This window comes from Macrosteles quadrilineatus, unplaced genomic scaffold, assembly GCF_028750875.1.
Source record: "Macrosteles quadrilineatus isolate MER2022 unplaced genomic scaffold, UCM_ALF_1.0 Scaffold_8__2_contigs__length_117827958, whole genome shotgun sequence".
In the NCBI taxonomy this organism is placed as follows: Eukaryota; Metazoa; Arthropoda; class Insecta; order Hemiptera; family Cicadellidae; genus Macrosteles; species Macrosteles quadrilineatus.
This window is the reverse complement of record NW_026542601.1, coordinates 11,909,190-12,039,091: the sequence shown is the minus strand read 5'-3', so window position 1 is coordinate 12,039,091 and position 129,902 is coordinate 11,909,190. Positions and strand designations below refer to the sequence as shown.

The following is a 129,902-nucleotide window of genomic DNA, read 5'->3' as shown; positions in this document are numbered from 1 at the left end:
ATTTAAAACAGCAAAAATGTTTCCAAATTTTTGGGTATAACTTCCCAAACCAATTTTGTAAAAGAGTACTATTCAACTGCCCAAATTATCGTACAAATAGCATTATCGTACGGTGACGTATCGTACATCGTACGGGAGGCTAAATTATCGTACAAAACGATAATTATCGTACGTCTGAGAACACTGATCCAAACGTGGGTGGCAGAATTGACCACGTGACAGCGCTGCGCAGCACTGCAGTGGCGTAAAATAGGACTACTTCAAAATAGCGCTCAGTTTGAATACCGTTAAAATGATACCTATGATACTTGGTTAATTAATTTATCAGAAAAACTTCATACAGTACTATGAAATCAAAGAGCACGTAATAAGTGTTTTAGTGATTTATTTTATAAAGTGGGCTATTAACAAGACCAACCTAGTTCTGAAATCCTTATAATTTAAAATTTAATGAATGTTTATTATAATCTACTTTAACATATGAGTTTAAAAAATGTCGCATATACTTCATAATTGTGTAAAATATGTTGATAACAAAAAATATTCCATGTCTTTCTTAGTTAGAAAAAAAATTGTGCCTGATCCATTTTTACTTTCTCCCCCCCCCCCCACAATATAGAAAAAGTATTGTTTTCATTAAAATTTTTGAGTTTGATTGGATATACGTTTTGGGTCCCCCTGAACCTAAAAAAGTGGTTTTTGGAGTGATATCTGTGTGTGTGTGTCTGTAGTGTGATTGTGTACAGGGCTACAGACCTCACCTCCTGTTGTCCAATTTTGATGAAACTTGTTATGTAGGTACCACAGATACTAGAAAAGCAAAACGGCACACGGAAGATTTCGCAGGTGCCGTTTGACGTCACCAATACCGCAACGATAAGGTTTTCAGCCATCGGCCTGGGTTGTGTAGTGGATAACGTGGCGGGCTGATAATCCGAATGTACCAGGTTCAAATCCCGCTGGTAGCACTATTTTTTTTCTCAAAATTTTTTTTCATATCAGCAAGTTTGGTTGGTTTGGTTAGGTTATGACAGTTTAATTTTATAATTAAAAACTTATAAAATTGAATTTTAGGCATTTATAATTTTATTTTATGTACAAAACTATTTTTTCAATTAGTAGGCCTAAGCCTTCATTTGATTTTTCCATTATCAGCACGTTTGGTTAGTTTGGTTAGGTTATGACAGTTTAATTTAATAATAGAAAAATTATAAAATTATCTGTTTCTTCAGACGCAGCAGTTAGTGACGTCAAACGGGACCTGAGAAATCTTCCGTGTGCCCCACCGCTAGAAAAGACCTGGTACATAAATCATAATCTATATAATTAATACGCTACATGAAACTGGCAGTTTTTACCACATCTTTGTCCAAAGTTAGTGTGACAAATTATTTTACGCAATGTGTCCGCATTGCTGTATTAAGTGCAGGAAAAATATATATATGTATGCCTGAGGCGAGGGGGGGCGGTCGCCCCCTTCGCCCCCTCTGGATTTGCCACTGATCCCCCGTGTTCTGTTGCGTTCATCAGACATAGTTCTGCATTTTTTCACTACAACAGCAACAGTTCCCCCAAATTCCTGCTTTCACGATGACAATCGAAGGTGCAGAGAGACAGTTATTGGAGCTGGAATTACTACGGCTGCTGGCACCAGACTTGCCCTCCAATTGATACTCGTTAAAGGATAGGTGTTTTACTCCCAGCACCAGTGTTTGGTGCTGGCGTGTCTTTGGTGCTCAGGGCTAGCTATGTTGCTGTGAGTATAGCATGGATCTTTTGCTGGGGTCAAGATATACCTTTCAGATACAAGGAACAAGGAAAGTTGAGAAACACCGAACAGGTATTTACAAAAAATATTGTGTAATGGGAACTCCTGTTGTAAAATGTTTAATAAATGTATATCTGTTGGTAAATACTAATTATTTCTTAAAAAAAATAAATACACAGCATTTTCACATGTTTATAATAGGTCTTTCACTAACTTTAGAATGTTTCTTTGATTGGGGTCTAGCTGTTTATGATTTTGTTCTTTATTCTTTTACAAGTTGCAGTTTTGCTTGATTTTGAGCAACGGGATCTAGTTTGCTACTGAACTGTTCTTTAGCCATGTAAATTTATAAAAATCCCCAATAATCAAAAGCAGCTTGGTCCATTTTCAAATAATATAAAGTCTACCAGCATCCCTCCATGGACAGGCAGGTTTGCAAATTATAAGAAATCATCTCATCCAATGCACTATGGTTCGGCCGCTTAAAAAACGACCTGCGCGCTAATGCTAAACCAATGCTGGAGGAGGTCGCTTTCTAAGCGGCCGACCTATAGCAGATATTTTCTCACTGACCAGTATGGGAGAGTGTTTTGTATTCTTCATGTGTGTGTCAGGAATTTTGATAAGATTAATTAGTATAGGTCATCCAAATTGTACCTTATAGCTTACCTGTTGGTGGCATTTCTAACAAATATAACAATGCTATAAATAAAGCATTGTTAACAAAACTAACCCCATCATACTCTTAGTTGTCATCGAAGAACATTCACACGTTCAATTCTATTTCTACCTATAAAATACTAGAAATTTAAACATGAAATGGTTGATATTCATAAATATTTTATGAGTAGTTCAATTAACAATGGTGTTGTGGGGCAGGAACCCATGGGTACAACGTTCCTACTCTGGTTTTTTTCCAAAAACCCTACATATATATTTATAGCCGACCAGCATGTTCTTTCTGTTTTTCTGAGTAACCCCACTTACTGTGTTTTTTCTGAGGTAAAAGAGAGCGTTTGGGAACTGGAAATTTATGACTACGCCATTAATTACCTACCATTAATTATCGATTAATTGTGAAACATCATGTAAGTTTTCTATCAAATTTTAGGAGAAAAGATTTTCTTTCCTGCTATCTCAAATTCTGGTTAAGAGTGTATAGAAAGAAGGACTGTTCCCCGAATTGCAAAGACCATAGTTGTCGTGGATAGCGTAGCGCCGTCTGAACGAGCCTGGGATTGTTTTATACACATTACTTCAGGCTAGAACTAGGGGTTGTGGCATTATCAATTGGATAAAATCAATTGGTGATTTGGTAGGATTTAAACCCTGGACCTCTTGGACCGAAGTCCCGCGCTCTAACTACTAGATCAGCTCGCTCCCCCCCATATAGAACTATGGTTGCTATTATTATTACAGTATTCATTCAGCAGTGTTAGCTATTAGTTTCATACAATTAAATATTTTAAGTATATAGCGAGAATACAAAGGAAGCTGATTGAAACCAATTTTCCTGATCCCGGGTCCTGACATAACTCTGTCACTGATTTTGTATGTCTTCATTGTCTTTGTGATTTTATTTTAGAGTACAAAAAAAGATACTCTGTTGGTGTAGGTACTCAATGACCGTAATTAGATTTTATTGATTGTTTTGGTGCTGGATTTCACAAACTGAATGTTCCTTAAACAACTTTAAGAATGCATTTTGAATACAGGTTTTTAATTTTCCAAAAAAAAATAAATTAAATCTAATCACTTATCTACTTTGGTTATGACTAAACATTTTTTTGTCCATTGGAAATAAATTCCAAATATTTATAATCTTGCCTGAAAGAATAGAGACAAATTTAGCCGAAAAAGTGTGTTTTCAAACCGGCCCTGAAATATTCTGATAAGGTGGGAGTAGACCATAGAGAATTCACGAATTGTGGATATTTATAGGCATGCACTGTGGATGCGATACTCCCTGATGTGGATTAACGTCCCAACGTCCGCACGGGTGAGTACTACAACTATCCACAGTACTATCCTGATAATTAGACCAATTCGTATATACCAAGGAAAAAATGTGGTTCGGATTCCACTATAAACTGTAGGTCCCTTAGTCGCCATTTAGCTGTATGGGCTATTAATTAACAGCTGTGTCTAGGGAATATGTCGGCCTTAGTCACTAACAAGACTACAAGATCGCGCCACTCATCATACACTCATCTCCATTCATACTCGGCTTAAAATACCTACTTTGTATGGTCGCCATTTCAAAGAAAAGTAAAGAAAAGTATTAAAAAAGTAAAAGACAAACTGTGTTAAAAGTTTGAATACTGATGTATTTTTAATGTAATTGATTGACACTATATATTTGTGTACCAATGTGCATGAAATAAATACAGAACTTTTGATTTGATTTGATTATGGTTATGATATTATGTTCATGAAAAGACATAAAATTTTAAAAAAGAGTGATGGGTAACAACTTTGACTTTTGAATGAAGTAGAAACACCATTTCATATGGAACATGGTTCATTGTTGTTTCCCGGCACTAGAATGTCTTGCACTAAACTCTGTTTCTACCTCGTTCTTTTAGTGAATTTCCCTAGGGCAGAAGCTATTACCACAGGTCTCATGGTAAGACTTAGACCCTGGACCCATTTACTTTTCATTTTGATGTCCCCAGAGGCCAAAAACACTATTCGTTCAAATTTGTATATTATATAAGTCCGTAAACTCAAAAAATTAAGAAACATTCGTCTGATTTTCATGAAATTTGCTCGCTTGAACGTATTGAGCTGGATAACTTGAATGGTTTCGAACCAGCGAGTTCAGGGTGATGGGATAACGGGAAAACGTTTTTCAAAAATTGGTTATCCCAAATTTTTACGATTAAAACTTAAAAATATCCAATTTTCAGTAGGCCTACAGCCATTAGGTAGGTAGGGCTTGAAAACAAGTAATTTGTACTTTGAAGGATTGTTTTACAGTTAGAGGTTACAGATAAAATTCCTAAAACTGTAGTAAAATTCCTCTATTTAAAAAATGTTCTTGTTATTTATAAAAAGACAAAAAGAAAACTGTTGTAGTATTTGCTTGGTTATGGATATATTTTGGTTAAATCTTGCCAATTCACTTGATTTAATCTGATATTATATAACATTTGATAAAAAAAAAAAACACTATTTCCTTTTCCCGTAGCAGGAAACCTAGGTAGTAATACTTATTGATCTAATGTTAATGGGAAATAAATAAGAATTGCTTATGAAAATATTTTAGTTAAAATCCAATCAGACAAAAAGTGAAATTATCTGTATTAGTCTGCAGGTTTGCTGCCGTGTGGATATTTGATATTTCAATGTAAGATAAAACATAGTTTAATTTAAACTGCCCTTTCAGTTAATATTGGCAATTGGCATATTTGACAGATAGATTGACATCAGCACACTTGACCAGTGGTTCAATTCAATTGTTATTTTTTTTATTCTTAGACTTGCAACAATAAATTTTAACATGAGAATAGAATTTATTAAATGTGATGTGGAAAGCGAAAAGGGACCTCTTCTCGGCGATGCAAAATTTTCAGTATGGCTGATATAAGTAGGTAATTAAGGTCAAAAATATTGAAATTCAGTTGTTTATTGATTGTTATACCTCATTTAAGATAGAACAGGACAGTGTCGGTTAAAATATTGAATAGAAGATGTAAAAAGTCGAAATAAATCATTTTGTTAGCCTCTGCATGGTCTGAGAAAAGGTACCTCTTGCCGCTCAATGTTATTAGGTATTCATTTCTAATAGGTAGGTATTCACTTTATAAACCGACTTAAGTCAAAAAATTATGTCCTGCATTCTAGTGTAAATTTAGAGAACTACAACAAAGTTCAGTTTACGGAGAACAAAATATCTCACCAATTTTGTGGTCCCGACAAGGAGGTACCTTTTTTTATCTTGTGAGGAAATAACATAGGGCCGACAAGAGGTCCATTTTCTAAAATGCAATTTTCACGACATGCTACGATAAAACAATTATTTAAATGAAAACCACAGTGAGTTAAGACAAAAATTGGTATTGCCTCCAAAGAGGTCATTATAAGCTTTCTTTTGATACCAAAATTGTTTCTTAAATACAAAAAAACTGTTTTTATGCGTACCTATTTGAAATTTTCAAAATAGTTTTTCTCAAAATGACCTTTTTCCAGTAACAAATTTTTTTAAAGTCTATAGCTTAAACAAAATAAATCGTAGATCTATGGGACTTGCATTCGATATTTAATAAGGAATTGAAATATTTAAAGGCCTATATAACTCAAAATCAAAAATTGCCAACAAGAGGTCCCTATTCGCTTTCCAAATCATAAATATATCAATTATAGTCAAAAGGCAACACTTTCTAATAACACAAAAATTACATATCTTATTTTGCATGAAAGGTAGTCCATATATAATTATTTGCATACAAATACAGCTTGGAATCCCCGCAGGTTTATTTATGATTAATTTCTTCTTACTAGGGCTTATCAACAAATTTCGTTTGGTACTATATAATATCTGGAAAGCTTGTTGAAACTTTTTATGTAGGCCTTTTGGTACAGGTAAGTTAAAAAGCCACAATTAATGTGTTAAAATTTTTCGGCAAGGTATTTAGGTGCCTATGTAAGAAAAAGAAACTTTTGTAAGGGATGGATGGATAAAAAAATATTTTTGGGCACACCATTTTTATACTTTCTTTAAAGACATGCTAGATAGTTTTAGTTAATAATAATAATGACTATCCATACATTTTTAAGTAGGGGAAGAGTAAAAATCTTTTGGATGGAGACTAAGATAAACAATGCGAGGTCAATTTTATAAACAACTATAGTAAGTATAAACTTTGTTTGTTTTTAAATCTAATTAATAAACAAATACTTACAATTTATCCATGCTTTGTTTTTCTCTTGGACCAATGAGTAAAAGAAAAGTTCAAAATAAATAACTATTGTATAAGTTAGTATTGAATTAAAATGGTTCAATTTGCAGCTGATCTGAGATTCAAACACAACAACAATTAAATCAAGAGAGTACAAAATTTAATATTAAAAATCAAAGGGAAAAGAAAAATGGTCATGAGTATTTAACATCATTGATTAAGAGACAAAAATTTATACTATGTGGGGTAATGTACAAAGGTGTAGTTTTTAACGGCCTCTCGTATATAGAAACTAAAATGAAAAAGTATGATTCTGTGGTCAGAGAATTACTTAGGTATATATGAACTATCTCCTTAGATGCACTTTTGAACCCAGAAGAAGCATATCTCTCTGGTAGGTTCCTCAACCTTTTAGACCTTTTAAACCTTTGGACAAGTGTTTATGAGCAATTTAATGTTTAGTGACGTAAGAAGAGTCTGCTGGATATTTATTTAATCTATTTCCTGAATTAATTAGATGTGAAACCCCTACCTACAGCCATAAGATAAAGTATATAATACCCCCGCCGCAGCAAACCTGCCGACTAAGCGAACTTCCATCCGTCTGAATTGATTTTCAATTAAATCTATTCAAATAACATTAGGTTTAACGAGTATTCCTAGGTTTGCTGTGACAAGAAAACTAATAAAGTGTTTTTTAGTAAAATATTAATAGTTTATTATAAAATAAATAAATTGGCCAAGTTTTATCGAAATATATCCATAAACAAACAAACTACCACATTTTACAATATTCTCCATAACAATAACATAGGAATTTTAAATTTACAATTTTTGAATTTTCTCCGTTACCAAAAATGTACATAAACACTTTGATATACTAAATTATTTGTTTTTTTTTTAAGCTCTTTGAAAAGGTCTAGAGAGAAATAGGTGTCTAGGAGAATCAATGTGTTTGCTAGACTTATACTTCTTTACTCCATTGTCTTGCCATTGATCTTGATTTCCTGTAATTCTAAGCTATTATTCCACTCACCACTCACTTACGGTAACATTAGTAATATAGTAAAAGTAATAGCATGGATAAAACATACTCCGTAATAGTCTATTAATATAATTACTTCATCTATATATGACGGTACCATTGATTAAAAATGGTTTTATCAATACCATAGCCCGTACCTACATTGATCATGGACTTTGAAAAAGGATAAACTAATAATGTTAAAGTTTAAACTTCGATTTGATCTTTGCCTTCTTTTTTTTTGCCCAGCTGGTTAGTATGCGATTACTGTAGTGAAGATCAGTGCTCACTGTTCACTGTTCAGTGGTTCTAACTGAGTCAAAGCTGGTAATGCTGGTACCCTGCATACTTGGATGGATACTCTGTTTGCTATAGTACCATCTTCTGACACGAAATATTTTATTAAGTTAAAAATTATATAGCAAAGTGAGCAATAATGAGATATTTCTAAAATTCTGTATTGTTTAACTCGTAATATGTTGGTTAGAATCAATAGTAGCAAACTTGTATCTTAAATAAAATTACAATGATTTGTAAGTCATTGAATTGATAATAAATAAACGAAAGCATTCAACTATGATTATAATGTCGGCCTTAGTCACTAACAAGACTACAAGATCGCGCCACTCATCATACACCACGGCCACCTCAGCCTGGTAGAATTGGCAACGTCGCAAGTAGTGTTGTTTAGTGATAGACGTCCCATTAAGATAACATGGCAGACAGGTGACATCAGCTCATTAATTCGCACTTTATTGATAGAAATTTAAATTTATGAACATAAATTTATTAAAATATTGAAAATAAAACATACAGAATTGAAAACCGAAACAATATGAATTAAAAATCGATATCTTTACATTTTAAGCAGAGTCAATACTGTCATAGTCCAGTAACCAATCTTTCGTTAATACACAAATACCATTAGCTGATTCCAAACAAAACAGCTGTTACTACACCACTTGCGACGTTGCCACTTCGAAGGCCGCGGCCTGGAGTTAAAGCACAAAGGCGGCCGTGGTAGACGCCGCGCCGATGAAAAACAAAGATGCAGCCGCTCTTAGCTTAATTTTCTCTTGTCCACTGCCTCCCTCCCCTGAACGTCTGTCGTCTGCCCCTGTTTGACAGGCGTCATCACAACTAGAACAAACAAAACATACACTCAAACCAAACCAAAGTCTCATTCTAACTAAACACAAAAATGACAGTTCCTCCACAACTATTAAAAAATCAATTAATAACACAAAATTTACTTATTGTGAGTACCTAACCTGAAAGACTTTCTTGCTGATAATCAATCCATAACATCAAGCATACCCGTTGTAGTGCCACTACAATTTGACTTCAGGTAATTTTAGGTTATAAGTTCATAAATAACCTTGAATTATCATTTAGATGTTCTCTTTCAAATACCCCCAAAAACTACCAATAAGTAGGTAGGTAGGCTATAAAATGTTTATAACAATGGGTTTTAAACAATATAAAGGCAAACTTAAGATGTACACTTAATGCACAGCTAGGCTATGTGCATAGGTGTCATAGGCTATGTATATAGGTAGCCTATTTTGATATTTAATCTGATAATACATCACAGTTGTTCTGAGGAACTGTAGATAGGCCTACCCTTCCTTGTTAAGGATGAGTTCTTCATATTCCAAAGGTAAAATAGGGCCATGAAGTTGAACATAAATCCAAACACTATTTTTCCAAAGCTAACATTTCAGGGATTTAAAATTAAAGCCTATCTCGGTTTGTTATGAAATCCTCTATAGAAGTTAATTGTTGTAGGGGCTGCAATGGTGCTTAGTTTCAATAGCCTCTGAAATGGAGGAAGAAGAAAAGTCAGATCCAGAGACTACACCATTAAAGACCAAGAAGAAAGGATTCTGTAGTCTGTTAAACCTGAGGAAGAAGAAAGTTGGATGTTTGCCATTAAGTTCTGATGCGAGCCAGGATGACAGTCCAGGACCGAGCACAAGCGCTAGTCCACTGCATAAAACTGTGTTTGATCTTCCGTCACCACCGCGACTAAACAAAAGCGTTAGTGAGGAACATCCGAGTGAGAACGATGAGTTGAAGAGATGCGATGCGGTGGCTAAGTCTCACAGCAGCACTAATGTGGCACTGTGCTGCGCAATCACAGAGAGCTCTCGTACTCCGGTACACTTTCAGTCCAATTTCAAGTTCCATTACAACAACAATTTGTCAACAATGAGTATAAACCGATCCAGTATCTTGACTAGGATGAACGGACGTTCTGAAGAGTTGAGTGAAGGATTGCCCCCCACCGGCTTAGATCCGGGGAAACTGAAGAAACCTGCTTCAGAAACCAACATTGTTGCTTCCGCAAAACGTGCCGACAGCTTTAGAAAGTGCCTTTTTAGCCGGACGAAGAAGACCCACAAGAGATCTTTCAGCCTCGGGAAGTCAACGTTTTCAGAGGAAAAGCCGAAAGATGCTGACTCTGGTAATGTGGAATGTTCGCTGTCTGCCAGTGAGGTGTCGCCGCAGAGTTCACCCTCCCCAGTCGAGGCAAGTCACGCTAGACTGAGACGGAGGTTGTTGCTGTCTCAGCGTCGCTCAGTGGACAACATTGTAGCCTCCAGTTCAGGTGAGCATTAGCAGTATTGAACTTAAAAATGAATCCTATTTAAGACCCATAAGCTAGATAGCCTATTTTCTAGCGGTTAAATAACTATGAAGTTGTGGTCAAGTCAGTTAATTCATAGCAAATCCTTTTTTCTGACCTTAAAAAAGGTTAATCAGATCCTGGCAGACGAACTCGCAAACTTTACCCACCTCTTTATATTTAAATACCCCCACCGCTGAAAACCTGCAGACTAAGCAAATTTCAACTTGTCTGATTACATTTTGACTAAAATATTTCTAAAATATTGTGGACAGACTAATCCAAAAACATAAAAATAAAAACAATATTACTAGGGACAACATTGCCGAAAAACCAAAATACATATGTGTTGATTATTCTCAGACCATACATGATTGCTTGGGAAAAGAATTCAAGAAAAATAACATAAAGTTGACCTTCAACACTAGCAACAGATTAAAAAATATATTAGCCTCAAAAACGACCGCAAAGGACATACATTGTAAAACTGGCATTTATAAACTGAAATGCGCTGAATGTCCTAGTATGTATGTTGGCCAAACAGGACGAAGTTTCAAAACAAGGTTTAAAGAGCACAGACCAGTTGCCAGCGTAACCAAACAAAAATCCACCTTCGCACAACATTTAATTGACTTTAATCATACAATGGGAAATATTGATGACAGCTTGGAAATTCTACACACTTGCAGAAAAGGGAAAAAGATGGACACTCTAGAGGAGTATGAAATCTACAAAAGTTTTAACAACGTTAACACCCGTGAGACTATATTAAACGAAAAACTACAATTCAGTTCCCACACCATTTTTAATTCAATCATCAATAACTCCGTCCATCCTACAACAGCTGATCCTTGCCCAATATCTCTTTCTCTCTCACACAACTGATAAGCATAAGCTGGTCTAGTCTGTCCCTTGCTACCTGTGCGGTCGGTCATCTTTGCTAGAACAGGCCTGTTTTTTAAATGTTTAACTGTTTTATGTATTTATTCGTGTCCGTACTGTGTTTATTTATTCTTCTGACGATGTTAACAACTGATCAACTCTACACTATGTACCTGAAGCTGACGATGGTGTTTTAACACCGAAACATGTCCTGAATAGACATATTTTATTGAGCTGTGACGGGAATTACGTAAGTAATTTAGTCTTACATTAAAATATTTCCATAAATAAGACATATTTATTCCCAATTTAAATAACATCATTAGATTTAACGAGTACTTAGGTTTGCTGCTACGGGGAAGGTAAAAAGTGTTTTTTGACCATACGTCAATAGTATAGGATGAAATAAATAAATTTGCCAAATTTTATCAACATATAGGCCCATCCATAAACAAGTAAACTACAACAGTTTTCATTTTCTCCATAAGAATAACATGAGAATTTTAAATTACACTTTTTTTTTATTTTCTCCGTAACTGTTAGACATAACAGAGCTTCAATATAATAAATTATTTCTTTTTTTAAGCTCTACCAAATGGTTTAGAAAGAAATTGCGAAATCTTTTGTTTTTAGGGCCAAAAATAGGAAAAACCCATTTTTACCCTTAGTTACAATTATTTTTAAGAAATAAGAAGGTAAAATTTAACTAAATCTAAGCCTTAAACACTCTTTGTAAAACCAAAGGTACTGAAATAACAAGATCAAAGTATAAAGAAACCGTTGACAAAGCAATGCTCATTAGCTGTAAAAGTCTCTTGCTATTAATGAGACTAGAATACCTGAACAAGACACTTTTCAGTAAACAAAGGCAGATTCTTTGCCAAATCCATTCCAAACACTCGTTGACAAAACTCAATCCAATAAAATTTGGAATCTACCCATTTTGCAGCATGCCCAACTCTTATTTAACCAATCAAGACACAAAGTTAATTAGGTACACCTGGGATTGAAAGTGACACAGCTCAATTTCAGATAAGATGATGCCAACTTTCACAACTACCAATTGAACAATAAAATGTTATCTTGGGTGGTAAAATACTCTTGGCTAAAAAAAGATTAGATAATGAATCAAGAAGTGTTAACAGATTAGTCGACTGAAGTAGGCCTACATAGCCTAACCAATTTTAATTCTAATTAATTGCTATCTATTTCAATTAAGTTAAATCATTGATTTCTGAACTTGTATGATAAGTTGGATATGGATCCAAATACAGGCGAAGAAGTTGATTCAAATGGCGAAGAAAGTAAGTTTGAAATTTAAGTTAATCAAATTAAGATTTTTATTAAACTTGGATAGCCTAAATCCTGTTAAACAACGTGTTTCGTTCAAAATTCAGTAAGGCAATTAGAAATTTGCTCGAGATGCAGGTTTGTTTCAAATGGTAACAGGTCTAATTTAATAGGATTACAGATCGAAGTGATGAAATGAATAATTTATTGTTAATTTCATAGGATTTCTCAGTCGGAGTCTCCCTTCTTTTTTTGGTGAGAAGATTTGGCTTTCATTGTGTTTGTGTTTGGGATATTTGAATAACAGTAGGCTACTCATTTATTTTGTTAATTTAGTCAGGCACAGTTAAGTGGTCCAAAAATGAACATTAAACTTCTAGGCCTAAATGCTTTTACCCTAGTACCCTAGGGCTACCAGCTGCTTGTTGGTGTTGGGACGAGTACGGCTGAGTGTATCTGTGTGTGGTGGTGTGTGTGTGTGTGAGTTTGTATGTGTGTATTGGGAAGTAGATAAGTTATCTTTTGGGCGATGGGAGGGGGGAAGGGTCTACTAATTGTCTAATATAGCATTACATTCACTTACCATTAAGTCCTCCAGTGTATCTATTGTTCCAAAAAAAATTTTTCCAAAATCATTTGTTTTCCTTCATCACTTAGTTAAAATATATATATATATAATACAACTCTCTTCCATACACAGAGGTATTCCTTCTTTGTGGAAGATATTTCGCTAATTTAAAAAGCTTTTTTATATTTTTATGTTTATATTAAATATTATAAAAAAACTAAACAATATTGTAAACATTTTTGTATGGAACTAATGATGTAATTTGTAAATATTTTGGCGAAATAAATGCTGTTTTGATTTGATTTTTGATTTTATTTTATTTCAAACCATTTTATGGTTTGGCAAGGCTTGGATTTGCTGTGTGAGTTATAGGATATGATATAGTTTAACTAACCAAATCTCCATATTTAAATTTTTGTTACTTTTAAAAGATGAAGTATGAAAAATACTAGTGTTTGAACTTTTTTATTGAACTGGTTAACACTAATACCGAAACCCTACCCAGGCTGGCGCTAACTGAAACTCCCGGTCTGTGAGACCCCATTTGAAAATAATGGACCCCGCTTAGAAACACACAAACCGAAACCCTGGGCCTGTGACACCCCGCTTTAAAATACACTAACGCTGGGCTTCTGAGACGGGCATGTTATGAACAGACAACCTGTCAAGGTCACGGCACCCACGCAAAATGAACAAACAATATATGATCAGGAAGAGGATGAAAAGGGGGGAAGGTATTGGGGGAATGGAATCCCCCAAGTAAACAGTGTTGCCAACATGCTTTTGTGAAAATTCCTGTGGGCCTGTCAGACCAGGGTTTTGGTAAAAGTGTGAAGTGTGTCTTGGAATCTATGAATCAGACAAATAAATATTTCAAAGACAAATTTAAAATCCAAAAGAATCTTTAACTATCATGAGTAGGGCAGTTTATTGATATGAAACTGTTGTTTATAAGCCTGGGAGAGGAATGAACTGCTCTTGATAAAAAAAAAAAAAAAAAAAAAAAAAAAAAAACTACTCTAGGTATCATGTTTGTTTGTACTTGTGCACCAACAAATTAAAGACAGTTTGTTAGCCTTAACACACTATATTAGTTAAAGATATTCTGTCAATTTGTGTAGTAACATATTTTTGGAGTTAACTCAGGTTCTTTTTGCCTCTGTCCGTGAGTAGTAGGTAGTCGTATTCAAGAACAGAGGCAACAAAAAAGGTAATAACTTCTTTTATGTAATGACATTGTGCCAGCCACTGAGCACATTAGATGATGTGCCTAGTTCCTTTTGTACATAATTTACATTTCCTCTGCTTTAGCTAAACTTGTTGTCCAGGTTCAGGATCGCCAGGCTCCACAAGAAGTGCGGACAGCAAAGAGTCAACTGGGAAGAAGAAGAAGGCACGGCCCTCGTCAGTGGTAGTCACTGGCACAAGGGACAAGAGCAAGGACAAGTCCCCAGCCAAGCAGGATGTGAGCATGGAGAGTCTAGTGAGACAGTCATTGCTAGCGGCTCAGGTCTTCCATCTCATCCCCACCACCAAGGCGAGGGAGCGGTGAGTAAAGAGAGTGTTTATCATCCAAACCACCTGTTGCAGGGAAAAAGGTTACTGTTTAAATGAAAACTGAAACCCTGTGCCACATGTTATCTCGACTATTGATCACCTGTTTCCAAACAATCAATAACTAATTACTGAATCAACTCTAAAATGAACCCACAGTCCACAGCAGTTGAAAAACTTTGACCCTTTTGAGGAAACTCTTCCACGAGAAAGAATTTGTACAGTATGTCCAAATATGAGTGGCATAACTTTTTTTTGCTCTGTCTAAAGCTGGGTTTTCCTAGGTGCGGAAGCGGTGGGCGGAGAGTAGAACGTGGAGACCAGATATATTACTGAGGGTGAGGTAGAATTGAAAAATGAAAGTCCTGCTGTTAGGAAAAGCAGCCAAAACAGATGGCATTTACTTAGAGTTTTTAAGGCTAAAGCTGATTGATGTTGTTCTCCCAGAATTAATTTTCATTTAGAGAAATTAAATACACTTCATAATTGTCGATCGATTCCCACAATACCCCTGCGCTATCAACCCTGCAGACTAAGCGAATTTCCATTTGTCTGACTAGATTTTCAGTAAAATATTTCCTTTAATATACCAGGGATTTATTCCCTAAGAAATTAAAATTAGATTTAACAAGTACTTAGGTACACAATACTTCAGGGAAGGCATTAAAGTATGTTTTTTATACAAAATCTTGTATTTTTAAACATTTTAGGAGATCAGAAAACGAGCATTCATACAATTTCAAATCCCCCACCCGGGGTATTTAGTTCACCAAGTAGCCACAAACTGCACTAGCCTTGCGAGTTGCGACCCCTATAAATACGGCGCAAGACAGCGAACAGTCAGTTGATCGCTAGGAGAGTAGCCAGGCACATCTCTTCCTGGTAAGGGGAGTAGAGTAACATCGTGAAATGGTAGGTGAGGGCGGAATAGCCCGGTAGTTGATACAGCAGTGAAATAACTCTGGTAGTGTCGAATGTTAATAAATGAGCTATGAGTTAAATAAATTTGCCAAATTTGATTAAAATGTATAAAGAAGCAAACTTCAAAAGGTTACTTATTCACATGATTGTTTGCAGGAATTTCTTGCATGGTCGAATTGCTGCAACATCTCTGTTGGGTACCCTGGAGCTGGAGCGAGTGTTGCCAACACGAGAGCTGCATATCTGCGTCGTCACGTGGAACATGAACGGACAGGTGCGGCAAACTTAAAGACAACACATTTTTTCACATTTTTATGATGAACTAAACATTGAAGACATACTGTTAAACTCTGAGATTATTTGGTGGAATCGGCGAATCTGGGGTGTTTTTCTTGCCAATTCATCAACATCTGGACTTAAATACGCGAAAGTTCAGTCACAACTTGACTATCATGACTTGATGGATTCGGCGTGCTTTCAGTACCATCCAACTCTGTAGCTAGGTGGTTTAATGAATGAAAGTCTCCTATTTGATCTATAAAAAATGATAGTTCGATACTTGACCCAGCTATCCCCATGTCCGCCCATTAGTATCATCTTTGACTATTAATACCCAATAGTCAATGGTATGGCCAAAGGATATAGTTCACAATGGATATAGAGCCAGCTTATTTCTGAAAAGCCCTAATAACGTGACTTCTCATTTACTAAAATAGTTAAAATGTGGTGGTATATATGTTTGTGCCAGATTGGTAACTTTGTTTACTCTTATATTACAGGCCCCACCCACTGAGCTCAACTGCCTTGTGTTACCGGAAGGTCTGGACCATCTTCCTGACATCTTGGCTGTCGGAACACAGGAATCTTACCCAGAAAGGTGGGGTGAGATTTTTCTACTGTTAACTGTGACCATAATATAAATTTGAATTTGATATATTTTTGTACACGTGTCCTTTATAAATTTGGAAGGTTTTCATAGGGAATGACAGATTTAGACAATTAATTGTAGATTGGTTTTAATAATGTAAGATGAGAAAATAGTGACGAGAGATTTCCAAAATCTTCTGAATACGAAATATTAAGCGTCAGAAAATCATTTTTATGCCAATTTAATCATAAACATAAAATTTTGGCGAAGAACATAATTTTATTACTAAGTTTTATGTACATGCTTCTGCTACTAACAATTAGGTATAGTTTTATTTAATACCATTGCTACTACATTTCCAATGAATGTCCGTGGACTGGATGGACTCATGATTCCAGTTCAGAGACATGATTACAGGTGTTTGCAACAAATACACCATTGATAAGACTGCCAACTGTATAAATTATACACTTGTATATGGTTGTGGCTTATCTAGAGATTATAGTGTGGGGCATTTCCTAGATGTTTGGTTTCAAATCTCACCAAAATCAATCTAGGCCTAATTAGTTTTTATTGACCAAAACTTATTCAATATGCTAAAAAAAAAAAAACTTAAAAAACTACAAAGCTGTAATCTTGTGATTTAGAGCCACTTATGAAGTAAAACACATGGTGCTATAGGACACAAATACAGTCTCTACTAGGACTCCTATTGATAAGTGTTTTTGTTTTAGCTACTTAATTTAATCAAATCCACCTTTTTTCAAGTGATACTAATAACTACATTAGAATTCAATTTAATTTATTTGTCACAGAAATTCATAATGCAGTGGCTTAGAATCAGCAATGAATATGAGAATGTGACATATCAATGTGTAGGTTCCAGTGGGAGGTCGGTGTACAGGAGACGCTGGGGCCGAGTCATGTGTTGTTCCACTCGGCCAATCTAGGCACTCTACACCTCGCAGTCTACCTGCGCAGGGACTTGCTGTGGTTCTGCTCAGGTACTACACAGTGCAGTGCACCTTGACATCCCATCCATATGGACCAACCTTAGATTATTACTTACTTACTTACTTACTGCCCTGGCCATTTGTACCCCAGTCGGTACTTGGCCTCAGCAACACAGCGCCTCCATCCGTCTCTTTCTTCAGCATCCTCCTCTCCAATTCCCAGCCGCCTCTTAGCTATTTATTACAGCCCCTAGATTATTTATTACCTATTAAAAAATAACATAAGGAAAAATAACAGTGACAACTTTAACTTGGGAAGTTAGCAACTTCTGGTGGTTCAATTCAACTAGTTTTAAATTATGTGACAACTTTAACTTTGGAACTTTGGTAACTTGTTATATTGTTGTTGCTTTATGTGCTCATTTAATTGGTTTCTAATATTCGGAAAAAGCAAAAAAGGATTTTAAATCTTGATACCGTAATGCCTTTGAATTTTGATTTAGCCATAGCTTTGTTTATTACTTTTGCCATAACTCATATATGTTGCGACAATTTTTAAAATTAATCTTCACAAAAATTATATTATTGCTGTGAGGAAATTTAGGCAAAATACACCTATGGTGTATGTTATACAGATAAAAATACATTCAAAATCATTGATTAAGTTTAGTTTTGGTCATACATTTCACTAAATTATATTTCATAGATCCACACTAATGTCATACTTTTTTTGCAGTCCCTGAGGATGACAGTTTTAGCACTCGCCCCGGCACTGCGTTCCGCACCAAAGGCGCTGTTGCTGTCGGCTTCTCAGTGTTTGGGACGTCGTTGATGTTCATCACGGCACATCTGACAGCGCATCAAGAGAAGGTTAGAGATGGTTAAGTTAGGTTGGATTGTAGGGTAAAAAAGTGAAAGGATATGATTGTTGGCCAAGTTTAAAGCATGTAGCTTTTCTTCAGCACTGACACAAAATGCTTAATTAAAGAAAACAAACTACAAGCACTTTAGTAATATTATTTGCGTACCTTTTTTAGAAAGAACTCTGATACCGGAAGTTGATGTAAGCACAAGTGTTACTTTGAACAGAAAAGTTAAAAATTGAGTTTATCTGATGTAGGTTATTGTTTGTCTTGTTCACCTTTGTTTAAAAAACTGATTCAGGTCTATATATTTGTTATACACATTGTGTTTGTGGCAATAACATATATTTTCAATATTTTTTTTCCTTTTCAGGTCAAAGAAAGGTTGCAAGACATCAAAAGGATTGCCAAAAGTTTAGAGTTGCCAAAAAACCTTCCGGTCAAGCACAAAAGTAAAGGTACGGTAATATCACATTCAGGCTAATTAAACGTTATTTTAGAAAATTTTTTAAATACTGCTTACTGCGCAAAATCAATAGATTGCACTTGTCAAAAATTGTTAGCACTACATTTTAGGCGGATCAAGGATGTAGCTTTACATTGGCTATCTTCTGACATGTGCATAAATGCCAAAAAACTACATTTGATATATGCCCTACACACTATGATAAGACTCAAACATTAATTGGTACATGTAAATATCAATATCAGCCAATTTTATTAAATTTTAACCTGGATTAAGTTTAGTCTTTAGCTGGTACATGTGCTTCTGTTCACATGATTTTTGAAATCCAAGGAATGGAATAACATCCTCCCAAAATTGTTATAATGTGACAGTAGAATAACTTATTGGAAGAGTAACACTTTTGGGGGATGATTGCAGACGTTACTCAGAACTACGACTGTGTGTTCTGGAGTGGGGACCTCAACTTCCGTCTGACCCCTCCACGGGAAGAAGTGATGTCGTGGATCAACAAGCAGAAGTTTCCGCTCACCTCCCCCTCCCTGGGGTGTCTGGCGGACCAGCTGACGACGAGCATTGTGGACGGTGAGTCAGTGCTGCCAGCTGTTATGCGTTAAGGTCGTTTATTTATCATAATACCACTGCATTGGTTGTAAACTTACAGCTTGTCCATGCCTCTGATCTTGAGAGCTTCTTCAATTTCTTCTCCTCAAGAAAGTCATTTACATAACAATATCCTGGTTGAAAGAAAAATTTGTATTTTGATATAGTTTAGTGAACCCAATAGTGAGTAGGCTAATAATAGGCTAAGACTTACAGTTTAAGCCAATAGTTTTTCAAAATGCTCTACAGTTGTTTCTCTAAACAATATACTGAAGTTTTTCTTCAAACACTTTTTGATTGACTATAATATTGTGGTATAATAATACCTCGTTAAGTAATCCAAACGTTTTAAATGTTAGGTTAAAAACCTACTTCACTGTTAATACGGCATCGTCAGGGTACAAACACATAAAAGACATTACTGTCACACGTACACAATAAATAAATAACACAAACATTTTTTATTTCCATTTGCAGGCACAGTTTTCCGAGGGTTTGAGGAAGGGCCATTGACTTTCGCTCCGACGTACAAGTACGACCCTGGTACCTCCACATATGACACATCTCATAAACAGCGGACACCCTCCTATACTGACAGGTACCCTTATGAACTATAAATTAGTTAATAATAATTTACTGTTGCCCACACCCTCTTTAGGAATCACATGAATACAAATTGACAAGTTTCCAATATTTTACTCCTAGTACATAAATAGGCCCAGTAAGGATGGGTGACAAATATAAAAAATTCTGATTATATGTAATATGAATAATACAATTCTAGTTTTGCTTTTCAGTGTAGGCCTACTATTCCATGTGATGGACCTACTTTTTAAGTATCATGGAGTAACAGATGGAATTCCAATAACCACTAACACTTCTGGCAATAGCAATACCAGTAGAAGGGATGTCCCGGTTTATGTGCTAAGCTCCACCATGATTTTGATTTACATTTCAGCTGTTTTAATTGAATTAGCAATTATAGTTTGGCAGCTTAGAAAGCGACCTCCTCCAGCATTGGTTTAGCATTAGCGCGCAGGTCGTTTTCTAAGCGGCCGAACTATAGCTTATACTGCTTTTTGTGGAAGACTGGCAAGTTGCCAATAATAGTTTCCTTTAATTTATGCACTGATCCTAATTAACATTGATGCATCAGAAGCTGAAATGAGTGAAGTAAACTGGATTTTTGCAGTCACTTACCAAAGTTTGTGTTGCAGGATCTTGTTCCGCAGCCGTCGCCACAACACGGAGAGCACAGCGGTGGAGTGTGTAGCCTACGCTAGTGTGCCAGAGGTCTGTACCAGCGACCACAAGCCTGTGTGGGGTCTGTACAAGGTGCCTGTACGGCCAGGTCTGGACACGTGAGTACAAAAATATACAATCAAGTTCATTTAGCCATTTTTTGTTCAGTGTTTAAAAAACTCTACATATAAACCTGTTTTGAACTACTTTAGAGATTAAGTAAATTTCATGGTACAGAAGAGTCTCATTTACGGTATCTAATCTTTGGTTAAGCGAAAGGGACTTTCCATAGTTTCCTACACTCCCTACAGTTGTTTGAAGATTATACGACTGTTCACCATAGAAGTGAACCTCTTATGCGAGCCTGTCTGTACTGTACTTGGAAGACAAGTGTCAGACTTTTGGCATCTGCAGTTGACTGTACTATCTGATTGTTTTGCGAGAACTGCATAACACATAGATTATCAACAATGACAGGGGAAAAGAGGGGATGTGTAAATAGTGTAAGGGTGGGAAGTCTGGATCATAGATTTAATTGTGAATCCAAATCTCAAATGACAAAAGTAACTAAGCATTTTATTTTCTTCTAGGATACCTTTAGCAGCAGGAATGTTCAACAGGGAAGTCTACTTAGAAGCTATCAAGAGAAGAGCAGCAGCTATGGATTTGACTGATGGCGCATCAACCTTCTGTACCATTCAGTAGTGCCAACCATCTTCAATGGATTCGGTAGTACCAAGACTTCAGTAGTTGTCAACATGGTGTACACCAAGTGTGCCAAGATGTTCAGTAGTATCACTGCAAGCAACATCAACATCTCAACATGACAGAACATAAATAATCAACATACACTAAGGTACCAACATAACAAATCAATATACTCAAATTTTTATTTAAGGAATTTCGACTGTCATTTAGAAAAAATCATATACTTGTTATGATTAATTTCAAAATTTTTAATCATATTGTCTTTAAATATTCTTACTACTGTCAAAAGTATCAGAATATTGTTAACCAAAAGTATTTTTATTACCTGACATAAATTTATTAATATTTATTGTATAATTTTTACACTTTGTATACATTTTATTTAGATTAAAATGATTTTAGATGGTACGTTGTAATAATTTGAATGAAGTATATCTTACATAATTTTTATCTTGTGATACAAGTAAAAGATTAGCCATCTTAGGCAATGTCAATGTTAAGAACAGTAAAGCATATTCTTACATCAAGAGGGTCTGAGCTAGTCTAATAGAACCAATGTAGGTAGCCTATTTTTGTTAATGTATATTATCCTGTTGTGTCATTTAACAGACTAAGTTACTCTATGGTTTAAGATAGATGTAATGTATACATCTAATGGCATACATCATAATACACAAAATATTACATTTATTCTTCCTTCAAGGTTGCTGGTAAGGAGTTGTGTGTTCCTTTTATTTAGTTGTTTATGTGCAATAATTGTCACTAGTCATACTAGTTTTATTCGTCCCACCTTTACATTTTAGGACGCTAAGTTCTAGCCAGGAAATGTTTTACACATCACTTCAGGCTAGTCCTAGAGGGTCGCGGCATCATCAGATAGATAAAATCCATTGGTGATTGGCGGGATTTGTACCCGGGACCTCGGACTACAAAGTCCCGCGCTCTACCACTAGACTAGCCCACTCCCCGGTCATATTTGCTTGTACCAAAGACATAAAAGTGTGAAGGTGTAATTTTAATTTTTTAAATAATTGAATTTTTCAAAGATTTTATTCTGTGTATATTTTAAGGAAATGATTATTTTTCCGTCATCATTGGAAGAATAATTAGTGACCGAACAGAAACAAGCAACGGAGTGTCGTGAGAGACAGAGTAAAAAGAGACTGTTTATTTATTGACCTCGTTGTCAATGTTCCGGTAAACTAGGTTCTCAGCAGAATATTTCATTCTTCCCCCATATTTAAGTGAAAATTTTAATATGCTATTTCTGCAAAATTGGATATCACAAAGCCAAGTGACACTTTAACTTTGTTTAGTTTTTAATTCCTAATAGTGTAAAATACTCGCTCGCTTTCTCAGTCTGTCACTCTCTCATCCGTTGTTTTGCTTTGGGATCGTCCTAAGAAAAACATATTAAAGTGACAAGCTAAGTCTGAAGTAAAATGATCAGCTCAGAGTTTAGAATATAGTGATAGGAAAAATATGCGTAACAAGTTTGTGTAATGGTTTAACGTAAACACATCAATCTGCCAATGATATTCTGCCCTTTGCCAGAAGCGAATGTCAAACCTGTTTTCAATCTAGTCAGCATGTGAGGTTGTGGTATTATTAGTTAATTAATTTTACTTGAATATATTTTTACTGTACACCAAAGTAAGTCCATTGCAGTTACCAAACCATCTGCGTTACATTCCCTCAGAGTTTTAGGTTGTTGTTTGTTGTGACGTTTAATCATCAATTTGGTGTCGTGGTTAAAAGATTTAATTTAAACTTGATTTTTCATGTTTGTTTACCGTTTAGGTTTTTATGTGCAAAATTTTACATGTATTGCTTATTAGAAGACGGTAGGATGCAATTGATTAGCCTCTAGTTTTATCTCGATGACAAAAACTATTTTTGATGGGAGATTTGATTTTATCGGTGTTGTTCTCAGTGTGGTAGAAAATGTAATTTACAAACGCACAAATATGTTTGTGTGGAGCATTTAACTGTTTACAAATAATTGTTTCAGAGAGTTAAGAAGTATGAAACAAAGGAAATTCAATTTACTGTATAATAAATGTGGTTGAATTTGTAATTAGACCAAAATAATAATAAATTGATAATGTGATTAGTGAACAAAACTTTGTGATTTATTACTACTTAGCATGTGTATTTAACACAACTCGGTAGTAGAAGCAATATTTTTCAATTTCCCTATTGGATGTTTGGACATTATTTGTGTTAAGTAGCTATTTAAGTTTTCAAACTTAAAACATTTGTATCATTTAGTTTAAAACTAACTTTTACTGACTAATAGTATTTCACTAATTTTACAACAGTTTATCTAGTCAATGGTTTTTTTTTGTTGTATTCTGTGAAATATAACCGTACTATCTTGGTACATATAAAGTAGTTGAGTGCTATTTTGGTGCTAACACACCTAAATATCATTGTGATAGATTATTTTGGCCTCTACTTCTACTTTGGGAATCCACTTTTTATTGATGTGCCTTTCCATATCTATAAATGACATTTGTGGAGAATAACTCATAATAGCAATGTTAAGTATTGTCTTGTTACGTAGGTAATGACAGCTTTACTGATTGTTAAAAGTTGAAAATTATGTCCATAAGTAATAATTACTCTTAAATCTATCTGTAAGTGATAATCCAACTTGTGGTGGACCATATTATGTTTTAAGCTGTCAATATCGTTGTTAAAATAAAATCCTGTCTAAAACTTTGTTGTTAGTCCTGTTTTATATAAATTCAAGCAACTGTTATTGTAACTGTATGCTAGCAATATAGACTTGTCCATGTAAACAGTTGTACTTATTGATGTTTATTTAACAATTCATTTAACAATTTTACTGTACTTAGTACTATTACGTATGTTCTAAGTGTTGTCCTGTTTGGTGTTAATTCAAGCAACAAAGTTTGCTAGGGAACAGTACCGTACTTAACTTTTTCTAACTATACATCTGTAATGGGAAATATAAGTTTTATTATTTTTGTTAGTGAATTCTTAGATTCAAAAATAAAGGGGAAGACATTTCAAATAGTGTTCTCCATTCATAGTTTTCCCCTAAAATAATTATGTAAATACATATTGTTTACCACTGAAGTAAGATAATATAGTGCTAAAATTACTTACTTCTATTTCTAATGCATGTGCAAACAGGATTAACTTCTAAAATTTCAGATTTTGACATATTTAATAAGTAAGAAATAACTAAACGTACAAGATTTAGACACTGTTTTCAGTAGTTATGATAAAAGTAACCGATTTGTGACTTTTGGTACACTACCCTGAATGGATAGGCACATTTTACTCAGTAGGGAGTCAATTATTCGAAACAATTGGTCATCGGGGGTGTTGGGATAACAGATTTTTTAAATAATCGGTCATTGACCGTGAAAAAGATTGATAAAGTTTGAATACATTTTTACATGGATTTTTTAACTGGTTTTGTCTGTCTACTGAAATTGTAGCAACATCCCGTGAGCATATCTTGCGGTCTTGGCTTTACTGCTAATTATGGCAACATTTGTGATTTTCCGTTAACCGACGTTTCGGACGACCAGGCTTTAAATAATTGCCACTCTACTGTATGTTTTTGAATAAAAAGAATAAAAGGTTCGCTGCAGCTGGTTGGTCCATATGGTGTACTTTTATCATCCAAAGTTAATGTTTTAACTAATGTATGTTTATTATACTACCTAAGTTCAGAAAAGCCTTTCTGAATGGAGTTTTTATTATACAAATAATACTAGTCTTAGTGGAATGTCCTTTGAAACTATGTATATTAGCATAAATGTGAAAATCACAATAAACTGTAAATAGTTAGATTAATTGCTATACAGATAAGAATTTACTACGGGGCCGTAACTTTTTTGTAGTGCAAAATACATGTTTTCTATTTTCTGTAAAAGGTGTGTTAGTAAGGTTATCTATACCTGAGGTTTAGTGTTTCACAAACTATCTATGTTGTATTAAAGAAATTACCATCCTCACACTGTAGGTCCTAGTTACATTAAAGTTTGTAGCCTAAGTCTAATACCAAATTCAAGCAACGGTTAGTGGAGGAGAGGCCTAAGATGGAAGTTTTGTTATTTTAGTCATAGGTGATTTATTGTACTTAAGTGAAGTGTGAGTCAAAATGTAATGTTAAAGACAAGACAAATTGCAATATGTCTCTAAAGGGGAATTCGTACTTGCAGCATTGGCAAGTGCTGAATACTCGACAAGTTGCAAGATACTTGTGTTGGTTTGCCAATCTCCTAGCTGAGGAGCCCAAATATTTGTTACTTTCCAAGAATTTTGTTTGTTGGAGTAACAAATATTCGTCAAAATGGATGCAAACTTTGAAATCATTGTCGAGCAATGACATTCACAAAATGAACCATTCACCTTAGTCGTGATTAAGCAGGTATCTGCTTAGTGCTCAGCAAATGCCGAATGTGCAAACACGCCTTAAGGGGAATGTAAATCTACCACTTGGTAGCAGGAAAAAATCTTCAAAAGTTCATTGATACAAGAAATTCTTGCAATATGGACATTGTTGGTGTAAATTAATTGCTAACTTTACAACGGCTCAATTGACTAAATGAGCTGTATATAGGCTCCAAATTAATACACAAAATATGAATGCAATAAACATCCATGCATTACCTAATCCGTGTGCTTCATTACCAACTAGTTTTTATTTTCCATCTCCTGGTTAGTAGTGTCAAGTAATCAAACGTGCCACATTGTAACAAGTATTTCATTATTTTCACTTGTCCAAACATACTAAAAGTGTACAAAGTTAGCTGCCTTCTGTTGAAACTACTTATCATGACCTGCAAGTGAACAGCAGAGTTTTACAATTGTGAAGTTTCTAGACGGTTTCAAAAGAAGTTGGGACTATAGTTCGGCCGCTTAGAAAACGACCTGCGCGCTAATGCTAAACCAATGGTGGAGGAGGTCGCTTTCTAAGCGGCCGAACTATAGCTGTTTTCCCATGCACAGATTGCTGCTTGAGGTCATTAAATCACAAAGCCATTGAGGATCAACCCTTGCCTTTTTACTGCCTTTGATTTTATCTAAGTTAGATCACTTTGCACTTAACTCAGCTCACTTCACAATCTGAATGTTGGTGTTTCACTGTTTGTTTTCCTGGTGCTAAGGAGGAACTATTCCTCTCTATGACTGTGTTATTTGTGTAGTAACAAATTAGGATACTATATTTATACGATAATGTCTGTGACATATTTGAGGATAAAGACATAGTGAATTTCAAAAGACACTTGTAGTGTTAGTCTGAAGTATTCGTTGTTCATGCCGATTCAAATTCTAACTTTACTTTTTCACAATTTCTGTCTGCATTAAGTCTTCTTGCTGACTGCTATTAATCTTCGAAACATAATGTTGCTGTGTTTTCAATTTTAAAACATTGTAGCCAAACCTTATTAAGCTATTTTTTCCCTGTTAAAGCTATTTATAAACAAATTTCAGTGTAGTTAGGTATAAGACAAAAATGTCATGGTACTTTGACACTATTCATGTAAATATGTATTTACAAATGAATAAAGATCGTTTGATTTGATTTGATACCCAACTAAACAAGTTCTATAAATAAAGATTCAATCTGAAACTATGAACAAATGTATATTAATAGCATTGTAAAAAAAATTTTGCAATAATTTGTCCTATATTTGTCATAATCTTTTTACCTATTCTGTGTCAATTAATTTAATGTTTTCACATAATTGTTTAGTTAATAAAAACTTCACAGCATTTTGTTATTTTTATTCCCTTATTTACCCTACATACCTGTTTGTGTTAGATATAAATCCACTCTCAAGATTAGACGGGAGACTTTGGTTGGGCCATCTAATTTAAACACGCCTAAAACAGAACATATCGTAGAAATAATTTAACGCGATGTCATAGTAACTGGTTGGCGTCAAGAGAGGGATTTAGCTTGCTTAGGTCTGAGCTCACTGTGGTTGACGACATCTACGTTCTCATAGGACACCCGCTTACAGAACACAAGAGATAACCAAAGCAGTATGAGAACGGATCTATATATTTAAATATTGTAGATTAGTAGATTACTTTTAAAATTTGTTTCAACATAATAGTTTTCACAAATCAAGTCATAGAAATTACTTTAGAGTGACTCCATGATGATTGAGGTTTTGCTGTTAATGGTTTTTTGTTCTTCATTATTTATTACAAGTACAACTTGCAGTTTTGCTCGATTTCGAGCAACTGGTTATCTAGTTAAAATTATAAGCCAATCATCGGTCTCAGGTAAGAGACACGACTCTCGGCTTCTCAAACAATAATGTTGAACTCTGTTGAAGACTTCGGTTGTTGGTTCTGAACTTAAGTTAAAGCCTCTAAGGCATGGTAGTCTTGTATTTTGTATCAAAAAATCACTGCGAGAACCAAAACGGACATAAAGGTGTCTTTGTTCAATCTCGCGTATTTAATATGATATAAGTGTGCGTAGTTTTCAAGATATCTTTTTATTATAATCTTTCTAGCTGAAGCCAATTTTATTTCTATTCTTAACACATTAAATTAATGATAGTGATATACGCAACTTAGAGTGAATAACTAAACTAGCGGTGACTAACCAACCAAACTGCTAGCGCTTCATTTGTCAGCCAGCGGCGAATACACGAACTGCTACTAGAGTTACCACTCATCGCCGCAAAAGCGCTAGCTGTTTTAGTCTTCTTCTCCTTAGTTGATATAATCATTGACTTTATATCTTTATATCATAAAAATGATTATATGATGATTATATCATAAAAATGATTATATGATGATTATATCATAAAAATGATTATATGATGATTATATCATAAAAATGATTATATGATGATTATATCATAAAAATGATTATATGATGATGATGATTATATCATTGACTTTGTAATTAAAAATTCCCCCGCCGCAGCAAACCGCGTATATCCATTTCCCATTTAAATAACATTTCTTTTGATGAGAACTTAGAAAAAAAAAAACGTTTTGGTAATTATGGAGATCATCTGGAGAGTGTTGTTGTTTTTGTATTCACAAATAATTCAGTTTGTAACATTTTCCTAAAATAAAAGTTGTTAATACGTTTTAAAACTTCATTGACACTTTGGATACTGCAAGAAGACATCCATCATTTATATGAACCAACTAGATGGCCCGACAGACTCCGTCCTGTCGTAATGTGGATTTATGGCAAATGCTCGTTTATTTTCAAGATGAGCTCGTTTGCATGGCTCAATCACATCCTGGTTGAAGTTCGTTCGCTACGCTCACTAACCTTAGCGAACGTTCACTAACTTTAGTGAACGTAGCGAACGAACTTCAACCAGGACGTGATTGAGTGAGCCATGCGAACGACCTCATCTTGAAAATGAACGAGCATTTGACATATAACCACATTAGGACAGGATGACGTCTGTCGGGCCAGCTAGTTACATTTAAATATGAGTACTCATAAGGTTAACATGGGAAACTCCAGAGCCACTGGGGCGGAGCCCTTTTGACGGATCTGAACCAAACTTCACACAAACCATCCTTGAATAATGCTTAATAATGCCTGAAAGTTTCATTACAATCTGTTGAGTGGTTTCGGAGTCCATAAATAAGGACAAACAAACAAACAAACATACAAACAAACATACATTGGATTTTATATGTATAGAAGATACCCATGACTTTGGATACTGAAGGTAGACATAAGTATATTCCATTTTACGTGTACATCACGTACCATTGACTTTGGATACTGCAAGTAAACATTTAATCAATGAGAACCAGTTACCAGATGGAATACTTTGGATACTGCAAGTAGATTTCTCATTTATGTGAAGCAGATTAGGTAGATGTAAACTAGATTTAGCATTGACTTATATCCTTATTATCAGGGCCGCGAAAGGGGGGTCTACATGCAATGATTTCGCGAACCTTTGATCTGCGCAGGTAAAACGTTGCAGTCAAGTCGTTGCAAAAAAATGCGTCCACACGGTACAGGTTTCAGCACCAACTTTTAATGTAGTTTTGTGATAACTTTCAGTGTATGTGCATGTGGAAGATGGGTTACTGTGGTCAATTCCTGCAGCCAGTATTACAAGAAAGCAAAGAAATAAGTCTGAGCGATGACGGCACTAACTATGGTGAAGACGTTGGTTACTTAGTTACTATTGGCTACTATTACTATTAGTTTTGCGGTACACACGCAACGATTTGACTGCAACGATTTACTTGCGCAGGTTGTTGCTATTAACTGTGCATTTTTGAGAACTGCGTGGAGACGGAAGACGGAGCGATAAAACTATTGCGGAGAGCATAGTTTTGACAACGTTTTCAGACAAGTCGTTGCGTGTGTACACTGCCATCAGTTTCAACCCCGTCTTCACGCTCAAAACCCCAGTATGCAGTGTTCACGTGCTGTCAGAGGTATAAGTGTGTGTTTTAATTACAAATGGCAGATCTTTGCCAATGTTCCCGTGATGTTGTTGTTGAATTCATTGAACTGTACAGAAGTTTTCCTTATTTATGGGGGGTCACGAGTAAGGAACAAAGTGACTGTGATAAGAATGTGAACGGGTAAACTATTATGAATTGGTTGTCTTTTTAGTAACCAAACGTCTTGACCATAGTGAGCACCGTCGTCGCTCAGACTTATTTCTTTGCTTTCTTGTAAAACTGGCTGCAGAAATTGACCACAGTAACACATCTTCCATGATATTACATGCACATATACTAAAAGTTATTCCAAAACTACATTAAAAATTGGTGCTGAAACCTGTGCCGTGTGGACGCATTTCTTTGCAACGACTTGACTGCAACGTTTTACCTGCGCAGATAAAACGTTCGCGAAATCCTTGCGTGTAGACCCCCCTTAAGGGTCAATGGAGCCCTGGGCAAACCCAAAAGCAGTGCCCCCATTTTTTCCTAGTGCGGGCAGGCAGTGGTTGAGGGGCACCTGGTGGGCACCCCCAAACCTTCGGCGCCCCTGGGCATATGCCCAGTCTGCCCGTTTATAAAAGTGGGCCTGCTTATGCACTGCAAGTGTACATCCCGATGGCATTATTTACATTAACCAGTTGTAGCATTGACTTTGGAAAAGTATTGGAGCATTTGGAGTAATATTTTAGCTCCGCTCGATATTGCAAGCAGACAAATTTATTTATCATTTGGTATAATGTCTTGGGCAAATGCATGGTGGAAGGAAAATACATAGGTGTACTATTCTCTTTCACCATGGTATGTAAGTGTTTTCGGCGAAGCTTCTTCACATTTTTCAGTTAGTTATGGAGTATGTTTTATCTATGGTAATGATATTTTAAAAATCAAGCAATGCAATAAAACTTTCAACTTATTCAACCAGTTTTTTTTTTCATTAGCATGTGATGTTAGTCCCTATCTGCCTTTCAATAAATCCTGCAAAATAACAAAAAAAAGTAAAAGAGCATGAGAAAAGGCAGAAGGGAAGAAAATTTAATTAGGCTAAGCAATTGTATTTCACATTTCACCTTCATTAATTTATCACTTTTCGTCATCAATCTAATCTTTCAATATTGTATCTATATCAGCATGTCAACCCTGTAATGTCAACCCTGTAAAAATGGTGTTATACCGTGAACAAATAAATAAATAAATAAACTGATTTAAAGGGTCTTTATTACAATATTATATCATTGGACGCACGGGGTAAATAAAAGCAGTTGTTTTAAGTTGAGTCATTTTTAGCGTCTGTGGTGGCTGTACTGACAATAAATCAACATGGCAGAAAAACTGTTGTGATTGGTTGGTTAATTCGCTGGGTTGTCGTTGTCGCGTTGCTGTCGTCGACCGTCGTCGTTTCAAGTTTCATTACCTGTATCGTCTTGTTGTGGTCAAAATTGTGCAGTTTTTAGTTTTAGTGCAATTATGTGTAAATTGTTTACCGTATAGTGAATCAAGAATGAGTTATGTGAATGTCTAAGAAGTGAATTTTGACCTGTCACTATGTAAATTGCAAATTAGTTTAAATTTTTTATCAGTTTAGTTTCATTTTATACTTCAGCCTTCGCATTGTTTAAAAACCCAATCTGTGATTGCTTTTTAGTAAAGATAACTTAGCCTAAGTTGTTTTTAATAACTTACTCATCAGTGTAATGTCAAATGCATAGTTATTTTTTTGAAAGTGCTTCCTAGAATGGATCACATATGGAGAACTATTGGAATTCTCGGATTTGAAATATTTGGATTATGCACTAGTCATCCCTTACCATATCACAACCTAAAAGGTAAGAATCATATTTTTACTAGCTTTTTTCATATTTGATAGCTTACTAACTTAGGCTTATATCAAATTGGAAATAAACCGTTGTTAATTTAAATGTTTAGAGTACGGTAGCTTACGGTCGGTCTTGGCCTAGGCCCTAGGCCTAACTTAGGCCTAGTATTTTTTAACTAAGTTTAGCTTGGGCATAAGCCTAGCCTAGACTTAATTCTAATTCAGCCATAATTCCTTAGTAGGCCTAAGTAAGCCTATTTTAATAGGCTAGGACAAAAACTGTCAGTAATGGTATGTTAGCCCAGTCAATGGTTAGCCTAAGATAAGTTAGGCCTAAGTTAATAAGTGAAGCTAAAAACTTTAACTAAGATGGCTGCACTTTAAGACTCATTGGTTGCACTTTTGATGCTGTCCTACATATTAACTAGCCTATTATATATTAACTTACCAGCTGATGATACAGTTCTAAACTAACTTAAACCTAACCTTACTTAAGTTAACTTACTTACTCCGGGTACACTTCCATATCATCTGTTGGCACAAACAACCGAATGAAAATATCGATCGATATGTCGATTATTCGATATATCGTTTGGTTAGTTAGTTAGGTAAGGTTACCCTAACCCAAAAAAGAAATACTTCACAACCTACAACCGTTCAAGATATATACAAGTTAAAAATAACTTCCAGGGATGGAAAGATGGCTACCCTATGTTTGCTATCTCCTTATCGGTCTTGAACTTTGAGGAGCTATAATAACTTAGTCTCTCTCTTTCATTACCGTAGCGACATAAGCTTTTCCTTGAGATAACCTCTTTTCTAGCCCCTAATGGCCATCGGCAGATTGTTAAAGAACTTAAGACCCTGAATTTGATATGTGGGGGCCTAGCAGCTGTATTAGAGAGCCTAACGCAAGGAATATTCAGCATGTTTCTCTGCCTGGTGGTATAGGAATGGACCATGGCACGGGACGTAAGGTCTCTATGTTTATCCCAAACATGACGAAGGCACAGGAGAATGTAATGACCGTAGATAGTAGGTAACTTACTTAATTCACAAAAAGGGGCCTACTGTGAGCTCGTCCGTCACTAAAGGTGAAGATTCTTAAGACCCTTTTAACTGCATCTTGAGAACCTTCACTGTGCCTGAAGAATGTCCCCACAAAAGCAGTCAATATGTGACTTGGCAATAGAATAAAACCTAACCAAATATGCAGTATGTATATGAGTAAATGTAAGACAGAAACTAAAGTGCAGCCATGTTTGGTTAGGTTTGTTAACAGCAGTTTTATTTTATAATCAGCTGGTTTTTAGTTAATGTACAATGTAGCTTATCCTATAATAGTTAATGTGGTGCGTTAACTAAAGTGGCCCAACATTCTAATCCAACCGACCTTCAAAGGACTTAATACGAACCCAAAACCCTGCCTACCTATCTCACATGTCTTTTATGCTATTTAAACTATTTTGGTGCTATGATCCAATAGGCCTATATCGGATCACGGCTTTTTCACGAAAAGTGCTAGGATCTGATATGTAAGACGACGTTACTTTGCCGAACAATGCTAAGATCCGATGTATCATATTTTACAATAATGCATACCGGTAAGTTATGTCTCTGCTGTACTGTCATATTTATTGTATAAAAGCTATAAAAAACACCTTATTACCTTCCCTGTATCAGCCAACCTAAGTAGGCCTACTCGGTTAACTAATGCTAGATTTAAATAGGGAATGGATATGAAATTTTTTAGGAGATATTTTAGCGAAAATCCAATTAGGTAAATGGAAATTGGCTTTGTCTGCAGGTTTGCTGCGGCAGAGGTATTAATTTTATTTATGACTGACAATTAGGCCTACAGTAGGCACCTACCTCACTACAAGTGCAAAAGAAAAATGAACTGAACAAAAAACAAATCCATTTAACAAAACTCAAAATTGTTGTAAGGATGTTCATAAGTAGACCTATTTGCAGGTTTCTTAATACGGTATATAATTATTTTGTTAAGTGAATAAAAAACTATTTTGTATATTTTGATGAAAAGGGAACTCGTTACAGACTCTTGGAAATTGGGAATTTTGTTTATGTAAGTTAATTGCTCAGGATGATTAACATTTTTGTTACTGTACGCTACCGGAGTTTTCAATGGACAAAGCATTATTATTGAGTTTTGCCACCTTTACTGCCCTCTTAGCGAATTTCCCAGATAGGGAATAAGCTATTACCAAAGTACTCATGGTAAGACCTGGACCCGAGACCGATTTACCTTTTCGTTTTGAGGCACAGAGGTCAAAAAGGCTGCACTTTAGTTTACCGGTACGTCCAAATGCTTCCAAATTTTGAATTTGAATTTTGAGATTTAAAGAGAAAAGTATATTTTTAAGGCAAAGGTGTTTATTTTATTAGGCTCCTGAATATTTTCATTACCGGTAACTATCCGGAAGAAAGGCAATCATGATCTAAATAATGGAACGTTTCAATACAACAAAACACATCCTCTTTGGGAATGTTACAACAATAGAGAAGCAGGCCGTGAGTTGAATGTGAGGTGGTGAAACCGTCTTCAGCATTATCCTACACCCAAATACCTTGGTGTCATACTGGGACCGCACACTGACATTTAAGGCGCATTGTATTGCTACAAGAGGTAAAGTCTCAGCGAGGAATAATATCATCAGGAAGCTCACCAGCAGGTGCTGGGGTGCTAACCCTAATGTCCTCAGAACCTCAGCTTTAGCGCTCAGTGTGTCGGCTGCGGAGTACGCTGCACCAGTATGGAATGCATCGACATGCAAAAAAGGTTGACATTGCAGTCAATGACATGGCTCGGATTGTACCTGGTTGTTTGAAACCAACCCCAGTACACAAACTCTATCCTATCATAGGGATCGCCCCTCCATCAATCCGACGTGATGTCGCTGCTAACACAGAAAGGACTAAGCAAGAGACAGACCCTTGTCACCCATTACACGGCCACCAACCTGCAGAGCGACGGCTTCGGTCCAGAAAGAGCTTTTTATCACGGACACGAGTCCTGGATGGATCACTCTCAAGCAATCGGGTGGCAAGGTCGGAGGCTACATGCGAATGACAAAGCCATATCGGTAGCTAATTTTTGGAAAAGCGAAGTCTGATTTCCGGACACAGAAAGTAAGTAAGGTAGATTAATGTATCTGCGATATTAAAATTCTATGGGAAGGGAGGGAAATAGGTCTACGACGTAGGAAGTGGTGAAGGAAGTAGTCAAGGCGAGAACTCCGTAGTGTGGGAACCCTTTGTGACAGTTAGATTAATGTAACTGCAATTGTAAAATGCTATAGGAAGGGAGGGAAACAGGTCCACGACGTAGGAAATGGTGAAGGAAGTAGTTTAAGACAAGCAGTCCGGAGTGTGGAAACCCTTTGTGACAGTTAGATTAATGTATTTGCAATTATGAAATGCTATGAGAAGGGAGAGAAACAGGTCTACAGCGTAAGAAGTCATAAAGGAAGTTTAGTCAAGGCGAGAGGTGTGAAGTGCGGGAACCCTTTGTGACAGTTAGATTAATGTATCTATCTGCGATACTAAAATGCTATGGAAAGGGAGTGAAATAGGTCTACGACATAGGAAGTGGTGAAGGAAGTAGTCAAAGCAAGAAGTCCGGAGGGTGGGAACCCTTTGTGATAGTTAGATTAATGTATCTGCAATTATAAAATGCTATAGGAAGGGAGGGAAACAAATCTACGACGAAGGAAGTGGTGAAGGAAGTAGTCAAGGTGAGCAGTCTGGAGTGTGGGAACCCTTTGTGACAGTTGGATTAATGTAACTGCAATTGTAAAATGCTATAGGAAGGGAGGGAGGTCCACGACGTAGGACGTGGTGAAGGAAGTAGTCAAGGCGAGCAGTGCTGTGTGTGGGAACTGTTGGTGGCAGTTGGATTAATGCATCTGCAACCAATGACTTTGGTTAATTAATGAACGAGAAGTTAGGATTGTTGTCGACTGAGATTTGGTTGATTTGCCCATGCAAATTACATTGTGTTCACCAATGACACCGGTAGGCTAAGTAGGCTAGGTGCGGGTGGACTCTTCCATCGTTGCGCTCACTTTCACTCATCCCGTTACGCGCAGAATAAGTGTACTTCTAGTTAAAGCAATAATATCAACAGAGATTTCACTGGCATGGGTTTTAGATATAATTATTTTACTATTACCTAATGAATGAACACATCTTCATAAGTGTTAAAACATCCTACTGAGTAATTCAATTGTCACCGTAGTAATTTTCCAATGTAAACTGTAAAAAAAAATCATAGTCAATCAATAAATTATAAGTCATATAAGCTTTTTAGTCTATTAAACAAGTGTATTTTATTATGAATGTGTGGGCCAAGATGACAATGGATTGTTTCACTGGTGCCAAGTGTTCTAGGAAGGCAGGTTCCATGATATGCCAAACTGTTACAAGACCCTTGATAATGTAACATATTTTCATTTCTAATTTTAATGTGATAGTACGTGAAACTTATACCAACTCATTTCATTTTCATTCACCTATTTAAAAGTTATGTAAACTTAATCAACTTTAATCTAAATTTTTTCGCCGCCAAAAACTGTTTGGCAAAAATATAAGTGGGATAGAAATAGATTGGTTAATCAACCTGTTGTTTACATACAATAATTGTATAATTTTGTGAAAACAAATTTTCTTAATTGTAGTGATCGTAAAAGCTTCTATTATTATTTTTAAACCATTTTGGTCTTGAGTGAGAGGCGAGACCAATTCGAGGTGGGCATATGTGGGCATTTTGAGTGGGCAAGACTCATCGGACGGTCTTATTTTACTTGGCCATTATTGCCTGCCTATTGTTAGTCTCTCGTATTGGATACCTGCATGTTAGGGTGTAGTTATCTGCCCACAGAATTCTATAGTGGGATTTGGCTCATCTAGTGGTTTAGAGTAGGCCTACGTCAGACTTCAGTCTTGGATGCTGAGGTTCAAATCTCTTCTGACTTTATACGATGTTACTCTTACAGTCAGATGTTATAGTCCAAAGTCTAGTTCTAGTGAAATGGGAAAGTAGCTACTGTCGTAGATACACACTGAAGTTGAATGTCATTCCAGATTTTTCTATTTTAATTGTAGGTGGCACGGAAGACCTTTATACCCGGTACAGGTTTACTTCCTTTTCATTTTATGTCCCTAGAGGCCAAAAACACCATTCATTCAAATTTTTATTTTAAGTATATTATGTGTATCTGTGGACACGATAACTCTTTTTGAGTAATTTAGGTCTGATCTTGGTAAAACTAGGCATGTACGTGTAGGGCAGCATAAACTAAAATGACTCGAGTTATCAAACCAGCAAAACCGGATCATGGAAATGGTGTGTTGTGGGTTTTTAAAATTATTTCCCAATTTTCATTGCAACCATCGTTTAGAGGCAGAGCTTAAAAAATACTCTACAAAAATTTGGTATATTGAAGCGTTGTAAAATTAAAAGGTTGTTGTAGAAAAAGTAAACCGTATGTACAGTATACATACATACATACATGATACATGATCTCTCCATCCGTAGTCCTTTGCCCAGGGTTAATACAAAGAATAACCAACTTAATACTAATTTTTGTCACCGTCTTAGGTAACTGTCTATGTCCTCTAAACTTAACTCTACTAGATATTTTTTAAATTCTGATTTGAATTTTGTTAAGCTCTGAATTTCAAGTTTTTGTTGCTTTTGTATTTTGTTGCTTTAGGGATATTATTTTCATGAGGATAATTTATTCATTATCATACTGTAGGCTACTATTAACTAACTATTTCATAAAAAAACATTTTACCCCCTGGAGCAGCAAAGTATTCGTTAAACCGACTGTTATTGAAACGGGAATAAATCTGGCATGTCTTAGGAAATATTTTAGTGAAAATTTAATCAGGCAAACGGAAATTCGCTTAGTCGGCAGGCTTGCTGCGGAGAGTTTTCCTACAAAAACTCTATCGTCTACTAGCCTTAAGTGTTTTTCTAATTTTGATGCATTTTCCTGTCCTTCAATGCTCATCATTAACACAAATCACAGTTGAACAGCTCAATTTTAAAAATTAATCCAAAAAGTCCTGATATTGATTGATCAGTTTTATTGTGGCCATCGCAATCAATCAATGGGAGGGTGTGCCCCAAGGTGACTCCTCCACAATTGATAGGTAACGCCCTTGTATCATTGGTCATTATGGAATTTTAAGTTTATTCATACTACTCGGTTATCATTTTTTTATTAATCTCAAGTGTAAACAAGATGCAAGTAAAGCATCTCTTGAGATTGTTTTTTTGTGGTGCCTTGACCAAATTGTGGTGCTTTGACAAATAATCTTCACCTTTTCAAGAGATAAGTTCTGTCTTCAATAATATCCTCCTATATAAGATAGGTTTTTTCAATGTATTGAAAGAATGTTGCTCATTTCAAACACATTTTGTTAAGCAATCCCTTGAGTTAGTTTTGAAAATATACAACCGTGGATGCAAACGGACCATTTTACATGCCTTTCTTTTATTAAGATGTCTTCAGCAATGAATACACAAACTGTATTCATTGTCTTCAGTCAGCTGCAGCAAGGTGATACAGTAACATTACCCGCGGTTGCTGTGATGTTCCGAGTTCCGTTGTTCCTCGGTTCCGTTCCACCGGTCCACACGTGGCGGCCATATGTCACCGCGACAGCTGTGCGCCTGTGTAGTGTACCGCGCATGTCGTATGCTACGCAATGACGCATCTGTACCTGCGGTGGTCATAAACAAAGGCTTGGTAGCATATCATACTCACCTGTTCCTGGTACCTCTCATTATCTCCTGGTCTTATCATGTTTTGCACTACAGTAGCCATCCAAAATAATTACATTCATGTTTTGTATTTGTGAAGAAAGAGATGTCCGTTGGTATGAATAAATCAACAAGCATTGTAAAACGATAATTAACTACAGCTACATAAAGTTGGCAGTATAAACGATTGTTTCATCTATCTATTCTTAGCATCGTCGGTCTTGCGGTACAATACTGTTGTATAAGTAAAATGTTGGATGGAAATGTTGATTGAATTATTCGCCCAGAACGGTTGTTGTACAGTTGTGCTCTGAATTACGTAGGCTACCAATAACAAAACTTCCCAGTCCATAAGTCATATTATTGACCTCACCAACCCATTGCAATGATTTCTCTGCATCAGACCAATTGTCAGCTGGGGATTGACTATCAGTTTTTAGAATGACTACTGGCAATTTTCGTTGTTATTTTGTTGCCACATGTTGGTGAATGCTGTGTCTACGCGCATGGTACACAGATGACACACGGCGGTAGTTTGAAAGTTAACATTAACGTTTGTTTCACCTCGCCCGCTGTCGCACGTCACGCTTCGCCGCCGTCGCGGACTAGAGACTAGAGAGTGACACAGAAACCGCTCAAATCATCTCTAGGATTTGTTGTGACGCTATTCAAAACACTGCGTGAAATGAGGTCCGCCAGGATCTTCATGGGAGAATTGTCGGACAACACTAGATTTGCCGAATTGAGTACATTCCATAAACAATCTTAGACTACGTGGACACGTTTTGAAAATCATAATTTGCCCTATAGGTCAAGATTAAGCGTTCTTCAAAATATGTTTAGATTTAAAAAAAAAATTCAAATTTTTAATGTTTGAGTTTGGGAGATTTCGGGAAAAGTTGGAAAGAAAATGTTGTTCGGGCGTAAACGCGTTTCAGGCTCCCTTTTACACGCGTATGTTGCAAATCCTGAAAAAAAATGGTACAATGGCCCTATAGGCGTGCAGTACTCGTCGTTGCCGGTCGATACATCTTGGGTAAGGCCTGCTGCAGTTGGGCCCTACTGTGGGTATGAACTGAGATGGGGGAAAATTCATTTTCCTTCGTTGAACCCAGATGCTATGCCAACAGCTAGGTCAAACAAACTCAAGGTGAATGCTACATTTAATGGTGAATAAAACATGCATTCATTTTTTTGCACGCCTTTGACAAGTTTTAGTGTAAATCCTAACATTGTATTTGATGTACGTCGACTGAACCAAGATGTTATTTAGCTGTATACTGATGTATCACCACTTAACACATATGGTAGCTTATGCTGTCAAGGCCAGAGTTAATACAGTGTCTATCGCTCACAGTTTGATTACAAGTTCCTAACTTGAAACAACTACGTCTGCGGTAACAGACTAATCAACAAACTTGATCCCTCTAAGTTGTGTAAACCTGAGAACTGCGTCGGAAGCTCAGATCAGACAGTTTTCCAAGAGACCGGCATTTATGTAAAGAAGAATATTATTAGATTTTGTGAGTGGTGGTGTAAAAAAGTAGTTTATTGGCAGACTCGAAATTCCTAAGTTTAATTGTGTTTTGATTGAAACAACCCATTAGTATTCGTTTATTTACAATCTCTAAATATATTTTTTTGCCAAAACACGTTTGTAAGCAGAATATGTGGAATTACTAAATCATTGGAGCTTATTTTAACCAGAATTATCTTGCATTTTATTATTGAACACCACAGATGCTGTTTTATTAGGGGATATCTGTTAAACATTTGGGTTTAGGATTATTTAGTTTTTTGTTGTATTTTTCAAGTGTCATTTTTGAAAACACGTTCTCAGTTTGCACACCACTCTCAATCCCTTGACTCGCTTCAAAACAGACTGAGCTTAATTAATAACTAGTGTCCCTGTTGCTCGGATTCGAGCAATTGCTAAGTATTACAGGCGTTATTTTAAAACGAATAACAGTCATAATTTCTGATGACTTTAAAAGATTCGACTCAAAGATTATGTAAATACTCAAGATGTACATGACAGATCTATATAATCAACATTTCTTGTAAATATCTTATCATTTTTCAAAAGCTGATCTTGTTTTTTAGTGTTTTCTACAAATAGCCTTACTCATAGTCGCAGTAGGTTACGTATCTAACAGTTCCATATAATCAACATTTCTTGGAAATATTTTATCTTTATTTTACATCTTTATACATCTTTATTTTAATAGCACCTAATAACCATTAACTACCTGATTTTCTGCATAACCTCTCTGTCACAATTTTACAATTAACAAATGTTCTTCTTCTCACTTTTAATTTCTGACAACAGCTGGAGTTTCATAAAAATGTTTGTTTCCCATGTTAATCTTATGGAGAAATACAAAACTTTAATGGGCCCCAGGGCCTCACTCTCTAATTATTTACCTAAAAAGAAAGTTTCCTGCACAACTTCACGTTGTCTGTGTTTAACTACCCAAACCATAACATAGTAGTTTTCAAAAACTCCTTCGCTTGTTATGATGCTGGACTGGAAACCAACTGCTTTAAAGGTCAGATGAGTTGGCCCTGATGAAATCTGATAACAGTTGTCTGCCTAAAATCATTGATAAATTGAACAATTAGGATGCCGTCACATTTTGCGTTAATCCTGGGGATCGCTAATGCTACTAATGTTGATTTTGCATTTTACCGCATTACTTGCATAAATTGGAAAACGGGCAATTTGTATTTATATGCCAATATAAATTTTGATAAATTCACCTTACCAAACTGGGTTTTACCTTTAGTATTTGTTGGTGTCTTTTGGAAACATGCAAAATTGAATGTATTTGTTTATAAGTCTAGTTTTAATGCGTAGAAATTTCATTCACAAAGGGCTACGAAAAACGAGGCGAGTCAAAAATGAATGCTATATCTGAAAGGAACTTTATTTTCTTGAGTTATTTTGTTACATATCTGCAAAAGCCACCATGATCACAAGTATTGCTTACTCGGTGGGTAAGGAAGGGTAGTATACAGTAATGGCGGGAAATTGTATGTTTCGGAGGGACGCAGGGCGTTTCCTGCATTTAAGAGCTTTCCATCTTATTAGGTTTGAAAGGGAAATAATTTTGTTCGTCAATTGAAAGCGTACCTTAAAACATAATCTACTTATAGGGTTGTATCTTCCATAACTATAAGCGAATATTATAAAACTCAAAAGTAAAACGCGGTCCATTACGATAGGAATATTTACTGAAATCGATTTTGGATTGCAAAGGAACTGCTGTATCGTAATATTTTGAGCAATTCAGGTAGAATACCGACGTCGATTTTTTGAGTCAACTAATTCTTTGGGGTCAATAAATGTGTTTTTTTTTATCCAAAATTTAGATTAAAATTATCTGTAAGTGACCTAGAACTTATTGTCGATTATTATTTAAGGGATACTGTCAAATTTGTGGTAATCACTTAAGGTCATTTAAAAATAAAAATAAACGGTATCAGAAATCTAACACATACTTTCTCCCATTAGCTTGTCAACAACCTTTATCATGGGTGATGAGAGAAACTATGGTATTTAATGGCTAAAATCTCAAAAGTTTCATTAACTTTTGAACCGTAATTTGAACAGGAATGAAGGAATGCACTAGCCTATTTACATTGTGGAAATTTTTGTGTTATTTAGGAAGAGGGTTTCTAGAATATTACACAAAGTTTTCTTTGTCATCTACAGAATATAACATGACTAAAGCAATCTACAGGTAAAGAGGCTTGACTTAAATTGAAGAATTAAGGCAAAACCCTTGAATGTTTAGTTTACCACCACCCTGTAGTTGTAATGTATGCAGTATGTGTATATGGAATTCTTCGTTTAAAGTTTAGAATTTTTGGTGATGTTTATGTATTATGGGGGATTATTGTGGACATCTTCCATCACTATTATAGTTTTTCGTTATTGATGTATTTAGGGGGTTTAAACTCTTCTATCAACAAAATTAATATAATATTTTTATTGATCGAAGCGTAAACGTGACTATAAATTTGTCATCTCACAAAGGAAACCACAGTGTAATACAAAAAGAGCAGCTTAACAGGCTCCGTCACTCGTCGAATAAACGACATATCTTGTATTAGAGATACTGTCTTATACGTGAAATACACAGTTTTAGAAACACATAATCTCAAAGTTCCTTTGCCGAGTACAGAGACAATACTGCCCCCCGCGGCGCCGTCTGTAGAGTCTCTTGTTTTGGCCTTAATTAGCAAGGTGAGGATGGCGCGTGCCCAAGGGCTGTTTGCAACTCGCAAGGGTAGTTTTAACCCTTCCCCTACCAGCTTTTGTTATTATGTCTGGTTAATTGCAATGATAACTAAGGACTGTAGTCGAAATGGGGTGGAACATCGAACACGGCGAATATCCACTTGTAATTTGGAGACTAATATCATAGATTAAACGTACTCCCTAAACATACTCCCTAAGGGAGTATGTTTAATCTGCTAATATATTGCAGTAGGATCACCCCTACTGAAGCGTAGGCAGAATTGAAATATTTATTGTGTCATGTTTTGTAGTCAGTCTCACAATTAAATTAATTGAATGTATTTGAAGTAAAATAAAGAAGAAGCATCTCGTTTAGTGTTGTCACAGCTCCATATCTGTATTTTTGTTTAGAACGTAGAGGAAGTTGTACATGAGTCAAAGGAAGTATCAATGGATACTATATATTTAGAGTATCCTTTGATAAATTTAGTAAGATATTTTTCAACTTGATGTATTAGTTTTCACTTGATATTTTTTTCTTTGGTAGATCTTCTATATGTTTACTGATCTTTGCTCTAAATTGTTTAATGTTTTGTGGTCTCTTTAATTCTCTTACTAGTATTATAAACCACGCAGTTACTATAAGATACAGTTGTTTGATAATCTTGAAAACCTCCGTAACAACTGGATATCATGGACTCTCTTTACATAGTTTATTACTAATCAAACCTAGCCTATTTCCGGATCGGGAAAGCTTGATGCTTATCAGGCGTTCATCGGTGGACAAATAATAGCCTTACACGGAACTCGTTTTCTCACTTAATTTCTGCCTCTCTCTGTCGCTCCCGTTGTAGGTGTATCTATCCCTCTCACTCGCACACACAATGTAGGTGTATGTTATGTATCTTTCTCTGTTGGAAGATGACTCACCCTTCTATATATAGTCAGTCTACTCCAAGACTGGATAGAGTGTGTTGGGTGAAAGACGGGTCTCGGTGGGATTCCCCTACAGCGAGTCTTCTGGCAGATTGCCTGTGTTTTGATGCTTGTTTTGACATCTGGAACTATGTTTACATGTTGGTCTGTGTAAATTTTTGTTTACATTATTCTGTTGTGTTATTTTAATGAATTGAATGGTTAAACTTTTGGATACTGAAGAACACATTTGGGTGTATATGGACCAGTTGATGCCGTTCTTTTTAACGCGCAGGTTATCACTTGGCACATTGTTTGTAAACGGCGTAGGCTACCGAAGTTCTACTGAAGTTCTACGATTATTTACAGAACAATTTTAAGTGATTGCTACAATCAGGGTCATTGCCAGTTTGTGTCGTTATAGATATACGTAACCCAGAATGCATCTAAACTGAAGCAAAATGGATTGCTGTATTAAGAGGAGAGATATTAGTAACGAAGGGAGATTGTATGTCTTACTGACGAGAACACTTTTAAATGGTATCTTGGGTGCTTAGCTAGCTTAGTGGTTTGATTCCTGGCATATCTACTTCAAGACATGTGTTGTATCTATAACCTCTTCAAAATGACACAGACTTGAACAGAAAACATGTAAGGGTGGTCTACTAGACGTACTGCAAAACTCTCTTGTACTTAGCTCCTCTTGACTGTGTACGTTGTGTTGTAGATGCTCTGGAGGTGGAGGTGCCGGGAGCACTTCTGGGAGTCTCCCTGTTGCTGGTCAGTGTCGTCTGTATCATCGCCTGTGTCTGCTGCAAGGAGAGGAGGAATGGGTTCAAGGTAAGTCATTACTTGTTCACTAATAATGTTGTGTTTATACACTAGTACAATGTTTACTTTCCTGCTGATCACATTGCCAAACATGCAACTAGGGCTACTTGGACTATATACACTGACATTTCAACTTGTCTAACCAAAATCGGACAATTGCCCCATCAAATAATATTTTCCTTACACAACTACAACGTATACTGACAAAATCAACTTTTTGACATCGCAACGTTTACGAACTAAACCCTGACGAATTCAACGTACACAAACTACACGTTAAAATACGCAGCTTCAATAAGCTAAACTTTAAACCCCAACCTTGAAGAGCTTCCTTAAAACTTCGGCCTAACCGGATACTAGAAGAATATTTTTATTACATACTGCATTCTAACTGACATGGTTAACATTAAGAAAGGCGAGACTAAAACTAGACGTTATACATTTAATTCATTGATCTTCATTTTGAACGTAGTACTCATAGAGTAGAGATTAACTACAAAGTCACTTGAGCTAAGGTAAACATACAAGAATAACTGCGACATGCGCTGCATTTCCTCCAATTTTGCCATTACATCTACAGTTAAGGTAATCCTTTCCATCTTATGGGAAATGATGGCGCTCAATTTCTAACGGTAGACAGATTGGAAACCGCACCGGACCACTCTCCGGCCACCGCAGCCAATGCGGACCCAAACGTGTTAACACCCTTGAAGGTCTTCATGGCGGACCGGAAGCGTAGGTGGAACCGGAAGTGGGAAGTGCCATCTGAATCGCGACGTGCAACAATGCCGACAGCGGTCATTGTGGTGCCGTGATCATAAAGGCATTGATAGGTCAATGTGCGATTTAGTTGAGAAAGTGTATCTTTAGAGCACATAATAGGTACAACACCTTTGGTATACATTGTCTTTAGAGCTATTCAGTAACTGATTAAGTAGTTAAAATCGTTGAGTGTTACCTTAGGCTATAACCATTGACACACAGAATATACTTCCCATGTAATGTAAACATTTTAAGCCAAGAAAATAGATGAAGTTCAGGACCATCTCACCAGAGACCAGAGGGTAATAGTGTATTGGGTTGAATATTAACGATCAATGCAGTATCATCGCAAACAGTTGATTTATCACTTGACACAGAATCTTACTAATATTATAAATGTGAAAGTTTGTGTGTTTGTTTGTTTGTTTGTTTGAAGCTCAATCACGCATTAACTACTGGACGGATTAGTCTGAAATTTGGCATGATGATAGCTCACATTCCCGATTAACATATAGGCATATTCTTATCTCAAAAATCCTTTCGGGCTCCGCCCCAGTGGCTTTGTAGTTCCCCATGTTAACCTTATGAGTATTCATATTTAAAGGGAATTAAAGAATTTAGTCAGCTGGTTCAAATAAAAAAGTTTGTTCTATTAAATGCATAAGCATAAAAAAGTTATGAGATTTACCAACAGGGTGCAGCATTATTCTTTTTGTTGACAGCTAATTTGAACTCAGTTATGTTTATGTTTTAAATTTAATGAACAATTTAAGATATCTTGAGAATGTTATAATTTATTTTTCTATACTGTTTAGGTGAAGTGGTAGAACTATATGGCTATGGTATATGTGTAATACTATAGTATACTGTGCCATAAGTTTAAAGAAGCAAATTTTATCAAACTGTGTCCTCCCCCACTGCAAATGCAAAGCTTGAGTATAACTGCAATAAGCATTCATACTTATATGTCAACCCCGTACGAAGGACGGGTAGGTACTCTGCTAGTATTGTCATAAGTTAGACCATCTCAACAGATTGCACCACGTTTTTTGCTTCAAACGTTTACATTTCATGGGAAGTTATTCTGTGTATAGTCAATGGTACAACTGCCAACCCACCGTTTTTAAAGTAACGATAATTCAATTTAACAGTTTATTTTGGATTTTAATAGATTTTGGAAAGTGGTTTTGGTATATTATTTTACCGTTAAACGCTTCGCCGAGGGGTCGTTATCAAACTATTTATTGATAAGATACGTAACGTGGTCCTAAGCTAAATAATCTCAGATGACGCGACGCCAAGATTCGCAAAGTGACATCGATTTATAACTATTTGCTAGAGTTGTAATGTCTGTTGTTGGACCAGCACCAGCTGGACGATTGTTGTGGGAGGAGGAGGGTGACGTTTATATGCAGCTCACGTCACTCAATACTGCACTGTTGACTGTAGCCAACCTAGGGTAGGTCGGGTCTCAGTCATACTTTATGGAGTTTCTCGTGATTTCTCCAGGGACATTGAATATGACCAAAGTCGTTGAGATTGTACTGTAGAAACCTCAAACGTGTACAGATTGAGTAATGAACCGGTGGGTGGCGATCGTCTAAGTTGAGTGCTGAAGTACAGGACCGGTGATGCAGAAAGGCGCTACCAATACGATATTTCAATGTTGATACGACTACTGTACGATGAGTAACTCATTCTCTGAGGCACATGTCATGACAACAGACAACAGAGATATGCTGTTGAGCTGCGGTAGTTGGTTTGTTTATCACATAGTTATGACCAAGTTAAAGCCAATTACGTTTCAAAACGTTATAACAAACCCACAAACCGGATGGTAAAATAACGGTTAGAGAAAGATACGATAGGTACGGTTCAGCTTGTATACATGCGGTCCCAAACGTTACAAAACAATTGTATAGAATGATGCGACCTTATACAGTACGGTAGTTAGTTTAGAAGTCAATGTTAGTTAAAGTATTATTATTTTGAGTTGATGGTCATCCCTTCTCTGTATATACCAATACGTGGTTCCTTCTATGCTTAATATTTCACCGAGGTACAGCTACTAAATTATAATTAGCCTAAGAATAAATTAAATGATTAAATAACTTAATAATGTTTTCAACTCGATATCTTTTGGATACAAAGTTACGTATTTCAACTATATTTTGTCATGATCAAACTTTTTAAGAAAGAAAAAAATGTGTTAATCGCCTAGGCCCACTAGGCCTTAAGTTATTGAAATATTAAAAGACGATAGTAAAAATTTAATCTATGGAAACTGAAATCCGAATTCCTTCAAAGTGTTTCCAAAAGGCTCTGGGTGCCTAATCAGTTTATTTCGCTTTCCAGAAATACGTATGGTAATTTTGAAGGACTAACTCTGTTGAGATAATAGCAGGATAAGGATACAAATAACGTTGATGACTCAAGTTGCCAAACTTAGATAATGGAGTCGAGTGTAATGGACAAAGTTGGTTTTAGTAGTCATCTTTAAGGGTTTGATGCTGAAAAACAAAAAAAGTTTGGGCTTGATCAAGTTGTTTTAGCCCTGTAATTTCATGTTTTCAGACTAGCCTAATTTTAGTTTGGGTGATAAAAAGGTTATTGTAAACTTAGAATCACTCTTTTTTTCCTATTGTCTACAATAAGTACGATAAATTACTGCATATTAGAGTTATGATAGCTAAAATCTTTTTGAGCGAACGTTTTAGGTATTAAACTTATCTCAGTAAAGGTTTTACAGTTTGATTTGATTAACATGAAGCGCTGTATTGTTAGTCTACAGTGAACTCATTAAAGATTGAACTTACCAAATACAATCTATTACGAAGTATTGTATGTATATTAGGCGTAGTCCAGTTTTCGGCGGTCCTACCCAGGTACAGTCCGCCCTCGCTTGTAGGGGTTCTTGAAGTGCTTCTTGACCTCGACTGTACCATACGTTGTAATTGGACTCTTGTTTTTGTCTTTGTTGACTTATTTGGATCCAGCTCGTCGCCTCGGCTGTGGATACAGAGGATTATACCATCTGTAGTCAGTTATCCAAGATCAAACAAGACAAAATGGTTTAAAATGTAATAAGAGTTTTATAATTATGAATGAAATGATTTTTACAAAATGCAGTAACCCAAGTAGCAATGCTAATTAGGACTGAGATATCTTCTAAGTAATCAGATTGTTGTACGGACTTCTACGAATAGAAAGATTTGCCAGAGCGTAACCCCGAGTATACAACCTCCGGTCTGCTCGCTTAAGATGAGTGTCGTTTCAATAAGTCTCCCATCCTTCAGACGAATATACCGACGAGGCTTTTGTATGGGCTGATGCCCAGTTGCACCGATGGTAAGGGGAATTTGCAAGGGTCAACAAAGTCCTCCCTCCCAAGAGTGCCCAGTTGCACCGCCGGTCAACAATCTGTCACTCTAGGATGCTTCTTCCCCTCCTCGAACGCTTTTATATACCTATTCTCTCTTTTACGTTACATCGTATATAGTCTGCGCTAAATATTTACCATATATAGGGATCTAACCCTTTCTTTGCTACGGAGTAAAGAGTAACAAACATTACAAACACATAGACTGATATCAACACTCTATCCTAACCTGACCTAATCTAACCTAACCCAACCTAACCCAACCCAACCTAACCTAACCTAACCGTTTACCGTACTAACTACGTTTAATAATATTTCAATGCGAGGGGAGGGCGTCAGGGATCTTTGACCGCCGGTGCAACTGGGCATCGCCCTAAAATGACGATCGGTGCAACTGGGCATTCGAGATCAGGGCCACCCCTGACCATCGGTGCAACTGGGTAACTAACTGTACTGCCTTTGTATGTGTCTTCGACCACAGGGAAAATACGAAGAGTTGTCACTCTTTATTTTGTGGCTCTACACAACACACTCTAGCTCGGCCACCAACACGTCGTACGTAGGATGACAGAGGTAGGTTGATCAAGGACGGTGGCATTGTTGTCTGGTGTCTTGTACATGCTGATAAATCCCGTTGTGCTGACAGGGTGTCGACTACTGTTGATTTTATACCAGATTGGTTATTGCCACTGGAAGAAATGTACAAGTTGCAGCTTGGTGACTTTTCTGATCTCAGCTTTGTTGCGTAGTTTATGGCGGTTGGACGCGTTCCGAAACAGTACATATCAAAATGTCATCACGAATGCTATATGCACTGTGGATGCGATACTCCCTGGTGTGGATTAACGTCCGCACGGGTGAGTATTACGACTATCCGCAGTAGTATATTGGGTTGTGAGCCAGCTATTTTATTTTTTAGTTTCATTCGCTTTAATTAAACATTTTTATTTCAGACTTTTTACTTTTGATTTTAGTCCAGAATTTAATTTATAGTTTTAAATTAAAAGTGTAAAAAAGTGTATGCCAACCACGTAGACGGTTCTATGAACCATTACGGTTTTAGTGTAAGTCATTGTGGCTTCCTGCGAGGAGCCTAGGTTTGTAAGGAAAATCTTTTGTTCAATAAAGCACTTCTTTCATTCATTTCATTCATTCATTCATTCTATCCGCAGTACTATCATGAAAATTAGACCAATTCGTATATACCAAGGCAAACATGTGGTTCGGAATTCCACTATAAACTGTAGGTCCCTTAGTTGCCATTAGCTGTATGGGTTATTAATTAACAGCTAAGGAATGTCGGCCTTAGCCACTAACAAGACTACAAGATCGCGCCACTCATCCTACACTCATCTCCATTCATACTTGGCTTAAAATACCTACTTTGTATGGTCGCCATTTAATAAGAAAGTATTAAGAAAGTAAAGTAAGAACTGCATAGTGGTAGCACAATACTGAGCATCTCACTAATTATTGTGATTTTGCATAACAGCAACGCCTGGCTCTGCATGGATCATGAACAAACAAATTGAGTTTTCCTCTATCTGGTGAGGCTGAGTAGCACTTAATTCTATGATAATAGCGATGAGAGATCCCGGTGTGAGTGGATAGTGAAAAGTAACACGGAGATTGCCCATTCATTCATCTCCCACGTTAACCAAGATTTTGAAATAGTTATACTGGGTGAATCAGACCACCAGGGCACAACGGTTTGGCACAACAAGCGTTAAAAACGAATTTTTTTTTATTGAAAATCCGTCATTTAAAATTTTGTTTGTGGGTCATAATTTTTAGAATGTTACTTTAGGCACTTTTCCTTCAATGTTGGTATCATTAAAAGTAAATATATATGTCGGAAAAGTAATTTATCAAATTAAAAACACGAAAATCTAAGTAATTTTACAAGTTTTAGAAATTGGGCGATTTTAAATTTGAAGGAGTGCGATTTTCGAAAAACACCTATCAGTGTCTTGTAGAAAATTTTATTCCTGACCATGAAAATTATTTCGAATCTTTGCTATCTCTTACCGTTTTCGAGATATTGCCTTACAAAACGTGTTTTTCTCAAAAAAGGAGGATTTAAGGGAATTTTTGGCGGGGTTGTAATTTGAAAATTTAATTTTTGGGTTTTCTGTGTGGTTTGTGACCGAGACGGACCTCCACAAAATTTTCAGATCCCTAGCTATTCTAGAAGTTGGTAAACGCGTGAAACCTGGTCACTCAGTGAGTCAGCGAGTTGCACAAGCGGCTGTATATCCCGTAGTAAGTGCACGGGTGGTCTGATTCACCCTACACAAATCTATCAAAACGAAATCCTGTTGTTCCGCCACGTTTATGGATGCAACTGAAGAGTTGGTCGTTCAAGACAGTGTATTCTCGAGGCGCCAGTGAAGGTAAGGTCTCATTGCCGTCACTTGGCCAGGTTGCAAGTATCTGCTAACTACACTCACACTGCCAGTCTCCCCGCACAGTGGGGGTAGGTCAATTGGGAGTAATTCAATAGAGTTCAATCACGGTGGCCCTTGTACACAGGCATCGCTCATCTCTGTGATCTGTGTACACGTGTTTAGTAGACAAAATAAACTAGAGCATGTTTCATCAACTAGGTGAAGTGGTCTATGAGATCTGCTGACGCTGACAGTAGACTCAGCGTTACGTGAAGTACACTCAGAATTACCTACGTCCCACCGTGCAGTGTGTATATACTCTGTGTGTATCTGATGGTTTACGTTTAAGTTATCCCCTGATACAGAGTAGGTTACTTTAAAATAAACGGTACCAGCAATCTGACACATACTTTCTCCCATTGGCTTATTTATCATGCCTTTTATTAGCCTTTTATCATGGATGGTGAGAGTAACTATGATATTTTATAGGGAAAATGTCAAAAATTTCAATAACTTTTGAACCGTAGGTAATTGTTTCAGCAATGGGGGGTTGCACTATATTTTAGAATTATAAGGACCATTAACACATCAATTTGAATCAAATAACATAATTTACAATAGCTTTTGAACCAGAATTTTTACAGAAATTGGAGTTCTACCATTGTGTTTAGAATTTAAAGGGCTACAACATACAACATTTTTTTCAAGATCGTTCGGACCATTTTCAAGAAAAGCGTATTTCCCGTTATTTGATGGAAAATTCACCATAAAAATCAAAATTAAAATCAAAAGAAAAAAACGCCTGGAGATACCATAGATTAGCGCATACATACCAAATTTCATCAAAATCGGACCACAGATGTAGTCTGTAGCTCTGAACACATCCACACCTACAGACACACATACACCCAGACATCACTTCGAAAACCACTTTTTTGGGTTCAGTGACCCAAAACGGATATATCCACTGAAAACTCAAACTCGAAAATTTGACGAAAACAATACTTTCTCCATATATACCATGGTATATTGGAAAACAGTAAAAAACAAATAGCATGAGATGTAAAAAGCATCAGTCGTTGAATGTTAGCTCTTCATAGGTGGCCGAGGCAGTTAACACGTTCCAAGAGAGTGTGAGCTGTTTTAATGATGATTATATTTGGTATTGGATTGAGATGAACGCCGTTGTTTAATGGGGACACAAGCACAAGAAAATGTCCTGAGACGAATTTGGTGGGAATTACAATTAGGGACCGTCGTTCAATTGGAGACACTATCAAAATCTGTTAGATTGTGAGCAGGACTTGAGATTCTATGAAGTTTTTGGCACTGGGAAGTTTTTTGTACTGCTTTTAACGTCACAGTAAAAAAATCAAGTTTTTGAAAAATTTTGGAAAAGTTGTGTTGCGTTTAGGGCGAACACGTAGGTGAACACCCGAGTCCGGAGTGACTGGAAAGTTAGTGGAATTCTTCCTTTCCATGCTGTTCCTGTCGCTTCACACGCGTGTATGACGACACGTGAGGTGAGTTGGACTCGTCACTATTGTCGTATTGTCGTATTGTCGTGTTGGCGAGGTCGGCCACCTCCACAGCTCTCTGTTCCGCTTGGGACGGATCTATTGTCGTCCCTATCTCCGTCTCTGTCGCTTCACACGCGTGTATGACTTGCGACACGTGAGGTGAGTTGCACTCGTCAGTCGTCACTATTGTCGTGTTGTCGTGTTGGCGAGGTCGGCCACCTCCACTGCTCTCTGTTCCGCTTGGGACGGATCTATTGTCGTCCCTATCTCCGTCTCTGTCGCTTCACACGCGTGTATGACTTGCGACACGTGAGGTGAGTTGCACTCGTCAGTCGTCACTATTGTCGTGTTGTCGTGTTGGCGAGGTCGGCCACCTCCACTGCTCTCTGTTCCGCTTGGGATGGATCTATTGTCGTCTATATCTCTGTTCCTGTCGCTTCACACTCGTGTATGACTTGCGACACGTGAGGTGAGTTGCACTCGTCACTATTGTCGTATTGTCGTATTGTCGTGTTGGCGAGGTCGGCCACCTCCGCTGCTCTCTGTTCCGCTTGGGATGGATCTATTGTCGTCTATATCTCTGTTCCTGTCGCTTCACACTCGTGTATGACTTGCGACACGTGAGTTGCACTCGTCAGTCGTCACTATTGTCGTATTGTCGTGTTGGCGAGGTCGGCCACCTCCACTGCTCTCTGTTCCGCTTGGGACGGATCTATTGTCGTCTATATCTCTGTTCCTGTCGCTTCACACTCGTGTATGACTTGCGACACGTGAGTTGCACTCGTCAGTCGTCACTATTGTCGTATTGTCGTGTTGGCGAGGTCGGCCACCTCCACTGCTCTCTGTTCCGCTTGGGACGGATCTATTGTCGTCTATATCTCTGTTCCTGTCGCTTCACACTCGTGTATGACTTGCGACACGTGAGTTGCACTCGTCAGTCGTCACTATTGTCGTATTGTCGTGTTGGCGAGGTCGGCCACCTCCACCGCTCTCTGTTCCGCTTGGGACGGATCTATTGTCGTCTATATCTCTGTTCCTGTCGCTTCACACTCGTGTATGACTTGCGACACGTGAGTTGCACTCGTCAGTCGTCACCATTGTCGTATTGTCGTGTTGGCGAGGTCGGCCACCTCCACTGCTCTCTGTTCCGCTTGGGACGGATCTATTGTCGTCTATATCTCTGTTCCTGTCGCTTCACACTCGTGTATGACTTGCGACACGTGAGTTGCACTCGTCAGTCGTCACTATTGTCGTATTGTCGTGTTGGCGAGGTCGGCCACCTCCACCGCTCTCTGTTCCGCTTGGGACGGATCTATTGTCGTCCCTATCTCCGTCTCTGTCGGTGAGTTTCGTCACAGCTTGCTAGGTAGTGCTGAACGCTAATCGTATGCACTAATTATTAGCAGCTAACAGGTAGGTGCTGAAACACGTTGTAAAGCCTGTTCGATTATTGACGGTGTAGTTGTACACGGTGCTGCACTTTAGTTTACGTCCTACACTCATTCGATACAAAAATATATCGATATATAGATTATACGATATATCGATTATTTCATTCGGTTATTTAGGTTAGGTTTTAACCTAACTAGCCAAACTTGATATATCGAATAAAATAATCGATATATCGATCGATATATTCATTCGAATGAATGTAGGACGTAAACTTAAGTGCAGCCGTACACGGATTTGATTTTTATTGACATATTTAATCAGATAATTGCTTATGTCTTGAACAATTTTGGATTGAGCCAGCCAGATCTATTGATTATTTTCGCTTGTAAACATCGTGTAAACTGTACGGAAATTCCATTTTAATGATACTGTACCATTCTTTGAATGTACTTACTGAGTGAATTAAGTTACTTAGTGAGCTGCACAGCTGTACCATTAGATATAAATCATTCTTCTCCCCATATACTGTAGCTATATTGGCCATCAGTTATCACAGAGATGTGTATGAATGGCACGTCGTACCTTCACCGAGCCAAGCTCGGTAGTCACAGTGTTGCAGTGCCAGAGTTCGACAGTTGTCTATATCGATTTGTGTCTCGGCCTCGTTATAACTGCGGTACGTGTTTCACCATTCCTACAACTCGTATTTCTCTTTCTACTTTTCTCTTCGTAAACGTAGCAAGTTCGAAGGTCAAATACCACTTGGTCGTCTAATAGGCCAATGAGATATTAAAATGTTATTATTTAGTAAGCATGTGTAATAAGGAAATCTAAACTGTATTGTATTTTCTTAATAGCTCATTATACAATTCTACTGGAAAAATTATGCAATTAGTAGTAGTTTGTTTGATCAAACGGATCGTCCGTGTTCGAAACCTGGGTTGATTGTGATAAATTAATTTGAATGTCGCAGCTTTGAAATGTCCAGCTGTTGATTTTTAACATTAGGCACTTGTAGAACGTGTTGATTCATTTTGATAAGTTATTTAAGAGTCTTCCTTAGTGGAAGCCATGTTGGATTTCTTCCCCATAAGAACAATGTTAACTTTGGGTCCAAATATCTCATCAGCAAATTGTCATATAATTACGGATAAGGAGTTAAATTTAAGGAATTGCGGTCCTCTAGAGATTGACGTTTTTTATTTCACAATTTTTAATTTTTATAATGAATAATTGATTATTAATTAGCTTAAAATTAAGCTAATTATTGAAAGGAAATGAAAATGGATTTTCGAAATTCAGAAACCTCAGTCACGAGTCTATTATGTTAAAAATACAAATTATAAATTTCAAAGCTATATCTTAACAAATAACGCCGTTACGTGTCCACAAATGATGTAATGTTTAACATTGTTCTTATGGGGAAGAAATCCAACATGGCTACCACTAAGGAAGACTCTTAATAGGACAACGTTACTCTTAATTGCACCTTTACATACACCATTCCTAACTATATATCGAGTACTTTACCTATCATAAACACATAACCGAGTCGAGCTCTAAACACAAAAGATCAACGTATCTTATAAATTTGGTACACGTATATCTGAGCCGCGGCAAAGTAAAAGGTGCTGGAAAAGTGGTGTTTAATTATTAAAAGACAATTTACTGTCCAAAGCGCGCCGCTGGTAACAATGCAGCGACGGCAGGGTTGTACTCCGGGTAATGGCGTGGGAAACTGAAAGGGAATACTTGGGTGTTATGACTGGTGCTGTAATATCTGTACATAATATGAGTCTACTTTGCTCATTTAATTTACCTAAAGATCTTTTTCATCTTTCCATAAGAATAACATGGAAATTTTAAATTTAAAATTTTTTTGAATTTTCTCTGCTTCCATTAGGCGCATAATAACACTTTAATATACTAAATTGTTTGTTTTTAAGCTCTAAAAAATCGTATGGAAAGAAATTGTGAAATTTTGTGTTTTTAGGGTCAAAAATGGGAAAACTCTATTTCTATCCCATAAAACCCGCCATAAACCTCCGTTCCCATAGTCCGATCATGCTGGTTTGTGAACTCGTTCCAATAATTACTCTAGGTTTACACGTTTATACCAAATTTTATTGAAATCGGATAATTTTTACTCGAGTTATCGTGCTAATGGACACATATTTCTTCGTGTGCTTCGTGTGTGCATCTTCGTTATGTATAAAGTATTTTTAAACAATCCTTGAGGCACATTAAATTAAGTAGGTCAATATTTTTTTGCATTTTAATTGGGGTTATCGTCCTTTTAATCGCTCGGTCCGAGAAATTTGGTTTGTCAATGATCCGCAGTGACATATCGAATTAGATTGACCGGAACCCCTTATCTATGGTGTGGTTTTTATTAATGTCATGTGTCTTACTGTTTTGTGAGGGGAAGCTTTCACATCTTGTAAACTAATTACGTTTATTAGCAAGTGTAAAGCACGTTGAGTAAATCCAAGCAAAGTATAACATAACAAGCAAAGTAAACTAAACATTATGAATTTCGGCGAACAGATTTCAATGAAATGAATGAATGAATGATATGAAAACAGTGCTTTATTTAACAAAAAATAATCCTTACAAACCTAGGCTCCTCGCAGGAAGCCACAATGTCTTACACTTAATGGTTCATAGAAACGTCTACGTGGTTGGCATACATCTTTTTTTTCAGTTCCTTTGTAATTTAAAACTATAAATTCAATTCTGGACTAAAACCAGAAGTAAAAAGTCTAAAATCAAAATGTTTAATTAAAGCGAATGAAAAAAAAAGAAAAAAATAGCTGGCTCACAGCCCAATATTCTATTATATTCTATTGTATATTCGACGAACAGATTTCTACACGCTAGTTTTAGGTGTTATCACAGACAATAGACCATTATGGTTTTATACAGTATTTGATTCCGTTGTTATCCATGTTGGTCAATGTATTTCAGAGTTCGAGTTTTAAACTATAGACACAACCAGATTCTGCTATTAGCTCACGGAAACTGTTAATCGTTCTTTATTGACTCATCAAAATCAAATGTATTTTTTTTATTTCTGAAACTGACGAATAAGCTTTATTTATTTTTGTTAACAATAAATATGAATTTGTAGTCACTAATTACAAATTTTAGTTAGTGCTTTGCATCAGAGTATGAGAAAGTAGAGATTTATGTTACTCTTTGAAACACATTACAATTGATTTAAATAATAAAACAAAAACCATTTCCTTAAACAGCACAGTATGAAATTAACAAGACCACAAAAATTTTGACATATCACTCTTTATTTTGTTATAAGACTCAGGAAACAAACATCTTGCCATACATCGTTGTTTTGTCATGAATACTTACCAATAAACAACTTTTTTTAAATTTATTCAACATATAAGCCTTCCTATATTATAATATCAAACACAGTCCTGGTCCTACAGTATGTTACTTCTGTATTCGTAGAATTATGTAGAATCAAAAATGTTTATTTGTAATAGACAGAGAATACAGTGTAGACATTCGGATTCGGCATACATGTACAAAACAACTATACAATAAAGTCAAACAATATATATAGGGCCTATACAAACAATAAAAAAAAAAAAAAAAATAACAAATAGCACGTAACTAAACAGATCAAGACTAAAAACACAACAAACACAGGGTTTCTCATTGTGAAAGGAGTCGGTTCAGGCAATTCGGTAGTTTGTGCGTGAAAGCGTAACAAACTAATTCATATTCACATTCGTAACATTTTGAACAATATTTGACACAAACTTACACTTGGTTGAGGATGTTTCCTCCGCCCCCACTTTCCCCCCGCTCAACCTACCCCGCCACCCTCCCCACGTCTTGGCTGTGCAAGTTTTATGATCCGAGGCAAGTTTTAAAGTTTTACCACTGTTGGAAACCTCGACGAGTTTGATTTATGAGTTTATTTTCAATGCGGGAGATTTTCAATTAGGAAATTAACTGAGGAGAAACAAGGTTGATGGCATTCCTAAAAGTAGCCTTTATGTTGGTTAAGCAGATGTGTTTTATAAATGGCTTGGGCAAAAAAGTAACACACATCTTCATAGGTAGGCCTAATGTATTGTGATGAGACGTTTAGTTGTGCATTATGCTAATACTTTAATACTTTTCAATGAAATGGCGACCATAAAAAGTGATACAAAGTAGGTATTTTAAGCCAAGTATAAATGAAGATGAGTGTAGGATGAGTGGTCTTGTAGTCTTGTTAGTGACTAAACCCGATATATTCCTTAGACACAGCTGTTAATTAATAGCCCATACATCTAATGGCAACTGGGACCTACAGTTTATAGTGGAATCCGAACCACATTTTTGCCTTGGTATATAGGAATTGGTCTAATTATCAGGATAGTAGGCTACTGCGGATAGTCGTAGTACTCACTTGTGCGGACGTTAATCCACACCAGAGAGTATCGCATCCACAGTGCATGCCTATAAATATCCACAATTCGTGACCTCCTAGTAGCTGGATTAGAGGACTTTCTCTAAGTATGCACCAATCTCTCATAAAGCCATTTAAATAAATAGCATTACTTATAAATATATTTTTTATATTTACTTGATGAGTACGTTTATATACACTGGAACTGCCAGCCAGTTTAAGTTGTGATTCACCAACTAAATGGGCATACGTTGTTTAAGTAACCGTAAGTACTTTTAGTAGCTTAAGTTACCTTAAATTACCTTACAAGGGTACAATGGTTACAAGGGTATTGAATTTTTCGTTTTTCCTAGGGAACAAATTTTTAATCCCCTTAAAAAATCCGATATTTAGACAAAACAATTTTTTGTAAAAATACGTTAAAAGCCGGTTTGAACCGGAGATTTTTGGCAGTTGCAGATCAATAACCGTTACAAAGTTTGCTGAGGTTATCTGAGGGCTGGGGGCTGAGGCTATCTGTGTTGTTTTTGTTTGTGCCAATAAATCACTGATGGAATGTATACACGTGTGGCGAACACGACTGACACGAGTGTTACATTCTGTTTGTTGACAAACATCAGTTGGCGTCGAACTAGATTAATAAATTCTGAATAATTTTTACAGTAGATTTCGACAAGATAAAGTATTCATAGAATACTAGATGCACAACTATATGCCCAAGAATACTATGTTAAAAAGAAGAATAGAACTAAAAAGTCCAACAGTGTATAGTAAACATTGATCGACAACGTAAAGCGGCTAGTGAAAACGTATCAGATAATTAACGTTTATCAGTGTTGATATTCGGCTGAATAATGTAAGGTATTCATTTGTAGTAGTTCTGTGAGGTTTTCGGTGATTAACAAAAATAGTAGTTAAACATTGATCAGCCTTGACACCTTTAATATTTTTACTATAGACGCTTACTTGTTTTTGCCAGAAGATGTTAAATGTGGTTGTTGCTCATGCTGTACATGTATGGAGCTACTTACAGTTCATCTTCAGCAGCATTCTTGTATCGAAACATGTACAGCATGAACCATAACTACATTTGACAACTTCTGGCAAAAGTAGGTAGAATCATAGATTAAACAAGTAGGTCTAAACTACTCCTTTAATTTATGTTAGAATCCTATTTGTAATAAAAAATAATAATAGCGTTTTTATTATTGGTTTAAACTTAAAGTTTTAAGTTCAAATCAGAAAATCGTATTTAGCTCATTTTAATATGTTGTCCATTCCTAAATAACTATAGAATACACAAATACAATATTGTCGAATTTAAACTATGGTAAGAAATATCATGTTGAGTTCCGTATACTCTGAATTCTCTTACTAACGCTTGCTTCGTTTGATACATACTATGCATAGACTAGAGGCTTGTGGATAAACAATTTTAATTAATGAATACCACAATTGCTTACTATAATCATAGAATAAAGAAAAGAATTAAAGGATGCACCAATTCTACTGTATTGAGAGAATCTCTGAACTTGTGCCTTGTTTGGTAAATTTGACAGATCTTGCCAACGCGACGCGACGCCGACGAGAGTAGATCACCTTTGGTGGGAGGCCTTGGCCGGGTTGTAGCGATCATCGGCTTGTAAATGACTTATCAAAGGATAACTAGCTGGCAACACTGGTTCGTGCGTTTAGATCTATGTAAAGTGTACAAAGTACCTTATGGATGGATTTACTCAAATACGGATTATCAGATTTAATTTGCAATCGCAACCGTGTTTAGGCATTATAACTTTACACTTTGTACTGTCGTGTAAATAGTAATTTGTACGGCAGTTTGCACTCGTGTTACACATTATATTTTTCCTAAATTACTATTAATCATATAAATATTTAGTCTTTCAAACACTGTACAACACGTTTTTAGATTAGGTGCAATCCAAACATTGGACGAAATGGGAAACGCAGCAACAGCTGATTGTAGTCGTAATATTTTTAAGTGTTGCCAAATTATGTTCAAGCGTACACGGATTACGTGCGTAATAAAAGCACGCTTTTTGTGTTGTTTGGTTGGAATAATGGTGTGTGCCAAAGTAAGGCTTTCTGCTCTCTGTGCAAGGAAGCCCACTTTGTCGGACTGTAGGAAAAAATATTTAATATAACTTTTTAGATTACATGGGAATTTATAAAAGTTCTATAACTTCGGGAAACAAAAGTTTCGACTTCTATTTGCATAGAGTTACATGTAACACTAAAGTCTCGTAAGTAATAGCTTAACAGTTAAAAAATATTATGATCCACAAAGAAAAATATTATACTGTATTTAATCATATAACGAGTAAATGTATTGTTAAATCCGATCACAAGCGCAAAAAAGTGTTTTGCACACCTAAAATGCTGAAAGGGGCTAAAAGGGTCCATGTTACCCTGCAAATATTTAGTATGCTGGGGATTTGGACCCAAACGTTAATTAATTGGTGATACGTCCCTCGCTCAGTCCACTCGCTGAGAGCGTATTTTCGCTCACGTTGGGCACATGTTGTTTGAACACCAGAGGGGTCGACTTCTTGGGCCCTTTGCGTCTGCCGGCCCCGCGTCCAGGCCCACACGCGTCCGCGGACACCGTCATCAGAAGGATCAGGAGCAAGGATCGAACCATCGCATCGTACCACACTCCACTGTACACCCCCGTCGCCGTCACCGTCCGTCAGTACGGCTGTCGTGGTGTCTACTGTCTAACGTGGTGTCTACTGTCTAATGTGGCAAGTGCGGCTGAGGCAGCGGTTATATTAATATCCTGTCAATTAATTGATAAGAAAACACGTTTGTCATTTACAAACAAAGAATAAAAGAAAGCCAAATGATTTATCTATTCACACACAGATTAAGTTTAGTAGACGATATTTATGAAACGACCCTAGGATGGTTTAGTTTTGCGTTGGTAATGCTGGTTCCGAGAGGTGGGATCAGCTTCCGCCGCTGATTCAGCGGTTCCGTTTCCGCTGAGGTAACATCGCGAGATCAGCGTCAGTTTGCTGAGAATAAACTTGTGTGGAACTGAGGCAGCAGGATCCTCGTGTATATGAAGGGGGTTGTGTTGGCAGATTGTAAATTGACATGAAATTGTAGAATGCACATCTGTATATTAAATACTATATTTTTGATGATAAATTGTTAATGAAGTGAAGGACATGTAAACAACACAGAGAAACTACTGTGAATCGCTTCTTAACCACAGGACCTACTCCTTTAATCTATGGTATAACATATCTGCAGTGTTAAAGGTTGTGCTCGAATTCTTTGGGATTTGTATGTTTTTAAACATTGACAGTTATCAAGTAGAAGCATTATTCATCAGTGTGGGCGTTTCCCTATCTAATGATAATGTTGCCGAACTGCGCTGGATTCTCCGGTTAGTCACACTCTAGTTTGTAGTTGTGTTAAGAATACGACCAGTAAACACACGTCCATTTGCCAAATACTTTCAACAATGGAATTAAGGAGTAGGATCTATTTGCAAAGTTTATTTCAATGCAGCCCTATTATCAGCATCTATTTCAAGCTTGAGTGGTTTTCTGTGACTCAACCCAACGTAAAAAAGAGAGAGTAAACTTGTAGTTTCTCCCAGCGTGATTGTGGGTTTTTTTCTATAGTAACGCGTGATGGAAAGTAATTTATTGTAACAAACACACTATATTCAACATTGTACCATCACCAGCACTTTCTATACATTGCAGAAGTAGACGTCCAATCTGAGTGTAAATTCTGAAGTTTAGATGTGTTTGATGTCCGACTACGCTTGAACAACGACGAAATGTTTATATCCTCTTCAAGGATAAATTTGTAGCGCTTTTTAGCGATAAAAACGCGTAAACCTACGTTTATTCAAAAGGGTTCACGAACCATCATGATTGGACTAGGGGAACGGGGACAACGGGGTTACATCGGAAAGGGGGAGGGATGGTTATGGGGTAGAAATAGATAAACATAGATTTCCTCTCTAAACCATTTTGTAGAGCTCCCAAAACAAATAATCTATTATTTTGAAGTGTTTTGTAGTTTATGGTTAAAGAGAAAATAAAAATATATTTAAAATTCACATTTCTTTGTGGGTAATAACTTTTTTAGTTTGCTTGTTTATGGATATATTTTGATCAGAATTAGAAAATTCATTCTTTTAAAACTAGGCCTTCAGTATTAACATTAAAAAAACACTTTTAATCCTTCCTTGTACAGCAAACCTAAGTATAGTAGGCTACTCGTTAAACCTAATGTTATTTAAATGGTAAATAACTATGGCATTTTAAAGGAAATATATTTAGTACGGTAAAACTCAAAAAAGGCTGATAGAGTTCGCTAAGTATGCAGGTTTGCTGCGGATGGTGATCACATCAGGATTAGACAACACGACAACACTTGCAAAAGTCGTTCTTTTTGGCCATACGATAATAATCAACTATTGAATGTTTTTACATGTTTTATCTAGGGATCTCTTCTGACCGAACTGGTGCCGCTAGTAAGTCGCTACTGTATCGGATGACGTAACTGTAGGTTCATTCACACGTCGCCACGGCCGCCGCACAACAAGCGGTTCGTGATGAATCTTGATGCGTCTTCACCACACTTCCGCGAGCGTTCTCATCAAATGACTTTGTAAAGATTCCCGGATGCGTTCCGGTTAACAGTTTACCATCACAATACACGTACGTGTTCATAGGAAGCCTCATCAATTGCAGATCACGACATAAGTGATACATTCTTGTGTGGTCGTGCATTAATTGCGCCAAGCCCTTAGAGATTACCGAAAAATGTTCCTTAGTTTTGCCAATCCCAAGCCAGGTAGGGGTGAGTTGCCCGCAGAAGGAATGCCCTTGTTTACGTGCCATCCTAACCTAACCTAACCTAACCTTACCTAACCCTAACCAAACCTAACCTAACCTAACCTACTCAATTATAGTGAGAGAGGGCCGCCACTTGGCGCAGTTAATGAACGTATCGGGTGGCTCCATGGAGTACAGTTCTCGCAGCTAGTCTGGGCGCGCGGACCCTTGTGTACTAACCGTCCCCCACGCCAAAGCCATGAAGACAGCAGTGAGGCGCTGAACAACCCCAGTGTGCCGTGTGGGCCGAATGTTTTTGGAAACGAGCAATAAACACTCCCCTCTACACCCCCTGCCCTAGCGCGGCCGCGCGCCCAGACTAGCTGCGAGAACTGTACTTGGCGCAACTCAGGAATACCCAACTACTTGACTCACGTCAGCTGGCGCAATTAATGCCCGCCCGATACAACAACGAATCTTGTTAGATTAGCTGTGAATTTTACCTTGCAGCCGACAAAAGAGACAAAGGAACGACTGCCATACTGATTGAAGTTATTTTTGGTATTGTTAGAATATACGCATTTACCATTTAACAGTTTTGATTAAACCATTGTTTAACAACTGTTTGAAAACAACTGAATCTGATTCCTTTTTTCATGTGTTCAATGTAATGGAAATAGAGACAACTAATTTAGTGTGAAACATTTTCTCCGAAGTTAGTAATAATTGTTATGTCTATTGTTGCGGAACAGGTTTGTGTTGACATGTTTTATGGTCTATTGTTGTTCGAAAGCGTTGATAGCTTATTTCGCTCTTATTCAAATGGACACAATTGAAAATGTGTAGAATTTTAGTTTTCTCTTAGCCTATCGAAGTTAATTCGTATTATAAGAATGAATAAAGGAATGGAAAAAATGTTTAGAGAAGTGTATGCGATGGCATAATATTGAAGGAAATAAAGCTAAGTATTTTAATTATTTAATTTTTCTACTTGACACTCGTAACACAATATTCTACACAACAATTGTTTACAAATAAAAGAAATTACACAGAATATGCACATGATGGTTACGTATAACAATAACACGATAACAACTGGACTGAAAACACAACAAACACGAACTGCGCTCATTGACACTACTTTGTTGATGACTGAGTTACTTATTCATGTCTCGTCCAACACAACTGACGACACTGGCAATAAGCAAGGATTATCAGCTTAGGTTTACTCGACTCACTAAGCCGTATTTAGTAGTTTTTGTCGATAAATTTGATCAGAGGAAAACATATTTACAACTAGGTGAACAGTGTTGATGAACATATTTCACTCAGCAGAAGTGTTCAGATGTAATGTTCAACATGAAAAAGTCAATATAGCTATTTTTTAATTAACTTATTTTTTATCAGCAATAATTGAATTTTGCAATATTTTGGAAAAATATAAATGTTCCGCAATTATAAAAGAAAGTACAAGCTTATTGTATTATAAATAACATATTTTCACTTAAAATTAATTTCCTATTGATTTTGCGTATCTTGAATGATCTTTTCTTAAATTTCGGAGTTTGTACCGGCTCTATGTAAGTTAAGAAGTGTATTTAATTCCCCATAATTTAAATCTACATATTTTATTTCAAAGACTGACAAAGAGGAAAAAGAAAAGGTAAGAGTTTATTATACCCTCCCCAGCCTGGATTGATGGCATGTATAAAACCAATGCTCGAGTATGTTGTTCGTATTTATAGCATTATTATCTGCCTACAAATGATGTATGTAGCCTACTGTATCTACGTATTACTTATTTGTAAATTTCATTTCATGTAATCATTTGTTTGTTCCCTTTTTCTGGTTTATACCTATTTGTAGTAGGGGTTGTTTTATAACGTTTGTGATTTGCTCAATACAATAGATACGGTTGTAATGTACAAAGAATCGAAAGAGTATACCTTGTTTTATACTCTTCTCCATTTTTAGTTTAGTTGCCTGTTGGAAATGCTATGCATGGCTAGATACCTGCAATTTTTGGTAAATATGGTAATTTTTATCTTCTATTGTAAAATTAAAGTTTTGCCGATCTTATAAAACTCTTAGGGCTGCCGTGAATAGTTATTGTATAATTTGCCATGTATTCTGTTAATTTTTGATCAACCTACATCAAACTTCTCAAGTACTATAAGATACTTGTCTACAAAAAGTACGTAATGTACATTAAGTTTCAAGTGTCATCAGTCCCAGACTTGGCCTACCTCAAGGTAGTGTACTTGTTCCTGTTTTCTTTCTCCCACTGACTCATTATGAGCAATACCATGACTCAGACTCAGGGCGATGCTTATCTCTAGGAGAATGTTCAGTCCATGATCCAGTGGATATTTTCAGACTGCTTTGTTTATGCATTTGATTGACTGTAACACTAATGCTCTTTCCAGTATTTTATTGTATCTATAGTGTAATCGTTTCTTACTCATAATAGGCATATACTGAATAAAATAGTATTGCCGTTATATAATTTGATTCAAATATTGTCTGGTTCAATTGGTACAAATAAATATGGCATGGTGTAATTAAGACCCAACTCAGGAAAAAAAACTTTCAAATAACTATCAACTGTATCAAACTCTCAGGGAAATTCCTAACAGTGTAATTAAAGATCAACAATATGCCAATAGTTGTGCAAGACATAATAGTTTCACATAAAAGTTATGGTGCTGCAGGGAAAGCCATGGGAAGTAGGGCAGTGTGATAATGTTATCATGTGATATGCATTGTCAATACAACACCTTCCGCCAACACCCTGGTCTGCTAAGGGAACAATTAAACATCAGCATAGCCAATCGGTGTTAAAGTTTTTGATTTGTTTCAAGAGGAGTTTTCAAATATTTTGGCTGTCATTGTGCTTGTTACAACTTTGATCTATTTTACTACTTCTGTATTTACAACCTAGAAATTGCAATTGAAAAAAGTGAGAAGAAACCCTTTTGTGTTTATGTTTAGATGATTATAATTACCTAATGCTGTAAAACACATTTATAAGTTCTGGCCACGCACTTTATAATCATTCTTATTGTTTTGTAACCCGGTTTGTATACAAAACACACCACTTGACTGAAGAAAGGCTCCTCTAGGTGAACTTGCAACTGTTATATTGGATATAATGTTGTGTATGTGAACTTATTTTGATAGTGCCTGTTGGTGACAAACTTTGAGAAACAAAACTTCTTTCTCAAACCCAAGTGAAGATTTATAAAGTGTTTGCCAACACACAAATCTAGGTCCGTAAATACCTTTAAATAACACTTGTATTTAATCCATTGGGCTTAGAGTGGTGTTAGCAAATTTCCCATGTAGGGAATAAGCTATTACTATTACTGTAGGTCTCATGGTAAGACCAAGACCCGGGACCGCTTTACTTTTTCGTTTAAAGGTTCACAGAGGCCAAAAACACCCTCTGTTCAAATTCATATATATATGTGTCCGTTAAAGCGATAACTCAAGCAAAAATTATCCGATTTTGATTAAATTTGGTACAAACGTGTAAACCTACGTTTATTCGAAGGAGTTCTCAAACCAGCATAATCGGACCATGAGAACGGGGGTTTATGGGGAAAAATTGGGTTTTCCCATTTTTGGCTCTAAAAACAAAAAATTTTGGAATTTCTTTCCCAACCATTTTGTAGAACTTAAAAAAGAAATAATTTTGTATATTGAAGCGTTGTTGTATGCGTAATGTTTACGGAGATAATTCAAAAAATTGTAAAGTTACAATTCCCATTATCTTTATGGATAAAAATAAACTGTTTTAATTTGCTTTTTTATGTTTAGATTTTAATCAAATTTGGCAATTTTGATAATTTCATACTAAGCTATCAATATTTTAATGAAACCAAATACCTCAATACCTTTCCTGTTGCATCAATACTAAGTACTTACTAAAATTAATGTTTTTAAATAGTAAATAAATCTGACATTTTTTTAGGGAATATTTTAGTAGAATGAAATCCAACTAGTTAAATGTAAATTCGCTTAGTCTGCAGGTTTGCTGTGGCAGGATATTTCTTTTAAAGTGTAAGGACTGTAGTAAACTTATAAGGAAGTCTAGATGTTTCATCCACACTAGATTGTTTATCCTCGTGTTTCCAGTTACTGGAGTCTTGCAGTAGTTTTCCACAAGCTCTGCAATGCAGTTCATTATCAATGGATCAAGTTGACCTTGAATTAAACTGTTTGTCTAATCTCTGCCAATAGAACTTGTGCATCAGAATTCAGTGTCATCATGGGTCATGGGCGACTCTTGATGCTTTTTGTGTAGTTTGGTTTTGTTCGATGTTAAAATTCCAAGTCTGAGAAGTGTAAATTCCGAATCAGTAAATAGTGAAATTTCAGTATTGGTTTGAATCACTTGGTGAGATTCAAGCCCAAGATAAATATAAATTAAAATATTTTATCTGTTGATGTTTTGAGAGTTGGCTTGAAACGTACATAATATGAAATATTTACTTTTTCATGAATTCACACTATAATTTCACAGTTTTTGTCTCATTTATTTCTAATCACCTTCTGAAATATTTTTGGCAAGTTTGTTTGAAAAAAGAAACAAAATCTCTAATTTCTTCATTAAAGCAATGTATGCTAAAATTTGAGTTTGTGGTCACTACAAAGACTAATAATTCTGCCGCCACAGCAAACCTGCAGACTAAGCGAATTTCCATTTGCATGAATTGATTGTAAATTAAATCTATTTAAATAACATTAGGTTTAACAAGTACCTAGGATTGCTGCTACAGGGAGGCTAATAAAGTGTAGTTTTTATTCAAATATTAGTAGTTTACTATAAAGTAAATACATTTGCCAAATTAGATCAAAATATTTCCATAAACAAGCAAACTACAACATTTTACAATATTCTCCATAAGAATTATAACATGGGAGTTTTAAATTAGCAATTTTTTGAATTTTCTCCGTAGCCAATAACTGTACAAAAACACTTTGGGATACTAAATTATTTGTCTTTTTTGCTCACACAAATCATTGTCACTACTTTAAAAAATATCTTCAAGGCACTGACTCTCAGATGATTCGTCTAGAAAATTATTACCAAACATCCCAGCTTAGAGTGACAAACAATATTTTTTCAGTCCACTGTCAGTTCTTATCTGAGAGCCAAAGTGGGTGTTTTGATTCATTACTGATCTTTTGTCATCTGCCAAACTCAATCAACCATTGACACTTTGTTTGGTTTTCTCTTGGTTTTTTCTCTCGCCTCCTGTGGCCATCAATTATTCCATTATAATGACTTCTATTATCCTCTGCATATTTTGTCACATATGATCATTTATCATCTTGCATGGTTCTTGTGTCATTGTTTTGGAGTAATAGTAGTAATATGCCTACAGAACATTGAAAACATTCCATATTTGTTTTTGGGATAATTTTTGTTTGCCATGTCCATTACGTAATAAACTGTTCTTTCAAAAAGCATCCTTGAAGTATGAAACCTATTCCATTTTACTGATCTGATTGTACTATTCTGTATTGATTAAGTTATACATTTTTTTTAGTTTTAAAAGTTGTAGAGTTTTCAAGTATGCGTCTACTGACGATGATTAAACTGTTGGCTAGTGGACCTAGTGTAATGCAATGTAATTCAAGCTTGTTTATTTAAATTTGAAATTGCATGTATCAGTAAAAAAAAATATTTTTAGTAATTGCTTGACAACAAATAAATATTTAGGGTAAAGATTTTTATAAAACACAGTTTGGCTGAACGTTAAATAACTTATATTCAGCAGTTGATGGGTATTTTTTGCTATCTTTTACTCTTACTGATTTCCCTCATAAACTTTATCATTAGGCCCATTGTTTGAATCAATCCCTGATATATAGCAAGATAACTTCGATCATCATCATTTGAGTAATAAAAAAAATTGTTGTTTCTGTTTCTATTTACAGTTTGGTTCACACTAACACAATCAAAGGTCATATTCAGCAGTTGTTATATCTAAGATCAGTGCTAGTCCTATAATGAAGACTATTGTTACAGGAGTTCCGAGACAGCACACACAGCGTACACCAGACGGGGCTGTCGTTCACCAACCCCACCTGTGGTCTAGTCCCCGCCTCGTCCAGTGAGCTTTCTATCTTCCCTCCGCCGGGTGCCACCCCCGTCACCTTCGAGCCGCTTCCGTCCCTCGCCTCGCTGAGTCCCCGCAGACGACCCCCGGGACACCACTGTCAGGCTGGGGACCTGGACGAGTGGTTCTGTAAGTAGCACAGAGATGGAAAACTGAACAAAACTTTCAACCAAACAGTTTCAACTTAAATTCACCCAGCTCCAAACCGTTCACAATTGACTAAACTGAAAAAAGATTAATATTTTTTGGTGAAAAAGTGAATTCCCTTTGACAGTATAGGTTTACTAAGACCCAAAAATACCCTTAGCCGTAGTTAGTTAAATGAATGAATTTCTTGTTCAATCAGTAACATATGATTTCAGCCCTATCCTATGTACTGTAAAAACATACGAATGTAAGCAATTGATTTTGCAAGTGTAATTACTATGAGGGTTGGGTAATTGCTGTTGCGAATCACAGCCTAGCTATCTGTTATTGGTGAACAAATATTGTAAATTTATTAGATGCCAGTTAACATGAAGCGATAAGAGAAACCTTACCTGATAGAGATATGCAAGTTTTGTGGGACTCTTAGATGCTTACTCTCAATAGAAATTGAGACAATCATCAATTTTGTTTACAGTAAGCCTTAACAAGTAGTTTTAATGAAATTGGAAACGGTGAAATCGTTTTTAATGTTATTTAGGTAAGATATTTGTTAATCAGAGGATTTTGGAATTTGCAATTTTTCTCATAAAATGTTGAAAATATTCCAATCAACAAAAGTTGATCAATTCAACCACTTTAGGACATATTTTCAACCGTGTTCATTGTGTTAATTGATAGAGATCAATACAGTATGTAGTTTATTTATACGGATAAGACTGGTAATGGAAAATTACTTTCTTAGATGTTTTATTATTTTGTAATTCATTAACTGACTCACTTCATCCTGTAAACGTTTTTGTGCTAAACAAGTTGCCCTTTGAGAAAAACGTCATATTTACATTCACAAGAATTCCACCAGTAAAATTCATGAAGGATTTAATTTAATTTTGCTACTTAAGAGTTTTATTATAAACTAAACTTAAGAATGTCCTCAACTGAAAGTAATGGTTGGTTTAACGATTGGAAGATCAAGACACATTGGCAGAGGTCCAGTCTACCTGGCCTTGTCTGACTCAAGTGTGGCAGGTTTATCGTAACATGTCCAATCTTTTGACCGAGACTTTATATTTTAGTATTTGAAAACAACAGTGAGGAAATTTACAATACCCCCGCCGCAGCAAACCTGCAGACTTAGTGAATTTCCATTTTCCTGATTGGATTTAAACTAAAATGTCTCCTTAAAAATATCACATTTATTCCCTATTTAAACAGAATTAGTTTAATGAGTACTTAGGTTTGCTGCAACAGGGAGGGTAAAAAAGTTTTTTTTTGTAGAATATTAAAAGGAACTGTGGTTTAGTAAGAAATTAATGTATTTTCCAACTGTTATCAAAATATGTTCATAAACAGGCAAACTACAATAGTTGACTTATTCTCCATAAGAATAACATGGGAATTTTAAAATCACAATTTTTTTTAATTTTCTCCGTAACAATTAGGCGCATAATAATGCTTCAATATACTAAATTATTTGTTTTTTTAAGCTATACATAATGGTTTAAAAAGAAATTGTGAAATTTTGTGTTTTAGGGTCAAAAATGGGAAAAACCTAATTTTACCCCATAAAACCCCCCATAAACCCCCGTTCCCATAGTCCGATCATGCTGGTTCGCGAACTCATTCAAGTTTATCCCGCCTTACACCTTCAAACCAAATTTTATCAAAATCGGACAAAGATTACTCAAGTTATCGTGCGGATGGACATATATATAGATATACAGGGTGATTTGTACTCAGTGTGACAAAATTTTTTTGATGTAAGTACAAAGTAAATGAAGTGTGATGATGCATATCAAATGTTCCAAGGCTCAAAATTAGCGTTCCAAAAAATTATTTTATGTTTTTCAAAAATAACCATGCTTTTAAACTTAATACAGCGATTTCTCAATTACTTGTATATGGATTTGAGTAGATAATGTCATTTTCGTGTTCTACATAAAATTTTGAACAAGAATAATGGAAAATGACGGAGGATCAGTTGTAAAAACTCCATTGTAATTAGATTCAAAGATAAAAATTAATATATTTGATAAAAATTTTAAAAACAATGGTCCATTGTATTTTTCACACCCTGTATACAAGAAAGTGTCGGAATATGTTAAAAACTGCGCCATTTTATAAGCTTTCCAACCATATGCTACACTATTGAGGTTTAGATATTTTTTTGTTTGTTTTAGTGGTTTGAATACCAGAAAACAGGGAACTTTTTTACTGTTTTTACTGTTCAAGCTGAAACAAAAATACAACTTTTGCTTAATACATGCCGACTTTCTGTGTTTTAAATGTTAAAGATACCATGCTTTGTAGTCTTCAAACCATTAAAGAGTACATAAGCAGACATAAACCTCAAAAGTGTAGCATATCGTTAGAAAGCTTATAAAATGGCACAGTTTTTAAAATATTCCGACACTTTCTTGTATACAGGGTGTGAAAAATGCAATGGACATCGTTTTTACAATTTTTATCAAATATCTTAATTTTTATCTTTGAATCTATTTACAATGGGGTTGTTACAACTGATCCTCCATCATTTTCCATTATTCTTGTTCAAAATTTTATGTAGAACACGAAAATGACATTATCTACTCAAATCCATATACAGGTAAGCTGTATTAAGTTTAAAAGCATAGTTATTTTTGAAAAACATAAAATAATTTTTTGGGAAGCTAATTTTTAGACTTGGAACATTTGATATGCATCATCACACTTCATTTACTTTGTACTTACGCCAAAAAAATTTTGTCACACTGAGTACAAATCACCCTGTATAAAAATTTGAACGAATGGTGTTTTTGGCCTCTGGGGACATCAAAATGAAAAAGTAAATCGGTCCCGGTCTTAGGTCTTACCATGAGACCTACGGTAATAGCTACTTCCCTATAGGGAAATTCGCTAAAATGCAATGGTTAAAAACTGTATTGAATTGTTGTTTCAATTACACGATGAACTACCCAATTAAGTATTTTATACAAAGTGTATTTCATCGTTTTAAAGCAATAGTACAAAGTCCAACATAAAATAAATTATATTAAACAGTAAATCCAATTATTCTTTACTTGTGATTTGCTGCATTTTTGTACACTTATAATTTTAGTTAATTTTTTCCCAAGATTATACCGGGTGTCCCATAATACTCCCCCTTGTTAATTTTGAACGGCTGTATATATTCAAACGAGCTTCGATACACGTTACTAGGGTAATGTAAAGTACTTTTTGGTGGTATTTTAAAACGTTTTTATTAGGTCGCTTTCTTGTCCGCTACAAATTTTGTAATTCACCCCCCCCCCCCCACCTCCAAATAGGGGTTGCTGGGGGCAACTCAAAATGTGGCAACCCCTATCAAGTAGCACATAATTTTAAAAAGCTTTAAAAACGAAATTAATGCCTCAAATCCGACTTTGATATGACCAATTTAAAAAAAATTATGGCTAGTAATGTTAGAAGTTAATTTAACTGGAATTAAACATTCCATCACTTATATTTTTTCATGGCTGTAAATTTTCAAATAACCTTCAGTACACGTGACCAGGGTGATGTCACACACTTGAATTTCATCACCCACCCCCAAATAGGAGTTGCCATTGGGATTTTTTTAATACCCACCCTACTCTACCAATCCCAACTCTATACTGCTTTTTAAAGAAAACAGACGACTCATCGTTAAAACCTGATTTTGTTTGTTGGATTTCAATAAGTTTACCCGTTTTGTTCACAGCAAAGAAAGATGCAGATTTTCCGAGACATCAACTTCAGTTTCTCAAGGACTGTGGACGAGGATGGTTTGGACGGGTGAGTTGAGTTTTCTACTACCGAATACTGACTACTATCATTGACTTTCTGAATGAGACATCCATATCTATTTGGACACCTGTTGCAAATTTGATTCAAAATTCATCATTGTTGATTTAGGCGGATGCCACAATTTGATTTCCTCTTCCAATAGTTTACAGTAAGTTGTCTTTTCTGCTTGGATTGGTTAAAAAATATTGACAAAATAGGCCATCTTACCTCCGTCTGTAGTTTGAAATTTCCATCAACAAGGTGTTGACTAGTTGTTGCAATCCCAACATTGTCAAGGTGTGCAATAGTTCAATGTTGAGCTTGCAATGAAACTCAACCTGTTGATGCAAATTTTGGACTACAAAGTAAGATAACTAAGTGAGATAAGTAGGCCTAGTACTGATGAGAAAGATTTTGTCATAAAAGGAGTCCTATGACTATAATATGGTCTTTTATAAAGTCTTAATGAAAGGTAGAAATCATTGATTGACATCAATGTAAGTATTCATTTGCTGTTAATAACAGCATTATGTATTTCGTGATGATTTTAATGCATTGTAAAATGTCTACAACATTAAATGATTTTGATTTGATATGATTGTCATCTTTTGCGGTTCACTTGGAATGGGCGTCTACAAATCTTTTAATCTGGAGTGTAGTCTTGAGGCTACTCTGATGGACTAATAGAATGGAATTTGTTTTGGAATGTTTTACAGTATCTACAGGAATTTGTTAGGGACTTGTCTAAAAAACCTCATCTGTTTAAATGAGTCAATATTTAGAAAAAAATTGTTGTTTGGATAAAAAAAAAGATCAGTTTATTGACTACTATTTAGTTTCTTAACTGTTGTGAATGAGAATGCCTCTAAAGAAACAGTTTTTGTGTGTTGCTTCTGGAAGACTGTGAAAGGGATGGTTTGGACGGATTAGTCCAGTTTTTGGACGTTGTACAGTTTCCTTACGTAAGGCCAAGGCTACTATCCAAGTGTGAAATGTGTTAACGATATTAACTGTGTTAGCGTCACGTTTCATCTGGGAAGCTCTATAGTGAGGTCCGCTGCTGGCTGAGCTGATAAGCCTTCTATAGCCCAGTCAGGGATTCAAGAGATTCAAGAGAGATTCAAGAGATTTATTATACCATTAAGTAAATGAATACAATAGGTAACGTCAAACTATTCTAAAATAAACAAACCAATGCATATAAATAATCAAACGTTCATCATTACAAACCATGCTGAAATAAAAAATGGTTAATCTTCACAGCAAACAAAACAGCAAACCATGCAGTTATGGCAAACAAAAGAAAATGAAAACTGTGACACATACCTGAGTGTAAAAATAAAATTACAAACTAAAAACAATGGCCAGCCTTCAGAGCATCAAAAAATTCTTTAGTTTCATAAAAAGGATTCGTTTCAAGCCAATCTTTTACAATTTTTGTGAATTTTGACTTCCGCAATGACCGTACACTTTCCGGGAGAGCATTGTAAAACTTTTTGCCTGTAACAGGAAAACAGTTATTAGTTTTACTCAATCTATTGCTACTTAAATGTACATTGTTTCTATTTCTTGTAAAATATGAGTGGACATCCTTGTTACAAACCAGATCTTCTTCCATGTCCTTAATAGCTAACAAAGATTGATAAATATATACATTTACAACAGTCATAATACGAAGTTCTGCAAACAAATGCCTACAATGCTCCAGATAATGAACCTGACATATTATTCTGATAGCCTTTTTTTGATGGAGCAGTACTTTCTGAGCATGCGGGGAGTGACCCCACAGGAGCGTGCCATATACAATATGGGACTGAAAAAAAGAAAAGAAAGCCAGTCTCAAAAAGTTAAAAGGTAGTTCAGAGGTCAACTTCCTCAAAAGATGTCTTACCCTACTTAATTTTACACAGAGTGCATCTATGTGGTCATCCCACGCAAGCTCCGAGTCCAGGGTGAAACCCAGCAGTCTTACAGAATCATCACTGGAAACATTTTTATTAAGGCTAAACATGATTTCTTGAGTTTTGGCTGCATTCAAGGCCAATTTATTTCCATCAAACCATTGAGACGTTTCATTTAACAATGAGCTAGCAGAATTTTTTGCCATAATATGATCAATGTGTGTGGCAAAAATAGTGGTATCATCTGCATACATCAATATATCATTTGAGACACCATAATACAAGTCATTCATGGCAACAATGAATAAGAAGGGACCAAGGATTGAGCCCTGTGGGACTCCATGCTTTACCACTCGAGAGTTTGATTTATCCCCAGCCCAGGATACAACCTGGAACCTATTATCAAGGTAGGACTCAAACATTTTGAGCGCACAGGCTCCAACACCATACATTGAAAGCTTTTTGACAAGTAGGTCATGCGGCACACAATCAAAAGCGCGTGACAGATCGCATAACACAACAGAGGTTGACATTTTGTCTTCAAAAGCATTAAGAATAACCTGTAAAAGGGAGCCCACCGCAGTTACAGTGGACTTGCCCCTACGAAATCCGTGCTGAGCAGGGACTAGCAAGTTATGGGTTTCAAAGTGATCACTTATCTGCCTTAACATTAAGGCTTCAAATATCTTGCCTAGCACTGGTATCAGGGACACCGGCCTATAGCTTGCTAGTACATTTCTAGGGCCCTTTTTAAACACAGGCACTGTTCTGGCTGTTTTAAGAACATCAGGAAAGACGCCTTCAAGAAGGCAGCAGCTAAACAAATGGGCCAATAAAGGAGCGATTACATGTACAACCCTTTTGATAAAATCAGTTGACATATCATAAACATCTTTACTGCTAGAGGACTTAAAACTACTGACTACATTTGTTACCTCTAATGCACTAACCATTTTCCACTCAAACTTATTATGTACCCCTGGAATACAATCAAAATAATTGTTATCCTTTAGTGGAATGGAGTCAACAATACCATCCACAGAGTCCAAAAAGAAATTGTTGAAATCCTCTGCGGTTGCAAAACTCAAATCAGCGCCCGCTCCCGCCCTAGGTCTGCTCTGGTTGATCAAATCCCATGCTGCCCTACACGGATTAGCCGAGGTGGCGATCCTGACTGCCGCCGCTGACTGCTTTGCCTCTCGCAGACAAGTGCGATACTCCTTTCTCAGCTCTCGAAGGTAGGGAAGAGTGCTCGGCCTACTTTTTGAAATTTCATGGACAAGAAGAATATATTTCTTAAATTCTGCAAGCTCACTAGTATACCAGGTATTGCACTTTTTGACGCGCGGTTCACCGGTGTTACTATTCAGGTTAACCATCTTGCTTCTCATAGGGAATTGCAAATTAAATTGGTCACTAAAAAGAGAGAAAAATTCAGAGAAGGCTGAATTTGCTGGGAGAATACAGAGTTTGTTAAACCAAGCAGGTGTTAGGTTTGTAATGATGTCACAGAACCTTTGCAATCGTCCTTCATTGGTTAGTCCTAACCTAAAACACACGTTTTTTAATTTAGGTTCTACCGAGTCTTTTCCTAGGGTAGACCTAGCTTATCATATAACATCAAACTCCAATGTCAGTTGTGTTGGAACTGCAGAACACTCATTAAAACTTCAGGTGTGAAAATTGACATCACTTAGATACAGGGTTAACAAACAGTCTTTTGGATATCCTTTGTTAGTTGAAGCTGTTGAGGTGATAATTTAGAACTTGCAAATTAAGTCTGTCTGAGAAAAAAGGACATTGACAGTTATAGAGTTGATTGACTCTATAAAAAAGATATTTATTTAAGAAAGATTGACTATACAATCACTCCTTGTGATTTATTGTGTGACTTCACTCCTACCTTCACCTCAGGTGGCTCAGCTGGCTCAGGATGAGTCCAAGTCAAGGTTATCTTCAGCTTGCTTCCTGTTTGTTGTTCATAGTTTGATGGCTACTTTACACAAATCTGTAGCATAAATATTTTTAATTCGCTTTCCACTCCTAAATCTAACTTTGTGTGGTTTATTGTCATCTTTTCATTTTTCATGGACATAAAAATGGAACTAAATAAAGTTTATTAGTAAGATTTCCACATAGCCTATTTGGATTTAATAACTACCTAAATAGCTTTTACTGGAATGTGTCAAAACTTGACCGTGTGAACAGTCAATGACCCTATGGTTAGGATTAGTTTTACAATTGACGAAATTGTAAGAAGCCCGTCATGTGAGTCGGTGGCTCAGTCGGTAGCGTCGCAGACTTCGGGCCCAAGGCAGCGATGTCGAGGGTTCGGATCCTGGTCACTGCCGATAACATTTTATCAGTACAGTCCACCTTTGTACTGTACCAGCCCACTCCTTGCTTTGCTGTAAACGATCCACGCACGGGCGCTTAGTCTATGTGGACGGGCAAATGCAAAGTTAAAAGAGGCCGCCAACCTCTTAAAAAAAAAATTTAATCCAATTTATTTTCTGGTAGAGCAGTTACCTTCCATCAACTTGGTGCCTGTTTGTTGGTGGTTTATAGACTACTCCTAATTAAGTAACCTCTACATGGGTAAGGATATATTGTGCAGATAAGATCTCTTTGTTTATATTCAATTAAAGCTGTTTTTGCGTCTGATTTTGGATGAAACTATAGTGCAAAGTACTGTGATTCAAGGAGAACAGTTGTCATTAGAGTGCTTGTAATAAAATTGCTCTCATGTGTTATGTAGTTGGTCGTCTAACTCGTACATCAATACTGTTCAGTTCCAAGGCACAGCAGTATTCAGTTCCAGAATACACCAGGCATAAAGCAGTAGGACAAAGGCTCCCCTTGTAGGTGTTGGTGTACAACATTTGATCATCTTTTTTTAATGGCTCTTCAACGTTAAAATTCTATACAAAGTGATTCCTAGGTACTTTAAACGGTCATTGTGATTAAGATTAACCTTCAAAAACAATTAGGAGTTTGAGGTTGACCAGTTGGGATAAAGCTTCAAGGTTTGAAAATATTTTTCAGGTTTTGCAAGATTGTTATCATGTTTATGGAGGGTTTTATCTATATTTGCTTGTTGTCAGGTGGTGGAGGGAGAGGTGACTGCACCGGATGCCAGACACAAGGTGATGGTACGCATACTGAGGGAGGATGCGACACCAGCAGAGCAGCGGCTGTTCCTGGGCGAGGTTAAGCAGTACCGGGACCTGGACCACAGGAACGTGCTGAGTCTGGTGGGACGCTGTCTGGAAACTCAGCCGTACCTGGTGCTGATGGAGGCTTGTGCGGTGAGTCTAAGACTTCACATCCTAGGATGCTATAAATTCCGGACAGCCTATGCTGAACCAATGTAGGCTGGGTCTGTGTCCCAAGTCGGGTATTGTTCACTGGTACGGCGGTTTGGTCCTTTATTACCGGGCAAAATAACCAAAAATGGCATTTATATTAAACTGGTTTATCCATTGGGTACACTTTGATCTGATGTTTGTCCATAATGATCCTCAGATCTACAAGATTATGCCTAAACAAGATCCAATTCGGTCCCTCTTCTTTTTTTACATGCAATACAGTACGTTTACTTTTTTTGGCTTTTATGGAATATTTTAACACAATAGAGCTACATCAGCTTATTACTCTCAAGACCATAGACTAAGTGTTAGAAGAGTCTTAATGACTGTGATCGTAGTTCTACAGTCCATTTTTCACTTATTGGAAGGTTTAAAATAAAAAATACAAAACACAACATTGAACTTGGTAAAATGATTCTCTCACTTTATTGTTTGACAGTGAATATAACACAGCTGGGTAATTTTTGAATAATGGATTTTGCAGGGTGACCTGAAGAGTTTCCTGCGTAGTGGCAACACTGTGTTGTCAGAGGAAGGTGTCTGTCTGTCTGTCATGTGTCAGGTGACGGAAGGACTGAGACATATGATCACTAACGGCTTCGTACACACGTAAGTACCAAACGAATGTAACTAGCTAGTGTAGGGGTCTGCAAGTCCTCAATATATTCAGGTTGGGTCGGGCCAGAAATCATTTTCGGGTCAAGCTTGGGTCGTATCGAGCTGAGCCGAGCTTTTACTTTCGCTATCGCAGAAAGACTGCAAAGATGCGCGAATGAAAGTTGTCGATTATACTGTGATTGTGGTTTAACTCCCTTTTTTTGTCTTTTTACCTTTAGTGAAATACTTTTGCATAGGTGTATCTCAATAGTTTTTGTCTTAAATTCTCACAAATATCTTTCTTAAAAGTGTTGCATTTCTGCCAAAGCCGATGTAACTGAGTCTTTAACACGGAACACATCTTTCTGTAAAAAATTTATGGAATTTCATTAAAAATGTGAAGGAGACAATGCAAGACAAATGTAGTGTAAGAAAAATTGTCCACTTTTGTTTTATTGAGTTAAATATTCAGATAAATAATTGTTGTTATAACTGTAACAATTGATTGCACCATTATTTGTTTTGTTTATTTCCAATATGGAGATTCTACCAACAAATTTATTCTGTTTATCTAGAGCTCATATAATATGAGTGAACCGGGCAGAACAACGCCACAAACCACAGAATTGTGTGATGATTATATTCTCTGATGAATTGTTAAGTAATGCAACATCTTGTGTATGAATTGCAGAGACCTGGCAGCCAGAAACTGTCAAGTCACTTCAGATCTGACTGTCAAAGTTGGGGACTACGGCACCAGCATAGACACTTACAAGGTAATTGTGGCACACATTCACTACTCAAGTTAATAGACTCAAAACAACCATACCTGCTCTGATACATGCCAAATAGGTGTTGAAACCTCATTGGATGGTTGTTTTTCACCTCCCTTTGGATTCCCTGGAAGCTCCTGCCGCTGTCAGCTTTAACCTCAGCTTTATTTAGCAAGAAATCTGAAAGTTGGATTACTATTTTGCTCTATACATCCATAGAGAAGTAAGGTATAGAGGAAACATGCTTATGGGTTAACCGTGGAATCGTGTTCAATGTTTATCCATGGATAACACATTAGTTGTATGATAAGTATTAAATACATTTTTGGCAACATGATGTATTTTTCTTTAAATTTCAAAATAGTAAAACTTTAAATGGGTTGAAAAAATGAATTAATAATATGCATTTACTTGAATGAAATTAGGTTTTTCTCAAATGATTCCATATTCATAGTATATTTGTGATTGAGTAATTTAATCAAGTATTCAAGATATCTGAACACCATTTCCCCAATTATTAGACTTTTGCTCCCCTCATTACTACAGTTATGAATCTCACCGTAAAATATGCTGCAGTTTACTCCCAATTAGCCGATCCCTTAAGTTTTCCGAGGTCGTTTTCGGCCAAATCATGTTCACATCATTAGATTATGAAAATATCCCACTGTTTATATTTTCATGATCTACTGATGTAGACATGATTGTGTCGAGTTATAGCTCAGGTGAAACTCAAACCAAATATAATTTTATTATTTTTAAACTAGAAAGATCCATGGTCTGTTTCAAATACTTTCTTTCAAGACTATTAAAAAATTGTTGAGCATGTTCGTATTTTAATTTCTTTAATAACACCACCTAATAAAAAAAATGTTTTTATTAAAATTCTATTTGATCATTTTTTGTTTGCTACCTATTGTTAAAACATATTTATTTAAAGTATTTGAATTCATAATGTTGTTCCATAACACCTAACCTAAAAATCTACGCTACCTCAGTGTTATCCTAGATTATCGGTAACCAATGTGGTTTCAGTCCCCACAACCTTGGTTAATCGGGAGTGTATTGTATTAAAATAATTGTGACATCCCTTGAAGATCTGAGTAAGACGACGTTGTTATTTGCAGGACGAGTACTACATTGCTGGAGACATAGCAGTACCAGTGAGATGGTGCGCTCCAGAGACACTGCATTGTACAGACACCACCATAGAGACTAAACAGGTGAGTGGGGACCGAGCTTGGCTTTGTTATTTGCAGGACGAGTACTACATTGCTGGAGACATAGCAGTACCAGTGAGATGGTGCGCACCAGAGACACTGCATTGTACAGACACCACCATAGAGACTAAACAGGTGAGTGGGGACCGAGCTTGGCTTTGTTATTTGCAGGACGAGTACTACATTGCTGGAGACATAGCAGTACCAGTGAGATGGTGCGCACCAGAGACACTGCATTGTACAGACACCACCATAGAGACTAAACAGGTGAGTGGGGACCGAGCTTGGCTTTGTTATTTGCAGGACGAGTACTACATTGCTGGAGACATAGCAGTACCAGTGAGATGGTGCGCACCAGAGACACTGCATTGTACAGACACCACCATAGAGACTAAACAGGTGAGTGGGGACCGAGCTTGGCTTTGTTATTTGCAGGACGAGTACTACATTGCTGGAGACATAGCAGTACCAGTGAGATGGTGCGCACCAGAGACACTGCATTGTACAGACACCACCATAGAGACTAAACAGGTGAGTGGGGACCGAGCTTGGCTTTGTTATTTGCAGGACGAGTACTACATTGCTGGAGACATAGCAGTACCAGTGAGATGGTGTGCTCCAGAGACACTGCATTGTACAGACACCACCATAGAGACTAAACAGGTGAGTGGGAACCAAGCTTGGCTTTGTTATTTGCAGGACGAGTACTACATTGCTGGAGACATAGCAGTACCAGTGAGATGGTGCGCACCAGAGACACTGCATTGTACAGACACCACCATAGAGACTAAACAGGTGAGTGGGGACCGAGCTTGGCTTTGTTATTTGCAGGACGAGTACTACATTGCTGGAGACATAGCAGTACCAGTGAGATGGTGCGCACCAGAGACACTGCATTGTACATACACCACCATTGAGACTAAACAGGTGAGTGGGGACCGAGCTTGGCTTTGTTATTTGCAGGATGAGTACTACATTGCTGGAGACATAGCAGTACCAGTGAGATGGTGCGCACCAGAGACACTGCATTGTACATACACCACCATTGAGACTAAACAGGTGAGTGGGGACCGAGCTTGGCTTTGTTATTTGCAGGATGAGTACTACATTGCTGGACACATAGCAGTACCAGTGAGAGGGTGCGCTCCAGAGACACTGCATTGTACATACACCACCATTGAGACTAAACAGGTGAGTGGGGACCGAGCTTGGCTTTGTTATTTGCAGGATGAGTACTACATTGCTGGAGACATAGCAGTACCAGTGAGATGGTGCGCTCCAGAGACACTGCATTGTACAGACACCACCATAGAGACTAAACAGGTGAGTGGGGACCGAGCTTGGCTTTGTTATTTGCAGGATGAGTACTACATTGCTGGACACATAGCAGTACCAGTGAGAGGGTGCGCTCCAGAGACACTGCATTGTACAGACACCACCATAGAGACTAAACAGGTGAGTGGGGACCGAGCTTGGCTTTGTTATTTGCAGGACGAGTACTACATTGCTGGACACATAGCAGTACCAGTGAGGTGGTGCTCTCCAGAGACACTGCATTGTACAGACACCACCATTGAGACTAAACAGGTGAGTGGGGACCGAGCTTGGCTTTGTTGCTGGATGAGTAAATATTACTGGAGATATAACAGGATGATTTGTGGCAATGGTGTCTAGGGATCCACTTGTAGGGGAACATAATGGGACAGCATTCCAAAACCTCTCAGTATCAGAACTTCTTTTGACGATTTAAAGTATTTTTATCAAAAATGTTGCACATTGCTTAATGCTTTACTACTTTTTGATAGGCTGTATAGCACAAAATCCTTTGTATCTAAATGAGAATGATAGTAGAGGGTGAAAATGAGAGGAATTATAGATGCCTAAAGGTTTTAGTTCTTATACCCCAAATTTCAGAACTAAAGAAAGTCTACTCCTAGTGATGCATACAAGAGATAAGAGATTTGTCAGTTTGTTCAAGACAGGTCTAAAGCAAGAATCGACTTCCTTCAGCTTTGTCTCTGTAATGTGGTTTCATCAATCCCTAAGGTTTGTAAATGCTTGAGTTTTAGATTCTTCTAAATAATTCTTCCCGTGGAATGAGATTAATCTTGATTAAGATCAACTTTTGTTTCCATTGTGTGGTTCTCTGACATTGAATTGTTATTAAAAGCTGCTCTTTACTTTTTTCCACACCCATTGTCTCTCACCCATCTGATACTGAACATGACCGTAATCAGAGTTTCATTCTAACAACATCACCTCCTGCACTATTCATTCATATTTAGGGTTTCTGATAAACACTTATCCAAGAGTCATCAACCAGGTTGGTGTGGAACCACCATTTTTAGATTTGGGATGCCAAACATTTTTCCATGCATTGTACAATTTGGGGCAGTACATAGCAAGGATCGGATAGAGTAAGAACTTAGAACTTCATCTCGATCTAATTCCCACTTTGTGATGTCTAGTTGATAACAAGGGCAAGTTCCACATTTCTCCAGATTATACTTTTATCCATTTTCATATTGATTCCACGACTGCATATGCTTCCTTTTCAACCATACTGTGCTTTAGTTCACTATAAGACAAATTCTTTGAGAAGAAGGCTACAAAAGTCTAGGAAAAAAAGAATATTTATAAACAATCAACATAAATGGACATTTAACAATGTTCAACATCAGTAAAGAATATAGAAGAGAGAATATAGAATAGTTCCTGTTTTTCACATACATGTTAGCAGTTTTTACAATATTTGGGTTTTATCATGAATGAGTGTCTATCATACTCTTTTTCTCTATAACAAAGGCCAAAACGTCAAAATATTTAATTTAACTCAATTTTATTATTATTGTTATTGTTATTGAACTTGTTTATTACTTGAAGCTAAGAATCAGCAGAAAACACAAGTCAATATTTTGATTGATAAGTCAATGCCCTTTCCACTCCCACTATCAAGTGTGCTGAATATTCCAGAAAAATGGGATATTTACTTTCAAAACAATTCAAATATTAGAAGAGTTATTATATAATTTTTACGCATTGTGTAATAGAATGTAAAAAATCAAATTACTCTTTTTTTAACTGCGTCACCCTTGACATGCTAGAATTATTTTTCCCTTGATAAAACTGAGGGCATTTCATGGTCATAAATTATATAAATGTGCTGAAGGTTCTGTAGGTCTTAGTCCCTAGATAAATATGATATTTTGTGAACTATATTGTTCTCATAAACACTGGTTTAGGTAAGAAAAACATTTCTTGTCTGTTTGATTAATTTATTTTTAATTTATAGAATTCTTCTACTATGTTGGTCTCTGATTTATAAAACAAATTTTTCTTGTTGGATGCTGGGTGCTGAGGCATTTTAATCTATAATTAGTAATTATTAGGAAACAAATCCTTCTCATTTGCTAGCAGCCTCTGAAATTGTTAGAAATTGCTGATCCGAGTCTAAATCATGCCAAAAAGAAGGGATTCTATAGTCTAAAAATTCTCCCAGCTCAGCTTCGAATAATAAAGAATGGGAGGCAATGCTAAACATTGAAGGCCACATTTTTGTCTAACAAAGAAATCTTTAGGCTAACTTTTGTATGTGCTATCTTTCCTCTAAGTCTGAAGAGAAGAAATTTACAATGCCTAGAAAAACAACTCCATTTCATTATTTATTGCGGTTAGATAAGCAAACAGATAACTGTTATGTAATCTTAATCGATTTAAAGCTCCAAGACCTATATTCATATTCCTTTATATTATTTGCTGTCCAGTTTTTAAAATGTTTTTGTTAGTTTAAATATTTCTTTTGTAAAATAGCCAGTTTTTATTTTTGAAACCCACTCAATTTTATCATTGTTTTTCATTTTAAGTGTCAAAATGTTAGTATTTGTATTTCATTTTTAGACAATGTACAGGAGATGTAATTGCTCATAATTTTTTTTTTATGTCTTTGTACCTACTTGAAGATTATTTGAAACTTTTTATTGATTATAGGTTTTTTTACCCTAAAACCTAATTTGAAAGTTCTAGTTTGAAATTATTTTCAAATATTTTTATCTACTTTCACCATGAACATGCAACCTCGCCATTCACATTAACACTCAAAGGTCTGATGATATTGTGAAACATGTTCATTAAACTAATTGAAACACTGATCTAATGAATCACTACATCCAAGGACACCTGACAGTCCGTGTGATTGTGTATTTCCCAGTTATCACGTGGCAACGGTTCTCTTTTGTGATCTCGTGTAACCGTCAGCTCATTACTAAGAACATGAAAGGAAATCACCCACACACTCACCGATAAAGATTTAGCAAAATTGTAAAAAAACCTATCAGATAGCACAAAGTTTGAACACACACATGTGACGAAGGAGTGATTCTTCATGAGTCCAAGTTGTGACGTGACGTCAATGGGCACTAGACTGAGTGTCCGAGGAACTTATCAGCTGATAAGGGTTTATAATGAACTAGTTTCTGACTTTTGGACCATTCATTGTTGGGTACGGATGGAAACCGGTTCAAGACCTGATTCATATGGAAAATGTGCTTTTACAAGTTGAAGTTGGTGCTGGATGGGGGTGTGGATGTGAGTGTTTTGCGTGACTTAGTGTGTGTTTTATTTTAGGAGTGCTATAAACTGATAATCTCTAACCAATTATTTTAGATAACGCAGATACAAAAAATGAAATTATAATAAAAGTAAACTAAATGTAAAATACACTTTGAATATTTTGCTACAATTAATATATAATCTGAGTTAAGAGTTTTTAAGTAACTGTTAAGTCTCTGTAAATAAAATAATTGTCTTTTGACACAAGACACAACAATACCAATTTTTCCGTCTAAGACTCTAGTAATACAAGTATTAAACAATTATATTGGTATTATAGAACACTTCTTTTATTAAAAATAAAATATGGTTATTTGAGGTTGAAAACTCTGAGACCTTTTAAACAATGAATAAACAAAAAACAAAAAACAGATATCAAATGCCAGACCAAAATGTTTGATTCTTTTTTTTTAATACAAGAAACAGTACAAATAAAAAAAAAATTAAAGACTGTTATAATAAATTGTATTAATTCCACCTACAAAATGGAATTATAAATTTACAGAACAATTTAATTTGGAACTTAAATCAGTAAGATTTTACTTAGGTTTAATAGAAATAGATAGATCATCATAACACAAGTAAAGATAATTTACATTAATGTGGTTCCCCAACGTAAATTTTGTAGGTAACTTTAATAACCAAAATCTATTATTTGTTATTTTTGAAAATGAGTTGCAATTTTGTTTTTAACTTGTGAGATTTTATGAGTATAGAATACACATTCATGGGGAGGACAGACATATTAAAAAAGCCTTGAGAATGGAATTATAACAAAACTGTTTGAAGAAATTAAATGTTTAAAAAAAAAAACATCTTGTTGTAATTTGTCTGAACATTTTATCTGTTGTTAGTTTATATGTTGTGTTTACGTGTAGGCCTCATTAATTAGAATTTTTTTTACAAAACAGCTTTTCTTGCAATATAGGCCTACATACATAAAACTCTTACTTAAGAAAAACACAAATCTTCATAGATTTGTTTGTAGACAAGCTTTCTTTTTCCATTAAAGAAACATTTTCATTGATCAAGTTTCGATCTAAAATTTTACCCATCAACTATAATTTTGCAGAAAAGGTAGTCTTTGGTAAATGCGGCCCTGGTACATAAATTTTAATAATTTGCAACTATCAAAAAAGGCTATGCATCTGTGGAACGGTTTCTGTTTCGGCATAGCTAGAAAGAATGAGACTGAATAAAACAACCTAGATAAAAATTGTATTTTGTTAGAAGAGAATGTAAAATATTTTTTTCTCTTAAGGCAGCAATCTACAAACTGAAAGAGCTTTTGCAGAACTTTGTCAAACATCATCTACTGCGCATAGCAAGGAGTACCTGTATTTGTGTGCTGTAATGAAAAATGACAGTTAATGGCAGAATTTTGACTAAGGTTCGTTTGATAAAAAAAATCCATATGAAAACATTGACAAATAATTAACGTGCACATGTGACTGCTGCAGGTGACCCCGGAGGCCAATGTGTGGAGTCTGGGAGTGTTGTTGTGGGAGATATGTCAGCTGGGAGAGATGCCGTACTCTGAACTCTCTGACGACCAGGTAACACGCTGTCAACTTATCATGTCTTATTATGCAATCTTAGACGATAAAATTATCAATTATTTTACGATTTTGTGAGGGGGAAGTTTAAACCAAACTCACATATTACATAGGCCACAAAGTTTTCTTTTCTCTTCCTAAATTCTAAGTACTAGGTTAATTTCTACTACTACTAGGTTTTTTTTACACAGTCAATTTCTTTACTTTTTTTTAATCCTACGTTAGTGATACCACATAGTTTTCTTCCAGGTGCATTTGTAAATATGAGATATTGCCAGTCGGCAGCTTTAGGAGTAACAGTACCTCAAGTGCATCTTTCTAGGAACTGATTGAACATTATTTTGATCTCACACCTCCCCCGTAAAACTCCTATTAATCAGTTGAAGCCCGAAGAGTTGCATAGCACAAAGCCCGGCTCCGTGAGTCACCGATGTTGTTGTTTTAGTTTGCTATATATTTTTATAAATATTTAAAGTAAGAGTTTTTTTATTTCATGTACAATTTTGTTGATTATATACATGGTTTTAATACGTTTTTGTATTAATATGTATAAAAAGCATTGTTTGTCTAACATTGTGTCTTAAAATCAAAGACACCAACGAAGGGTTAATATGAGTGATGAAGCAGCGCTGTTGGCTGAAGAGAAGGTAGAGTTGCAATAGTTCATAGGTAAACAACAGAGAGAAGTGTTTATTTTGCGATGAAGTGTATTTTTTGTATCACTCACTGATCAATGCTGTGTGCAGTTTGCCTTTTGTTTGACATTAAAAATAGCTTTAATGGGCCTTGAATGGAAATGAAATATGAATTGGATTTTAAAAATCGAACAATAAACAATTGTTATTTTCACAGGCAATGATAGTTGCCAGAATGAATTAATACAAAGAAAAAACTAATGTATGTGGTTCACTAGGTGATAGTGAAGGTGCTAGGTGGAGGTGTGAGGTTGCCGCCCCCCGCACTACATCCCCGACATGCCCCCGCCTTGTACAGTCTCATGTGTCACTGCTGGGGCACTGCGGCGACCCGTCCCGCACTGGACCATGTGCAGGCCATGCTGAACCATCTGCACACCAGTCACAGTGAAGAGGACTTTCAGCGTAGGTGGGACGCACTCAAACCCACCACCTCCACACCTGAGGTAGGTCAAGTGACCTTTGGTAAAGTGAAAATCAGCTGGGGTGGGCATCAGAACTTGGAAACTAGAAATTAATAAAAAAAAATTGTCTAGTCGTTCTTTGAACCATCAATGTTTAGTCTAAATATCTTTAATCCATCTGAAAAGAATGTTTTCAATCCAAAACTGTCTTTTTGATGAATTTTACTTCATTATCAGGATCCTTCACAAACTGCCCTCACCTTAAACTTCTGAAATACTAAAATTGAATTCTTGCTGTAGCTGTAAGCAATAACGAAAATACAATGTAATATAAATCAGGAGTTTTGTTTAGGTTTCAGTATGAAATCTGTGAACTTTTGCAATATTAGACTCTCTTCTAATTATTGCTTTCACATAACATTTTGCATTTACTTTTAGCAAATTTCTTACTTCCAAGATTTTTATTTGAAATACAGTTTTTAAATTATTTTTGGACAGTATTTTGGACATGTTATCTGTTTTTCCACACAATAAAATATAAACACAAGCATGTAAAAATATGCACAGAGAAAATAACTGATCAGAATCAAGTGTTTTCTGTGAAAGATATTTTGTTGTTAAGGTACTCCCATCTCCCTCTTCCTGCCTACTCATGTGTTTGTGTTTTAATTATTTGCTGTGTTCTTACATTTCCAACATTACAAGAGATAATTTAAGATTATAAGATTATTGTAAGATTATTGTGTTGTTATTGATTGATTGTAAGATTATTTTCTTACATTAGCTCAACCAGACACTTTAAGCAAATCATTTCACTGAGACAGGAAAACTTAATCATCGTAGTCATACTGGGAACTGTCTTTGGTTTTTCAGATAACGCTAGAAACAATGACAGCCAGAAGTGACTTTGACTCTGGTGTAGATCTAGAGATAAAGTCAACTGACAGAGACATCCTGGATCTGGTCAAGAAGTCCTTGTCAGATGTCAACCTTACTCCTGGCACATCCTCGCCCCAGCTCTCTGTAGCCAGGTAAACTAGTGTTCACTCTGTTATTAATTATCATAAAAAGTTCCTCTTACAACGACTTTATTCATTCCAAAACACCATTTGGATTCATCAATAAGCATTTTATCAACATTGTAAAATTTAGATCGTTACTCATGTTTGTTAGAATGGTAGGGCCTGCATTGTTTGATATGAACGTCCTTAACAAAACAAACAGGATGGAGTTGGTGAGTTAAATAAATCAAGGACCCAATATCAACATAGCATAACATTAAACACAAGATGTTTTAGTGTTGATATTATAGGGTCAAGCTCCTAAACAAAACAACAAGGCAATTATGTTAAAAGTTTCTCTATAACAGATTTTTGTTTACTTTCAAACACCATTTTGATTCTCACAAGATAAGAAAATTAATCAATATAACATAACATTATGACATTTAGACAAGAAATCAGTATTGACGATGTCTATTGTACAATATTCTCTGTAAGTAGTCTTTAAGTTTAATATTGTGTTTTCATAACTGACTCCATTCTGTACAAAATGTGCAATATGAATAAAGTTATTTTGATTGATTGATTGTAAAACTTGTATTGATTGATGACAAAGAACTTGAACTTATATCTACTTGGATTTGTAACGTGGTAGTTCCTAGTTTGATTACTGATTACTGACACTAGTCCTACATTGACTGTCCACAGCAGTTCCGGTGGAGAGTTCTTCTCCCAGACTAGTCTGCCTGTGTTGAAGAAGCAGCAATCGCCCAGTCTCACTAACCTACATGGCTCCGTGGAGGATGTATCAAGGACTTTAGAGGTACTTTAATTGTTGTTCATATCACACCGGTAGGTATTAAAAACTCTCTGAGCTTATCACTACCATCACTGATCCAAAGTATTTTCATTACTTTAATTTTTACAGGGCTGCAAAGTTATTTCCTTATACATAATAACCCTAATAACAAAGTTTTTATGACTTAAAATAATGTTGAGAAGATCTATTTCTTTTCATTTTTATATAGTCAAAAAATATATTCTTTCAGGCATTTATTTTGAACTAAAATTTTAGTAACATAAAACTTTTTACTTTCAGGGGGAAAAGAAAGAAGTTAGAGATACAGAAGAGTTTGACTCTTGGTTGAGAGGAGTTGAAACAAACACCGAAGAGGATGTCAAGTTTGTCAAGAAAATCTCAGAGGCAATAAAAGACCTGGACGATGCCTTGGCGCTGGAGAAAACATCCTCATCTTCAGACGACTCTAGACAGGAGAGCCCGATGAAAGAAGACAGAAACCCAGTGTTGGACTTTAGGTTGGGTCCGATGAGCAGCAACAGAGTGACAACAGTGGGGACGACGCAGCCTGACAGTCTAGTGGACAGCTTGAGACGAGACTCCTCAGGGACGGACACGGAGGAGGAGACTTGGCGAGGGAGGATAGAGCGGGGAGAGTTCTCCGAGAAGGTGAAGGAGAAGTCCAAGAGTGTGACGGATCTGATGATACTGACACACATTGAGAGTGAGGGAAGTGAGACGGACTCGCTGCCTTCACTGACTAGGCAGTACTCGGTGGACAAGAAGAAGAAGTTCACTGGAGTGGGTTTTGGCAGTGAAGGTAACATTCGGGGTGCTGTCCTGGGGGAGGAGTTCCAAGACGCCCTGAAGCAACTGCAAGCTGAGTGGAAGCTGCGGGACATGGAGTCTAGAGAGAACTCTCTGCAGTTTGTGAGGAGTGAGCAACAACCTGAGTTGGATTTTTTATCCAATGAAGCCTCGGAAAAACCCTCAACCCCCTCATTGACAACTTTTTCAGAAACCGTTTTGATCGCACGATCTGAAATAGTTGAAGCTAAAATTGTAAATGACAACTTTCAACAATCCTCTCCAGCAGCTAGAGTTCAGTGTGAACTCTCACCGAAATCAATGAGAGTTGTGCAAAGTCCAGAGACGAGCGAGTCGAGCCAGACGTCCTCCTCTGAAACCTCAACACCGACACAGTATGAAGTGATTCATGTGAAAACGTTCATTGATAGTGAACGAAATCACAGTGCCACGATAAATAACAGAGAAATCACAAGCAAATATGATAAAGACACTGTCGGTAGCACCAGTGTTAACTTAGTTCCTAATAACTGTGTAGTAGAAACAAAAAATGAAAATTTAGCAGACAGTAGTGTTGATGTATCAATCGATAATGTCCAATTTAAGTGTTTAGTTAGCGAACAAAATTGTAAACCTGAACCCTCTGAGTGCTTAGTTGTAGATGAAGATTTGCTCAGTGGTTTTGCCAACCAAGATAAAACAGATGTGGAACTTTTAACAAATGAAAATGAAATTGAAAAAAATGTTCCTTTGACAGTGAATGATTTTTTACTACTAAGAGATGAAAGCTCTTGCACGTTTGTACCTGAAATTGTAGTTACGGAAGCAAGTATTTTGGATGTGGACAGCGAATCAGAGAACGAGATGGTTTTACCAAATGTAACACGTGTAAGAAGAAACATCAGATTGGTCATGACAAGCTCTGACTCTGAAAACGAAGACGACAACAAAGTTTTAGAAGATATAACAGTTTCTGATAAATCTGAGTTTACAACTACTGGTGTAGTAACAAGCACTCCATTTGTGAGGGAGCGAAGATGCATTTCAGTCGATGAAAGCGTTTCAGACGTTGATCCAACTTTTTCTGAGACAACAGAATCTTTTTTCGTCTCCAGTAAACCACCTCACAATCAAGAGTCCTCTGTTATTTTAGGGTCATGCGAAGATTTCACTCTTGATTACTTTAAAGGGCTGAAGACGACTTTTGGCAAGCAAACTAGCGATGAGTCCACTGATGAATTTTCAAAAAGTGAAGATGAAATGGACGATAAGCCCCTGAACAATTGGGACGAGTTTTTAGCCGAAACTCACCGCCAGAGGCTACAAAGCAACATTGAAGACGTTAATAATGATTTAGAACTCAACAACAAAAATAGAGAGGAAAACACTTTTGATTATGCTGATGAAATGGATATCCTTAATCCCAAGATAAAGTTTGACGATGGTTTCAATTCTGTGGAAAAAACTGTAATGATGTGTGATCAGATGGATATTTTTGAAAATCTGAATGGGAAACACAGCCAAGATCAACAAATGGAAGAAGTAAAAAATCGTTTGGAGGACGTCGCCAAACTGTCTGAAAGTGAGTAACTTAATAAAATATTTTGCTAATTAATTACGACATGTTAGGGTAACTTTGGTAGCAAGATTCTTAAGAGGTGGAATGATTTTACTTAAGTGATGGTTTTATCAAAGATTTGTACTTTTAAATGTCAAAAATATCAGAAGATTTCTTTCCAACATTTTTTGGCAAAAATTCTCTTTTATATTTTTTAAATTATGTTGATCCATTAGTCCTACAGGTAGATTTGTATTCAAGTTTTAGAAGAATTCTATCTAGCACTGTGTGTTTGAGGTAGATGTAAACAACAAAATATCAGCTAAAACAAAGCTCCACTTAGTCTAAGTAGACCACCATGATTCCATCTGTTGCAGGCTTCTGCTTTAAGAACCACAGTATGACCATGGAGGATGACGAGGACGGGAAGTTGTTGACTCCGGACGATGAGCGGAGCAGCGACTCCGGGTTCCGGGATAAGGGAAGTCTCAGTGAGAGTGTGGAGGACGGATGTGACGAGAAGTACAACCTGGAAGACATAGAGGCGGAGCTGGAGCAGGGAGAGGAGCAGACTACTGAGACTGAGGTAAATACACTGGGATGACTGGATTGTTGTGTTTATAATATTAGCTAAATGAGTATTCATTATGCATTGTAAACACCGTGGTTCAGACGTATGATTAGAATATGTTTCCCTGAAAGCGCTGTTAAGTAGGGTGGACTTTAAGAGCTACTTCTCATAGTTTGTGGACTAACAATGGTAATTATTTAATTGCATTCCTGTTGATAATTCTGTCAGGGACAGCTAAATATACACCGAGCTAATGTCCGGTATTTTATTGTCTTTTTGTGTCAGGATGGACTTTTCCTAATAATTATATGCTATTACAACAAACCTTAGACCCTTTTTCATATTACCAATATTTAAAGATTTTTAATGAAAAATATATACATGAACTGTTAAAATGAAGCATGGATCTAAATTTAAAATCTCATTCTTCCTTGAAGTTGAAATCACGTTAAAGTAATACTTTAGTTGTTGATTTTCTATAAATGCTATTGTGTTCATTTAAATGCGAGTGGGCTAATGGATGTTTTACTGGTTTTAGGTGGCAAGAGATCAGCAGGGAGATGTGGTAACCACCATCCAACTCTCAGAGGATGTGAAAAATGAGAGGCATGAGGAAAGACTGGACAAACTGGATATTGCTCTGGACTCAGATATTGACCGCTTTTTCCAAGCAAGTCAGACAAAAGGCTGGTACCTTCACCCTCCACCGGGCACAAGCTTGGACAACGATGGATGGCTGCCTACAGAGGCTGAAGAGAATGGAAGGAACTTGGACATCAACGAGGAATTTGTGACAGCAATCAGAAATGAGCTGAGAGAGAAGCTGCCTTGTGCACAGAACCCAGAGCGAGCAGAAACTGAAGAGGATGTGTCACCTGAGGAGGAACGTACGGATCTGGTGATTCAGTACAACACCTACCCTGCACCTCTCTCACCGATATTTGAGGAGAGAGAGAGTATTAGTTCCAACCAGTCGTCACTATTGTTGGATGAAACGGGGAAGAGTTTAGAATCTTCGGGAAAATCCAGTCCTGTTATATACTTGGATGTAAATAAAGTGGAAGACAGCTTGAGGTTTGAAGAAGACATCAAAAGTGCTCTTGATGTTTGTAGCTCTGAGAGCACAGAGAGTGACAACGTTCTGGTCACTGTGGAGGATCTGGAGGGTGGAGACAAGATACAAAAGGTAAAAGAAAACCCCAAGGAGGAGATAGATGATCTGTTAATTGTGGATACTGAGACAAATGACGTCATACTCTATGAAAGTCAGAGACCAAAATCACAATTAGCCTTTGTCAAACAGGTAATGGAGTCTGTGGCGAGCAGCCCAGCCAACTCAGAAACCTACACCTGTTACCACTCGGCAGACGATAACATGTTGTCAGTTGATAGGAATAACCTAACCTGTACACCGGACAGCTGCACTCTCTCACCGATGTCCACTGGTTCAAGTAGAACAGGAGCGGCTGTGTCGTTCTCATCATCAGAAACTGGAGGCAACTTGTCAGGCTTTTACCTCTCTCCGTCATCTGTAAGGTCAGACTTGTTTGACAGCGGCCCGCCAAGTTTACCATTTGATTTGGGGCTGATGGATAGGGAGGTTGTAGAACCTGTAGAGGAGATCAAGCCAAATAACGAAGCAGAAGAAATCGTTCAAGACTTGGTTGAAGCTGGAGTGCTTGTAGAAGAGAGTGAATCTAAATTGAGTGAAACAGTTGAATCTAGTGATTTGACCGAGACAGAAACAGAAGTAGATAGTGAAAAATCAAATGATGAAAATATTGAAAATGCACAAGAAACCGATCCCGACACTCTCCAAATTTGCAATACGCCAAAGAACGACTGTGACAGGATAGATAAACTGTTGAGCTCAGAGGTGCAAATCCAAGTGCCTGAAAGTGGGTTGGAGATTAATTCTACGCCGCAAGAATGGTTGAAATCAGTGTTGCTTTCAAATTCAGAGAAAGAAACCAAGAATGACAAATCTGTTAGTTTGAACCCCAATATGTGGCCAAACGCTGAGGAATTGTTGCCCATTGTAAAGTGTGAAGTCTCGGTCAACTCTCCAGAGTCTCCGAGTGTTGACTTGCTGGAGATTGCCGCAAAGTTCTACGATGTTAACTCTACCCTTGCAATATCCACTCCAAATAATGTGTCGTTTGATGAGAGCAAAGACAACTCCCAACTCTCTTCCTTCACCTCTACACCTACTGTTGAGAGTAAGATGTTCTTCACCAAACTCATGAAAGCCGAGACAGAGGTAAAGAGTGTCCCATCGTTGAGCAGTCTAGCCAACGAGATCATTCTCAGGTTTCCCACAGAAGAAAAGAACACCTCCGAAGATTCTCCTGATGACTCTTCAGACAGGGAGAAGATGCTGCAAGGAATGACGTTGGCGTTAGAATCATCTGTTATGTCCAAAGCTCCAATGCCTTCCCCTGAAGATGCTGATAAAGGTGTGTTTCTAAAGTATCTTTGAAGGGTTATTTAGGTTAAATGGAGGGTGAAGAAGATTTCAAAGAAAAATATTAATAATTAAATGAATTTAAATCTAAACTGTACTAAGAGTCCAAATGTTTTTATAAATTGTTAATTGTAACTGAATTTGGCTGAATCAAACTACAATTAACTGAATTAAGTTTTTGGCCTTGAATTGAGTACACACTTGTAATGAGGCTCGTTTGAAACACAATGAAAAGGCTTGGGTAGTTAAATTAATAAAAAAACCAAATCCATGCATATTTTCTATAGCTTTTTAAAATACTTGACATTAAATAAATATTTCTACCTTTCCCCAATTTGGATAACTTCTTCTTATGTGCTCAATGTTTTATTACTCACCATAAAGACTAGACTTAGCATCATCCACACTGAGTAAAATCTTAGTCTCACCAAAGTCACCTAAACTGACCATGTTTGTTGTTGAAGGCTCGTGGCGACCGACGATGAACCAGCTGATGGAGCTAACGAGCAGACCAGAAGCAGAGGATATGATGACAACATCGTTCATTGACGCTGATAACGACAACGACAACGACAACTACACTCCGGACTGGGAGAGCGACAGCTCTGACGACTCGGAGGACCACTCCAGCTCTAGCGGTGAATTTATCTGGCGGGTGAGTGAAGACTATGCTAATACTGTTTGAACTGTGGTGCAGCAAGTACTCATTAAACTTACCTATGTTTCAAAATAATTTTTACATTTTCAACCCCGACTTGAGGCCACATTTTTAAAAGAAAGCCAAGTGGCAGATTTCAAGTTTTTTTCTGAAAGGGGGGCTAGCTCACCTGAAAAAATGGGGCTAATAGTCTATGGTGCTATTTTATACAGTAAAACGTGTTATGCTTAGAGACCTTTTTGTAGGTAAGCTAGATGAGCTGAATCCCTTAAAATCACCTAACTTTTAGCTAATAAAAAATTAGCTTTCTCAAATGAGTCGTGTAGTAAAAAGAACTTTTCATTCAGTAAAATGTAAGGCATTTGGGCTTTGATATCATAATGATTAGTGGGAAATATTTTTTAAATAAATTTATGTAAGTAGTTCTGTGCCATCATACTATTTAAATTGCTTATTGTTAATCTTATTCCTTCCTTCAAAGAGTGTACTTATTTATGTGAGTAAAGGTTAAATAAATAAACATACACCACAATATAGTATTTTAAAATCATAGATCCACCAAATAGAACCATACCTGCTTTAAGTGGAAGTTCATTTTGTATTGTATTACATTGCTGTTGTAGTTGTAGTGTAAAAAAGGCTTGCTTTCTTGTTTTTATACTTTTGGCTTTTGTTGTTGAATATTCTTCCCATTCCTATCTTTATGTGTGCTCTTTTTATACTCTGTGTAGTAGGCCTATCCTTCTCCTGTCTTCTTGCTCTATGTAGTCTAATGCTTCTTCTTCTTCCTCTATGTAGGATGGTGACAAGGAAGAAGCGGTTAGAGTGGTCATAGCTTGTGATGACTTGGAGGTACGGACTGTTCTTTTCCTTCTCTCTCTTTATCCACCTCTTTTTTAAGTGTTCCTTTATTGCTTTATTGTCCATGATCAAAACCTCGTTTGTTTCTATTATTTTAGATTGCATGGTTATGGATCAATATTATATACCATATAACTCGGCTGAGGGAAAATTTTTTATGGTGTAATTTAAAAAAAAAATCCCTGAATGCGGATTTAAAAAAAATTGCATGCTTTTCATTAAACATACACAGAGTGTCAATAAAAACAATCTAATCCAAAACTGTTAAAAAGTTTAGCGCGTTAGCGGTGCCAATTTTAAATTTTCCTGTAGCATTTATGCAAATAGGCTAACATTAATTATTTTTTGTCATACTGCAGCAAACCAGCCTTTTTAAATGCACACATTGCGGGTCTAAAGTAGCATTTTTACTCTCTTGGCAGTAAAAAGCGTTTTAAGCCCCTCGGGAGTAAAAATTAGCTAGTCATGACAAACCTGTCCGCACGCGGTTCGTAGGCCTACAGCTTAAAAAAAAATTAAGTAGGGCCTATATTGAAGCGCTGTTGTATGCCTAACGGTCACGGAGAAAATTAAAAAAGTTTTAGTTTACTTGTTTATGGATATATGTTGATAAAATTTGGCAAATTTATTTATTTCATCTTATAATTGACGTATGGTCAAAAAAAATCTGTTTACCTTCCCCGTAGCAGCAAACCTAAGCACTCGTTAAATCTAATGTTTTGTAAATTGGGAATAAATATGTCTTATTTATAGAAATACTTTAGTAAAAATGTAATCAATCAGATAAGTTGAAATTCGCTTAATCCTTAATCTGCAGGTTTGCTGCGGCGGGGGTGTTTAAATTATAGTGACGATACTGATGATCCTACACTATTGATTAGGGACAAGTTGACTGGATGCAGTTTGCAATTACTGAAACTATTTGTTCATTTTGCAGCCACAAGAAGGTACGTCTGATCGTTCCATGGCAAGGATTTCAGAAGGGGAGGAGGAAGAAGAAGACGATGATGAAGATGATAGTTCAAGCTGCGGTAGTACGACAGAGTTCACCCCTTCAACTTGGGACAGGAACGCCACCCCGACAAAATCTGCACTGCGATCAGCTGAGAAAAAGAAGGTAAGATTTTTGTCATGACTTGTACGTGTAATAATAATGATAGTGGATCGTTGATGTCATCCAGGAGGTAGTTTAGGCAATACAGAGTGTGAAGTCACTCTTGATGTGAAGAATACATTCAACTCCGCCAGGTGGAGTGATATGCTGTGGGCGTTCGAACATACGTTCCAAGTTCCTCCCTACCTCTTGATGAGTCCTACCTCTTGTGTATTGCTTTTGACACCACCGAAGGTCATCGTCGGATCCCTACCCTTCTAGGGGATCAGTCCTAGGACCTGACCTTTGGAACGTGTCTAGAAATGCCCGACGAGACCCCTCTCATTGGCTACATGACGATGTCCTCTCTCTGGTTGAGACAAATGTCGTAGAGACAGAGCTAAAACTCAGAGTAGTGGTGCTCCGAGTCAACGAGTGGATGCCATGTTAGTTTATTCCTACTAGATAAAACAGGATTTTCTCATATGGTGAGTGGGATGTGTAGAGACTCTGGGTATGGACAATCTGTCTAATGGCTGTTGTGTCCAGGTGCTTGGTGCAAGACGCAACGTTAGCTTCAAGAGACAAAAGTACCACTGCGTGTACGAGTATCCCAGAGAGCCAGGCTCAGATGACGAGAGCTGCATACAGCGACCATGCTGGCAATCCCCCTCCACCTACGACTACTCTACATACACAGGTGACAGGACTATAACTTTAACTTACTCTATGTCTCGTTAGTTAATTTTTATAAATTTTCAAATCATAAATTCATAAACAGAGATGTATTTAAAAAAAAAAAAATCCGGGCTTGGTGTTCTCTTATACTTGTATAAATTAATGCATTGACATTGTCATTCTAGCCTATTACGCCCTTTTCCAATCTTTATTTTGTTTTGCAGTTGAATTTAAAAGATAAAATATATTTATGCAAAACAATAAAAGGAGACATTTGTGACTACACTTCTCTAGCCTAGTGAGTTGACCTTTGAATTTCTTTGAGCTAACTGACGTTATGTTTGGCAGACTGGGAGTACGGTGAGGGAGAAGTAGAGAGTGAAGAAGAGGAAGAAGAAGATGGTGTGGGACCTCGCCAAATTCCTGAGTCGGAGTACGACTTCTACAGACTCAGCAATCTGGACTTTGACATGATGACTCGTAAGTGACTTGTAATATTTGTGACTTTGTAGTGTTTTCCACAGGGAGAAACTTAATTTCCTGTAAAGCAATATCGGTAATGCAACAGTTACTACGGGTCAAACTGCCATACGAAAACATGATTGTGTTGAAATTCTGAGTGTGTCTCTCAAGGAGTAATAGCATTGACTTAAAAAGTTATTAGCTCAAACGTCATCACAAGAAACACAGTAGAGGATTTTTCAAAAGTCTTGATACTTGACTTCTTCGTTACAAACAACCTAACAAAATAATAATTGCAACATCAATACTATACATACACTTTACATACTTTCTCCAGCTTCTTTAAGTAGTAACATACAAAACACCTATTTTACTTATTTCCTGATGTATCAGCAGAGATGAACCTGGATGATGGTGAGTTCTTCATCAGCAGCTCAGCTCGTCCCTTCCAGATGGGTGACTCATGTCAGTTCTTCCCTGGCAGTCTGGGGTTCAACGACGACGACTTCCTAGTAGAGTTCCAGCCTTGTGCGGCCGATACAGATGCCCTGGTCATACCTCGGACTGGTCCTGCCTCTCTGGGTGAGTGTACAGACATTTAAGATTAGTTTATAGAGTTCTAGAGTTAATCGTACTTCTAGAGTTAATGAAATTAATTGGCATAGTCAAAATCCAAAGAATTTATTGTATTAGATAACATTTCATATTTTTCCCAAGTAACATGAATTATTTTTTCAGATGAAACAGTGAACACCGAGTTGCTGGAAGTAGATCCAAAAAGATCATCGGGAAAATTGAAACCTGAAGAGCTACAACTGACGGCTGAACTGTCTGGAGAATCAACTCCAGCAGAAGTGAGTCCAACACTAGGAGAACTGCGGCATACAAGGGAGAGACTAAAGCTGGACCTTGGTAGAACAGACTCAGCAGGTGAGGACAGTGGGGTGGGATCATCTGACAGACTGGACGAGGAGGAGTCATTAGACAAACTTCAGGCGAAGTCATCAGGAGATGTAAAGAGAATGAACGACAGGAAGGTGGAATCATCAGAAGTAGTCAACAGGGTAGAAGGCAGTAAGGTAGAACCATCTGGAAATGAGAAGAGGGTAGAGGTTACCAATGTATACCAATCTGGGAATGTGTATAAGTTAGAAGACAGTCAACTGAATGGGTTGGAAAGGTTTAAAGTAGTTAAAATAGAAACTCCTGTAAAATCTGTCAATCTTGAAGAGAAGAATGTGCAGAGTCAAGAAAATTGTAGAGTTGAACCCAGTTGGATGGAGTGTGTAGATAAAGCAATACAAATCAATGGTAGAATGGAGTCCTTAGAAAATACAGATACAAGAGAGGAAATTGAATCTTCAGCAAAGTCAAGTGCTGCTGACAGTTTAAAAGGAAATATTGATTTGGAATTTCAAGAAAAGTTTAAAGTCGTAGAAGGTTGTTTGGAGAGGAATCTAGCTGAAGGCAGCAAAGGAAGTTCTTTGCACGACCAAGATGAAGTTGAAACCAATGTTGAGCTGTTTGGTAAGCTAGACAGAGGAGCGACCGACCCGGGGGAAGACAGCGGAGTGGGCTCATCAGACAAACTAGATCAAGTTGAAGACAACCAACTGGGATCTTCTAAGAAACAGGATAAACTTGAGTCATTAGTATCTTCTTAAAGTCAGTCTTTAATTTCCTGTCGTCAAATCTGTTATAAACTAAACAATGCTCTACTCAATCCTTTTTTTGATGTCATGACTGAGAATATGGCAAACTCTGAGGAAAGTTATAGATTTGAAATTTTTGAACCATGTTGATAATTTGTGATAATTTAGATTAGATTTTACATCTACGCTTTAGTGAAATAGGCTCCTAATCAAAAACCGTATGCTTTGCATTTTATGATTCGGGCCAATGAAATGTCTATTATATTACAGGTAGGTTAATCGTACCAGACCTTTTTTGAAGACAGTCGGAGCTTTTTACTGCTTTTAAAATTATTTCTATCCGTCCAGTGATGCTGGTTTTTATACACATCTGAAGTAAAACACGGCGTTGATGGAAGAAAACAAAACACTAGTGTTTTGCGGGATACTTCTTGACATTGTCAACTAGTTGTCAGTAAGTTGACTATTGTTTTACATTGTACATATTATGTTATCGGCATTTGGTTTTTGTTGTGTAAATGTTTGTGTGATTTTGCTGTGTAATGTTTATACTTTTACCATTGTAGAGATATAATTTACTATTTATTTTTATAAGAGTTGCTTTCAAAATCAGTCATCCTGATTTTATTTGGAAATGCTCGCAATCGGTTTTTTTTATTACTGTTACAAACCTGAACAGTATTGTTGTATTTGAATATGTATATACTGCAAATATCTACTTATACCTACATATATACTTACCTGTAACATTTTATTGTATTGAGCAGTATTTTTTTTATCAACCCGCTTATCAAAGTATTATTGTTGTTTCTGTTTGTTGAATCATTTTTTTATTCACATTGGTGATATACCTCTACTTAAACCGATGCACTGCAGAACTTTGATTCCCGTCCATTCTCGGTCAATTTGCACTCCCCGTCGTCCAAACTTTTGACACCAATTTAAGTTTCCGTCTCAGCCTAGCATAACTTGGCCGTCAACAAAGATCTGAGCCTGCCTCATTAGGATGTACATAATGTTATTAGTATTTATGTATCGGTTTATGTTTTTCAATAATACAACATACCACGTTGAGTCTGTTTTTTTCTTTCACCCTTGAATCAGGAGGTATTTCATTTCTAGTAAGTTAGTAAGTATCTATCGAAAACCTTTGTTGGTTTTGCTGAAACTATTACGAATAATTGTATTACAAAGAATGCAATATATAATATCTCTTCGCAGAACCCCAATCCAATGCACCAAAGCACTGAAGTCATGCCTCAATGAATTAGACAGACGGACCAATCACTCGGAGAAAGCTTTTGGTTAGCTATAGTTAAGAAATTGCCAGCTCTGGTGTAACTCTTGAATGGAAACCAAGAGCACCATCCTATGGATCTTATTTGTTCTCTCTGCAACTGTAAACGTTAAGCTAAAGTACAGATTTAAAACAGTTTATAACTTTTTATAAAGAACGTTTTAGCAAGAAAGTACTGAGCTGAAGATTACAGATATTTCAGAAACAAGCTCAGTATTGAGATTTTTTTCTAGTTGGAAAATCGCAGCAAAAGAGAATGAATAGGCCTATCATCCAGTAAGAATTTAGCTTAGGAAGTGTGAATACCTTAATACTTTTCAATGAAATGGCGACCATACAAAGTAGGTATTTTAAGCCAAGTATGAAAGGAGATGAGTGGCACGATCTTGTAGTCTCGTTAGTGACTAAGGCCAACATATTCTTTAGACACAGCTGTTAATAGCCCATACAGCCAATGGCAGCTAAGGGACCCACAGTTTATAGTGGAATCTGAACCACATTTTTGCCTTGGTATTAACGAATTGGCCTAATTATTAGTACAGTCCTGCGGATAGTCATAGTACTCACTAGTGCGGACATTAATCCACACCAGGGAGTATCGTATCCACAGTGCATGCCTATAAATACAGTATCCACAATTCATGACCTAGCAGCTGTATTACAGGAGGTCGCCACCGTCCTACTAGTAGTATGGTCAAGACAAACGATCTATCCTTTAAATAAGTTTCGAAATTATCATAAAATTGGATTAAAAGATTTGGCTGACAAAAGTTTGTAATGACCTGATCATCACGTTTCTCATCTTGAATCCAAGAAGTTTAGAAACAAACTCGACTGAACATCTTAAAAGCTTTTAAAAGTTGTCAGGTTGAAGAGTGACCTACATTTCTTAAGTCATTGTTTACACAGTGAGCAAACTGATTGTAAAGTTTGTAAATCTAAGTGTTTAGCTGAGTAAATATCCCTGAGATTTCTACTTGTCACTTTTATTACTGGAACCTGGAACACACACACTGATAATTAAGTGTTGACAGTAAACTCCAAAACTAATTGTCGAGTATTAGATTGGACAAAAGATTTTGAATTGTAATATTGTGTTATTTCACTTTGCTTTTCTTTGATTTCAAATTCTTTCAATGGGAAATTTATACATCAAATCAGAGCTAGATAATTTAAAGAGATAAACTAGGACTTATAAGTACCAAAAATTTTCAATCGGCACGGGCTTTTACAAATGGGCCCAGGGGCGCAAAAGGTTTGTTAGGGGCAAGGAAGAGAGAAACTCCCTCATAATGTAGGTGGAAAGGGGCACAATTATTATCTCTCTGGACCATAGCACATCACATGCTGTTAATAGGAATCTATATCTATAAAATAGGAACTATGTATGTATGTGTGTATATATGTATATACGTTATGTATATACTCCAAAACCACTCGACAGATTGTAATAAAACTTTCAGGCATTATTAAGCATCTTTCAAGGATGGTTTGAGTGATGTTTGGTGCTGATCCGTCAAAAGGGCTCTGCCCCAGAGGGTTTTAAGTGGGCCAATGTCAGACTTTTTGAACTACAATGTTTACAAATAAATATAATTTAAAAGCAGATGTTTACTTTCACCAACTGTTTTGTAGGTTTGAATAATCACAACATTCTGTATTAGCATTAGTCATGTTTTGAAATAGTGCCACAGTGTTTCTACAGCACAGAAAACTATTTTACTTTTGAATAAGTCCAAATGTATTAAATCCTAATCGCAGCACACCTGTGCACTTAACAACGTTTAAATTCTCCAATGTTAAATATTAAATCATAAAAACCTTTATCAAAGTATTATAAAAAATAAAAGGGATGAATTTTTTAAATTTATGACAACAGCTAATTTGCAACCAAAAAGTGAGTGAGCGTAGCGAACAAACATCAACCTGGAGGCGAGTAAGCGTAGCGAACGAGTTAACCTGAAAACAAGTGAGCGCAGCGAACGATTTCCAACCTGAAGAAGGTGAGTGAGTGTAGGGAACGAACTTCAACCAGGACGTGATTGAGCCATGCGAATACTTATGAAGTTAAGCGGGGCAAAGCCCGCGAGTACAGCTAGTATTGAATATTTGAAATGTGGACTAAACAATCTCATAACCCAAAGTAAATACAATTATGACAAGAAAACTGCAATGAAGAAGTTTCAAGATCACGTTTTTAGCAACTATTGCTGTAGAATACAATGACTTGTGTCTAGAGTAATCAAGTCAACAATAAAACCACTTGAAAGCAACAATATCATACTGCAGAGTAAAAGCAAGCAACAACAGCTCTATTCACTTTTATGGACCAACTAAAAGTTCTTTCTCTGTTGCAATTTGTTATATGGTTTAAGCTTGATTATAGCAATTTTGCGATGTAAAGCAGTCTGTTAACAAAAATATAGAGGTTTGTATAGGGACTTTATGTGTGTAAATTTAATATTTTTACAAAAGTGTAAATTTGTTAGTCTTTAAATGTTGTTATTAAAACTTTCAACAAAAATAAACTAAGTCATGAGAATGGTGTAAGGTAATTTAAACTTACAATAATAACACACTCCAACTTCTGTTAGAGAGGTGTTTTATGACACACAAGAGTCAAGTTTTTATGCTATTTTCAACTTAAAGCTCATTAAATGTGCTTAGAGTCTTGTGTAAGTTCTTATTCTTTTATGGGCGTCAATAATACTTAATACTTTTCATTGAAATGGCGACCATACAAAGTAGGTATTTTTAAGCCAAGTATGAATGGAGATGGATCTTGTAATCATAACAAAGACTTTGTAGGTGAATAAGGCCAACATATTCCTTAGACACAGTTGTTAATTTAATAAGCCCATATAGCTCAATAGCCCAATCCGGGTAAGATGGCGGTGGATGAGGATGTCGATCTGTGCGGACAGTGTAATAAAGAAGTTAAAAATAGTGATATGGCTCTAAATTGTGACGGGTTCTGTAACAAATGGTTCCATGGACGATGTGTTAACGTTGAAAGCACGAAATATAAGACGATCAAGAAAATAGAAGATACAGTGATGTGGTTCTGTGATCCCTGCACCACCAGGCTCTCGGAGCTGAAGAAGTCTTGGACCGACTGTGATGAGTACTTAGACATACAGAAAATGTTAGGTAAAATGTTTATTTTACTGCAAAAATCTCTGCCATCAGGCCCTTCTAAATTATCGACTCAACAAACTTGCATAGAAACTGATAAATCTAATTCTAATTCCAACCTAACCTCTTCTCAAGATTCCCTGAAACGTGTTTCTAGACAGGATGTGACGTATGATATGACAGACGACGTGTCGTCGGACAACCTAAATCAAATTGACAACCACGCCCAGGCGGATAACTCAGGACAAAATGATGGTTTGGGTGCTGGGCTTCATAGCAACTACGAAACCCTGACAAGTCACAACATGGCTTCCTCTGTCCCAAAACATTCGGAGGGAAACCAGGAAGAAATAAATAATATGGTTACGCTTGGAAACTCAATTGGTGCTGAAAATGCAAGCAGCACTGAATGGAAAGAAGTAAGAGGAAATAAAAATAATAACAAGAGCTACGCAAATGTAACTGCAGTTGGTACAAACAGGTCTACAGCAGACGAAACAAAGAAGAGCAAAGATCCAGCACTTATGCAGACGAGTGAGAAGCAGAAGAAGTTTCAACCAGAACGAACACAAGTAGGAATGGCTAGGGGAACAGCGACTCGCCATCTTGAACAGAAAGTTAGACAGTCACAGTTTAATAAAAACACCCGGAAAGTTGTAATTGGTTCGGGTAAACACAGTGATTTTATATCAGGGACGAAGAAAGCCTGGTTTCACCTAGGCAAAGTTAAAAGTGGAACATCAGTTGATGCAGTTAAACAATTTTTGATTGAAAACTTCCCCAACGTTGGTTGTGAAGTGGAGAAGCTCGAAACGAAAGGGATCAGTGATAGTTTCAAGATAGGAGTAGACTTTGCCGCTAAGGAAGAATTTCTCAACAGTTCAGTTTGGCCAAAAAATGTCACGATCAAACGTTTTTTATTCAGAATAGCCTCGGGGAAAACAGTGTCAGAGAGTCAAGGGAGACTAGGCCTAGGCCTAAACCAAGTCAAGGTAATCTCCAACTAAAACCAAAGTCTAGTGACCTTACAAATGTAAATAAATCTAATGTAAATAAAATAGCCTTTCTAAATGTACAATGTCTAAGGACTAAATTTAATTTGATGCCAGTCTTCTGCTCTGAGTCATATCTTAACATCCTATGTATAAGTGAGCATTGGTTGGCGGAAGAGGAAATTGATTTCTACTCTAAATTCGAAAACTTTCAGCTAGTGGCATGCTACTGCAGAAGATTACGTCTAGGTGGAGGTGTGGCTATCTTTGCAAAGGAAGACCTAGCAATAAAACCCCTTGATTTGGAAAGTTATTGTGTCGATCTAGACCTCGAAGTGACTGGCATTGAACTATTAGAAACATCAATAATAATTCTGAGCATATATCGATCTCCAAATGGCCACATTGGCAATTTCTTTGAAGGGCTGGACACCTGTCTCTCCGACTTTTCAAGTTTGAATAAAACAATAATACTGGGAGGAGATTTTAACATCGCCCTAAATTGTGACGAAGCCCACACAAGAACCTTCGCAAACATACTACGAGCACACGGCCTATTTATTACCAGCGTAGCACCGACAAGGGGAGATCGATGTCTGGACACGATTGCAACGAACTTGGACCTGTGGGACTACGAGGTTGAGGTGACTGAGCCTCTGATTGCGGACCATGGAGCAGTGATAATGAGTACATACGACAGCTTGGTGAGTAGCACTCCAATTTTCCCTGCATGGCACCTAGAGTATGCACGAAGCTTTAGATTAATTAAAGAGGATCACCTTCCACAGTTCAGAGAAAGCCTATCACAGATTGACTGGACCTGCGTCTTACAGGTTAGTGATCCTGAAGAGTCTTTTAAGCAATTTTTTAATCTAGTCAATGATAGTTTTAACCATCACTTCCCTTCTAAGACAGTAAGAAATTCATCCAATAGGCCTAAGTTAGCTAAGGTTAAACAGGGAAAGTCAGATGTTAAGATATGGTATACACCAGATCTGGCTAGGTATAAGAATTTAGTCTTAGCCTTAAGAGATAGATACCTATCGGCCTCCTGTCAATACAGAAAAGAACGACTTCGTCTTATGTACAGTAAAGCTAAGAACTCCTATAAACTTAAAGTCGATGAGGCCAAAAAGTTGTTCAATGTTAATCAAATTGAAACTGCTTTAAATCCCTGTAAGGCAGCTTGGTCCCTTGTAAATGAGTCCAGGGGGAAAACCAAATCCAAAACCATGTTGAGCAACGCTAGCCCGGATGAGTTTAATAAGTTCCTGCTTGACAATGTCAATGAAATTGTAAATAGTATTCCGAATACAGATCTGAATCCCCTGAATAGTATAAGTCAACTGATGTCTCATGTTAGCTTGACGGAATGGAAACCAGTAGATTCTGTGTATATAGTTAATTTAGTTTCAGGGCTAAGACCTACAAGTAGTCAAGATATTTATGGAATGACAACAATAGTCCTTAAGGCAGTGGTGTGTGAAATTGCATATCCCCTAGCTACAGTCATCAACAAATGCTTAAAAGTAGGGGCCTTTCCCAATATTCTAAAGGTGGCTCGTACGGTTCCCATATTCAAAAAGGGTGACCCGTCCAACTTAAACAGCTATCGGCCTATCTCGTTAATACCTGTCTTTAGTAAAGTTTTTGAGTCTGTCATTAAAGATCAGCTGGTAAATCACTTTGAATCTGGAAATCTGTTCTCAAACTTGCAGCACGGGTTCAGAAAGAGCCATTCGACAACAACTGCTGTTACAGAACTGGTCAACAGAGTGCAAGCGGCTTTTGAAGCATCTGACTCGCTGGCCTTGACACTGTGCGACTTAAGCAAAGCTTTTGATTGTATATCTCACAGCATCTTGACAGAGAAACTAGAACGTTACGGGGTGGGGGGCGTTGCTCTCTTGTCCATTAAGTCCTACCTGGAAAATAGGCAGCAAGTGATATCACTTAGCGGTGCTCAATCAAAACCTTTGCCAATCCAACATGGCGTTCCTCAGGGATCGGTACTGGGACCAATTCTATTTCTGGTCTCAATCAATGACCTTGACTTGAGTGGCTCAGCACTAAGATTTGCAGACGACACTACAATTTTGTCAACAGGTTCTACTCCTGCTCAAGCTCTCGACAACGCTGAAATTCTTTTCGAGGAAGCCAAGACATGGTTCTCAGCCAATAAATTCAAGCTAAACGAGGGTAAGACACAAAAGATCGTGTGCACCTTAACTAGACATCCTCAGATTGAAACTAAAGTTAATCTGCTTGGTTTCACGATTGACCCCAAACTGACATGGTCTGAGCATATTGAAGTTGTATGCAGAAGGTTATCGAGAGTTGTGTGTCTGCTAAGAAAGCTGTCTAAGCTGATAACACCACAATACCTACTGGTCGTCTATCACGCCCTCTTCCATAGCGTGCTAAGCTACGGCCTGCTGCTTTGGGGGCATGCGCCTAACTGCCATGAAGTTCTTCTAGAGCAAAAGAAGGCTATCAGGATAATAACGTTTAGAAAACGATTGGACCACTGCAAGCCTCTTTTTATAGAAACCAAAATCTTAACAGTTTACAGCCACTTTGTTCTCCTATGTGCATCATATGTAAAAAACAATATTCAAAATTTTCCGACCAGAAATACAGTCCATATGTACAGAACAAGACATAATCAGGAAATAGACCTTCCCTTTTGCAGGCTCTCTAAAACTAAAAATGCTTTCCCGACCATAGCGCTCAAGATTTACAACAATTTGCCCCAAGAAATCAAGAACCTTGAAACAAGGAAGTTTGACAAAGTGTTGAAGGCATGGCTAGTAGAAAGGCCACTCTATAGCCTGGATGAGTTTTTTAAAAACTAAACCGAAACTAAATTGAGGCTACATCCACCGCCATAAGTTACGTGTACATATATGTAAATAGTAAGATACAAGCGATCAGTCAGTATTTTATTTTATTTTTATTAATTCAAGTGACACAACCTATCCGGCATTGCTGGTCTTGGTGAAGAAGAAGGTAATAAGGTAATAAGGTAGCTAATGGCAACTAAAGGGACCTAAAGTTTATAGTGGAATCCGAACCACATGTTTGCCTTAGTGTATTAACGAATTGGTCTAATTATCAGGATATGGTACTACGGAATCACAACTCATAAGGATTTATTCGGATAATCATTTTAACATGTTAGCACTATTTTGGAATCATTACTCTATTCAATCTAATCAACAATAATAATGTATCCTGCTTATACAGGGTGTTACCCAAATTAAAAGTACTAAGAGACACAATTTTATGACAAAGTACAGTAAGCTTAGCCTATATTTTGGTATCCCTTTTTTCTTTATTTAATTTTTCAAGCCTATATGCATTGTTGCATAGTTATCTTAGTGTTATTGGGAATTTATTGTAAATTAGACTCAACATAGTTTTTCCCTAGCTCAAAGAGTTAGGATCATGAGAAAAGTAAATCATCGGTTTTATGTCAAGAAAGGTTTGAAAATAAGTTTCCAGGTATGATTCACCTACAATACATACTGGTACTCTATTTGAGCTTGTAAAAACACCATGTTGAGTCTTCTTTAAAATAAATTCCCCATAACACTAAACCTTGTTGTTCAGTATGCAACAATGCATCAAGATCAGCTGATCGGCAATGAAGTAAAAAAAAAATATCCTTTTTTTGTCGTTAAACACCAAACAGTGTCACAAGTACTTGTAATATTTGTTTTGCTTAAAAAACACCCAGTATAAAATATGGTACAATTCAATGTTCTTTTTAGGACATCAAGTTATTATTAAATATTAAAACGCCATAAAGAAGCAGTGAGAGAGCTGGAATTGCTGTGGATTAAAGTTTTGTTTCTCTGAGACAGTAATCAAACAGGCTCAAAGAAAATGTTTCCTTAGAAATAATTCCGAATGAATGTCAAATCAAAGTGTCTGTTTGAGTTGGCTTGAAAAGTAATCACTGTGCCCACTTTTTCTGTGGAAAATATCTTGGGTTTAAAAAATCTTGGCTTGATAACTTTCATTTCATTATTACAATTATACAGTTTTCATTCCAAAAATTAATCATTTAAGGATGAAATGTGTGTTAATGTTTTAATTTTTATTACTACAAAATGCTTTCTTGGATAATTAGTTAACTATAACATAGAAAAAGCAAAGAAATGTACAACGTGGATAAAATTATACTAACAAATTAATTCTCGAATTCAATAAAATAGAAAATAAAAACATATTTACCGGTATTCAAAATTTTAAATCCAATTTATTTTGGTTTTTAGGAAACATGTACAGAACACTCTTTTACTTAGCATTTAAAATTTCCTATCAAATGACACCAAGTTCAAAAAGATCGGATAAAAAAAGCCAAAACACCACAATAATTGTGATATTAAAAAACTGTTAAAATAAACAATAATAATAATTTTTTTACGGTTGTAGGATTTTTTACAAAAACCTGTATTTGTAAAATAACGCAAATGAGGTGCAACCTGACTAGTTTGGCCTTATTCTACCTCATTTTACAACCAAAAATTGTTATTCAATTCATAAAATTTAAATTTACTTTAATTTTGGAGATCTCCAAATCAGCCTATTTTCAAAACTAATATAAAATGCATGTCTTTGAACTTATGCTTTTCTTTTGGAAACAGCCACAACAGTTACAGCTTAGTTCTTGACACCAAATAAATAGAAATGTTTAAAATACGGCCTCAGACTCGAATGTGACTTATTTACCATTTTCTCTTTACCTTACTTACCTTTTGTGTTATTTATTATTCACTTCTGTCTCTACTATTAGTGCCGATTTACTGGGCGAAGTACAGTAATTGTGTGATAAAGTGAAGCGCCCGGCGATACCACTAAGCTAACCGCAATATACCGCTGTGTCGCCTGCGGTAGTTGGGTAGTTGCAGACTAAACTGTCATTTGTTACACTCTGTACGGTACGTACGATGTGTGAGTTACCTTTAGGCCTATTTAACAGCACCAGCCTGCTACGCGTCACCCGCCGCCCCGCCTGAGAGACCCCTTCTAGAGATGACAACCCCAGCAAGATCTTCAAGCAGCACAGCACCAGCCTGCTACGCTGCGACCGCCCTCCCGGGAGCAAGGACAGGGAGGGGGTAGGTGGTTTAGTGGGTAAACTACGGTGACACCCGTAGGAGTCCCACACTCCCTCGGCACGTCGGGCGCTTAGTTATTGCGAATTAACCCTAAAGAATCATGCAAATCATTCTTCTATTCGTCTTTCATGTTTTCTCAACATATATTTTTCTACTTCTTATCTCTGTCTATTTTGCTTATGGTATCTTCAGCACTTCCTCCAGCCCCTTCCTTAACATTTCGACCAACTTTTCTCCTTAAGCCTATTTTCATCAAATCAGTCATATTGAGTATATCTTAAAAAAAATAGTGGCCGCAATTTGAAACAAAACGTACTTTTATTTTTTTTACGGCTTATTGCTACTTCAAAAAGTGTACAAAATTTCGTCAATATACCTTTAATATATCAAAGTTGTATGCTGTTTGCTGTAGGGTAGTTGTAGTGCATGTAATTTATGTTATTGTGTATTAGTGCCTTATGTAATTGGCTGTTAAGCTGTATACTGTTCTTAATAAAGAATTTTGAATTTGAATTTTGAATTTTGAATATTTTTGTAAATTTTAATAAACAAATTTGTGAATATCTTTACACATAGGTGTTAGGGGTTAAAATGTATTCTTGACTTTCGTTTTATTTTGAAAACATAAACCCTATTTCTAGATTCGTCTGACTCACTGTAGAGGTAAGTTACCCTATGCTCTTGCTTTATGTTGAAGACGTATTTAGTACAGTTAAGAGCCAAAGAGCTGGCCGTTATATTCACGTTTTACTGTTATGCACATTAAATGACTCTCGCAAATTAGTTCGCCGTCCGACTCTTTGTTCATTGTTTATTTTCTCTGTTTGTGCTCGCTATGGGTTGGTGGACCAGGTAAATTATATTTTTCACTTGTTAAACATTTTCACATAAAAAACCCAACCTAGATTTACACAACATGGGTGTGTTTTAAATGTATTTTTATTCAATTAGTAAGATTTATTTTGATAATTTTGTTTATTTATATTTAGTTGCTGTGATATTTTCTGACTTTGAAATATTTGATCGTAGGATTAATCTCTCCAGACGTAAGTGCAAGTTTCAGGACGGGATTTAACTTACCGTAAATTAAATACAGAATATGGTGAAAAACTGCTTAAATAATCTTTTTTGACGAAACTAAACCACAATATAAGTGAAACCCCCCGTCAAATATATGCTAAGCTCAGAAAGGTAAAATTAAATTAAGCTAAGAATCGGTTTAACCTAAATAAATTGCCACATAACACACTAATACACATTTTCATAAAATACTAATACATAAGAGGTGTGTAATAATTCTTTTTTCCTACAGTCACCCGACAAAGTTGGCTTCCTTGCACTGATTATAGTACAGAAAGCTGGTAATTGCTGCATTTACTCACTTTGTCGCACTGTTTATAGTTTGGCGCACACCATTATTCCAACCAAACAACACAAAACAGCGTGGTTTATTATGCACGTAATCCATTTACGCTTGGAAATAGGTTGGCAACACTTAAAGATACTATTACTATGATCAGCTGATCGACTATTTATACTACGATTTAACCTGTCATTTCGTGTTTATATTCTATTTTTGTTCAACGCTTGATATAACCTAAAGTGTAGTATTTGAAAGAATAAAGTGGGCCTAACATGTTTGAGAATAATGAACTCAGTGATTGTGAATATATGTGTAAACCAGAAGAAATATGTATCAGAAACTGCAAAACATGTTTCATTAACCTGTTTCCTGAAAAATCAAGTACGAAGTATGAACGAGCATACGAACTGTTTTCTTCTTGGTGCGTAAGTAAGAAAGTTACAAAATCACATATTTATTCTGTTTATACTGATTATTACTCTTTATACGTGTACTTATAAGTAACACTTAAATATACTACGACTACAATAGCTGGTGCAGTGTTTCTCATTCCGTTCAACGCTTGGGTTTAACCTCACCTAAAACGTGTTGTTTAGTGTTTGATAGACTAATCATTTATATGCTTTATAGTGACTGTAGGAAAATAACTATTGTCTATGGTAATATGCATAAAATAAAATAACACACGAGTATTATAGAAAGGAAATTAATTGGATAACAACTTAGGTCAGTGTAGGGTAATGAGTGTGTAGGTTGATTGGACTATGAGCGGATAGTTCTTTAAACATACAGAAATTTTCCTCTGCTGTTTTATATAACCATAAGCATAGGTACGCCCTGATAGATTAATAGGCACGGGAAGGAAACGATACAGATTTTTAGAGTGCTTAATGCGAATACGATTTAAGGAAAGATGAAAAGTGTCGCTATACCCGTTGATTCTTCTTGAGAATAAATTATCTGTTTCTATGAATTGCCCATCTAGAAGATAGTACAAGCTCCGATGATACGTGAGGGTATTTTAGTTATATCACAGATAATGGTTCTATTCTATTGAGCCTTATCTAGGTTTTAAAACAGGTTTATTGATAGGTTTATCAATAGGTTTATTGATACAGAATATAGACTATAGAATATTAGAATATAGAATAGACTTCCCATGTAATATAAAAATTTGAAGCCAAAAAAAAGGTTGTTGAGCATATCTTGAATTGTCATGCAGCTGGTAGGCTTCCGTTGGTAACAGTGTGAGCAATATTTGTTGTTTCTCACAATCAGCTGTTTTCCATTCCCGTTAGAGCTTGTTTGATTTTGATTGTTGTCCGTCATGGATCGTTTACTTAACATTCTGTATGTTCACCTCTCGTGTATGTGTGAGTATTGAAATGTGAAATGAAGTAGGATTGTGTAGTATTACAGTGGTACCAGTAACTGTTGGTACTAAAAGGTGATTTGATTTTTTGCGTCAGGTTATTCAGCAACATTGAGAGGTAATATTTGTTTGATTCAGATATTTTTAAACTAAGATGTTTGTACCATATTAATTCGTAGTTATGATGGTCTGTTAGTTTATTTTATAATTTTAAAACTTATTTTACTACTATTATTTTACTACTAGAGAACCTGTGCGGCTCAATGAGCCGCATAGTATGACACATAACGCCGAGGAAAATGTATGCTTAACTTCGAGCAATTCTAGTTACATCTTAGAGCTGTTTAAACACTTGTTAGAAACTAATTTTAAATATCTATATTTGCGTTGTCAAGGTTCACCTACATGATTTATGCTCTTAGTTTTCACTGATAACTTCTAATGAATGCTAAACGATCTGCTTTAATTCGAGTTAACATGTTGCAACAAAGTTTTTCTAGCATTGAGAATTAAAGAAAACTGTTACCTTACTGATAACCTGTGTTAAGTCATTTAAGCTAAATCATTTTATTACTTTGATTTGAGACATCCCCCTAATCAAACAAATTTTCTCCGTAGAGAAACCTGAAAAGTGGGGTGATATCAACCATTTCATGAGCTCCATTTTTTACCCAAAAACTCTGGGTTACCAACTGGACAGCCATAATCTGCTTTGAATAGGCTAAAGCAGCAACACCATTGAAAGTTGGTTAATTATTTGTAAAAGAATACCGTCTATTCAAAACTCATTGAATCGTCGTCAAAGTAGTCCAAAGCCGTATTGTTGATTCAATACAACGTCTAGAAGTATCGCCCCCAACTTTCTAGACAACATTGATTGCAAGTAATTCTATTATAGTTTTGAGTGGATGAGATTCTGTTATTAAGGACCACCGACTTTGAGTATTGTCATAGACAAAATTTTTGTCTATAATATTGCACACGGGAATCATTTTAGTAGGTCGCATAACTCTGATCTCAATGTACAAATTGCTCTGGGACCTCGCGCTTCCGGAGCTACTTTAATTTTGGGGGAGAGTAACGTCAGCTTCAACTGTTTTGTTTCTTCTAATTTTTCTCTGAATATTCACCTTCCATTAACGATATTAATTTCATAAGTACTAATCTTGGTTCTGAAAAATGCATATCTTCGACTGTGGGTCTTTAGTCTTTGGAAATTAATTGATGCCAAGTTATGCTATGAGACGTAGTAATTAGTAAACTTACCTATGGAATATGCCACAGTTAATTTTATTGGTTAGTTTTAATCAGAATAGCATGTGTCTTTGATAAATGCGAATTTATTACAGTATATTTTAGTTTGTACAATTCTGAGTTAACAACAGCGTTTTTCATCGTGTCATAGCCACGTGCTAATTAGCAGTTTCAATTAAATAGGGAAGTTTTTGTCAGCATGGATTATCGTTTTTCAGTTAATGCATTATCCTCTGATGCAACAGCAATGTCAAATACCATTCATGTTTAAATCACCCACAATTGCAAACTGCTTTGAGGGATTTCTAGTAAATTTTTCGAGTTAAAGGCCAAACCTAGAAAATGAAATGAATGAATTAGTTTGGTCATTGCTAAATAAGATTTTTTTGGAGTTTAGGCCTAGCACAAAATAAAATAAATTCACCAATAATAAGAGAAACCAAATATATCTGCGTGAATTGATAACAATGTAGATTTTATAAATTCCAACCAAACCATTAAATTAAACTTGATAATCCAGGATACCTAATGTTAATGGTGATTACATCAGTTCGGTAATAGATTAGTAATATACAGTTTTAAATAGACTAGGTGTACAATTCAGTTGTCTGCTTGCAATATTGAGCTAGCATATTAATCCAATAATGTTCTAAAGTCAATGCTACATCTCTGTTAGTCGTAAATGAGACTTGCAGTATACAATGTCAATAGCGTATTTGGTTCACATTACTGGAATGTCTATTTGCAGTACGGTACATATTAAAAGTTAATTATAGGTCTGGTTCAAGTAAATAAATTGTCTACTTGCAGGGACCAAAGTCTATGTTTCATCTGGTTCTCATAAATTAATCTACTTGCAGTATGCAATGTCAATGCCTATTTGCAGTATCCAAAGTCAATGAAATAACTTGCCTATTAATTAGTTAATGATTTTGCCTGGATCACTTAAATGTAATGTCCTATTTACAGGTTCTAAAGTTAATGGTACGTCTGTTTCACGTAAACCAATCGTTTACTTTCAGAATCCAACACTCTGTACTGTACAAGGAAACCCACTTTGTCGGGTGACTGTAGGAAAATGTATCTTCATGTTTCAGCCATATGATTTTATTCAACTACAATTTTAATGAACAACGGAATGCAATTCCGTTATTGAGAGTCTATTGTTTCCCAGCTGCGGACCTTTTATGTTTCGCACCATTTCATTGCTGAACTAACAAACCATCAAACCACTTTGGGTTGAACAATCTTTTTTCCAACGTATTTCATTCCCTTCACAATCAATCCGTAAAAAATACTCGATTGTCGGTTTACATTTTCTCAATACATTGAGCTGAACTACACCAAGGATTTTACCATCCTGTGATGTTTTGACAATGACGGACACATACCGAAACATGTAAACAACTTTACGTGAAATATTGAACTGTTTGTCGATATGTAAACATATTAATCATAGTTTTGAGGAAGGTTTAATTTACCATTTGCCGTTGAATTTCTTGAAGTTGCGACGAAGTAATAGGACTCTGTCCCTGTGAGTGTGTTCCATGAATGTAGTGCAGTTTATACAGATTGATTATGCAAAACGTATACAGTGTCTGTGTCTCGCAATTGAGAGTTGTTGTTTTAACATGAAACTTTAGCTATAAAATCAAGCTCATGTTGACCATTTCTGTGTTTTATAATAGCCTAACTCTTTCCACTAGTATTGCCCTAGACCTAATTCGATTAATTGTCTATTTGAATGTAAAATATTATTGCCTTTCTACAGGGGTGCCCATCCCCCCCTAGGCTCATGACGCACCCCCCCCCAATTGAGCAACAGCCCCCCCCCCCACCATAAATGAGGTACACAACAAAGAGAAACATTATTCCCCCGCCCAGTACGATTTGTAAAACTAAAATAAGTTTTATACATTTTTCTTAGGTATTTAAAATTCAAACCCAGTTAATCTATATAAATAAAGTTATAGTTTTGTCTGTACATTGCTCAGAACTATACATATTTTGGGTTATTTTTACGTTTTATACATTGAAGAAGTTGAAACATGTCTGATCTCAATTTATGTCTGTCTGTCACGGCCCAGAAGGCATTTTACGCAGCCTACTCTAAAGAAAACTAGAGTACCGATCATGATTCTTATGGTTTAATTGTATTCACAAGATTGGCGAGAGTGTCCTTATAGCCATTAAAATATGGCCTCACTATTTTGGAAATAAAATAACGGAGGTCAAAAACCCAATTTTGTGTGATTTTTCTAGTTTTAGCGAATTTCCCTATAGGGAAGTAGCTATTACCGTAGGTCTCATGGTAAGACTTAGGCCCGGGACCGATTTACTTTTTCATTTTGATGTCCCCAGAGGCCAAAAACACCACTCGTTCAAATTTTTATATATGTATATATATGTGTCCGTGAACACGATAACTTGAGTAATTTTTATCCGATTTTGATGAAATTTGGTTTGAAGGTGTAAGGCGGGATAAACTTGAATGAGTTCGCGATCCAGCATGATCGGACCATGGGAACAGGGTTTTATGGGGGGTTTTATGGGATAAAAATTGGTTTTTCTCACTTTTGACCCTCAAAACACAAAATTTCCCAATTTTTCTCTAATCCTTCTTAAAGAGCTTAAAAAAACAAACAATTCAGTATATCAAAGTGTTTTTGTACGGTTATTGGTTACGGAGAAAACTAAAAAAATGGTAAATTTAAAATTCCCATGTTATTCTTATGGAGAATATTGTAAAATGTTGTAGTTTGCTTGTTTATGGATATCTTTTGATCAAACTTGGCAAATATATTCATTTTATACTAAACAATAATTATTTTACTTAAAACACACTTTATTAGTTTCCTTGTAGCAGCAAACCTAGGTACTCGTTAAACCTAATGTTATTTAAATAGATCAATTGAAAATCAATTCAGCCAAATGGAAATTCGCTTAGGCGTCAGGTTTGCTGCGGCGGGGGTATTTTTTCTTCATGTTTACTACATACGTCATTTATGAAATACTAATAATCTGTTAAGAGAACACGTCATTATATGAAATTACGAACAGCTGTTTTTATAAAGATTCCTTTTTCTAGCTGTCACTGATATGTTTACATAAATGTTGTTTACGAATACTGTGTAGGCCCTAACCACTTCCGATCACGTTTGTAACCATTTCCGATCACGTTTGTAAGCAAATCCAAAACCAAGTGAGATTAATAACCGTGTGGCTTTGGCTTACATAACGGGTTTGATTTATCACGGGGTACTAATATGTAACTGTAAATTAAATTAAATAACTAGCCATCATCCAGGTCGGGAACCGGAGATTCTGTGTGTATCAAGTTGTACTTGAGTTTTGGTTACCGGGAAGAGACCATGAATCAGTGTTGTACAGGACTGGAAAACTTATCTTTCTATATAAATAAAATTTAGAGTTTTATAAGTCACCTCAATTTAAGGAATTTTTAATACCAGAATATCTATATAGCGTTCGTAACCTCTGCTTAACGAATTGTCAGCGTCTTTCTCTTGATATAACGATCCCCTCTCCCTCCCTTTGGAAACATCACAGCTCCTTTGATGAAAATGAAACGACGCTTGCGCCAACAATCGTCTGCTCCGTTTTACACTTCACTGTCTGCTGTGCGCTATCACAGACAAGGGGAAACAAAGGCGCTATGTTACAACAAATTTCAGATACAACAGCTGGGGAATGATGACGATATAAATGCTTAGAAATGAAATGAAATGAAATGAAATGATTTATTGTCGTTAAAACTATATACAAAGTTCATGACAATCGTCAAAAGAAAAACAAAACAATCAAGATGGCTTCTGGCAACTAAAATATCTAAAACTGTAAACCAAAATACTCTTCATGTTTATACAGGCAAGCCTGGGTTAGAGTAGTTTTTAAAACATGTTTGAACTTTAAAACACACAGGTTTTTGATGGATTCAGGCAAAAAATTGTACATTTTAACACCTTGGTACTCAAAACTATTTTGAGTGGCTGTATACTTATGCCTTAGTGTAGACAGATTGTCTTTAGATCTAGTACAATAGTTGTGAACATCAGATATCTTTTCAAAGTGAGAAATGTTTTCTTTTACAAACAACAAACTTGCCAAAACATACAAGGATGGAAATGTGAGAATGTTGAGACCCACGAAAAGGGGCTTACAATGTGTTCTTCTATTCACACTACAAATTAACCTCACCGCCTTCTTTTGTAAAGTAAAAAGCAACCTGTTAGCATAAGAACTGTTGGCCCACAGTGAGGTACCATAGGACAAATAGCTATGAATGTGACCATAATATATACAAATAAGGACATCAACTGAAACAGTGGACCTAAGTGCTCTTATCATAAATAAGCCTTTTACAATTTTAGATGCTACAAAATCTACATGTGAAAACCACTTCAAGTTTGACTGCAAGTGAAAACCCAAAAACTTCAGAGTGTTTACATCATTACCATTACTGCTAAGACTAATAGTCAGGTCTTGAGTCTTATCAGCATTAAGACATAACTTGTTTGCATTACACCAGTCATTAATAACAGCAGATTTTGTATCCAATGTATCTGTAACGTCATTCAAAGAGTTACCCCTTACACACAAGGCCAAGTCATCAGCAAAAAGAAAGCTTTTTACAGATAAGTCATTAATATTACAAGGTAAGTCATTTATATACAGTATAAACAGGGTAGGGCCCAATATAGAGCCTTGGGGCACTCCGTGGGGCACTCGAACAGGGCTAGAATAAGTGCCATTTAGATAGACTTTTTGCCATCTGTCACTGAGATAAGATTGAAAAAACTTAACCAAAACTGCATCAAGGTTATAGCAAGAAAGCTTATCCACAAGGAGATCATGAGCCACTGTGTCAAAGGCCTTAGACATGTCGTACGATCTAAACACTATACCACTTTTGGCCTCTAAACTTTGAAAGCAATTTGATATCAGTGCCTGGGTTGCTTGGACAGTGCTGTGTTTGGGCCTAAAGCCAAACTGACTACTTGTTAAAAGGTTACTATCCTCAAGATACTGAGAAAATCTACGATGTACGAGATGTTCCAAGACCTTCGACACTGCAGGGATAATAGATATAGGCCTATAGTTAGCAATAACATTTTTAGGCCCCTTTTTATGGACTGGTATAACCTTAGAAATCTTGAACTTGTTTGGGTAGCAACCTTGTGTTATACAGAGATTAAATAGGTATGTCAAAACTTCACTTATATAACTAGAAGCTAACTTCAAGATGGGGACATTAATTCCGTAAACATCTAAACAAGAGCTATTGTTAAGACTGTTGATGGCTGCATACACCTCTTCTACAGTAAATAGTTCAAGCCTAAAAGCATCGTTGTCCTCAATAGTCGGAAGAACGTTGCAAGAGGTCAAATTACTTAGATATTGCTCAGGACCATTAGAAGAGGCGGGAACATTACTTCTCAGGTTTTCAACACAGTCGACAAAGTAAGAGTTCAGTCCATTAGCAGTTAGGCAGTCAGGAATAGACAAAGGCTTACTATTACGGTTGCTTATTTCATTAATGATTGACCAGGATGTTTTAGAAATATTACTAGAGTTTTGCAATAAACTGTTGTTATGGTCAAGTTTGGCTTTCTTGATTTCTTTGCGGTACTGCAACTTTAATGAGTTGTACTTAGTTTTAATTTCAGCAGTCCCTGCTTTACAAAACAAAAAATATAGCCGGTCCAGCTCATTTTTCATTTTTACAAGTCCTTGATGATACCACCTTTTGTTAGGTTTGTTGTTAAAACCGACAGTAGTTTTCAAGGGAATCGAACCATTTAAGGCCCACAACAGTTTGTCAAAAAACACTTTGAATTTAGCATTTAAGTCTAGGCTATGGTCATATAATTCAAACCAATTCAACTGGCCAAGGTTAGATAAAAATGTTAAAGAATTCTGAGGATTTAATTTCCTAGTAACTTTTCTCGGTAAAGAAATTGGATCAGATTTAGAATATGACTCAATGTTCATTGACAGAAAGGCCGCATTATGATCTGAGACAGGAGTGTGTATCACTGAGGCTTCCCATCTATCTGGGTGTACTGAGGTCACAATATTGTCCAAGCAGGTACCTTTGTTTACACTTCCAGCTGCGACATTAGGCCTAGTGATTTCATTAATTGCAGTGTGAAGACCAAAACTGGATATTAGGTTTTTAAGTTCCCGGACTTCAATGCTGTCAGACAGGAAGTCTATGTTAAAATCACCTGTGCAAAAGAAGTCAAGTTTCACACCATGCATAGTTGAGAATACATCATGCAGTTTATCCAGAAATAAAGAAACATTACCTGAGGGTGGTCTGTAGAAGTTTACAATCACTGTTTTGTACTTAACGATATGCACCGCTGAGGCTTCAAACGTAAGTTCTTCCACTAATATACTCAAGTTTAACTTATCGTAAATTATAAAGTCTAGGTTCTCTTTTACAAGTATTGCAGATCCACCGTGTTTAGACATTGATCTAGCAAAAGAGGTTGCAACTAAGTAGCCTCTTAGGCTTAAGCTATTAATATCATTTTGTGAGACCCAGTGTTCAGCCAAACAAATCACATCCACACTATTGTCATACCCAAGCAATCGTAGGTAATCTAGTTTGTTGGTAATGGATTGAATATTCCACAGGAGGATGTTTAATTTTTTAGCTGACCTAGATAGTGTTTTATTAGATGACTGGGGCCAGGAAATGTTAGAGGAGTTCCCAATCGCTTTGTTAGGCGAAGAGAGTCTCGTATCAGAGTTATCTGACACTTCAGACTCTATGTTAAATTTACAGAGTTGGGGGGAGTTTCTAAAAAATTTTCCTGACGCTTAGCAGTGCTTGTTGCTTTTTTAGCAAACCTGAAGGCATTTATATATGCCCCAGAAGGCCAGAATTCAGGCAAATATATTTTGTCCCACAAGTGAGCAGGAACCCCTACCTTAAATGTACGATAGCCTGGGAATCTGTTCCTCATTTGTGTGACTTTGTAATCACCACTAATTACATCACTTATATATTTATTAACTGTGTCACAGTCAACATCAGTAGCCAGCCTTGAGATGAATAAATACCTGTATTTGTTGACAGTTTTTAGTTTATTGCTAGTGTTAGCAGAACCTGTGATAGAATTGTCGTTATTAAAATGATGTTTTCCAGAACTTTGTTTTTGTTTGTACACCTTAAGCCCATTAGTGTTAACTGCACTTGTACTTGTTGTAGTTGGTAGGTTAAGGTTATGTTTATACTGTTTTGACAGTTCAGTTTGACGTTTTCCACCATTCCTCTTCACTGATGTATGTTTGGCAGGCGTAACAGTTTCGCTGTTTCGCTTGTCTACTACAGGAGCAGACGTCGCAGGAAAACTAGCAGAACTTTTGGCGGCAGACGACACGGGCAAAGTAGTCGAATTTTTGACAGACTGATGACAACTACTAAGATTAGAATTAGAATTGTCTTTATGATTGTGAACAGTATTCTTAGAGTTGTCATTTGAAGATTTAGATGAGTCCATACATTTGTCACTATTAGCAATCATTTTAGATTTATTTTTCAAAACACTTGCAAAAGTGTTAGTATCTTTTAACGGGGACGCGGAAAGGTCGCCCCCGGAAACATCACCCCCCTACGTCATATTGACGTCAGAGACCGGGGGGTGATGTTTCCGGCCGCGGACACTCAATTTCAGTTGCAGCATGCACTCGTCGATATGACGAGTTATTTTTGAGTTTGCGCATTAATTAGATAATTACATTCACTTATCATATACAATTACCAGATTTTCTAATTAGAATTGATTGTGTTAGCCGGATACGTTAACCCCGATCGTTTTCAAAATGCACACCCCGGAAAGGTCCCCCCCTGCCATGATCTCCCCCGGTATACCTGCTGTAGGGCTTGGGCTCGTGACTCGAGCCAGCTATTGTTCACAAGGGTAGAGACTGTCCCATATTACCACCGCTCGACTGAACTCGCAAGAATGGGAAGGATTTGGTATTATTACGCAAATGTTGTGGATATTAAGATAAATACAAATTAACACTTTGATATTGTGCTTTCTCTAGACATTTCCCCTTAATTTTATACATCAAATGATGTATAAATTACATATAGTTTTTTTCCGTCAACGTATAAAATGTATTTGAAACACGTGGAAATGAAATAAAATGTTTATAGTAATAGTGACAATTAAGTAAGGAATCAACTCGTATTAATATGAGCATGCTTCAACCACTCAACATCATAATACAGTCAATACACACTTGACAAACATATTTTCACATTTCCTAATTCTTAAATTGTTAACATTGAGCAATAAATGCTGTATATAATTTTTATAATTGTCTGGATTTTATGGTAAAATAAATGCATTGAGAATATTCCTGATTTGATATTGGTGAAGGACTCTTTCCCGTAAAAAGAATTTAGAAAGTAAATATTGGTTAGTTTCTTCGGCAATAAACAGGAAAAAGCTCACACTGTTTACGTTTGCGTTGACAGAGAAGCAAGCAACAGTGTCACATTCACTTTATTTCATGATTTCACACTGCTGATATTAAATAACTAAATTGACATTGAAGTAGTACAGTTATTCCATGAACGGTCGCCCATTGTTTTGAAAGTTACACATTTAAATCTACCTATAGTTCGCAGAATATTAATACGTATAACTTATAAGTTTGCAAGAGAACATAATCCTAAGTATAGTATCCACTATTCTCAGAGTATTGATTTATGGAATTCGTCTGTAATTTGCAGACTATTAATTCGTAGAGTACAACTGTATTTATAGCGGGAAGTATTTTTTTGTAAAATAGCTTAGACTTCCCCATTTCAGGTATCCCTCCCAAGAATACCTGAGCCAAATACGTTTGTTTAACATAGTCAAGGAAAAGTTTAGTTAGTTATTTACTAAAGTCAGTTTCATCTTTTTACCATAATTCGTACATTAATATAATTCATAATTTATCAGTGTTATCTAGCCTATGTACTTAATTAATTTGGAAGGGGTTAATTTGTGAACAGAACGCCTCATTGAGTTTTAAACAGATTTTGAAAATGTTAATGTAATTTGTAAAAAGTATACTCTAAAGTTGCACTAACAATAAAATCAGCTCAAAATATTGTAGGGGATTTTCCCCAGTGTTTTCTAGAGACCTGCTACACCGGTTCACATTTTTATAACCCTCGAAATTTTGGTATATCGATATAGACTAAACACATTCTACAAACATGACATAACTTTCATGGCATAAACTTATAGGCCTACTTACACAGATTTGATTTCAGACAAATCTTGATTTTACCCAAGGGTAGATGTATAGTTCAAATCAAATCTACAGATTTCCTGAATACGAAGATCCGTTACGGTAGGAAAAAACAACATTTAAAATTGAAACAGTATGCGGGCAAACACCGACGATCAATATTTAAGTAAACTACTTGTAACATAAAAACGTCAATGACAGTTTGAAACCAGCTGTTAGTTAAAACAGCAATGAAACTACTTTAAATTATTAGCGTTGGCTGCTAGACTAAAAAAATTAAACTTTAAAAAATGAAATCATGGCATTGAAATTCCCTTCCTTAGAAAATTATATTTATTTCAACACAAAAATCACGAAATCGCGAAAGTGGTTGATTCAGAATCCTGAAATGGAAAAAAAACTCTGTCACGTTTAAAAATATAATAAATCACAATTAATTGCACACTCTAGTGGAAATCGATGAAACCCACCCACATGAATTCTTGCTTATCCGTTTACTTTTCCACTCTTTGCGTTTTTGTACATGCCAAGTCAAGTCTTAAAACATTACATTTAAAACAATTGTATTAAATCTTCCATAAATTACAAGAAACAGTGACTCATCCATTTTCCCCGATTCCGAATATTTGTGCGCAATCTTGGCGACTTATGTTCAGTCTCCAGCATTTTGGAGGTGTTCGCAATTCAGACACACCCGTTCCCATAGTCCGATTATGCTGGTTCACGAACTCGTTCTAATAAACTTAGGCTTACACGTTTGTAACAAATCTCATCAAACTCGCAGCGTTGTTGCCCGAGTTACCGCGCTCACGGTCACATATTTAGGGTGTATTTATAAAGTCCCGCATGGGCTTAATATTTTCAAAACGGCAATAGATAAATCAATAAGATTTGGTACATAAACACCACACCTAAAAACAACGTTTTAAAGACTGTCAGTTTTCTGTCACATAATGGGGACATCCCGCAAGGAGTCAGAAGGAAATCTTAAATAAGAGCATAGGTTGATATTTACAGATAACCGTAGGCATATTCAACAACTTAGGCTAGGATTATACTAGGACGCTAGCGTCCGAGAGGCCAGCGTCCGGGACGCTAGCGGGGCATTAAATCAAATGGGGGCGATTATACTTTGGATGCTAGCGTCGGATGCTAAAAAAAGTCACCGAAAGCTCGAAGTTATTACCGTAGGTGGCATCGTAAAACCTAGGCCCGGGACCGATTTACTTTTTCATTTTGATGTCCCCAGAGGCCAAAAACACCATCCGATCGTATAGATTTAAATATTATATATATATGTCTGTAAACAACTGGAGTAACTTTTGATCTATTTTGAAGAAATTTGGTTTTAATGTGAAGGGTGGGATAAATTTGAATGAGTTCGTGAACCAGCATGAACATACCTTGGGAACGGGGTTAATGTGCTAAAAAGGGGGGTTTGTTATTTTTGACCCATAAAACTAAAAAAATTCACAATTTCTCTCTAGATAATTTTAATGAGCTTAAAAACAAATAATTTAGTACCTATATTTAAGTTTTTTTGTACTGTTATTAGTTATGGAGAAAATTTAAAAAAATAGTATATTAAAATTGCCATGTTATTCTTATAGAAAATGTTGTTAAGTGTTGGAATTTGCTTGTGTATGGATATATTTCGATTAAACTTGGCCAATTTGTTTTATACTAAGCTAATAATACAGTATTTTACTAAAAAAACACACTTTATTAGCCCCCTTAAAACTTAAAACCTTGGTACTCGTTAAACCTAATGTTATTTAATGTTACAAAAAGTGACTAAACATTGAAATCAAATGACAGTCCGAGAGGCTAGCATCCCAACACAAATCACGTCATTTTTCGGCTCGAGGTGGGACGCTAGCCTCTCGGATGCCAGCATCCCGGACGCCAGCGTCCTAGTATAATCCTAGCCTTAGTAAAACGTTATTTTTTGTATTAAAGCCATTTTTCATTTAGGACACAAATGATTTTTCTTTTTGCTTTCTTTATTTGTTGTGCTCTTGGTCTTTAATGTTTACCAGGTTTTTAATGATTTATTTGTTGCCAAAAACAATTTAAGAAAATATATTTAATTATTTACTTACATTATTTTTTACGTAGTTAAAATGACTAAGTATTTGATTTTATAATTTGAAATATTATCAACATATTATTTTCAACCTTTTCCCATATAAGAAGGTGTCCAAACATTACCAAATAGGTAAAGGTACTACAGTAGCAAAATGTATATTTATAAACAGAAATAAAAATAAGAATAAGAAACGAAACACACAAATTTAAAGTGCGTAACACAAAAAAAATATCTTTATGCTTTTTTATTCTTTTTGTGCTCTTGATTTTGATTTTGATATATTTTATTGTTTAAAATTATATTGTAAATGAAGTTTGTATCGGTACTGTATAAATTCCTTGACACTTTGTAGAATATTAAATTGTTATTCAGTTATAGTAATTGTAACCAGTTCAGATTAAATTGTATATATATATATATATGTTTATAGTGTTTTATAAGTTTACTCTTTTTTTTACGCAGTCTATCCAACTTTTGTTGGTCAAAGATGAAGGAATCAAGTATTCAAGTAAGTAAGTAAGTAAGTAAGTATATTTTTGTATTTTCTTTCCACAATTAAAATGTATAGGCCTAATAGACGATTTAGTACTCATTGTGTTTATTTATTTCTCAATTTAAGTACCTGTCTTCCAAACTTTGTTACAAAATCCTAAATTTGTGTTAGCGAATTTCCCCTATAGGGAATAAGCTATTACCGTAGTACTCATGGTAAGACCTGGACCCGGGACCGATTTACTTTTTCGTTTTGAGGTCCCTAGATGCCAAAAACACCATCCGTTCAAATTCATAAATTTGATGAAATTTGGTACACGCGTGTAAACCTACGTTTCGAACCAGCATGATCGAACCAAGGGAACGGGGGTTTATGGGGGGTTTTATGGGGTAAAAATTGGGTTTTCCCATTTTTGACACTAAAAACTTAAAATTTCGCAATTTCTTTATAAACCATTTTGTAGAGCTTAAAAACAAATAATTTAGTATATTGAAGCGTTAATTATGCGCCTAATGGTTACGGAGAAAATTCCGAAAATCTGTAAATTTAAAATTTCCATGTTATACTTAGAATAAGTAAACTGTTGTAGTTTGCTTGTTTATATACATATTTTAATCAAATTTGGAAAATGCATTCATTTCATACTAAACTATTATCATAAAAAAAACCACCTTTTTACCCTCCCTGTTGCAGCAAACCTAAGTACTCGTTAAACTTTGATGATTCAAAACTGGACCCAGCTGTTCCGGATCATTGGGCTTTAAATAAATGGTCCTGGCTAATGAAACAGCTGATCTTAGTCAGTAACAAAGCTACACAGATCATCTCACACCATTCTATTATACACTCATATTTGGGTTAAAATACGCACCTAGGTGGCGTCCCCATATCAATTGATATTGATATTGATATATATTGAACTAATGTTATTTAAATAGGGAATAAATGTGATATTTTTACAGAGACATTTTAGCGTAAATCCAATCAGGCAAGTGGAAATTCGCTTAGTCTGCAGGTTTGCTGTGTCGGGGGTATTTTTAATTATAATTGACACTTTGTGATACATTAATTGGAGTATATACGAATGTTACTATCGTTTAAGCGATGTAATACAAGTTTACAGCTCAACATTTCAAATTTTGATTACATATTAAAAATTTGAACTCACGTATATTTTCCCCTTAGTAATTATGAAACATAATTTTGCAAACTTCAGTAGCAAAAAGGTTTTCTAAACATATACATCTTATAACAAAACTAATTTATTGGTATATCAACACTGATTGCAAGTCCTCTTCTCGATTTAAAGTGATTCTGATATTTTGATTATACTTTCATTATATTTTGACTCTATTCCAGTGATATGAAACTAGCCTAGGCTGTTTCTGAATTAAGGTACTTTTTGGCATAACCTTTAGAATAGTAGCCTATCATTTACATATTTGTAATTACTAACAATTAATTATTTCGATAAGTTTAAGGGATTAATCCCCTAAAAGATATTATTATGTTTATTCTTATTTAATAATCTGTTTCTAATTTTCAAATTATTAATTAAATCGGGGCCAAACCTAAAGCAATGCGATTCATTTTTAATACATTTATACATTATTCTATTTTTAACAAATGTGTTGCTTAACAATTACCATAGGGTGTAAGGTAAGTTTACTGATGTTGATAAGTATAACTACCATTTAATGCAACAGAAAAAAATTATACTTTACGCATTATCGTTGGTTATGAATTAAGTATAAAAGAATCATTTTTTAAAGTCAATCTTTGCTCGCATTATTTAGTTGTCTTAGAAGTTCATACACATCTAAATCTACTGATTGTTATTCCACCACAGCGTCTGAAATTTTCTTCTGTGGAAAAGCTGTTGTCCAAGCGACAATAATAATGAACTAGCGGCCGACCCTCAGAACAATGGACTCAAGAGGACGGGCAGCAGGTAGGCTGCCGAGCAGCCCAGCCCTACTAGGGGTAGCGTTTCAGGGGGGGACGATTCCGGGGTGTACATAGGGGATGCCTTGCCGGGGAAGACCTTTCCGTTTCTACTTGTTTGAATTCAAATTAATAACATAATTAGTTCATATCAACTAGATTTTGATAAATTACTTGTCAAGCCCTTGGGGGGGAACGATTCCGGTCGCGGACATAGATTTTATACCAGCTGGTTGTCTGGTTTCGTGACGTCACGTTTAGCCTGGGGGGTGATGTTTCCGGGGGCGACCATTCCGGCGACCCCTTTTAACATAAGATCACTGACAGCCTCTGCCTGATTAGACAAAGCAGTTTTTAACCTTACATTTTCTATTTTAATTTCTGAAATTTCTACTTTAATTTCTAAGTTGTTTTGAGATAGTTCATTGATTTTTGATATCAAATATTCAATTTTCTCTGAACACGGGCAGATATGGTTGACAATTGAGTTGGTGTCGTGAGCTACCGAATTGTCTGTATTGTTACTCACGTTACTTTCAGCGACGGAGCATATATCACACTTCCAATCAATTTGAGAGCAATTTTCCACAAAGTTTGATTCTGATAAACTGGTACAATTTAAATGAAACATATATTTACATTCACCACTACATTGGATTTTGTCAGATTTTAAATTAATGATTTTGTTACATGAGCCACATTTTAGTGACTTGTTTCTTGGCGGTGCCATCTTGATACTTCTGTTAGTAAACTGTGATTGAGTGATAAGTAACCATGGTAACTTTAGCAAGGCTGTGATTGGCCAATGAGTCGGCCT

General features: G+C 36.3%; 2 protein-coding genes across 8 annotated transcripts; both read left to right on the top strand.

Moving 5' to 3' along the window:
- The first annotated feature begins 8,834 nt into the window (after positions 1-8,834).
- On the top strand, positions 8,835-21,664 carry LOC128999975 (inositol polyphosphate 5-phosphatase E). Of its 3 annotated transcripts, none has more exons than XM_054426798.1 (13): positions 8,835-9,041; positions 9,482-10,304; positions 12,717-12,749; positions 14,391-14,610; positions 15,694-15,811; positions 16,317-16,414; positions 17,285-17,409; positions 18,095-18,228; positions 18,595-18,679; positions 19,105-19,269; positions 19,765-19,885; positions 20,505-20,648; positions 21,120-21,664. In XM_054426798.1, the coding sequence occupies exons 2-13, from the start codon at positions 9,518-9,520 to the stop codon at positions 21,232-21,234; spliced, it is 2,145 nt and encodes a 714-aa protein (XP_054282773.1). In that variant the 5' UTR covers positions 8,835-9,041; positions 9,482-9,517; the 3' UTR covers positions 21,235-21,664. The 3 variants fall into 3 exon arrangements, with proteins under 3 accessions (XP_054282773.1, XP_054282775.1, XP_054282774.1); XM_054426799.1 differs by lacking the exon at positions 8,835-9,041 and adding an exon at positions 9,067-9,129; XM_054426800.1 differs by lacking the exon at positions 12,717-12,749 and having other exon boundaries at positions 21,120-21,663.
- Positions 21,665-31,059: 9,395 nt separating this feature from the next.
- On the top strand, positions 31,060-101,812 carry LOC128999301 (uncharacterized). Of its 5 annotated transcripts, XM_054425725.1 has the most exons (23): positions 31,060-31,505; positions 44,174-44,286; positions 64,600-64,623; positions 68,998-69,217; positions 72,951-73,024; positions 78,021-78,224; positions 78,769-78,893; positions 79,573-79,657; positions 80,779-80,874; positions 86,940-87,035; positions 87,949-88,176; positions 89,008-89,165; positions 89,844-89,958; positions 90,235-92,323; positions 92,677-92,885; positions 93,409-95,326; positions 95,799-95,989; positions 96,791-96,844; positions 97,791-97,970; positions 98,496-98,646; positions 98,973-99,104; positions 99,480-99,668; positions 99,825-101,812. In XM_054425725.1, exons 1-23 carry the CDS (start codon positions 31,415-31,417, stop codon positions 100,748-100,750), a joined length of 7,668 nt encoding a protein of 2,555 aa, XP_054281700.1. In that variant the 5' UTR covers positions 31,060-31,414; the 3' UTR covers positions 100,751-101,812. The 5 variants fall into 5 exon arrangements, with proteins under 5 accessions (XP_054281700.1, XP_054281697.1, XP_054281696.1 ...); XM_054425722.1 differs by lacking the exons at positions 31,060-31,505; positions 44,174-44,286; positions 64,600-64,623; ... (4 more) ...; positions 79,573-79,657; positions 80,779-80,874 and adding an exon at positions 85,367-85,455 and having other exon boundaries at positions 89,847-89,958; XM_054425721.1 differs by lacking the exons at positions 31,060-31,505; positions 44,174-44,286; positions 64,600-64,623; ... (4 more) ...; positions 79,573-79,657; positions 80,779-80,874 and adding an exon at positions 85,367-85,455 and having other exon boundaries at positions 99,483-99,668.
- Positions 101,813-129,902: the final 28,090 nt, after the last annotated feature.

Bases quoted from the DNA above. Each gene is read 5' to 3' on its own strand.
- LOC128999301 (XM_054425725.1), top strand. From the start codon at position 31,415: ATGGATCACATATGGAGAACTATTGGAATTCTCGGATTTGAAATATTT. The intron at 92,324-92,676 runs GTGAGTAACTTA...CATCTGTTGCAG, and splicing joins CGTCGCCAAACTGTCTGAAA to GCTTCTGCTTTAAGAACCAC. The intron at 99,669-99,824 runs GTGAGTGTACAG...TTATTTTTTCAG, and splicing joins GACTGGTCCTGCCTCTCTGG to ATGAAACAGTGAACACCGAG.
- LOC128999975 (XM_054426798.1), top strand. From the start codon at position 9,518: ATGGAGGAAGAAGAAAAGTCAGATCCAGAGACTACACCATTAAAGACC. The intron at 12,750-14,390 runs GTGAGAAGATTT...CTTGTTGTCCAG, and splicing joins GAGTCTCCCTTCTTTTTTTG to GTTCAGGATCGCCAGGCTCC. The intron at 14,611-15,693 runs GTGAGTAAAGAG...GATTGTTTGCAG, and splicing joins ACCACCAAGGCGAGGGAGCG to GAATTTCTTGCATGGTCGAA.